Source organism: Nipponia nippon, unplaced genomic scaffold (assembly GCF_047370975.1).
Source record: "Nipponia nippon isolate SJK-2023a ecotype South Korea unplaced genomic scaffold, ASM4737097v1 scaffold_3, whole genome shotgun sequence".
Classification (NCBI taxonomy): Eukaryota; Metazoa; Chordata; class Aves; order Pelecaniformes; family Threskiornithidae; genus Nipponia; species Nipponia nippon.
In genome coordinates this window covers 48,612,893-48,757,071 of record NW_028262347.1, presented here as the reverse complement: position 1 = coordinate 48,757,071, position 144,179 = coordinate 48,612,893, and the positions used below count along the sequence as shown (strand labels likewise).

Genomic DNA, 144,179 nt, shown 5'->3' with positions numbered 1-144,179 from the left:
TTTGATAACATCCAAAGCTAAAGATGATGATTTCCGTAATACTGACCTTTTCAATGTGGTCTTAATGTTGACATGTTACAGCGACTTTAAATATTCACGCCAACGAGGATTCCTTTGCTTTCATGTCAGAATTCATGACTCGTTGCCATAAACAACCTCAGTAATATGCCTGTAGGCTTGTGACTCTTCCCATAAAACCAATCACACTAGTAATCTCATTTTGAAGTTGGCATTAAAAGTGGTATAGGCTAGTGTTCCCCTATAACATAATCCAGACAGAACTTGCTGCATACAATTGAAACATAAAACTTTTCCCTTTATGTGGTCTGCCAGTGGAAACGGAGACATTTCACAGAATCATAGAATCGTCAAGGTTGGAAAAGACCCTTAAGATCATCGAGTCCAACCATTAACCTAGCACTGCCAAGTCCATCTATACCATGTCCTTGAGCACCACATCTATCCGTTCTTTAATACCTCCAGGGATGGAGACTCAACCACTTCCCTGGGCAGCCTGTTCCAATGCTTGACCACCCTCTCGGTGAAGAAGTTTTTCCTAATGTCTAACCTAAACCTTCCCTGGCGCAGCTTGAGGCCGTTGCCTCTTGTCCTATCACTCGTTACTAGGGAGAAGAGGCCGACCCCCACCTCGCTACAACCTCCTTTCAGGTAGATGTAGAGAGCAATAAGGTCTCCCCTCAGCCTCCTCTTCTCCAGGCTAAACAGCCCCAGTTCCCTCAGCCGCTCCTCATAAGACTTGTGCTCTAGACCCTTCACCAACTTTGTTGCCCTCCTCTGGACGCGCTCCAGCACCTCGATGTCCTTCTTGTAGTGAGGGGCCCAAAACTGAACACAGTACTCGAGGTGCGGCCTCACCAGTGCCGAGTACAGGGGCACTATCACCTCCCTGGTCCTGCTGGCCACACTATTCCTGATACAAGCCAGGATGCCATTGGCCCTCTTGGCCACCTGAGCACACTGCTGGCTCATGTTCAGGCAGCTGTCAACCAGCACCGCCAGGTCCTTTTCTGCCAGGCAGCTCTCCAGCCACTCCTCCCCAGCCTGTAGTGTCGCGTGGGGTTGTTGTGACCCAAGTGCAGGACTCGGCACTTAGCCTTGTTGAACCGCATACAGTTGGCCCCTCCTACAGTTTGGCAGGACTTGGCCTGCGATTTTGCGGGATTTTGTCCACACTACATTACTATAGTGGTCATTTATTCCCCAGGCTTTGGCTTTGCTATTCAAAGTCTACACTCAGTATATATTTTCTGTGTGTACCCTGGGAGTAAACTGAAGGGGGACATTGGTATAACGTATAGCTGAAATCTTATGTTGCAACATAAGAAAGACACAAGAAGGTATGTCTTTGTCACAGCATGCACAAAAGCACACCCTCAGCACTTTCTAAATGCACATGAATATCTTGGTTAATGTTATCTCCCTCTGTTTCATGACATGGATCTACTTTTCAGACACCCTTTTATATCTTTGCCTCTACTTCATGGAAAAACATATAAACCACTGCTCTCACTTTTGGGAAACAGGGAGTGCATTGTCTTTACTATAGCGTAGATACAGATCTACGTATCTGCATTGTTCTCAAAGCATTCAAAACCAAGGAACTGGTTTCATTCTGAATCTCATCAAACAGTACTAGGTAACATGATTTGCTATGCAAGACAAAATAATTTTTACATCATCAGAACCCTCTGATTCAGCTAAATGGTAAATCCCTAATCTACTTACTGGTAGATGCCTTGGAGGGGGAGGAGGGGAGGAAGACAGGGAGAAAGAATTTGCATCCAACTACTCCCTATATAGCTTTTCTCTAAATACCTTCTGACCATTGTCAGAGGCAGAAAATTGTGAAAGTCTTACATTCTTATGGTGTCTTGGGGACTTAATAAGGGAATAATATCCGAGGTTTAAAGACTGCAAAATCAAAAAAAGTTAATTGGGAAAATGACTTCATGTATCAGATGAAATTTTATTATCTCTCTAATGAAGATACCATGCTAACACAGAAAAAGAAGGGTCTCTGTTAACCTGTAGCAGTTGCTAGCTGATCAAGTAATTGTTGTAGACAAGATGTACATTTTCCAATCATTAAAACAATGCCAGTCTTATGTAACTTCAGCCACCTAAAAGCTAGGCATCTAAACAATTTTTCTTACACCTAGTCCTTCTCTATAAAAAGTCAGGAGTGGTAAGGAGAAGCTGATGCATCTCACATCCCATGTTAGGTACCCACAGAGTGGATCTCTGCATGAGGTTACATTTAGAGACGAACTAGAAATAACATATAGAAAGACATATAGAATATGGTTATTAGAGGATCAAATGAGGTAAAGATGAAATATACACCTACTATTAGCTGAGGAATCAGAATTTCAGGCCCCAAAATTTTAGGCAAACAAATTTTGACTCTTAAAGTTCCTTTCTACTTAAATTCTATAATTCTTGTCTATCAGGCTTTTGTAGTAGTTAGCCATATGATGTTCTCTTCTGTATTTTTATTTGTGTTTTCAATTACAGTACACTTCTTAGTAGGCAGGCAACACCTTTTATACTAGAAAGCTGTTCAAAGTAGCAAGCCCACACTTAGAGATAAATTGTTAATTATTTTCATTTTTCTGATGTGGAATAAATGTACATGCTATTTTCATCACAAATTTTAATTAATCCAAATCAAATTTCATATATGAACTGTCAGAGGAAATGCCCAACTCATTTGTGAGAGTATAGCTACCTAATATAGTGTGAAGAAGCCTCTACTTGTTATTATTTTGTTTAGTCATCACAGGTGTTCAATTACAGTCTTTTGATGTCAGTAAAATCATTTAGCTTCCCCTGAAGACATTGAAAGGCATCTGCTATATTGAAAAAAGTATTTTCCCATGCCACAATTTGAGTTTTAACCATAACTACTTACCCAACACATAGCTGTATCTTTTAAGAGTTCAAAATAAGTTTTATGCTCAAATAGGAATTCAGCCATTACATTTTGCTTTTAAAGTATAGTCAGCAATACACATAACAAAATGTGTGTTTCCATAACAAAGAACCCTATAGATGGAGATATATTTGGAAGCTGTTCTAATGGTGTAATTCAAATAATTTTATTTCTTTCCATAAGAATTTTGTTATATAGCTAAACAGTAGAAACCAGAGCATAGCTGCATAATTTATAACCATATTTGAAATTTAGCAGCCGGGTCAGCATATTTGATGGTGTATAAAACTAAGAATTTAGTCTGGGTCGATGATGTTTCTAATGTCCAATTTGGAATAAAATTCTTTCTATGCCATAATTTTTTAAACAAGCCTACAAAAGAGAATGTTAAGTGGCAGATTCAGGAGCAGAACACACTGTCCTGTAGTTAATTACCATTAACCATTATTTGGACACTTCCTGTGCTCTGTCTGCTATAGCATTTCATACTTATATGTTTTGTATGCTAGTGAAGCATGTTATAGAAAGGTGTATTATTAACTGAAGGTAAGTATTCCATTTTTTATGTATATTTTCTTCAAAACTCTGATATCATGTAAAATGTTTTTGGATCATTATACCATGTTTCCATTACTGTTACAACAGAATGTGCACACACCATCATTTGGAGAGCAGCTGTCAGCTGTAAAAAATTAGTATAATATGATACCTCCAATATTCTGCTACCTTTTTCTTTGTTCAAACAACATGAGACACAGAAAATGACACATGCTTATTGCTCACTATCATAACTTCATTCTTCTGTTTTTAAAATATCTAAGCCTTAGAAAGTTTAATAACTCCAATGTGTTTGCAATATTTTCTTATGATCAGCCATCTGTAACTCCTAAAAAAATATTTGTGCCTTACCATTACTATGCATTTTTGATTACACCTGAGCTACAGCACTGAGATTGGTAGTTTTAAAGCATATCTAAATAAGAACTGGAACAAAATAATTTCAACACACTAAAGACAAACCATCATACCCAATTTTCCTATATAAATACATTTCCCTTGTGCTGTATCCAACTGCAGCTGAAACTATTATGATATTCCTTTCCACTATGATACTTTTAAAAAACATTTTACAGGCAAGTAGAAATTGTAGAATTGTTCATTTTTGTAATCTTTCCTATAAATTATGTAAACAAAAATAGTATCTTTCACTGGTCATTGTTTGTTAAAAAAAGAAAAAACAAAGAATAAATATGGGCTTTCGAATTGGCTTTTAATCCTTACCCTTCAAATGACATTGAGAACACTAGAGGAAATCTCATAAGGACATCGAAACAAACAAAATACAAAAACAAGACCTCACCAAAGGAATTCATATGTTTTTGACAGATTTTAATCCAACCCAAACGCAACTTAATCCAAACCTATTTCCTCAGTTAGGTAGCTGTATACTCATAAAACTGCTGACATGCTGCAACAGCAACATATATTAACACATGTAAAGGTCTTTATAGCCATAAATATCAATGCAGAAATATAAATTCATCCTACTTAATTTTAGGTGTTAAAGTATGTCTCGAGTGTGCTGAAATTCCTCATCTCTTTCCATTAACTGTAGAGGAAGCCTAGACGTCTTACTTAGAGTAGGTCACTAATTTTTAAGCACTAATGTTAGGTGAGATGTATTCCACTGTAAAATTTGCCATCTTTATTCTACAAAAACCTTGACATAGGAAATAAGTTAACTCGTAAGAAGCAACATTAACTTTTTGTATTTGTAATTTTCATTGCTCAGGTAATGTAATATTGTTATAAAATATAAAATTATAATATATACCATCAAACAACACTAAAAGAATGTTAATGTGTAGAAGAAATGAGAATAAAAATTCTGCCTAGTGTCATGGATCTCCTTTTGGATATATGTCTTATGTTGTAATTATCATAATAGCTTTCTGGTTTTTAAATATAATGTATTCTACTATTAAATATTTCCATGGTCTGTAAAAACATCTTCTGTTAAAGGAAAACAGTGAATGATTCTCATTGCATATGCCATTTGTTTCATATGCAATGATATCCACGTAGTTCTTGTGCCTAATAAATTCAACTAGGGAAATTAAAATACAAAATACTCTGTACTTTTTTTCCAGCAGTAGTACATGACTGGCAATTATAATTTAGTACAAGCTACGAAACTTGCGTTTAACATTATTTATTCTTCACCTATTAGAATTCATTCCACTGGGTCTAGAGCTCAAGGTAAATACTTAGGGATGAATGGCATTATACATTGCTATTTTAACTAAAATTTCAGATATGTTTACTTAATATAAATAATAATATGCATTTATCCAAAGCTCTAAGTAACCTAACTATTAATAACATAATACATAAAATAACATCAACATTAACTTAATTGGAAACTCAGCAAACAGGATATATACAGACACTCCTTTCCAACCTCTCATCTTTGTGGGATATAAAGTTTCCAACACCTTTTTTCTGCCCTCTCAGAATGGTGTCTTTTGCAACCTGAAATGAAGATTATTGTACTAAGGCAGTTTCAGACTCAGGTGGTGCTACAGGTAATGTTTACAGTCCTAGAGCATTTATAGAGAACACATCTGATTGCACATATGTGTACAGGGAGAAGGGAAAAGAGAAGGAGAAAGGGAGGGGAGAGTTCAAAGAAATCAATATTGAGTTCTCTGCTAGCAGCAGCAGTGGTAATACGACATTGGATAATACCATATTTTGTAGGCTTACAAGATTTATAACATCCTAAACAGCTTCTGGAAGCAATTAAGCAACCAGTGCATACCTTAGAAGATGGGATGCTGCCTGCCTCTCACAGTTTGATAGCTCACTAAATTGACTGCTGCATTTGTGATCAGTTTCAGTCCCTGACTGCCTATATCAGCTTGGCGCAATAGTCTAATTTCAAAGTAGTAAAAGAATAGAAAACAGTAGCAAAAAGAGCTGCTTTCAAAAGATGGCAGCTTACTAACCAAACACAGATCATAATAAGCTTTCTGGGTAACTCATATAATAAGATTATCAAACAGAAGTTAGGAAGCCTAAAATTGTCTTAAATTCCCATTTTCATGAATTTTAGCAAGCAATGGCAGACTTCTATTCTCAGTCATCTTCTGTTTCCTTTTTCTGCATCTGTTTCCTTAACTCATTATCACAATCTCAGTCTTGGTCTAAGTTTCAGACAAGTCACTCCCTTCCATGCCTCTGGCTCATGTAGGTAATGGCTGCAGTCTTTTGTTGCAATGTCCAAGCCCAAGGCACAGGACTGCTTACAAGCAGCTTACTGGTAATATATAATTTCCTTTGCCTCCTAACAACTCCCCTAACAATGGGGAATACACACTGAAGAGGAAAACTAGAATCTATGCTTGAGACCTCTCTTAGGAGAGATTATTAGCTGAAATTTCATGTAAGAACAAGAATGAAGAATTATTGTTTGCTTTTGTCAAGGTCTTCAGGTGCATCATAAAGTTCATGAACAGACCAGCAGATTTCATAAAACATCAGTGTGGGTATACGATCATTATCTGTTTCCCAGGGGAAAACCTCCATTGTCCCTGTATGTCTGTCTGACATAGATGTTTTATATGGAAAACAGTTTTATAATTTCTGAACAAGCAAACAACTCTTCTAAATACAAACCAAACCATAGCTCTGTCTGACTGATGTTGAGTCAATGCTAGCTCGAGAGCTATGGCCATACACTGAGCAGCCACAGTTTCTGTTTATAGTTGACAAGCTAATAATGGGGGCTAACACAGTCTTAAAGATCAAGGCTCTTTTTAAAATAATTTGTTATTTTACAATACTGCCACAGGTAAAATAATAGATTGTTTGTGAGTGAAGCTCTGATGAATGATTGCTCAGCAGTCTGGCTGGATAACAAAATGGATTTTTTACAGAGTATGAGCTGAATAAGAGGTGAAGTGCCAACACATTTAATTTCTGAAGTATCATGAAATAAATGTAAGACTATTAATACAACATGGCATCACTGGACTTGTTACTATTCTTGCCATACTCCTTGAGGACATGTAATAATTGCCTTTGGAGTTTCAATATTCATTTCTTCATTCATTTTCACAAGTGTATAACTATGCTTTTCTTGCCAGGCGCTGATGGTGGTAACAAAGTCTGGGTTTAAATATCTAGGATCGGACTAAAATTAACAGAACCAGTGGCTAAAGCCCTACCCAGAAATCTGGGAAAACACACACCTCTTCCTTGAATCACTAAGAAAGACATGAATCCTCTCTTAAAGGCATTGCATCTGCAGATAAATAAAACCAACTTTACTGAAACAGGAGAATACAAGAGCATTAATGTTGGAAGACAAAAGAACAGATCTGCTATGTGTCTCTTACAAACAAAATAATCACTCTGGTGATGTCTTGGGTTAAAATCCACTATATCTGGTATCCTGCCTTCCAGACCCCAAGTCCAGTAGACAGCTGTTTCCTTGAACATTCCTCACTTTGCTAACGTATCACATTCAGGGCACATTAATCATGCTTAATGTCCCAGAGATGCACTGTGTGACTGGCCATGTTCATTCTCTTGGGAAAATGCTGACTACCAGACATAGCATCCTAGCAGTGTCACCTTATGCAACTGCTGCATTTAGTCACGATGACAACTCTGTTCATTGACACCGGCACTAGAGCTTTGCACTAAATTGTTGCCTCTATTTGAGCAACCCAGAGGTATCCCACCCAATTGAGCCACAAGTGTTGGAAAAAAAGAGCCTGGTTCAGGAGCCATTCTGATTTAACATTGTGCTATGCAGGCTCACTTTCTTTTAAATAAAATACAAAGTTCAGAATTTTAACCATACTGCCATATTCTGGGCAGGGCTCATACCCATTACATAGGATACCCTTACATAGGATACATACCCTTACATAGGATACATACCAGCAGGGACCTCACTCCCTCATACAAGATAAACGTAGTGTAGTAGTAACCAAACACTCCAGCATCCACTATTCTAGGCTGTATATCTGAGTTTAAGTTTACGATGAGGTCAGCTCTGTTGCTCACTAATTGCACAAAATTGTCTTATTCCTACCTCCAAAGTATTAATGAATTAAACAAACCAAAAATAACCAAAAAATTTGAAGTAGCGTAGCAAGTATCACTCATGCAGATTAGGGTTTTTTCACTGTGAAATTCATTAAAAAGTAGAGAAATAGGCAGGAGAAGCTCCATTACATGTAATCCTGATACCATAATGATATGCTAATCTATTCTGAAATATGCCAGATTTGCTCAGCTAGAATTAATAACACTTATTTGCTTGGAACAAATGGCTCATCACAGTCAAAATGAGCCACCTATTAACACAAAGATTCATGTCTGATTCATTTTCTGAACTCATTCTAGTAGACTAATGCTTAATATTTGAAAAATCCTAAGATCCTATAAAAATATTAAGATAATGAAATACTAAAGGCAATGGATTAAAATTAACTAATTTCAAACAAATTATCATGATTGCTCAGTTAGATTACCTTCTTTTTTCACTAAAGGGTTTTCATATCCTTTTCTATTGACTTCCTCTACACCTAGAGTTTATTTACACTTAGAATATCACATTTAAAATTACACCATTAAATCATATATTACATGATAGAGAGTCACCTTTTGGAGACTCAGTAACAAGAGTATCCACTGTCTTGATAGCCTTCTCCCATAGCTTGCCACTCACTACTGTTGAAGTTTGATGCCTTTCAGCACTTTGTCCTCAGTTTCTTACATGTGTTGGCAAGAATTTGCCTAGACCAAGTGACTTTTTTCAGCCAGGGCCAACAATCTACTTTCCTAAATCCCTATATTTGAGGTGGAAAAATCCAGTTTTCCCAATTCTGTTCTTAACAAAACCACTGTGGGTCAATGAATATTAAAGATAGTTGAACTCCATTGTACTTCTCCACTTCTAGCTATACCCACTAATGGAAAAACAGCGACAAAGCTGTGAGGTTATGTGATAGAATGCTGTTCTCCACAGACACCAAGAAGCACAGAGGAAGAATGGCAGGTAGGGGAACCCAAATCCTACCCAGACCTGGCCACTCACAGGCCCATTGCAGGAGAGCTCAGCCCATCAAAGGCTCATGTACACAAGCACAGAGGAGCACAGAGATACGACGGCAGGAAGAGGATCCCAAATTACAGACTCAGGTGAATGGACACCCTGTCTGGACCCCTCCCAGGGCTGTTCCAGGAGACCGTCAGTCCCAGTGTCCAGGTATGAAACCCATCAAAATGAGTCAACAGAAGCAAATCTCTGGAACATCTTTCAGGAAGGTTACTGCTTAGGAGTATGGGGCACACTACGGGATGGAGGGAAAGAGCATTTTGAGATTGCACAAGACATATTATGGGGTGTTTAGGGGTGGAATCTAAGGTAGCAAAAGGGAGGGATCAACGTAGTTTGGGGAGGAACAAGCATGGGAAAATAAAAGGATAAAGTGGTAACTGGGCTGGCAGAGCATAAACAGTGGGTGGTCAGTGGTCTTGCCTGGCCACGCTCTGCACAAAGGGTTCATATGCCTGGGTGACAGCATCTGGAGAGACCTGAGTGAAAGCAAGTGCCAGCCTCTGGAGCTGGACCAGGGGTCAGAGGCCCATGTGCCCATCGTGCAGCACCTGCAGTGAGTGCGGCTGTGCAAGTGGGTGTGTGGGCGCTAGCAGGGATCAAGCTGGACTTGCTGGCAAGTAGGTGAAGTGGCCTGGGAGCAAGGCAGGTGTGTGTGTGTCTCCAAGGGTGAGACCACAGGAGGACCTGCTTACAGAAGGGACCAGGGGAGTATCTGCTGTCAGAGGGACCATAGGCTCTGATGGGCTCTGAGGGCAAGATCAGCTGGAGGGTGTGCATGCTTGTCTGTGTGTATCTGTAGCAGCAACTGGAGTGGGGTTGCAGAATTGGGGGTTAGTATGTCCAGGTGCCAGCAGCTGGGGGGACTGGGACCCAGGGGCCACTACTGGGCTGATTGAATGTCTGAATCCAGATGCTAGGCGGATTCGCCTTGTATGTATATTCCCACTGTCAGACCTCTATCCTGTTCTGCCAGAGAGGGGAGCTGGATAAGGCCATTGGTCCTGTTTGTGTGAGGGTTGAGCATGTCTTTCTGTGTTACGTGTGTGGCTGGCTGTGTGTACATGTGTATTTGTGGTTTTGTACATTTTTGTTTATGTGTGTGCCTACTGGGAATACATGCTCAACCTCGCTAACTGGTGGGACCTGGAGGCATGGAGCTGTGGCAGCCTTACCTCTGTTGGGCTACTGGGTTTGGCACTTTCCTAGTAGAAACTACAAATTTTGTAGTAACACCTGCTTAGTAATACTGCATCATAAGCCAAATTTCTGGATTAATTTATTTAAATTACATATATATTATTCCCCAAATAATTACAATGGATATTATGGAATAAATAAAAACCAATACCAGGTATGAGCTTTAAACTAGCATTTTGCTAAGTATTTAATAACTTTGGTTTTTTCAACGTTTCTGCCTTTATAGAAATAAAAAAAGGATAATGTCATCTTCTAAAGGTTCTTACTGTTACTTAACCTACACCAGAAGGACTCTGCCCACACTGCCTTGGTGAGGTGTGCCAACAGTTAAATGAAAGAGAGCTGTATTAAAGTGATTATTTTTTTTAATTTATTTCTCCAAATGGACCAGGGAGCCAGTGGAGGCTGGTGAAAGGTAAATAATGTCTAAGCTCTTAGTTGTCATTGGTGTTGGAAATAGAACAGCTAAATAGCTAATATAAGGACATTGGTATTGTATAAACCTGTGTTCAGAATCGGCATACAACATATAAAGAACATACTACAAACTGTAGAAAAACCTATTAGAATTATCTCTTTGGTAGTTTTTTTAAAAACATAAACCCCCTAAAAATATCACAATAGCAATGCTGACACTGTGACTTACCCTTCATTAAGAAGGTGACGATAGGAATCCTGTAATTGTAAAAGCTTTCAAGATCAAACAAAAATCATTAACATACATACTCTCATTTTTTATTTTCTTCTCCCACGGTCTCAGTGCCAGCTTATAGTAGTTTAATGTGGATCACAGAAAGTGTTGTATGAACATGACACAAATAGAAGGGTAATAAATTTCTTCTTTTTGATTTACAAAAAAACTTATTTTATCTACATGTTGCCTTTTCACAAAAAAAATGAAGGTATTACGGATTCAGGAACTTCCAGAAGATAAGCAAAAGGCTATGTTTAAGAAATTAAAATAACTGCTGACTGAAATTTGGTTAGCAGAAAGCAGAAGAGATTTTTATTCAGTTCAATGAAATTGTTTGTTTCAGAAAATCAGCTATGCCAAGTTTGTCCTTAGTTTAGCTAAAAAAATATAGAGAAAGGTCGGTTATCAAGACCACATTTCCGTTCCACTGAATCACTGCTGCCCAAAAGTACAACAGCTCAGTGCCTACAGTAAAGCAGCCTAGGAATTACATTTAATTGCATTACCTAATTCCATCCACATTGCTTTGACTATTGCAGACAGCTGATATAGCCAAAGTTCCAAGAATTTAATGCTAGCTTTTACACTGATCTTCACAAATGGAAGTGGTTTCTTCATCTTTTGACATGACTCTCATCAAACTAATTTCATCCTTTTAGGCATTTTTCTATCTGTTCTGTGAAGCTTCAGATGTTCAAAGCAGAGATGAGTCTATAAACCCAAGTCTTTCATTTTTGTTTTGCTTACAGCCTATTTAAACAAAACTCTCAGAAACTAAGGTATCTATGTAAAAGTTTTCTATGCTCCTGCTCCGTTAGTTAAAGCTTGCAAAACTCCCAGTTACCTTTTCTGAGACTGACAAATATCTAATAAAAACCAGGGAATTTGACTTGAAAATAGATAGACATAGAGGAAGAAAAAGAAGGACTTTGTTCAAATAGATTTTTTCCGACCTCTCTATATGACTAAACATAAAAATAATGTTAAAAATAACAACACCCCTTAATTAAAACATAATAAAGACCACAAAAATATTATACATCAAATTAATAATCATTTACACAACATTTGTTGACTCTGAAGTGGGCTTGATTCATCATTATTTCACTTCTTAAATACCCCTTTTTTTAAATCATGGGGGTTTTCCTGGTGTTTTGAAATCTGGAACCATTTCACACTAACAATATCACGTATATACCTATCTCTGAAATTTACAGTAAGAATAGGAAGGGCTCCTGAGAGGCCAAAGCCCATTTTCTGTCACCTCTAACTGATCTTTGTCTAACCTCTCTTTACATAGTTTTGAGAATGCAGATTTTATGCTCCTCCAACATTTCACTCTCCTTAGTGATAAAAATTTTTCCCTAAACGCAAACCAGACCTTTTCTTGCTTCTTACATCCATCATTTTTTCTTCTATTCACTGTGGATACAGAGAATGGATTGTTCTCTTTTTCTGCAGACATTTTGCATTTAAGTGATACTCAGCAAGTTGTGAAAGCCCTGCTCTTGGTAAAACTGTACATTGCACATGAGTTACTGCACATTTTCTTAAGCACAAAGGTTCAAGTTACTATTGCTATACTACTACTATAATACGGTAACTTCTAGGACCTATGGTGACATAGGAATACATTTCGGTTCACTAGGGGCTTCACAGACATACAATGGCCCCTGTTTCAAGGGAGTTTGTGATATAAACATAAAATACAACAAATGGATACAAGTGTAGGAGTAGAAGGTCATATAATATTAGTAAGTATAATAGTGTCTCCACTGCTGCCAAGTTTTGAAGCCATCATGGCAAATGAGAATTTGAAGAAAAAACATTAAAGAAAACAATTAAATGACTTGGGGGATTTTTCGGGGAACTACACATGGGAGAAACCAGAAGTATTCTTGTTTAAAACGTCATAAAAAACCTGTTCTCTTTAATGTTTTTATAAATGATCTGAATGCAGGATTTGAATGTACATTAAGTAAGTTTGCCAATGATTCTAAACTAGGAGGAGCTGTGGAATCCCTTGAGGGCAGAGAGGCCTTACAGAGAGATCTGGATAAACTAGAGAGCTGGGCAATCACCAACTGTATTAAATTTCACAAGAGCAAGTGCAGGATTCTGCACCTGGGACATGGCAACCCTGGATTTACATACAGACTGAGCAGCCCCGTGGAGAGGGATCCAGGGGTTTGATGGCAAATTGAATGACTCAACAGTGTCCTCTGGCAGCAAAAAGGGCCAACAGTGTCCCAGGGTGCATCAAGCACAGCATAGCTAGCCAGTGGAGGGAGGTGATTGTCCCACTTACATTGCACTGGTGCGGCCCCACCTAAAGTACTGTGTGCAATTTTGGGTGCCTCAATATAAGGACATCAAACTATTAGAGTGTGTCCAGAGGAGGGTGACCAAGATGGTGAAAGGTCTCAAGGGCAAGACTTACGAAGAGCGTCTGAGGTCACTTGGCTTGCTCAGCTTGGAGAAGAGAAGGCTGAGGGGTGACCTCATCACAATCTACAGCTTCCTCAAGGGGGGCAGTGGAGGAGGAGGTGCTGATCTCCTCTCTCTGGTGACCAGTGATAAGACAGGATGAAACAGAATGAAGCTGTTGTCAGGGGAAGTTCAGATTGGCCATTAGGAAAATCTCACCCACTGAGAGGGTGGTCAGTCACTGGAACAGGCTCCCCATGGAAGCGGTCACAGCACCAAGCCTGTCAGAGTTCAAGGAGCATCTGGATGATACTCAGTCCTATGGTTTAGTTTTAGGTAGTCCTGCAAGGAACAGGGAGCTGGACTTGGTGATCCTTAAGGGTCCCTTCCAACTTGAGATTCTATGGTTCTATGATTCTAAATGGGAGAAAAAGCTGCAGTATTGGCTGACTGAAAGTGGCAAATGATGTTTTCTATTAATAAAAGCTGAAGAATGGGACAAAATCAATGGCAGGTTTTTCAAAGTAAAAACAAATGTCTTGTTTTGGTGAAGGAGAGTAGAGCGGGTTTCAGGCTGCAAAGCAATGTGTGACATGGGCAGGGGTATAATCTTTACAGCAGCACCCAACAGATGCAAGCAATACTTATACAAACACACAGATTTCTATTAGTCAATGTCAGAAAAAAAGATGTTATAATAAATCTGATGTGAAATTATACCATTTTTGACTGTGTGGCTATGTAGGAAAGGTCTTACAGGAAAAAATTCAACCATTTGATAGTATCGGAGAATGAAATGTTCTTTTATTCATTTGAAGACTTATCAACAAAAAAAAAAAAACACAGAGACAACCTAAAAATAATATAGGACTCATCTTTCAACCTCTCGCAGTGGAATTCCTAAAGACTAGCTGCAAGATCCTGACCACATTTTTTTGATTTGGCAGAGTAACACAATTTCATTCAAATCACCAGCAAACATACCTAACAAAAGCAATTTTTTTCCTTTTTCTGTCGTTGTTTTTTTTTTCTTCCTATGCTTCAGCATCCAGCACCCCAGAAAATTTTTGTAGACAAATATGTGGAAAAAGAAGATGAAGAGTTAAAAGGTCATTCTGTCTCATCCATTTATTCTCCATTTCTTTGTGACTCACGCATGAGTAATAACTTTTGCTAAACAGAAGAATGAGTGGTAATATTTTCCCATGTAGCAGCTACCTGAGCATTAGCAGAATCCCTTCTTAACCCCACCAGATGCATATCTTCCAAACTGGAAGGATATGCTTGTCCGGCTCTTTGATTCAAAGTAATTAGCACAAGACTTCCTGAATGAGAACATGTCCTGTGGAAACAGAGGGTGGGTCCACAACATTACTTAAGATGTTTGGCCTTTTTGTGTTCTGAAAGTTCATCTTGCAGAAACTTTCTGAGAGGATTTCTATGCTTTTTCTTCTAAAATGCTTTAAAAGACACCTTTAGAGTGGCTCTTGAAATGAGAATCCAGTGTTCTCCAGCAAAAGCCGAGCATAACATGTTCCAGTAAAATGACAATATCTTACTTTCTATATTTTCCCTCAATCAACAAAAAGATTTTTTTTCTCTAGATACCGCTTTAGAATTTGGATTTCATGATGCATCTGACCAGTGTTTTTCACAAACACAATATGAAGGCATGATAGACTAAAATATTTGCATTAATTAAATGTGCAAAACATGTTAGACCTATTTTCATTGAAAATTATGCATTTCTTCTGCTGGGTCACAAAATATTATTGCATTTCTTTTACAGTACATGGATCAGTTTCAGAAAGATACTGGATAGAAATATCAGAAAAATATACACACTCTAAGAAATAGCTGGACAGACCAAAAAAGCATAGTTTATCTGTGTATTGTTAGAAGGGAGTTTTAGGAAATACATGTTTCTCTGCTAATTTCTACTTACTGTGTGTGATGCTTTACTTGCAGCTTCTGTGATGCAAGTAAATTTGTGTTCAGTATTCCCAAATTATGCACAGGCAAAATTAGGTGTTCTAGACTGTTGCCTATAAAAACAGTACACTCAGCAAGGAGTTTTCAGAAAACCTGAAGCTAAAGGGTGTATTCCAAATCTTTCCCTTTCTCCAGAATTAGTACGAATAGAAGTCAAAGGATCATAGGATAATTCATGACGGAAGGGATCACATCTGCATCTCCAATCAGGAGGGAGAAAAAGAGTTACATTTTCAAATCAGAAGGAACTGAGCACTTGGACACCAAACCAGGCTAATTAGAATTGCCAGACCCGCACAGCAGAGTCAGCTCTCAAAGTTTACATTTGCACAATATAGTGCTGGGATTCAAAAGCTATCTTGTTACTCAGCAAATGCAAACAGAACATGAACTGCCTTGAGCTATCCAAGAGCCATGTGACCTCTGAAACAAGCAGAGACCTTGGGTAACAAACTCTACCTTGCAGCAGGGCTGATTGGGTTTGGTGGTACAGTTAGTTATACAGTCTCCTGGCTTTGCTTCCTTTGGAACAGGAGCAAGGTGAGCTTGTGTCTCTTGAAGCAGCTGTAGTAAATATGCCCTACAGAATAAAAGCAAAAGATTACTTCCTTCAGGAGCCCTGAAAACCACTGTGCTCTGTAGAGAGTTCCCTGAGGTAGGTTTTTGGTGCTCCAGGATGTTTTTTAGCACCTGAGGGAGATTTCTAGGATGTCAGGCCTAGGTACATACATAAATCAAGTTTTAGGACCTTGAGATCTTTTCTCGAAGTGATCCTAGAAGTAGTCCTGTTTACTCTAATAAAGCATATACTGAATAAAATACTGGGTGGCTGCTTTTAGAACTATCAGCTATCCTACACACTGAAGGAAGATGGAATATGTGGAAAAAAGCTATTTAAACGTCTAAATAAAGACTATATCACCTAATATATACTCATAGAGGAGGAAGAGAGGATATATTAAATTTGGACTAGCTATCTTGATCTGATGTTTCCTGATTCCTTAGTATAATAAAGAACAAGTGGGATTTTAGAAGACTTTGTAAGAATAGGAGAACTTGTAGCTGAGAAGCTGCACTGTGCAAGGGAAGACACTTCAATAAAATACAAAAAAAGTACGACACAGAAGGAATAAGCAACAGACAAGTTTAAAGCAGAAAATGTTAAAAGAGAGGAAAGCGCCAACAACTGATTAAAGAAGAAAGGTATATCTTCTTACTGTTCTCCATTTCAGTTGATAGCTAATTAATGAAACCACATGTTATATATGTAAACTTATACTATATTTTGGGCTTACATGTTTTATTATTTCAATAGCTATCTGAATAAAATAATAATGGTGACAGCACTCTACAAATATGTTTTCACAGCAAGAGAATCACTATGATATCAAAGGGTAAGTCTATATTTTTAAACACATGTATATAATACAAACCTAACATTGTCATCTAAAACTAATAAAAATTAACATTAAAAAGATATTTAATGAACAGCTTTACATGTAATTTCTCAGCAATTTTTTGCTGACTCAAATTTAGGCATCCAAACAATTATGCAGGTTCCCTCTACTAACACATGATGTACTTCCAGAGATACCAAACTGAAAACTCAGTAATCAGCAGCGTTCCTCAGTATATTTTATGTTATCTGTAAAGGGAAGAGATATTAGCACAGTAATAATCTCTGTTTTGTAAAACATTAACGGCATCTCATTCTGGACAGCCACCCATTCACACATCACAAAGATTTTGCAAGAACAGCCTGTCAAATCAGACAAAGGATTTAATCATTAAAGAGTTGATTTCTACTGCTTACTCTTTTCGTAGAATGGGGTAAAGGTATTTAGGAAAGCCCAAATCTGCAGGGTGCTTCTGTATTAATACATTCTCCTGAATAAGGAGCAGTGATGGTGGTTAAACTTTTGGGTAATTTAGACAATCAATAATTCCAATATCATCCTGTTCAACAACCATTTGACTTACCTGCAATACATTAAGACTGTCAAATTCATGTATAAGTACACCCAGTAATACTTTAAATATGAGAATGATACACTTGCAGAGAACTTTTTACAAAATGCCATGAGAGATCTGAATCTATTGCTAGAAGATAAATACCTTAACAGAACTGAACTGTGGAAACCTCTGATCTTCTTTATTTCACTTCTGATCTTAGTCCAGAAGCTTGCTTTAAATGTGTGAAGCAGTTCCTTTCTCCTGGAATATCTTTGAAACATCATGCCATCATCTATTCAATATAATTTTGAAAAAGGATTTACTCAAAGCACTTAATATATTTAATGATGATAATTTAATAATTTGATAATCATAACAAACTCTTTCATATTGTTGTAGTTTAGCCCCAGCCAGCAACTAAGCACCACACAGCTGCTTGCTCACTCTTGCTCACCTGGTGGGATGGGGGAGAGAATCTGAAGAGCAAAAGTAAGAAAACTCATGGGCTGAGATAAGAACAGTTTAATAATAGAAATAAAATAATAATGAAGAAGAAGAAGAAGAAGAAGAAGAAGAAGAAGAAGAAGAAGAAGAAGAAGAAGAAGAAGAAGAAGAGTAAGAATAAATTGCAATGAAAAGGAAAAACAACAAGATAGAGAAAGAGAAACAAAATCCAGGAAAAATAAGTGATGCAACTGCTCACGACCTGCTGACTGATGCCCATCCAGTCCCTGAGCAGTAATCACTGCCCGCCAGCCAGCCCCCACAGTTTAGATACTGAGCATGACGTCATATGGTATGGAACATCCCTTTGGCCAGTCTGGGTCAGCTGTCCTAGCTATGCTCCCTCCCAGCTTCTTGTGCACCTGGAAGAGCATGGGAAGATGAAAAGTCCTTGACTAGTGTAAGCGCTACTTAGCAACAACTGAAACATCACTGTGTTATCAATATTATTCTCATACTAAATCGAAAACGCAGCACTATGCCAGCTACTAGGAAGAAAATTAACTCTATCCTAGTTGAAACCAGGATACTTATATGCTTCTAAATGTTTTTGCATTCTTTCAGACATGTAGCTGTAATTTTTGGATACTGGATATATTTCTGGCTGTAGTTAGAGAACTGTTTTGGAAAGAGTTCCAATATGGTTTCTTTTTTTAGTGTTGATACAATAAACATAAATATTAAGGATATGCATTTCTGTTGGTTTGGAATTTCTAATAAAGAGCCTTGCTCCACCCAGTTGCCGTGTAACATGGGATATAAAGAAACAGAAAGAAGTCATAACAGAAAGGTGTTATAATTGCTATTATAAATTTTCATATTATTACGAGCTCATAAATGAAACAAAAAAGAAGACAAAACTTTTATAAAAATGTGCAAGCTTATCTGCATGGTGACAAACTTAGAAGTTAACAAAACATTTTCAAAGCATCATGATGTGGCCTTCTTAAATATTTGAAGATTTTCCAACCTTTTCTAGGACATTACTAAAAGAGTTCTGTTAAAAGTGCAATGGTGTTATGTCACACCAAAATGAAATGCTGCAGAGTGTTAGTGGTTGCATATAAAATATTAAACTGTGACATTAATTAAGTTCTTTAATGTAATTGGACTGGTATAAGTGGATTATGTATGGGGTTTTTTTATTCAAATAAATACTTCTCAATGAAATCACTTACAAAAGGCTATCCAAATTATTAGTAGACAGAATACAGAATAATGCTGTTGGTTTTAGATAGGTTTTTTCCAAGGCAGAAATGTCTTGTCCATTAGATCAATAGTGAAGAAAATTAATCTCTTTCCCAGAAAGTCATGCTGCTATTTCAGTGAATAAAGGGGCTCATTTTTTTCTTGTTACATGTTCCAAAACTTACAAAATATTTGTGAAACATTTATTTAAGCTGGTCCTCCTAACTAACATGTACCATAAGGCACAGAGATTATATACATGCCCCTCTGCAGTTTCAGGATAGTTTGCAAACACACATTATCTGTGTCTCATAATATTCCAGTTGTATAGGACTTGATATCTGAAAACATACATAGAAATGGCTTAAAGAGGACTTAACGACAAGTCAGTTTTACAGACTAGGTAGAACTCAGGAGATCATGGCTGCTGGATAGGGGCTCAAAATATTACAAACTGTTAACCTTTCTCTAAATCACAGAGAGATTGCTATCAAGCAAAAGGTGATTCCACGGGTTAAAACAGATTTAGGGAATTTCATCCTCATGTCACCTGTTCTGACAAGTTTCTTACTCTTTCATATCTACCAGCTGCTAAAATGAGTGTTGAAATTCCTGGGGGTTAGTAAATCTCTCCTGCAAATAGAAAGAACGGTTACAAACTATATCTGATTACTTTTGTTTTTAAATATGTGTTTTCAAATAAGATGGAGGACATGCTGAATGAACAATATCTCATTCAATTCTGTTTGAAAAGAGGAAATTAAAGCATTGTATCACCCCTGGAGCTTTCTGGGATATTGTTTAAGATATGTGTCAGAAAAATTAAAGTTGTCCAGCAAAATGCCCAGGTTTGGTGGTTAGCGATTTTTTTATTTTTTATTTTTACCTCCCCAGAAAAAGTATAGCAATAACACTCAGGGTGGCAGCCATGTAGATTGGGACCCATGTGTAAAGGACTACCACAAACATACAGAGGCAAATGAGCTTTGACACTGCTTTCTCAAAAAGATATTCATTGGACTGCTCTGTTTAGGTCCTGCCACACTAAAGTTTAAAGTCCCTTCCACAGTGGTAGATCTGATGACTCCTTGTTTCCATCCACCACCATGGGATATTGTGAAATGCAGTCTTCATCATTACTCTTCACAGAGCAAAGATCACACAGTGTCACAGCACTGCAATCATTAGGCTAGGATTGACTACCCATAGAAAAAAAAGAAAGAAAAGAAAACCCAAGAGGGATAGTTCACTTCTTCAGGGCAAATGACAACTACAGCAAACAGCCTTACAGGCTCTGTAAGAATACGAAATCTCTACACCTTCTACATTAGGGTAAGTATACAAATCTAGATAAAACACCTACATGTTTTCCCTTGTCTCAGTTTCCTCAGCAGCTTGAAACACTTCTTTGATCTCAGATTAGAGTCCCTTAGGGTGTTTTTGATCTCTGCCCCTGTAGCTCATGATTCCTGATCTGATCCCGTCTCACTTGTGTATCCAGTTTTCTGCTTCTGGTACTTTCCCCTTCTTTCTCTTAAACATACCTTGGTCAGTGAAAGACTACTTCACGCTGTCTTAATCAACTTCCAAAACTGATAGCTGTTTCTTAGTTATCTTCCTCTGTAGCTTGATCTTAAAAACCGGCAACCATCTCCAAAAGTCAAGAGGGTTATGCAGGCAGGGGCCTTTTTCCGAAGACAGTTGCCCACTGCCCAACAGTGAAGAGGAAAAGAGAACACAAATAGACCCCAGTCAAAACAATTTCATTTTGCATCCAACTTGGGAGCCTTCTATATCTTATTCAATGTATAGAGTGATTACTTAGACAGTCATGGGCAGACATTCAAATTCTGAAATACTCATCTTAAATTTGGGTGATACGGAAGAGTTCAGTTTCTTGATGAAAAGCTGCAAATTTCTAGGAAAAGCAAAAGATGTTTTATGGGTTTTTTTTTAGAGAAAAGAAGATTTCTACCAATAACCGCTTTCAATGAAATGCCCTAATAATGGAAGGATTAGTTACATACACTTTGTCTGACTGAGTTGTAAACACATATTTTAAGATATAGGCAAGCATATAATATTAAGCAACTGGATAATCTTTGGTGTGAAGCAGGGCAATATAACTTTTTGAGAAAGCTTGTGGAGCAACTATAAGGAAACTGGGGAAAACTGAGTAACAAAGAATGAGAGTAATACCACTTGCAGAGTAGTGAAACCTGATAGGATGTAAGGTTTATTATCTAATAATTAGGATCAAAATTTTGAAGAGTATTCAAAATAAGAATGGTAAGCTTATTTCTGATGCTGTAAAATATGGTGAGTTGATAATGCCACTTATTGAAGAATTTAAAAGGTGAAAATAGTAAGTTTTGAAAATAACATTAATAGTATTTTGTATGGATTTATATAAGGCCAAGAGGCAACTGCAGTGATAACAGTGCATAAGGATCAGAATAAAAGTCAGGCAGTTAGACAGGTAAATTTAGATACTGGAAATAAATTGTTGAAAAAGTCATGAAGTTTTCTATAAAGTTTGTGCAACTAGTTCTATAGTAAAGAAAAAATACTTTAACTAAAGATATGTGTGAATTCAAGAACAGTAGTATTGCCAATGTCTACAGAGAAAAATAAGTGAAAAAGGGCTTAGAAAGAAACACAAACATCTAGCTTTGGCTATCTTACTTTAAAATTGAGCATGCAGACATTAAACAAGAGAAGAAATCAGCATTATCATGATAGAACAGAGATCACAGAACAATAAAGAGGAATTCAAGGGTGTGGTTGTAGTGAACTAGGAAGGAAAAATGAAGAGAGGAAATTTGGCAAATTAAAAATACTGAAACATTTCATTTCTGGTTGACTGGATTTTTTTTTAATCCAACATAAACTGCTTTGTTTTTAAAACATTTTTTCTTTCCCTCCAACCCTTAAAACACTTTAGTGATGTTTTTAGTGATTCTTCCTTAGATGAAGTCAGTTTTGAAATGAAAAACACTATTTAGTACAGATATATAAGTTCTCCACCTGTAGATTTCCTGTCACATTTCTGTTTTCTCTTGCTATGCATTAGACTTAGGTGCCATTAGACTTAGGTTTCCTTATCAGGTCAAAATGGGTACGATACACCCTTTCTTTGGTGAGCTAGAACTAGTTACATGTAAACTGGTATAACTGCCACGATAATCAAGAAAATGTTTGATGAAGTTCTTGATACTGGAGTAGAAAGAATTTCCTTCCAAGTTACCTTTGGCATGTTACACTATACTTATAAAATACCTTGTTTTTAAGGTTATGCAAGAATTTTATCCTTCCATTTGTCTACATAAATACATTTCAAAAAGCCAATTAAAGATATTGCCTAGATAGGTGCAATAACTTCTTTATTAAATTTTCAAAATGTATTCACTACCTCTTTAGGTTTTTGTTTATATTCACTTCACAGATGTGTAAACTCATATTTGTACCAGCTGATGGCTGCAGTTGTTAGCAGCAGGCATTCCCATACTAGGGCTGAGGATGGGTTACCGATTGGAGTAGATGGGATAAGAATTGTTACTGGCACAGCAGAAAATAATTTAAAGGCAGAAGTCTGAAAAATGCTTTCCAAAGCAATTTGCAAAATGCATTGGCAGACTTGGATCTAATGGTATCTAAGATAAATAACAAAATAGAAGAGGATGGGAATTGCTGGATGGGAATGTAATGATGGTGTTTCTAGTATGTGTGGGAATGCAGACAAAGGACTATTGCCTAAGAGAAATATTTTAATGTCCTTTAATCAAAATGAAAAAGAAAAACAGTTAAATAAATTTTGAATTTAAAATACTAATAAAGCCAAAGTGTAACGAAGATGTGGGGTGAGAATTCCCTGTGCTACAAAATGGATTACCTTGTTATCCATAATCATAGGCAACTGTTCATTACTTTGCCAGTCTGAACTCTTAATTTGGTTGAAACAGTCTGAGATTTTGCATTTATACCCTGGAGAGCTAATTTTCTCTCCAGGATACCCCAAAAGTTTTGGCAGTTGTTAGTGCTTTTCCTGCCCCTCCAGGAAATGAATGAGTTGATGAGGACTGATAAGAGGACCTATTTGCTGTTCCCTTGAAGACTGACTGGGCTGAAAGCTAGTTGTTTTCCTGGATGGGACAGGAAGATGAACCATGCTATGGTATCAGTGCCTTTCCCACAGCCATCTCATTAGATCTCAGCAGCTCAATCTTTTTGGAAAAGCTTTCAACTCCCTTTCTGACTTCACATCCAGGCCAGAACTACCATGCCTCCTTTAGAGTGGAGTGAATGTCCCCAAATGCAACAGTCATTTCTCAAGTCTTTCCTCAAGTCTCTCCAATCCAGCCATTTCTTCTCTACTGACAAGAAAATGAAATTGTATGGAAGTTGCTTTAGTGAGTCATCTTAATCATGGGAGACAGATTTGGCAGCTGAGATTCACAGGTGGGGCTCTTAAACAGGACACCTTATCTGTTCAGCCACTATAATTCCCTGTACAGTTATCTAAAGGTCAGTTGATTTCCCATTGCTATATTAGAAAAAATGCTGCTTACACAGCAGTGCCAACAGTAAGTGTTAGACTATTTGCATATGAACCACTTGAAAACTGACATCATAAAAGAAGCTTATATCCTTTTAGATATTTAAATAATTAACACTAAAAGGCTTACATTTGACAAGAGAATTGTTAACTAAATGCAAGAAGAAGTAAATTAAAAAATAAAGGAAAATTAGACAATATGCATTTTGGCAAGTAATGTTTTAGACTACATTACTAGAAATCATTTTCAACAACAATACTTCTAAAATAGTCCATAAGAACTTAAAAAAGACTTTCTTTTTCTTCTTAATGAGAGAAGCTAGGCTTGGATGGCCTTGACTAACCAGGTATTCTCTTTCAGATGACATGAATATATTCTCAGTGGCTTTTAACAAGCCCTCCTGCTGATTAGAAACGACTGCTAAAATCACAATTTACTTTCATTCCTTACCTATAAATAACAATTCAAACACCAACAAAGCACTTTATCAAACACCAAATTGTTAAAAAAGTAACAAATAGATATTTCTTACACAGTATACATTTACACAGGTTATTAAAGCAAAACATCATTATAAAATGCATTTCCAAATCTGTTCAGTGGAGCCTTGACAAAACCTGTGGCCTGTGAGAGATATTCCTTATAGTACTGCTTCCCTTGAACAACCAAACTAGTAAACTTTTTCCCCTACCTCTTTAAAACTAGGTCCATTAAACCAAAGAAACCCATGAGCTCTCAACTCTTGCAACATTTGTAAAATTTCCCCAGGAACTTTCTTATGTTTGAAAGGCCATTATTACACCAAAAAATAATCTGAAGCAAGGTCACAGAAATATGCTTTTCCAACTTAGACCTTTTCTGTACTTCTTAACACTATTGAGGTTCCAACAGTATTATTGTATTATGCTGAAAACTGTGCGATCAGTGTGGTATTCTAAAATCAGGTTTAGAAAATTATGTTTTCTAAATTATCTAATTAAATGCCTAAAACCCCTAAGCTATAAGTCTTCTGTGCAAGTGAATCTACATTAGAAGTCATAATTTTAGAGATAAAAATTCTACAGTAGACAAGACTGGAAAGAACATCTGCTGGACACTAGTAAATAAAAACATTGAAATGAACGACATAAGAAACTTCAGTGAAGACCTTAATGCTACCTAAAAGCACAATCGTGAGCAAATACCAACCACCCTTTAAAAATAAAGATTCATTTAACATCCTCAATCTGTAATACTTAAGTCCATTAAAAGGAAAAAAAGCCTGAAGGAAATTGCTTAGCAATAACAGAAGGATGTAAGACACTTTAGCTTGAAAAATCACAAATCAAAAGGAGTTCATTAGGCTGATAGATGAATTATATTAATTGAGTACTCCAGGTGCCCAAACAGGATGTATTTTTCAAAAACAAAACAAAAAAAAAATCAATGAAATTTACACAACTCTGATTTCAAGGTGAATAGCTGATTATTAGTTCCACCACAATGAAACACTGCAAGATAACAGCACATATTTTAAATTCATAAATAGGAATGAAGATGCTTCTGTTTACCAGAAGCACCGTAGAAGCAACAGGAGGTTGAAGAGCAAATCTTGCTCTCACACCTACTTTTGCATTGATTTTATGAGGTTTCATGGGAATAAGGAGAAAATTGCTTTCTTTTTCTTTTCTGTTTTACGAAAAAGTTGCGGTCTTAAGTTGGGTTAGTTGATACAAGATGCATGAAAACGTACCAATTGTTCTCTCATTTTATCAAAAATATTTTTGATACTATATATGCTCTTCAAATTCACATAAGTGTAGTAGCCATCATATTGCTTGTGAGCAAATGCATTTGAAAACATTCCTGAAATTAGAAAATTAAAGACATGAGCAGACAAACAAGTTATTCCAAGGTCCACCAATGTTTGAATCTTTGCCACATCCATTTCTCTTCAGGAACTACCCATATGCAATGTTCTTACCCCGAGGCACATGCTGATAAATGCTAGGGAGGTTATTCCTCTGTCTCCAAACGATATGCTCTCTCATGTTTCCACAGAGTGAGAATATGCAGACGGTTTCTGTGGAAAGGCCCTGTTGTGAATTAGTACATAGCTTCACTTGAAAAAAAAAAAAAAAAGCCCACCCATATTCTTAGAATTAAAGTATCAAATACACTTTTCACAGCAGAGAAGAAAGCTAATGTAGAAAAACAAAATTGCAGGTGAATTAATGTCTGTATTCTAAGAGAACGATACCTTGACCATTGTGTCATATGAAAATGATTGGGACACAAAGAAAACTGCAATGATCAGCAATAAATACTTGTGATCATGATACATTTCCTACAGAAATATTTACTTCAGTTACAAAAAATAACTAAAAGATACAATCAATGACTCCTACAGACTGCAGAACTAGTCACTCCATTACAGGTGTCATAACTGGCATTTTTCCAGAGTATAATTGATAAAGCATTCACTTTTGGCAATAAAAGCTCTAAAAGCTGGAATGATTTTAAGTAGTTCATTATACTATCTTTTAAAAACATGAGCCTTATTCTTACTTAGAAAATATATCACTTCAAGTTTCAGTCATAGGCATAGCATGAACTAGTCTCTTCCATGTGAGGGAAGTCTTGTCAAGTCATTGCTTGATCTCATTTCTAATAATGTGAACAGACTGACCTTCTCGGTATAGGGCAGTTTTCTGATATTGGAATAATTGTTGTGTTTTGCTGCTATACTTTTCTCTAATTTTTACAGTATTTTAAAATTATTTTTTAAATGTATAACAAGACCAAATATGGTACTCCATTATAGGGCACAACTATGCTGTAAACATAATTTCATCTTCAAGTCATTACTGCTTTATTTATGTAGTCTCTACATCTAGATATAGATTTTTTTCCACTAACATTCATGCTGGCAACCCATTCCAGAATGTCTGTCTAGCCTTTTTTGCATACAGCAGAAGAGAATTTGGAGGAGAATTAGTTGGATATTCAGAAAGTTTGGAGAAGCAATCCATGTGTGTGTGACTGGACAAGAAAAATAGAACTACTTAAAAAATTGAGCAACTGTGCAATGGAGGCTTGCAGCATAATGAAGAACCAGCTTTTCAGGACTAAATGAGACATGACTGACAAAGTGAGGGTAGCCCATGCAGAGCTTTGGCTAGCATTTAGGCTTTCTTCTACATCATATTGATAACCATCTATGAATACGATGTAGGAGAAGAAAGCTATAAAATGTACAGAGAGGAAATATAAATATGATCAAAGTGGCTAGGAAAATATTCTTTACATGTGCTTGGAGCAAAAAAAGGGATTCCACAAAGACTAAGCTGGGAGAAGATGGGAGGACAGAAAGACATTTGGGGGGGAATACAAAAGTAGCATCAATGGGCTGTGTGAAAGTGAGTTGTTGGCCTTTGTCCAGTTTCCCATTCCACAGCTGAAAAATGTCTGAACCTCAACCTTCCTTAGGCAACACTTTCACAGTTTCACAGGAAAAGGTCAGCTGTGCAGATGTGGAGAAGGCACTATGACTCTCTGATAAGGATGAAGGATTAGACAAAGTTGTGGAACATTAATAACAAGTTCAAGGTACTTGTATCATCATACCTGTTATCTTCTCTCCAAAGTTAAGCCTTTCATCTACGAGGTTATTAAGCTTTCTAACACACTTAATATCCAGTCAAAGATGAAAAAGAAGTTTTATCCTGAATAATAAAAATAAAATTACACATCCTGCAAAGTAGTTAACACCTTCCCATTTGGCCTCCCACCTCACAGAGAGCATGTTATTGCCCAGAAGGTGGATTCGTGTGTTGAACTCATTATTTTTACAAGGAAGACTGATGGCAGACCCTTTATTGCTTAGATTGTTATGTACTTAAGACTTACACTTTTGATTAAGTTGAAATAGGTAAGACAACTATGCAAATTATAGTCTTCAAATACCGAAGATATTTTCATTTTATTTTTCTGTGAAAATACTTTTGATCTGCTGCATTAAAATCACACTAAACATAGCAAGTTGAGACATACTGCAGACTTCATGTAGGTAAGTCTGCAGCAAAGCCTCTAGCTTTAATTTAACAGATATCCACCATAGTAGATTTGCCAGTATTATACTTGCTATAAAACAAATTAATTACCTTTTTATAATGTGTTAGTTAGTAGCACAGGTAGATTTTTTTAAAACATCATGTTGACAATCTTCTAAAAGTCATTGCTTAACACTGTTCTACATTTACTTGTGCAGTGATTTCTGTAACCTATTTACTTTTTAAGCTTACATTTAATTATGTTCTCTTCATGAATTCAGGCTAGTCTAGAGCCTCTGTAGGTATGAGATGATCTCAGATATATACTTGACAATGTACTTAGATTTCCATTATACCTATACAGAAATATCATTTTGTACAGGGATAAGAGTCTGGCAGTCACTAATATGTTTCAAAATTGACAAGGTCATTTGTTCTCTCTATCTAAAAGCATTGGAATACAGGCCTAAGCATTAGTAAGAGGAAACCATTAAAATGAATGGGAAATCTTATTTTATAAAAACAATAAGGAGATGCTTTCCAGATTCCTACTGCAATTCCTTTCATTTCATTCTAAGAAAAAAACTTTAATAAATTATTTAACTATTAATCTTAGCATTTTCTTTTTTTTTTTTTTTTTTTTTAAGTCTTTAAACTGTCCTAGTATAATAGGAGAGAAAAAAAAATCAATGAAACCATGCATCAAATATTTTTAGGTTTTTTTCTGTGGGGGAAGAGTTCTAACCTGTGGCATTTGAATAAAAAGATGGGGAGGGGGGCTGAACCAGAGTTTTTGTTTTAAAAAAGTATATTTCCTGTTTCCTTTTTAAAATCAAATTATCAATAGACAGAAAACGTAATTCACTGAACATCTGCTGTTCTTCTCTTAGATCAAATTGTTTAAATAAAGTGATTCCGTATGAGGCAAAGCAGGGGGAGCAGGTGCTGACCAGCAGGAATGGCTTTTCAGGAAAAATATATTTCAAGATGGGCAGCATTTCTTGCCTTATTCTCCTCTGTTTGTCACCTTCAGTGGGAGAGCAGATTATGTGCTGGGCTCAGCCTTGTACAAAATTTGGGTTGGATTTAGCTTTAAAGCATAGGCCAGGACTTTGCACTTCAGAAATTCCTTGCTTAAGGACAAGATACATACAAGAACTTTTTCACCTCTGACATTTCTTCTTTTAATATATTTCTCATCGTTATGAAGAAAATTAAATATGGCTTACCATATGCTAGCTCCTTGCTATAGACTGAGAAATGCCCTCATGTCCCACACAGACATATTTAAAAAAAATTATTTAAGGTAGAACCTTGCAGGCTGTAGACCTGAGGCTCACATTGTTCATGACTGAACTTCCCAGCTGAAAGCTAGCTCTGCCTTTACTCAGTACCATGAATGAGGCCCTGATCTTGCTTTACATCATCTTTGTCCAATTCACAAAACTATATTCCTGATTTTAATGATGGGCTTTTTCTCTTCAAATGAGCTAGAATTAGTTAAAAATGAAAGCAGTGTTGCTGTGGATCAGGATAGAGACTGTTGTATTAAACAATGGAGATGAAGCTTTAGCTGTGCCTATTCATATCATAGTTCCATGAAACTTATATTACAAGTTTTCTACTTCTTTAGTTATTAAGTAGGTATTATATACTTTAATGATTTTTCTCATTTAATAACCCTGAACATGGCAGCCAGCTTTGGTTATGCAAAAAAACCTCAGAGCTTTGTTTCATAATATTTTCCTTTGGTTATTATTGATAGCAAATAGTAACTGCTTCTCAAATAATTTTTCTACTCTTTATTTTGCTACGCATTTCGATACTAAATGATTCTGTTACTTTTTGCCTCTTTTCATGTTGCTGTCACACAAGGACTTGGTCTTTCTGGAAGGAATCAATGTTCTTAGCTGCTCCCTGCTAGTACATTTTGGTGCTGTGTAAATAAAATAATGTTAAAATAAAGACCAAAACTATGTTTTTTCTTGCATACATTGTATTTAGAATACGACAACAGATACCAAAGAAACAAGAGCAAGGAGCCCTGAAGTATCATCTAATTCAGTCCACTGTCCCAAGGCCAAACCAACCATGCTTAAAAACATTCTTGATGTATATTCTTCTAACCTATTTTGGGGAATTGTCAATGACATAAATTTTACCCTTGCTAGTAAACAATCCCATTGTTTAGGTATTTCTAACAATTAACAAATCTTCCTGCTTCCTGACTTGCTGCTTTTTAATTCTTGTGTACTACCAGCTGGTCTCTGGGATCGAGTAAGGACTATGACCTGTTTGTAGTGGAAGTACAGATGAAGTAGGGAACATCACTGCTTTTTTAGAAAACAAAAGATGTAAACCTCAAACAGCTGCATGTGCAACACCACTTGCACTGGGGCAGCCTACAACACCACACCTGCCCTCTTTACTGACAATTTTCTAAAATCCTAATTTGTCCTCTCTCCATTCACTCACAGTAAGACCAGTGGACATGACATGAGAAAGAACTGAGGACACCAGGATGGGCCTTCCTCACCACCTGCAGACTGGGATGACTGGAGGCTCAGTCGGGGCTCTTCCCTTACTCCGTTCTTCTCAAGAATATCTTCAGGTTAAGTAGGACGGTGCAGATACATGGGACTCTTGCAGAACGAGTTTTGGTGAGTGCATTGCAGTAACTACTCTTGTACTGGGGCAAAGAGATATTAGAAGATGAAAAAGCTGATGGCATGAAGGCTTTGCTTCAGGGACACCCACTAATGAGTCATTGAACAGGTCTGGCAGCCAGGGCATGAAAAAGCAGCAACATCCTTGCAGAGGCAGAAAGCTTCAGGTACACCTCACTCCCCTCCACCTCTCCCCATCACTCCCTTCTCACGGCTGTCTCCAAAGGGAAAATCAAGGCCTGGCCCGAGAGGGGCTGATGCACAGGGACCATCTGGCTCTTCCTCCTGGTAACTAAACATGCCACATCCCCAGCCACTGCCCGTCAATCACAGGCCACACTGCCCAGACATGAGGGCTGCTGTCAAAGTGTGCTTGGGCAGGTGTCGACGATTCATCCTGTCAGTGGCCACCCACACCCAGTGGCGGTTTCCGATGGCACTGGATGTAACCTTACTGTGTGTTCTCCAAAACAGCAGTCTTGACAGAATTGCTATTTACTATGATGATGCTACACCCTGATGATTGTAACCAAAGTTCTTCCTAGCATGGTCCTCATGCATGTCTGTCTCCCCCTCTTCTCACAAAAGCGAGTGGCTGACTGAAGCATGTGACCTCCTCCTTTACCTCCCTTCCCTCATGAGGACATATTTGCCCATAGTCCTGGCCACACTCTGGGGGTTTTCCAACTCCACGGCAGTCTGGTACAGGATTCAGGACAGGAGTGACTTGTGTCACCAAATGGCTGCCACTCCAATGGGTATCAAGAGCACTTCCAGCCATGCTCTGGACCAAAACCATGCCAAGGACCTTTCTAATTTCGCAGAGGAGGTGGCTGCGTCCCTGTGTCCCAGAGTGCTCCTGGGCCTGTTTAGTTTACTAACACTGGCATAGACTGATTTTCCAGGAAGTGCCCCTTCCACAGCAAACGTCTTCAAGTTATACATTAACACCAAGTGTTATGTTTGCTACGCACAGACATAAAAATAAAGACCTTCTTAATTTGGAGATGTGTAGTAGAAGTTCTGAGCATGAGTATGCTCATTTTTCTCTCCCTTTATCAATATCCAGAGATTTTCAATGATCTATTTCTCAGTATATACAAGCTAGAGAAGTGGGCCCATATGAACCTCATGAGGTTCAAAAAGGCCAAGTGCAAAGTCCTGTACCTGGGTTGGGGCAACCCCCAGTATCAACACAGGCTGGGGGATGAAGGGATTGAGAGCAGCCCTGCTGAGAAGGACTTAGGAATACTGGTGGATGAAAAGCTGGATGTGAGCAGCAATGTGTGCATGCAGCCCAGAAAGCCAACTGCATCCCAGGCTGCATCAAAAGAAGCGTGGCCAGCAGGTCGAGGGAGATGATTCTCCCCCTCTACTCTGCTCTGGTGAGACCTGACCTGGAATATTGCATCCAGCTCTGGAGTAGTCAGTACAGGAAAGACATGGACCTGTTGGAGCAGGTCCAGAGGAGGGCCACAAAGATGATCAGAGGGATGGAACACCTCTCCTATGAGGAAAGGCTGAGAGAGTTGGGGTTGTTCAGCCTGGAGAAGAGAAGGCTCCGGGGAGACATTACTGAGTCCTTTCAATACTTAAATGGGGCTTATAAGAAAGATGGGCACAGACTTTTTAGCAGGGCCAGTAGCGATAGGACAAGGGGTAATGGTTTTAAACTAAAAGAGGGTAGGTTCAGACTAGATATAAGGAAGAAATTTTTCATTATGAGGGTGGTGAAACACTGGAACAGGTTGCCCAGAGAGGTGGTAGATGCCCCATCCCTGGAAATATTCAAGGTCAGGTTGGACGAGGCTCTGAGCAACCTGATCTAGTTGAAGATGTCCCAGCTCATTGCAGCGGGGTTAGACAAGATGACCTTTACAGGTTCCTCCCAACCCAAACTATTCTATGATTCTATGATTCTGTGATTCTAGATTCTACACCTCAGAGAAAATGGTTCAGAAGCAACATATCTTTCCTTATAACAAGGATATAACAAGGTTTCCTTATAATCTTATCTTGTCCTTAAACAAGCTGTACTCATTTATGTTATTGTAGTCATGTGAGACATTCCAAGTGTCTTTTTTCTTGGTCAATTAAATAATAAAAAGACTAATGTATCAAGATCTCCAAATCCTCTTGTTTACTGCCTGTGCTGCTTGAACACTGAGGGTATTTCAGATTCTCATACTGTTTTCCAATTTGTGTCTTCTATGACCTTATTATGAGTATCCACAGCTCCCCTACTTCTTAGTCCTTTTTACACATTTGATGGTTAATATTGATGGATGTGGTGTTATTGGAAACCACTAATCTTAGTTTAAAGCCATCCTCACAAGTTTAGCTAATCTGTGTTCAAAGGTGTTCTTCCTCATGGCATGACCTCTGTCTCTGCTTTTTCCTAGAATTTCACTCTTGATTGAGGAAACCAAAACCTTTCCCAGTACCATAATTTAAGAAGTCATACATTCACACTTTTGGTTGTGCTTGTCTGCTCCTGGGCCTTTTTCATCTGTCACCAGGGACAGTGACTAGTAAATGGTGACTAGTAACCAGTCCCTCCCTGTCAAGAAGCTGGTTCACCTTCTGAGGTTGTGCAGCAATGGTCATTCTAGCCATTTATCCTCATTACTGCTTTGCCATCATTTACACTTTGTTGTTGCATTCAAGACTATGTCACATACTTTTGAATGCTTTCCAATCTAACTTATGCTATTGGTATTTTTACCCCTGCTTCCTGAAAGATTTGAGTAGGAGGCATGCTAGACAGTTTTCTATTCTCAGCTTTCATTGATAGAAACCTCTGGTTGTAGTGTCCAAAAACAGACAGAAGACCACGACTGGGAATGAGTAGGGAGAAAAGAGCAGGAAGCAATCAGGGTCTTTGTGCGGATGCAGTATTCATGCTAAGAAAATCCTTGTCATCATTGGCTGGGATGCTAAACATGTGGTTTGGCTGTTTTTCATCTCTGCAGGCTTTTCTTTACACTCTTTCCAAAGCTCCCTTGTTGCTTATAGTTTATCTCTCTCTGCTAATCTGTTAATTTTTAAACTCTTTTTTGCTTACATCAAGCCCTGTCCTTTTGTTAGGTATCACCAGTGATGACAGGACAGCCAGTTACACCTTTTCATTCTCAGTCTCCCTGTGACACCCACTCAAGCAGCAGGCCTGACACTGCCAATCACCCACACTCTTCAATATCATTTTGTCCTCAACTACTTTTGCAGCACAAATTACAATTTCTTACTCTATTCCAGGAAATTTTAGGAATGCTAATACTACTTTAGTTTTTCATTCCCTCAGTAAAGGATTGTTTTCTGCTTCGCCAAAATTCCAGAAATCCTTACCTCTAGCTGACAAGCAGCAGATGAAAAAAAAGGCATACTGTTCTATAAATGAATATTATGTCATACCGTGCAGTCATAAGGGGAGTGAAGGGTGAATTAAATTTCACAAAAATGCTTGCATCTATAATTTCAAAACTTTTGAGCACTGACTTTGTCACCTTAGCTATTCTTAAAACAAAATTTTTAAAATTTGTTAGTCCAGCTGAAACCACTGCTGTCTATTAAAGAAGTCTTGCTCTTTTACTGCACAGTGGCTTCAATTACCTTAGAGAAGACAGTTTTTATTTCTTCTTGAACGCAAAGAGATTTGTTCAAATATTCTCGTCTGAACTTGTTTACTCAAACTAGCATCCTTTCCTTTTGAATTTTCTGACAGCTACCTTGCTCAATCTCCTCTAAAAAGACACATATTTTGTCTACCATTCTGACCTTTCTATGCCTACTCTGAATTCTCCATTGAATAAAATTCAAGCTGCTGCTTCTTAGCATCAGACGTTTTACTCCTCTCCACTAATCTAGTGTCCTGAAAGTTATTCAGCGATACCTTAAGACACTTCCTGCTCTTCCAGAAATGCAACATTTGATTATAGATGTCTTTCTGTTTTCTACAGTTCCACTTAAAAAAATTTGAACTCTTTTAAATTAATTTAACTCATTACAACACCCAATATTCTTTAAAGAATCCATCAACATTTTCCTTAAGACTTCTTATGATATCTTTAAGAAAGCAGACAACTCAGAAGTGGTTAAAGGGCAGTCATATCATTATATTGTCATGTACATGTAATGACAACATATAAAAATATATAATCATACATTTATTAATTTATCTGTATTCTCTAGCTTTTGTGTATTACATCCTTCTCAGTCTTTTGAGCTTTCTGCAAATACCATTTACTGGAATATCATCAATATATAAAAGCTAAAATACAGAAGCCCATGTTATACTCACTTAGGAATTCCAACACATTTGAGAACAATAGATTACTATAAAGACCTGAGTAAGGGTAGAAACATGGACAGAGTATATCAAGAAACAGACTTTCTGACATTGAATATCTTATATTACTATCAAGCTTGCTGAAATAAAATGCCATTTGTTCCAGCTTTATTAGAACTATCAGAATCCAATCCAAATGAAAATAACTACAATAAAGTTTGGAGAAGAAAATACAGAGACAAGATACTTGTCGAGATGTGCTGTATGTCTGAAAGACACCATTTTCAACAAATTAAATGTGAGACATTTGGCAGCGAAAATGCTAGCACAGTTTAGGTTTCACACAGAGAAGAATCAAGTCACACTACAGGGAAGTAAAAGTTACTTTCTCCATTACTGTGGTGACACTACATGTGGAATAAAATGTATGTCAGAAAAATAGAAACATGGACAAACAGGAAAGCGTTCAGAGAACCACAATTTTTTAAAGTGTTTAAAGGAAGAGGACTTACAAGAAGAAATTAATGAAGCTTTTTTTTTTATTTATTTAATAAGGTATGGTTAGAGAAAATGACTATTATTCACAGCTATTACTTATGTCCAAATGCTTGGAAACAAAACCTCAGCTAGTATATATCTGTGCAGTTTATTTGAGAACAGAGTAGCTATGCTGATTTATATTAGTGGAAGACAAGGCACTAAGAACAGAAGCAAAATTTAAGTTGGTACGAGGATGTAGTAAGAGAATTTTAGTAGAGTATAATGAGAAAAAAACAAAACTGTAAAGAACCATTACATTTTAGAGCAGACTCCCAAAAGTACTGGAATAGAGACTACTATGACTAAGAAAGTGAAAAGTGTTATAAATTGTAATTCTTAATGGCACAGATGAAGACCATCATCAATGTGACTGTGGCTTTTTCTTTTCCTATTTCAAATTTGTGGGATCAAACAAAAAGACTGAATTAGAAGATTTTAATGCTGTGATGTGTTCTTACTTTTATACACATTTTTAGATGGCAATAAACACCACAGATTTGTAGTCTCTGGAATTATTATTCTGATATTTATACAAACAATAACAGATGATCATGCTTTAGAAAACCACAATGAAAATATTTTAAAACCTCACTAGACAGCATTGTCTGATAGCTGTAAGATGTGTTCTGCAGCAGCACTGTCATTTGCAACAATCTGAATTCTGGCACGTACTAAAAGGAGGGGACTCTCCCCTTGTGACAGTCATGTCATTTAGTCATTTATACTGTATTGCATATGTATTATGTTCTTTTTGATATGCTGCCATTCCAGCTGGCAGAGTCACAAGTTTGGAAGACATTCTCTCTTTCACTCACTCACTTTCTTCCCTCTCTGCCCTTGTAAAATATAACTGTTCCCTACAAAATGGAACAGACGCAACAGGAGAGACTGAGAGGGTACCTCTTATGCTGCCATGTTAGAACAGACTTCCAGCTCACATTTGAGTTCAAATTCTCCCATTGTGCACACTGTTTACGCAGTGAATCAGACCAGGGGCTCAAGGCTAGCATTAGCCAACTGGCTCAGCAGTAACGAGAACCTTACTCCAGGGTACTCTACAGAGACTGGGCCATAGGAAGAGGTGGGAATCGAATCTGGGTGTCCCACATCCTGAAAGAGAATTTGGACTACTCTGCGCTTGAGCAAGAAGATGGGGGAGGTGCCATTGTGTGCAGGGCTAAATTCAAGAAGTCCAGTATGGGAACCCACAATGGGCTTGACTCTGCAGGGAAGAAGTGCAGAGGGACACTTTGACAGATGATCTCAGTTGAGCACAGCAACCAGCTACTCAGTCCTGCCAAGACTGTGGCAGTTCTAAAGGACTGGTACCCAGGAACCTCATTCCAGAGACAAAGGGAAATGTAAGCACATATAGTTTATAAATATCCAAATTTTTAATCAGCAGGTCATGCTGGTTATGTGCCTACTGGGAGAGTACTTGGACAAGTACTCACATTTTTGTGAACCTCTAGGTGAGTAAAAAAAGGAAAACTGGAAGCAGGACCTATGGACTGTTGGAAGTCTGGCACTGGGACAGATTGAGATCTACAGCTGCAATTGGGGGAGTGTGGCACAGAGAGATGAGAATGTTTGCGAGCCTGGAAATAAGAGAGAGACGGCTCTCTCAAAGCAGTGGGGACAAGGCAAGATATGGTGGTGACTAGGAAGGTCATCGGAGGAATTGAAGAAGGGCTGATGAGGAGGAATGTAGAGTCCAGAGAGAAAGACTGTAAGTGGAAGGCAATTGTAAGGAAGAGATATGTAGATGAGAAGAAAGCCAGAAAGAAGGAAATAGAGTTGTCTGTGCCAGAAAAATGGGACTGGGAAGAGAAATCAAGGGTGGGAAAGTGACAGGAATGGTCCTGGCTTCAAGTTAGAGAACATACAAAAAAGAAAAGAGACCATGTAGTGAATGAATGGGCAGAAACACATGTATTCACAAGAGACATTTTTCTGAAAGCCTGCAGTGGAGCTGGCGCAGCCTGAGTCTTACTCAACTTAATCCTGGTAATGTTTAGAATTAGAATGTTTAGGTTTAATCTTACAAGTTTCCCATAATCAGAATTTCTAAAAGTTACTAACAAAACAGATGTATAAACTCTCTGTTTGTTATTAATAAATGACTGTATCGTGAAGTTCTTGTTAAAAATCTATTCAATATGTTTATACAGAAACCATAAAAACAGAATGTTGCACAATCTGCTTTGCTATACTCTTGGCCAGAATTAAATAAAATCCCATAATGAAGTGGTTCAGTTCTAGCAACATATCTCTGGTGGCTATACAATAAATGCTAGTATGCATCTTAAAGGTTTCCTTTAGTTTTGCTACAAAACGCATGGCTCTATGTGAGCAGCATGGTAACAGAGGTAGAACTAAACACTACTTTAATCTCCCTGATGGCCAAAGGAGAGATCCACAGAGTCATAAGTACTTTTACAGTTTTCTGTCCCTGAAGTCATTTCCAGGGAGGAAAGGATGATTATATTATTCTTCACACTACTAATAGGTGTAACTTCCTCCTTCTCCGATATCTGGAGGCTATATATAATATTTTTGTCATTCCTGTCTTAGGAGGAAGGAACTGAAGCAATTCCCTACACTGACAACATCAGGAATCTTAGTCTACTCTCCCCAAAAGAAAGTTAAGGACAGAAGCCTTTAAAATTCACCTCAGACATCTGCACATATCTGAAAGGAAAGACCTATTTTATTCCTATCAAAATCAATTTATAAAAGTGGATCTTTGGTCTTAAAAGCATGATTCTGTTCTTAAAAAATAAATTGTGGAACTGGCATTAGGCTTCTAATTTTTTGTGTTGTATCTGTTCAGTTTACAAATAATAAATGTTCTTGTAATTGTGCCAGCCTTGCATACTCATTCTGAAATGTCACACTGTGGGCTTTCTCATGTGTATGTCAAAGAACTGGCGCAAACACAACTTGAAGTTAGTAGAAATATATCCGCTGAAAAATATTGAACAGGCTTAAGACTAGACCTAGAGATTCCAATGATAAAATTTACATCTAAATCCCAGTGTTTTCAGTGGAGTAGATAGGTTTAAATAATCGCAGAATTTCACAGTGGAACATGATTTTCTTTTTTCTTTTTACATGATGCACAAGATAAATGTTAAATATGTGTGTGTGTGTGTGTGTGTGTGTGTGTGTGTGTATGTGTGTATCCCCTTAGGACCCAATTAGATCTCAACGAGCTGTCCAAGTGTCCGGAATAAACACAGAAATATAGTCTGACATACAACACAGATGGCAGTGTATTGATGTGATACATGAGCTAGCTGTAAACAAGAATCAGAACATACCTAGCCACAGTCACAAAATCCAGCGCAAACCACTGTACTTTGTATGTCAAGAGATGTAACCATGCTGAGTGCCATGCCAGATTGCTGCTGGTATACTTTGGAGCTGACTTGGCTGTCCTCACACACCACTGCAGCCTGGGGTGCAATCCAATCCATAGCCCCTGTGTAGAACTGCTTACAATCATAGGAAAACAACATATGAAGGGCAGAGGAAATGATAAAATATTAATCTATTATATAATTTTATCTTCAAATTTCCATCACTGAATTTACAAACCAGATACTTAATTTGCACAGCAACAGTTATAAAAATATGTAGAAAATTGGCATTGACATTAAAATAAACATTAGTTACCTAATATGTAGAGGTCAGATGCATGGAGTAAGTGTGCTGGTTTTAGTCTAATTTTAATTACAAATCTCTCCAACACCAGTCTCCAGAACTCTGTATTTCTGTGAGTTATACAAAATAATAAAATATATGATTACAAATATATTAAACATAGTTATGTAAAACAGCATAAGTAATGTCAGTGTAATTCCACAGTAACATTAGGAAATCCAGAAATGAAATTTAAGAACAAGCTTTTAAGCTTAACCAGAAAAAAACCCACAATGATCCGTTTATAATGCCACATCTCATTAGTTATGTTCACAGCACCATTCATTATTAATTAAATTTTCAGTGCTCTCTATTCCTCTCTGTCTATGATGATAGACATCACAGATAGACATGGATCTCTAGCTGTGACATCATCAAACTCAAAACCAAATCCATCTCACTAGCAAGATTGGTCATGCAATTAGCTGGCTATGAAATTTCTTCTCGCAAGAACCAAGCTCTCCTCTTTCACCCCTTTTTCACTCCCCACAATGTCAGGAGTCACAATTCTAAACTGCCAGGCTCCTACCCCTCAGGTCTGCCCCAAGCTCTATGCTCTATTAGCACTGCAGCTCCCTTTGAAGCTGTTTCCTCAAAATCACCATGCCGCTTCCCAGATTTCTCCTACCTGCCACATAAATCCCACTTACCATGCCCTTGCCTGGGAAGGTCTCTACTTGTCCTCACCTCCAGCAGAGATCTGTCCAATGAAACCTCTGAAACCAAGTGTGCAGCTCCCAGCAGCAGAAGACAAGGGCTTATTAGGAGACCACTGAGGACAACAGCCACCTCCACCATCTGCTGACAGGTGGGGTTGCTGTGGGACAGCCTGCTCCCTCCTGCAGGATGCCTGGCCAGGCCAGGGAATTGCAGGATGCTGAAACAATTCTTTCTTCTCAGAGCAATTAAACAAAGAAATTCATTGTGAGGTTACCGGTATTAACACAACAACATGAGAGAAATGTGATCACTACCTAGTACCTCATGTGAGAAAAAAAAAAATAGTCCTTTTTTAACTGATTGAAATGTAATAAAACTTAATGTTTGATAGAATTTAGAATTCCTTTGTGTGTTTTTTAAAATATTGTTCCTCTTTCTGTCAGTTTTGCTCCACTTCCAAAATGAAACTACATCTAATCATGTTAAGAGATGTGAAGTTTTTTAATGCACCTCCCCATTATCTTCCTTTATTTAACACCTTCAGACTCCTTCCATTGCAGTCATTAAAGAAGTATCAGGAAGGTAGCTTAGCTGAAAACTAAAAAGCTTTCATTTCTGGCACCACGCAGCAATCTAAAGTTATAGAACATTACAATATATTTGGGGTAAGCAATCAAGCTAATCAAACTAAAATGTTTCAAACATTTCTCATAGACATCTTGACAGCAAACTGGTCTCTTATGTGAACTTCAAATCCTAAAAACAAGAGGCTAAAGCAAGCTGTTTTATTATACAGAAAGAAAGAAGGAAGGAAGATAACCAGTGGAGTCAAAGATCTATATTCTCTTTTCACCACACACGAACATCCAACCCAAAATGTTTGGGAGTGGGAGCAGCCAAAATCAAGGACCAGTTATCCAGGTACACATGCTACAAACCAGCAGTTAATGAGCTTGTACATAGGCTTATTATTTAATGGCTCCATACTTCAACCAAGGACACTGTACAGCCAACAGTGTTTTGAACGCAACCAGGTTATGTCCTTTTCTTCAGTCACTAGAGTGTTCTTCAGCTGAAGCCCCATTCATCAAGAAAAACAAAGGAATCATCCACTAAGAGAAGGGGCAACATGCACTATTACTCCTTAAATGTTGACCCTCATGAGGGAACAGTGGGAAGAAGGAAGTTTTGGTAAACTCTTCTCTCAAACACTGTGCTGTTGTGGGTAAGTAGCGGCAGCTGCAGTAGTCTCTGATCCAATGTGGTCCAGCCACTGAAACTGGGAACGTAAAAAAATTAACCAGTTTGTTTTGTTTTTTTTCTAAAAAGAGAAGAGACAGATTCAATAGGCAATAAGTTGAAGGAAAACTTGGAGTACTGTCATACGCAATTACGAAGATAGTACATGACGGGAAATAAGAGAGATTTGATATTTACTCGCTGAGCTTCCCATCTTGGCTAACAGCATTTGTAGACCATACAGTCCTGCTTTGGCTCCATTTTCTGAAGTCGTGAGATATTCTTTGTGGTAAATAGGGAGTTAGCCTACTGTGACACAAAAAGACATGAGTTCCAGACTTGGCAGCTAGATACATCACATCCTGGGCAAAAAAGCGAAGATTTCATAATCATCTGAATTGCACAACTTCTAGTGGTTTTCTCATAGCTTGCCCTTTCATTGAAAGAAAATGTTTTTATTTTTTCTTTCCTAAAAATACAATATGCAGTGTAAACCACTGTAGTGCCAATCCCTTCACCCAGATTTATTTAAAAATGCCTTCTGCCAACTGCAGATACAGGGAAAATAACTGTGGTGTCTCAGTGAATATATTAGTCCTAGCAAGGTTGTGAGAGATTGTGGAAATTGTGGAAAATTCCAGTTTTATTAAGCAGGTAGGAAAAACTGTAACTGAAGGCAAGGTACTTTTGAAAACTCTTACTCCTCTCCTCTTTTTGCAAAAAAAGCTCTTTCTCCACCCTTCCAAACACAATTTTCTACCACAGTCCTACAACAAATATTTTTCATGTTCATCTCAGCTATATTTTGTTGTTTCAGGTTCTCTTCCTTTGTAGGGACTGCCATTAAGGATGCATAAATGGTGCCTTGGAAGATGGCAGTAAGTAATTTCAAAGGTTTTACTAATGTCCATTGTCGCAAAGATCTAGCTAACAGTGAAGTCAAAGTCTATATATGTCGGATATAGCTTCAGAAACTTCTGCTTTTGCTGTTTCCTCCTCTGACCTTACCACCAGTTCCCATTCTTTCCTAACTCCATGGTGATCTGAGAGCCAGCCCAGCAGAAAATTAATTTCTTTTAAAAAAAAAAAAAAGTTAAACGTCTGACTTTTTTTGCAGAGTCAGATGTCTGCAAGTGCTGACATGAGGGGTGTGGAGTATAGAGCTGGAGAGGACTAATAGTAGGATCCTGGCAATGCCAGTACAGATTAGCTTAAAAGTTATGTTGCAGCCTTATGCTCCTGTTTGAAGTCATCTGAATGAAATGTCTAAACCTGTTTAACTTAGACTAAACACTCTATCTTTTTGCCTTTCTGGCCCTATACAGTGTTATCTAAGCAAGGGCTCCAGCTGGGCTGAAGAAGACTTGTTAAAAATGTGTAGTCATATTTTGATTAGCTGAAGAAGACATTTTTTAGAGCAATAGGACTAGGAGAGCATTAACATACCTACATGGATTTATTTTGCTGTGTTATGCACTTGGAACGTATTTGGGAAAAAGATGAAGCTGTGCAGTTTACCTTTTAAAGAAAAATAACAGAGGTTATTAATTCTGTAAGAAACATTAAGCAAAGTAAGCTGATGTACTCTGTACCGTATGTTAAGTCACCAGTGAATCACATGCCATATTAATAAAAATAGTCAGAGGTGGCCAGCACTACTAACACACTGTTCTCTGGTTAATTAGAGACAACGGTGAAAATTGCTGTTTTGGTGGATATCACACTGCTTCCTAGAGTAAATTCAGCAGGTTATTTCACCAAGTCAATTATGGGAGATAAGAGAAGATTTATAAAGAGAGGCTAGAGGTAAGTATAATCAATCCATTTGAAAAATGTACAGTCTATTTTATGTATTTTGAACATATGTTACTAATTATATTAAAATAAAATTAGTCAGATTGAATGCAGTGAGACAAAAGGGCTATAATTGTGTTTTAAAGTCTCATGAAGATTCCTCCAGGTTAGGTGAATCCCTAGGGTCCAAGCAGCCTGTTTTATTCTGCTCTTCTGACATTTATTAGCATATGACTGTGCCAAGACATAGGCAGGATGCTTCTGCAACAGAGTCTAACCAGATATACTAAAGCATTTTTAAAATAATTGCCTGTATGCTTCACTCACACTCTTAAACAGATAGACATTGATGCAGTAGAGTGCACTACACAGAATAATTTAGCATATCTCCAGCCTGGAGCTTAGAGGGAAGCTCAATTACAAAACGAACAGTTCTAGGAAAGCTTTTAGGGGAAATAATGGTACTTAAGAAATTGGACAAAAGTTTCGTGCATTTTTACTGTTTGGAGATGTTTTATTTCAGTTCAACTCAGCTGTCTTCATTGTGACTTGCTGACAAAGAACAACTCTGTGAAAGTGACCACAATATGCTTTAAAACATTGGCAGCAGCAACAAAAAAAATGTGAAAAAGTAATTATGATTGTGGTCAACTCCAAAAAGAAGAATTACCTAAGAATAATGAAGCCTGTTAAAAATATGCTAATAAGGGTAGCTAAAAGATGATAAAAAGCTGACTAAACCAGTTAAATCTCTGCCAGCAGCATGAGCACAATTTAGAGACTATACTGAAGGTAAAAAGGATATGCATACTTCCTGTCATGAAAGATTTGAGAAAAGCAACAGGAAGACAGCATGGCTAAACAACAGTGCAAGAAAGATGAGTAAATGCAAGAAAACAAGTTTGAAAACATTGAAGTGGTATCCAAAGATGGAAACTAGAGAGGATGAAACTTTGGCAGGTTAAATATAAAAACACAGCAAGGTAAACCAGAAGACCACTTGAAGAAAGTTTGCAAAAAACAATAAATATTTTTTCAAAGATATCAGGAACAGGAAGTCTGTCAGGGAGTCCAAAGAGCCAGCAGATATTCAGAGGATAAAAGGAGCACTCAGGGAAGACAGGGCCATAAAAAAGAAACAAAATTAATCCTCTATTTTTGTGTTCACTGTGTGGATGCATATCAAAAGGCTCTCAGGCCAGAAACCTTCTTGACCTGGAACTCATTACAGGACCTGACTCAAATTTAAGTGTTGGTAGAAGCAGCTATGGAAGAAATAGGTAAAATGAATGATAACAGCCAGGACCAGATGTCTTTCACCAAGAAACTCAAGGATAAAATAGCTTAGCTAGTAAGTGTGATGTGCAACCTTTGAATTAGAAGTGCCTGCGTGCCTATGGACTGGAAGGGAGATGTGATGCCAGTTTTTAAAATGGGTTCCAGGACAGACCCAATGAGCTAGGGACTAGTAGACTTATCATCTGCACTGGACAGATTGGTGGTAATTACAGCCACGAACAGAATCAGCAGATACATGAACAAATACAATATACTACAGAAGAGCTCAAGGCATTATTGGGAAAGGAGGCTTTGCCTTACAAGCCTCCTGGCATTCTTTGAAGGAGGCAACAAGCTTGTTCATAGGGGACATACAGCTTGTGCTGGTTTTGTCTGGGGTAGAGTTAATTTTCTTCATAGTAGCTAGTATGGGGCTATGTTTCAGATTAGCGCTGGAAACCGTGTTGATAACACAGGGCTGTTTTAGTTACTGCTGAGCAGAGCTCACACAGCGTCAAGGCCTTTTCTGCTCCTCATACCGCCCTGCCAGTGAGTTGGCTGGGGTTGCACAAAAAGTTGGGAGGAGACATAGCTGGGACAGCTGACTCCAACTGACCAAAGAGATATTCCATACCGTATGGCATCATGCTCAGCAATAAAACTAGAGGGAAGGTTGGCTGGGAGGCCGCTACTCGGGGACTGGCTGGGCGTGGGTCGGTTGGTGGTGAGCAATTATTTTCATTTGCATCACTTGTATTTCTTGGGTTTTATTTCTCTCTCTTTGTTATTTTCTTTTTCAGTACAACTTATTATTTATTATTATTATTATGATCATATTTCAATCATTAAACTGTTCTTATCTCAACCCATGGTTTTTTTCACTTTTACTCTTCCAATTCTCTTCCCCCTCATCCTGCTGGGAGTGGGAGTGACCAAGTGGTTTTGTGGTGCTTAGTTGCTGGCTGGGGTTAAACCATGACAGAACTGCTGCAGTCTACCGAGATTTCCAAAAAGCATCCAACAAGATGCTCCATCAAAAGCTCTTGTGGGGACTTAGAGTAAGAGAGAACATTTACTCCTGGATTAAAGACAGGATAAAGATAGGATACACTGGGTAGGATTAATCTGATCCCTGGAAGAAGGTCTACATGTATGCATGCTGGGACTGTGCTGCCCAAAATTTTAGAAAATAGCAAGGTGACAGTGTTTCCTGGGACTATTACATTATTCAAGGATAGTAAATATAAGCATCAGCTATGAAGTGTAGAAGGAAAGCATGAGACATAGTGACTGGATTCAGTGAAGACAAATGTAAAGTGCTGCACAAGAGAAAACGAAAATGTTAATGGACCAGTACCCCACAGGAATGAGTTCAAGGATTATAGTAGATGTTTCTATGCTCAGTACTTAGTAACTATCAGAAAAACAAACAATGTTTAGACGTATTAAGAAGAAAACAGAGCATCATTATGCCACTGGATAGACTGTACCCTTTCTTCCAATGGAAGAAGTAGGAGTCATCAAATAAAACTAGTGATTGGCTGGGTCAAAACAAACAAGGTAATACAGCTGAACTATGAAGTTTTTTGCCACAAAATTTTCAAAGAGTTAATGAAAGACAAAATTATAAAGGGCTATTAAAAAAATTATTATCCCTGACACAGAAACTTAGGCACTGAGCCACAAATTCTTGCAAGTCAGGAGAGTATTCTGGGGAAGTAATACTGCAGGGTCTCTCTACTTCTGTATTTGTTGTCCTGAGAAGAGAAAACTTAGCACAGACATAATAGCAGTCTTCCAACACCTAAGAAGAGGCTACTGAGAAGATGGAGGTTGGACTAGAGACCTTCTGATGTCTCTTCGAACCTGAATTATTTTGTAATTCTATGATTCATTATTTTTCAGCACTGCTGGAGACAGGCTACTAGGCTAGCTGGGCTTTGGTCCAATCCAGTATACCAGCTCTCATCTTACACACACATATGCATTAGAACACACTGTTAGAAACGCAAGGTCAATCTCAAGTTCAGTAGCAACTCATCATCTCTGCAAGCTGAATGACGCCAAGTGTCACTTATATTTGCAGCTTCAAAAAATAAAACTGGCTTTCTGGGTTTTACCTTCATGCTTTCCAAAAGAAAAAATATTGAAGTCCTCACAAATAATATAGATTCAAATATCATATTTGAGTCCTTTAAGAGAAAATCAGGATCAGAGAGAAACTCATTCATAAACTGAATGTTTATCTTTTTTTGGCAAATATGAAGACAGCAGTTTAATTGACAACTTGAGCCAGTCACAGGACTGACATATTGCTGCCAAAAATGTGACATGTTCAAGAAGAACAAGCAAGGAAAAATGGGAGAAGGCACTATACTGTAAATTAAGACTGCTATATGTTATATACATATACAAAATGTTAGGTGTGTAAAATATATTATCTGATATACAGGAAGACCTGAGATGCTGAATGGAAGAATGTCCACAAATGAAAGTAAAACAGAAAAAAGAATATGTGTATTGCCAGGACATGAGACTACTGTAGCTACTTTCATCTGAAATAAGTTTTTTTTCTCCAGATTCTCCAATAAGATATTGCAATGCACTCAGGCTCACTTTTTTGTCTTGGAGGTAGAGGGAATTATTAGGGGGCTACTGCTTTAGAGGAGCCTAACAGATAGACAAAGTGGTTGAGAATATGAAAACAGACAATCATTTTTATGCAACCGATCAGAAAATACTGCAGTACCACTCTAAAAAAACAAAGGAAGGGAAGGAGTGAAAGCAACAAAATAATGAGGATAAAACAGATGTTATAAAATCTAACTCAGGAATGTGTGGTTTTGATCTCCTGGGAAGGTACAGGAAGGGGAAAGTAAAGTAGGAAAGCAAGTACTTACTGAAAGAAACCTTATCAAATACGCAATCAGACTGAGACACAAAAAAGAGAGGAGGAATGGCTTTTGCTTCATTAGGCACAACTGAAGCAGAAACGAATCATACAAGAGGTGGAACACGACAAAAGGCACATCAGAAAGAATCGGTATAAAGGAACAGCAGAAGTGCACAGGGTAAATCAAATGCTATTGTTAAGACATTGAGAAGCAGCAGGTGAAGAGAGCTGGATGAGAGCAGAAAGGAGTTAGCAGGACTGCTAAAAGACACAGCAGCGTGGCGTTAAAGGAAGGCCAAAAGAGGACCGCCCAAGTTTGAATCCCATAACTCCCAATCCTACATAAAATTGGCTGTGCAGAATAAGAGCTGGGATGGGCAAACAGTCAGGAGCTGTGTAGAAACTGCAGACTTGGGCCATATTAAGGATATGTCATTTTCTGCCATTTCAGGATTTCTGCCATTTTGTGCAGAAAGAGAATCCAGTCAGACTTGACACCTGTAAGGCACAGTAAATTAAATAATCTGGCTCGGGTTCTCTTGAATAGTTGCCTGCTCAAAGTAGCCTGGGCTGGTGAGTGCCTAGAAGGCTATGTTTGTCACAGAAATTATTGCACTGAATGATGAGCCTTTTGGGCCTTTCCTGGCTGAAGGCTGGAGCCCCTAGGAATGACAGCAGCATAGCCTGGGTACTCTGTGGTAGGGGCGATGATGTGATTTGCACTCACACCTTGAAGAACATATGCACTGTCACATCACAGCAGAAAGTAAACATTTCTGTACACACATATGGCATCTACAGGAAGGCCACACAACAGAGTTACACAGCAGTATTGCATTCAGAGCTACTCCAGCCCAATACAGGAATGACTCAATCAAAATCTAACAGTCTTTATTCTGTTTGTACATGCAGTACTATTAATTATGGGACTTTTTTTGTAGACTGATAGTCATAGTCATTAATATGATTCACTGATATGTGGCTTACTTCATGGGCACATACAAGTCTTTCGTTCAGACTTGTTTTATGGAAGTTGAGTATTTTCTGAAATCTTTAATACCTCCTTGATATGTATGAAACTAGCAATTAAAATGTTTCAAAGTGCAAAATCTTAACATATTCTGCCAAGTCATTATTCTGCCTTACAGGTCTCACTTAAATATAAAATATGCAGTACTGTAAACAGCAGCACTGAATACACTTGTTTAGGAAAAGAAAGGCTTCTGGTCTTGTCAGCATCAGGTACTGATGCTGCAGCACTCTTACTCCTTGCCCTTTCTAAGCTCTCTAATGACATTTAAAAATGCAGGAATCATTGCCTTGTCAAAAACTTACATCAACATTTATGTCCGAACTTTGTAGCTATTTCTCCGTTTTCTCTATGCTAATTATGAGCACTTATCTTCCTTAAATGCTTTTTTAAAAACATGAAGCCTTTAAAAAATCTATCAAATCTGCGTTTGTGTAAAAACCAATTCTATATAAAAGAGCATGAAAATATTAAGGTATTCTATTTAGAATTTAGATGTAAATCTGTGTAGTTCTTTTTCTATAATGTAATTTCTCTGCAGTCTTTCTATTAGTCTAGTGATAATTTAAAAATTTAAAGAGTTGTCTTAGCTAGAACTCTGTTGAGAATGAAAATATGCAACAAGAGGACTCCAGCAGTTTCATCTGCCTTCTTAATGTGGCCCTCATGACTGTGTATCCAGTTCTGGGAGATACTGGTACCACTCTTACTAATGTATGCATGTCACCAACATCAAAGAGTGCTTCCCTTCAAAAGGAAGGGAAAGTATTCACCATGACCTAAAAACAAAGCCTTATCCATAAGGAGTTTATATTGAGCTTCATACTTGCACTGAGTGGTCAAGTGATGAAGAATGTTACCAGGAAATTCATCAGCTTCTTCATGAACAAAAAAATTACATTACTTCAGATAAATCCTCACAGTTAAGTTTCAAAGAGACAGAGCAATAATGCATTGCAATACATCTCTCTTACTTCCAGTGAGTTAGGTGTTCATAGATAGCATTCATATTCTCTTGTTCATTTAAAAAAAAAATGCAGGATGCTAAGTCAAACACTATGAAGAACATACAAGAGCAATATCTCTTCTCCCCAGATGATTGACTGTTCTAGGGACATGGTGTGATTTTTCAATTGAAATAGATTACAGAAGGCTTGTGATTCTCTGATTTTCAAATCACGATGAAGTTGTTATCGAAAAGATCCATTTGGAGGAAACACAATTTGGTGGCCTATACTCATGTCACCGGTTGAAATTTTATGCCATATGTGACTTTACATATCACATGACTTTACAGTATGTGATTCTCTTCTCATCTGTGTGTAGACAGTAATGATGAAAATTATATAAAACATTATATATATAAAACACATACAAAATATATAATGTATAATGTATAACATATACAACCAATAACATACAATATGTAATATTTAATATGTAATGTGATGTGTATTTATATAGTCATATGAAGTATATAAAAGAGATCCAACAGGAGAAAAACTTCCAAACACAGCAAGCATTGCCTAATTAAATACATAGCATAGTATGAGAAATAAGTGGGAAGACGTGAAAACATCTGGAATTCATTCACTGGATACAACAGAAAATCAAAACAAACAAGAAAAAAAAAGAAAGTTAAAAAGTTAAGAATAAGTTTATTCTTTCTCCATCTGGGTTTCCTCTTTTTTTTTTTTTTTGGTCTTATATGGGCTATGCAATCAGAATTTTATAAAATGTTATGTAATAACATTTATTTAAATAATGTAAGTGAAAATTCCATTTGTTTGTTCTGCATATGGTTAATACATTTGTATAACATTAAATATCATTACTTTCTAGATAAGAATAGAAAAATGGCATTATTCATATAACTTCAGGAGTGAAGCAACAGAGCTATTCCGGAACCAAGCAGCAGAGCTTAATTATCCAGTCAATAAAAATGCTGTTTTAGAACTTACTGTCTTTTATACTCTGTGACATGGATTTCTTCACTTTCATCACTTTGAGCTCAACCAATAAACAAGATTCAAAACGTACATAAAGTCTATCCCTCTGTGCTTTTTATGCCCACTGGCAAGTTCAAGAACTGATCAAAGTTAGAGCTCCAATTGAGCAATGAAGGAAGAGTGTCTAAAAATGCATGTTTTGTGGAGTGCTTTTTGCTTCCCAGGAACTGATAGCATGAAGCTTACATTCCTACCAAACAACTCTGTAAAATATAAGCCTCTAGGTGTTCCCTTAGACATCATCTACCACAGACTATTTAGCCTTTCCTCCTTCTAGCTCTGGGCTAGTTCCATGAAAAGTCTTAAGAGCCCATAAATCTCTTTTCAGGCAGCTAAGGCTACATCTGCATTAACACGTAATTCAGCAAACAAGAGCAGATTGGCAGACTGAAGCCATAATGTATGTTTCAGGGCTTGTCCTTGAGACTAGATCTAGTCTGATGCCTTGAACTGAACATCCCCATCATCCACGTGATTCATAGCTGCTCCAAGGACTGGTCAGTGGTTTGGACCCCCGCTAAGGGTTAGAGTACATCTGTAAGTTCCTGGAGAAAAGCTTCTAGTTTAATTTCACACAGTTGGAAACTAGTACACATGCACAAAAGCTGCTCTAGAAACCAAGTCAATGTGCATTAAGTGGGGATGACTGAGAGTTACTTTCAAAACTACACTACTGCACTGAATCAACTCATTCAGGCACATGAAGCCTACATCCGATACAGGAGTGTCAATGGTCTTTTCATATGACTGTACATAAAGCAAAATTTCTGTTGGTAAAAAAACAACTCAAAACTTTAGCTGTGCAAGCGAAACCAAATTCTACCTTCATCTCCAGAGCAGCAAAATTTACCTTCATATGAGAAATGGACATACTCCATTGACACTGCCCTTCTGGAGGGTGGAAGCAAAACCCTGCTGAAAAGGCTGGTGTGGCTGCAATGCAGTCATCTGCAGCGGAGAAGGGGAGAGGGCTTATGGCCAGGAATCACCTGGCCTTCCATGCCTCATGTTCCTCCTCCCACTGCTGGAGCTCCCCACTATTTGCACGGCCTCCCCTCCGGCACAGAGGGGACAGGGTAGAAGTGAGTGATCAGACAAGTGCAGGATCACCCCTGCAAGCAGCAGGGCTATGGCTGCCTGTTACTGGAACAAGAAAAGTCACTTGGTCCTGTCTAAGGAGGACAATGTCTGAAGAATCACTCCACTGTAGCAAGCCATGATACTTTGACTCCTGTTAGCTGCAGGCCCCTAGCTCTAAAACAACTGGAAGGGTGTTGCCTGTTCCCCTTAACTTACTGTGTGATATAATTCTGTGCTTCTTGAACTGCAGAAGTCACCCTGCAGAGAGCTGCCTGTGCTGTGGAAACAAGGCACAGGCAGAATTAATCTGGGGTACAACTGATCCTGGCCAAGCTGAGTTGACTTGGAAATCAGGAGGACAATTTAAATGTTGTACAAGGTAATGAAGTGAAAACCCTAAATCTCCAAGTCAGGCAACTCAATTTGTGTTAACGGGCAATAAAAATTCTTGGACACATATCACTGCTGCTGTCAAGGAAGACAGGCAGGTGCTAAAGGCCAGCTCTGTGATAAAATGATTGTAACTGGAAGACTTGATGGAATGAATGCTAGGGGAGGGAAAGACAGCATGGCTGTAGAGCAGTTTTGTTTCTCAGGTTGAGTAAAATGATTAGATAAACTTACAATTTATCTGTGAATCTTTTTCCAGGCCAACTGCCCTACTGTTTTTTTCCACTCACAGACTTATTTAGACAGTGATAAGACAAACACCAAAATGTCTTTCTCAGTATATGTCTTCCTCTATTCCCCAGTGCAGAGTTAGCTTAGCACTTACAGGTCTCACCTGGGCTAAAATGAAATTGGAGAAGGTCTCAGAAAAAAAGAAAAAAAGTGAGAATGTTGTTAGTCCCATCAAAGTGCTTAATATTGGCTTAAACTATTTTTAAAGCACTTGTTTAAATTTTAAAGCGGTAAGGGACTAAGAACAAACACAGGCATTTCTCGTCTCCCTTGTGTGTAAGTAATTTTAAAGGTCAAGCAAGGCTTTTTTGGTCCCTGAAAAAGCCCTCTGCATTTTTGAAAGTTAAAAAACATAGGCCAGATAATCAGCAGATGTAAATTAGCAGAGCTCTATCATAATCAGTACAGGAGGCCAATTTACACTGGCTGAGGTTCTGGCTGCTGTTTTGTAAAATTCCAGGAGAAAAAGATTACAGTGTTTTTAAAGAAATATATCCTGAATGAGGAGATGCAGATTTCCCTGTTTGAGTCTCTGCCAGAGGGAATGAACTCATAAGTACCATAAATCAAGACAATGAAAACAGGCAATTAAAGTCCAGTTCTTGTGATGACAGGTATGCTGTTTCTTTAGGTTTGCAATATGAAGCCAGGCTGTGCATGCAGGAGCCTTCTACTGAGGCACAAAGAGCACCATAGTTTGAGGATTCCATTCCATTAATTCCAATAAGCGTCCTAACTTAACAGTCATTAGAAAAGAATCACACATGGTTCTGACACAACAGTTTTCTCAAAAGATTTTAGAAGCCCTGTTGGTGTCCCTTGGACAGAAGCAACAAAGTCAGTAGCATGGAGTTCCCAAGAACTAAATCAGGAATTTCCTAAAGCTGACTTCAGAATATGACACTAATTACACTGTTTTCATCATAACGTGTACAAAGTGTTTCTTCTGGGATATCAGAGAGGAGGTTTGTCAGTTTTTAAAAAAAATTATAATTTACCTCTGAAGTGTCTTTTTGCTGATTCTTGACATGACGATGAAAAAGAGCAGAGTGGTATTCCAGAGCTTTCCTTTCAGAGCTAGTGCAGATCTGAAAGGTGCTTAAGACCTGAACCAAAGGCCAATCAAATCAATGATATATCTGATCACCAGAGCAAACAAAATCAATATTATTACCCTAATCCTGCTTCCATGGAAGTCAAGGAAGTACATTTTCAATGGGAACAGCATCAAATACTTAGGCTTCTTTTTAGTCCTTGACTGAGTATCTTTTAAAGTCATTTCAGTAGGTACTATTTAGTTTAAAATTCCTCATGAATAAAGCATCTTGGAAGACAGTATGAACAAAATTAGTAGCTCCTTGTTATAAAATTTTGCTATTAAAATCAGGGTTTTAATAATTTTCCCAGTGCTTCACAAGAAGACATTTGCAGATCTGGGAGAAGGATTTCTGAATCTGCCTTTTCTTTTCCGTTCCTGTGCTGTAATCACTGCAGAGTTTAAAGAGCACATTCATGTGAGAACACTTTATATTCTAAATATGGACACCTGGTATGTTTGGGTGATTATTTTTCTGAGTGAATTTCTGAAAAGACATGATCCTTCTCAGAAGGTCTGGTATTACAAGCTTAAGTGAAAAGAAACATGTTTTCTTTCCTGTTTCAGTGCATGTACATAACAGCCAGGTTGTAGTAAGTTTTTAACTTACTTCTATACTAGAACTGACTTGTAATCACAATTCAAGGATCTAACACAATAAACACTTATGTGATTACTCTTAACAGAAGCTGAATAGTAACAGAATAGTTAGTTACATAAGGATTACTCCCAATGAATAAAAGTTGAAAAGTATAGGGACAAATACCCATACTCCATTCCTGGCTGTCTGAGAGGTTTCTAATTTCAAATTTCAGAGCAAGCAGGGCCAAACATTAAGCTGGTCTATACTCCACATATAATGAGTCTTTCCTAGTAGATAAGCACTCTGAGATACGCATGAGGCTGAGTACTGAAATTTGAGCCACCTCAATATAAGCCCTCAATAGAATTCTTTAAAATGTCAGTTTTTATTATTTTGCATTTAAAAAATTCAAATAATTTCTATACCAGGATCAAAGGATAGGATTCAAAAACAAAGACAGACACGAATATCAACATACAAGCAAGACTTAATATGCATTGGCTTAATAATCTTTTGCAAAAGAGCACTCTTTTTGTGCTCAGGAGGCATTTCAAACTGTTTGACACACGAGGCAATTCATTCCTTTTGGTACATTTATGTTATCATATTCTGCTCTTTGACACCCAATGTGGTAAAAACGCTGCTGGTTTCAAAACTTATAAAATGATGGGGTTAACTTTGCTTCCTGGGGATTCCTATTCTAAGGTGACTATTTTCCTCTTCTCTTCTGTTTTTACTCTGTTCAAAAACACTAATAAATCTGTGTCATAATTAACATACTTTAACTTTTTTGTTTGTAGTGAGTGATACATACTTAGAGACTGGATTAAATATTATAAATACCCACACAGGGAGGGAAACTATGTTGTGGGTGAAGCATCTTTATTATCTCTGCTCCCTCAAAAAACACTAATACAAAGTGTCACTATATAAGGAACCTCCAGAATTACAAAGCTTGAGTTATCTTTTTAAACCATATGCAGACATTACAGCTGTTCTGGCATGCATTTTCCAGCCTATGAAATACTAAAACCAATGCTATCCTGCTTTTATTAAAATATTTTTAGGACGCAAAAGCAAGGACTAAGAATCTGAAGAAATGCCAAATTAATGTTCAGTTGTGCATTGGTTAGTCGGGACATTTTGTCTCTTTATACATCTGTCCCACATGTTGAATGAAAGGACAAACAGTAGATGGACATACAATTAGACGTTCAATACAATTAATTCATCAAAGACATGTAAGTGTGGTTTCAACACACACAGTATATGTACCACTTATTAAATTCTGGAACATCCATACAATATGGTCTAATGGTCACACTTTCTGTAGAGAATTTCCTATCTTTTTTTAAAAAGAGGTAGGGGGTGGGGAATTTTCTGATTTGTAAATTAAGTGACATGTCCAGGGAAAACCCCTAAACTCAATTCTTCAGCATACAAGCAGACCTGAGCTTAAGCTGCCAGTCTCATTTGAATAGCTAGCAGCTAAGGCTGGCTCCTATTCCACAACAGAAAATGAGCCGCCACTGCCACCACCATTCCAGAAAGCCAAGTCTATCCTGTTTCTTTTTCTTTCCCATCATTAGAAGCTTGTGCTTTGCTGAGTCTGGAGAGCAGAGACAACATACCCATCTTTCCCCTTCACCTTCCACTTCCACTATCATGGCTCCAAAAGCTTTAGGGCATTTGCAGTTCTGCATGTACCCCTACAGAGCAGAACAGATTAACTCTCAGGTTGTTCATGTTCAGCTAGTATTTTAGCAGATTGCTAAAGTTTTCCTGGGGAATACAAGTCCCAGAAAAGAAACTGCATTTTTGCAGTTTCTAATTTAGACAAATTGAAAGACAGTTTCATGAGACAAAGGCAAGCACTTTTTTCTAGGCTAAATTGTTGATTTGTAGCAGTCTTAGAGGAGGTATCAGAACATTTAACACAGCTACAAGAAAAACGTAAAATAAAAATGGAACATATTAGGCAACCAGGCTCTTTCCAACTCCCTGTATAATTATTATAAACCTGTTTCCACTCATCCTGTAGATGGTCTGTATGTCTGGAGACAGAGCGGAGCCTCCTTCCAGTACGCAAGTTCCCCTTGTATATAATTCCTTTTCTGCCAAGTAAGAAACCTAAAGACCTAAAGTGGTTACTGGACGCTTATGTGGGCCCAGAATTCCAGAAGTGAATGCTGTCATTTGTCTCTTCCTAATTACCATGAATTCTTCCTTTGTGCATTCAATGGAGATTGGATTAACACAGCTATTCTGTTTAAAAATCAAACCTCAGCATCGTCACTTGCAGTGCTAGTAGCTAAATTTATAGTATCTTATCTTGCTGAGGAATCTTAGCTGTGTTCCAGGATCATTTGTTAATGTCAGCACAGCCATTGAAATGGCACAAGTTCATTATATTGTTATTGTACATACAGCATAACAAAAAACTAAACAGAAGGTCAAATTCTGATCATGTGACTATGTATATAAATCAAGAATATTTCCACTGAGTAAAATGTAATTGTTGGAATAGCTGGCCAAAGACCTAATTTATTATTGTGGCACCCACAGAAATAGCAATTAGAAATAAATACATAGACACACATACAGTGAATAGAATATATAATATTATATCTCTGTACATTTAGATTTCTCTTAAAAAGCAAATGGGAAAAGATCAAGAATGCAAAGGGATTTTCCATTAGTTTACCATACAAGAAAATCCTTATTTCAGGATTGAAATAAGAACTTCAGTTAGCTAAAGGAATTTTTCAATAGGATAAATATATTTTGCTTTAAGCCACTGAGTTTTGCAGCCTTTTTTCACTACTTCACTTACCCCAGGAAAGCTGGCAATTGTGAAAACAGGTTTCTTAAAATTGAGTGCAGTCCTTTTTAATCCCATGCTTTGGCCAACAGTTAGTTCAGGTTTTGTAAAATGAACAGAGGTGGGACCCGTCACTACATCTGTCCCATAATATTGCCCCTCTGGATCAGAGATAGGATTAGTTTCCAAGACCATTCTTAGTTCTTCTGTTTCTAGTATCCTTCCACCTTTTCAGGGCATTGAAATAGGCAGGCCTGCTTGAGGATAGCTGAACATGTCTGAAACATCCAAAGCCTGACACATGTCATATCTCCCCTAGACAAAAAGAAAGCACAGAAAGAAGGGGTTTAGACTGCTGAAGATCTAGCTTACATCACAGCACCAGCATAGGATCAGTCTCTCTTATTATGAATGCATGGACACATTCATACATGTTTTGAAAGATCACTTCTTGTTGGCATTATTGGCTTGTAAAAAGACAAGTTTAAGATATTCCCAACTGCTTCCAACATAATATATTCCATTTGTAGCTTACCTTTACTATGTACTGAGGACTTTTTCCTGATTCACAGCATGGTAACATATGACATAGGAAGAACTTACAACACCTACTGGTCCTTACAGTAATGAAGAGATGTGCTACTACCTTGTGCAGGCTAGGGAAAACTCTCCTTGTCCTTATCTCCTTTGTATCACCCACTACATCCCACATAAAAATCATGTCAGGGGGTTCTATTGCTGAAAGAACAAACAGGAGATTATAAAGGACATCGGTGACAATGCTTGAGAGGGAAATGTTTCTCATCATAGCAGAGAGGCACCACATACCTCTCTATAGGGGCATAGTTGGATATTCATTTGTTGGGAAAACCAGAGATTAAAGAATTTCATGCACTAACATTCACCAGACAGTTAGGATTACTATCCCACCTCTGACAGGACAGCAGGAGACGGCCTTGGTCTGCAGCTCTTGTCACCTGCTATTCTCTCCTACAAGCACAACATATCCCCTTCATACACTGACTGAACTCCATGTGGGTATGATTTCTTCCCCCTGTTCCTTTCAGAAGGCCAATCAAGAATATCAGTCCTGTGTGGTTTGCTGGTTTCCAGGTTAAGCTGGCTATTGGCCAGTTTATATCTACACATTCTTGTGTGAATATTACTACCTTATTGTTCCTGCTTTACCTCTTTATTTCCTTGACCTCCACAGAAAAGCATGTCTTAGCTTTTGGCCTACCAGACCAAGCAAACCAAGATCTTATCCTTTTCCACAAAACAGACTCTCCATTCTCCAAAATAAGGCTTCTTTAGTGGTGTTCAAAATTAATAACCTTTTCTTAATCCAGGGTTAACAGAACTCTTCATCCATTATTAAAGCTGAGAACTTAGGAGGGCCTCATGCCTTGACACTTCTCTGTTGCTGCAGAGTGTATGGTGGACCAGCTATCATATCTACCTTTTCCACAGCTACAAGTGTCTCTGAAATATTAAAAAGCACAGCTGATCTTGCTTTATTTCATTTACAAAGCCTCTTTTCACTGAAAAAGTGTTATTTCAATCACTAAAGAAAACCACTGTTTTCCACATTTGTGATTTCTGCCTTTTAGAACTGGATTTAATATTTCATCTAACAAAGAAAATGAATGTGTTGAGAAAGTAAATGTGTTAGAGAAGATGAAGCAGGCAGCTCGAAGCTGTCTATTTGTCACTAGCTGCAGTGTACAGATGTAGAGCTCCAGGATCATGCGCTGCCAGGGTACAGCAACCAATTTCAGGGCCAGGGCCAGGAGGCAAGAAGTTGGCAAGGATACACTCCTCCTTCTCCTATACAGACAAATGGACGTACAGGGAAGGGGGGATGGCTAGGGCTCAGTTTAAGAGAGGAGGAGGAAGGGCCATTCGAGCACAGAGAGCCGGAGCTCCTGGGAAAGGCTGCCATTAGGGGCAGCAAAATTTGTTGATGGCAATTTTTAGCAGCTGGCTCCTGTCAGATTTAACCATATCATTTCCAGTACTAGCCTGAAGTGTGCTGTCTGCATCACTACATAAGCTTGGCTCCTGTCTGTTGGAACAAACATGCCTTCTTTCAGCATCTTTTTAACAGGGTAAGCTATGATAAAAGATAGAGAATGGAATTTATCTAAGTCATGGTATGATTTTCCTATAAAAAAGGCACTAGTAAGGTTTAATTATTAGTCTAGAGAAAAGATAAGCAGATATGTGTTAGATATGTAACAAATAACGAAGCACCAAATATATATTAAGTGCTCCTTTGTAAATTCTACAACAGTTAAAGAACACAAGGTAACTAAATGATATTGAAAGGCAGTTTGTTTAAAATAAAGAAGTACTTATATTTTACAAGATGCTTAGTTAGCTTGCGAAATTGATAGCAATACAATAACTGAGGAATAACTTCAGAAAAATTTAAAAAGACTAAAATTAAACAAAAATATCTGCGTTTCTCTCTCTTTCTCTCTCTCACTCGCTCTCCTAATGCTTTCTGAAATAACCATTCACTAAACCTAGGACTAAGGGAGAAAATATGGCAAATCATCCTTCTGAAACAGCTGAGGATGATGACTGTTACACAGTATTGCATGATGCAGAGAAAAAGAAAGAAAATGAAAGTCATTAAGCACAGTCCTCCAGAGCTGGAAACTCTGGGGAAAGAGCTGTCACATGAATCTGTCCTTCTAAAAACAATACTTTGAATTCATATTACTTCATAAATGAAAGCAGACTGAACTACATTTTCTTTTTATAACCACTCTTTAAAATTAGTGAATGACTTAATAGATTGTATATATTAAATGAAAATTGCTACTGTTTACAAAATCTTAAGAAAAAAGAACAGAAAAATACATCATCCTTTCACCATACAGGTGGCACTTTTTTCACGTCCAATAGAAGAGCAATGTAGTGGTTAATTCCACATGAAACCGGTCTGAGGAATGACTCAGGCTTATGTATGTGTCACAGCTCTCAATTTTGGATTATTTCCAAAACTGGGAGGCAGGGGAAAATCTCATCTTCACATTTCTTGATTGTCTGTCCTATCAGAGCTCAGGACTTGTGTGAGGATTAGTACTGCCATCTTAATGAAACTTAAAATCAAAGCAAAATAGTTTAATTCTCTATTTTCTTATGCAAGTAAACACATAGTAAAGTAAACTGAACTTTCAGTTTGGGGGTTCTAAACTATTGCACAAAACTAATTTCAAACATTTCTCAGCATTCTAACGGGGACTCCAGTTCTGAACAGGGCCTCTCTCTACAGCTGGACCAAAACCACCCTAGTTACACCGAGTCCTTTTAGATGGGGAAAAATCATTAACTTTCTACCTTTCCTCTCTGTTTATCTTTAAAGGGATATCTATAGCAAATTCATGGTCTCCTGCAAAAGGTCTGGACTCACTGCCTGATCTTCCCATCCTCCGTTCTTCATCAGTTTAAAAGCTTTAGCTGAGTGTTTCCCTGCACTAATACATAGGGACAACAAGAACAGACAGTTTCTCAGTGCACCATAACCTCTTGTTGGCACAGTGAGATCTCACTCCCTCGATGAGCTCCAACAGCAGATGACCTTCTAGTCAAGGGGAGAATACTTTTGCATAAGGTCATTTCTGCATTCTCACTTTTTTTCATGTTAATAGAATGCTTTGATTGCATTTCCAAATGTCAAAAGGGAGGATATTCCAGAATTAAGGTTGACTTTTACTGCACAGGTGCTGTGGTTGGGCATTTCCTGAACACCTGTTTTAACAAACTTTTTTTTTTCCCCAATATAACTTGCAAATACTATTTTTAGTGCGTGCATTAAAAGAGGCAACCCAAACCACAGCTTTAGGCCTGGACCCATTCTCTGGCTCCAAGGTAAGTGGCAGAGGATGGCTTGCATCCAAGCAGCTCAACTCTCTTCCTTCCCCAGAACAGGGGGTAACTGCCTACTGGAAACGGATCCTGGCTTGTACGCTTCCTCTGGCTGAGCTCAGATCTGGAGAACACCAGCTGGCTGGACCAAAACTGTGCCAAAGCGAGTGCTAAAAATTAAACTCCAAAGACCATTGCATGCCAGTACTTGAGCCCATGCTTTGTCTCTGTTTTGTTTATTAGTGTACATATTGCCAGTAGGTTGGGCAGGAGGATCAAAAAGCAGTCAGGAAAGGAAAGAGCTATTTATGGTAAAGGATAACTTTGGCCCAAGAACAAACATGTATAAATTAACAATTAATATATTAGGCTTCAAATTAAAAGAAGGTTTCCAACCATGAGGTGAGTCAAATTCTAAAACAACATTCCCATAGAAGAGCAGGGGCAAGAAACTTAACTCATTTTATCCTAGAAATGGACAAACCTTCAAAAGGACTGAATGATACAATTTCTCTTGATGGCAGGGGGCTCAGCCTGGGAAGTCCTTTCACTCCTACCTACGTTTTAGTCCTTCCTAGACTCCTAATGCAATCAGATGTCATCAAACAAAGAGAAAAGTGATGACATAATATGGCTCTGAAGTCACTGCACCTGATAGTGTATCTCTCCCTTTCTTCAAATTAAATGCACTATACAAAAAAAAAAAAAATCACAATTTTTCATTGAACAGGAATAGTCTCAGTTTTCCCTGTAAATAGTGAATATTTATATCCAATCCCATTTACACAGTGTTTTGTTTTCAGATGAACCCGTTTTATCATGAAATTCCCTAGGGTTGTAATTACTGTGAATAGGATGACATAGACTAATGCAAATCAAGAGATGTAGGAAACAAATCTGGGAACAGAGATATTTATTTCTCATATGTTTATCACCTCTAAATTACTGGAATCAAAATATGAATATAATGAGGAGCTACTTAAGTATGGTAAAAATGATAAACTATGTTATTTTCTTTGTAAATAGAATTGTAGAAGCAAAATAACATGGAGTTTTTTTGAGCTTGTATAACTGTAATTACTGCATTAGGCTACACAAACTGATCTCATGACAGGCAAACAACTGAATTTTAGACATAATAAGCAGTGGTTGTCTTGTCCTGTAATAAACATCTAGTTGCACTATAGATGTCCAAGATGATGTATCAGCTTGAGTTTGCCTACTCCCAACACTGCCTGGCTTGGTGACTGTAGTGTGTAATTGTCGTCTTTTTCTCCCAAAGTGGAAAACAGGGCAAAATGTGAGGAAAGTTAAAAATCATATGAACATCAGGGAAATAATGATTATTTAATACAGTAACTATAATTCCTTGTAATGCTGTAGGCAGTGTGTTTTACACTGTCTGTGAACATGCTTCTTGGAAGCATGAGCTCCAGTACTTTTGAATAGTCATGCCAGTGCCTCTGGTATTCCTGTTTAAGAAGCAATGACGAATCTCCCTGTTCCTTCATGACTGGAAGCCTGTGGATACTGAAATATCCCCTAGTATGAATGTGGGGATAGATATCAACTATAGCATCTTGAAGAAATCAGTATCTGTAGGATAAGCAAGTGCTCTTTTTTCATCCAGCATGTCAGGAGGCACTCCACAGTAGATGGCTGGTGGACTTCAGGAAGTGAGTATTCTTCAGTGAGGACTACTAACTGCATCTGCTGAACAGAGAGTTGAGCACTGCTCTCCAACCCTCCGACCAAAGCCAGTACAGAAACCTCTGCAAATAAGAATAAATTGTCCTCGTGGGCTGGGTATTCCATCATTTCAAAAACAGGACAAAGGTGTTGTTTGGACTCTGGTAAATTGAGCCATGCTGAACACTGCTGAACATAATCACTAGCAACTACCACAACACAGTATACTCTGGTTACATGCAAACTCAAGGGTTGGAAAACAGCCGATTTGTCTGTCCCAATATATACTCTGGTCTCTTTCTGACTGAATGCCAAGACCAGAGTTGGATAGGCACCATTCATCCCTGCAACCTCCCTCACCATAGAAGGAAACAAATTACTCCATCAAAGTAATCACAGTGCACTCCAGCAGGTCTCCCTGATCTGGACAACTGAATAACTTTCAAGATCACACATGTAAGTAATTCCTCAAAAGCAGATGTAGTGTTTTTGAGTGCAATCCCAGATGAATCAGACCCCTCTTAGCACGTATGTGAAAAAACCCCGTGAGTTAAGACCAAAGAAAACCTTTGAACTGCTGCTGTCCTCTGATCTTCTTGGAACCTTAGTGGCTGTAAAACTTTTAGAGTTTCAAGGAGCCCCACATTTCTAGTAATGTCTTTTAACATCCAGAGGGTCATCAGAAGCCAAAGGGGGATTGCCAAGGATCACAGAACTCCAGCAGCATCAGTTTTTCCCAAGTTATGCTCTCCATGTACCAGTTTTTTTCTAGCTGAGAATTCCCTCATGACAGCGAGATCTTCAGATGCTCATTTTAGACTGCTTTAAAACTGTAGTATATTGAAAGAATAGTAGAAAGAAGCTTTCATGTAAGTCAAGAAATGGACATTTACTTTTTAGCAGCTACAACTATATTTTTACAGGCTCTGATCGAGTTTTAACAGCATCAGTGCAACTTCCTATTTTGGGCTTGTCTTCCTTGCCAAAAACTTTTCTTAGTTTTTTTTAATATTAATATTATCAGAGTATCTTTTGCATGCTAATTATCCTTCTGTAAAATCCTACTGGAAACAAACCTGTCATTTTACTGCAAAGTAAAGCAGCGAAGACACTAGCAGACAGAAGCAGTTTTAGACTTTCAGTAAAAATTCATCATTCCTTACCTCCATCAGTAGTTCAGACGAGGATGGTAGTCAGATGAACAAAGCCCACTTTCCTTCCAGTGAAAACAAAGACTACACTCTAGCTTTGTCTACCGCTTGTCTCCATAGCTCCTTCTGGGCAAACAAATCTCACACACAACCATATAACTCCATCCTCCTTCACTTGCACTTCTTGAACAGATTTCCAATAGTCTGAAGCACCTATGCTCCACTCCTATGCTGCACTGCTTGCTGCTTCTTTTTCCTCTATCTAGATGGCTTTCAGAGTGCACTTTTTTTTAAAGAATCATCATAATGAGGTACTGAGCTACTCATAATGTAATTTCAAGAAATAATTGAATTTCAATTCATAAATATTTTTCTTTCTAATTTGGAGACATCTCTATTCATCCAGAATATTACATTTACCCTCAGCTGGTCTGCCAATCAGTCTGCCAAATGAACCGGCCAGTTAGTGATTTTACCATATAACAACATCATTATCCCTAAAATCCCAGTCTGTATTAATGTATTATGGAGAATCAAACAGTTACACGGAAACTACTTTTTGCAAATTAATCTTTAGAGCCAGATCATGTGAATGAAAAAAATGCACCTGAATCCTGTGCTCTCATGGTGCTCAATGAAATAAAAGTGGCTCCATAGTGGTGTAGGTGTCCCCTTGGACCTAAGTCTTCATTGAGTTGTTCACTTACTTGCTGATTAGTAATATTGAATAACCACAAAAGTTCTCCCTATCATTTGTATAAAGCACAAAGGATCTATGGTGCTTAAAAGAAACCAACAGTCACTTTGGTAACTGTTAAGCATAAGGTGGCTCAATTAGAAATTCAAAATATGTACTTTGATCCAATATCAAAGTACTAATACTCAGTTGTGGTTGTGCTCTGAGATTAGAATATATGAGTTCTCAATCACAGAATAACACCTAGTACATTTTGTGGTATCCAAGATAGGGAAGGTCTCTTACGGAGACAGTTATCTCAATGTACTTCCTCAATATCAAAGTAATTCATATAATTTTCTGTAGATCTTGCACGTTTGCAAGGTTTTTCTTTTCTGTAGAGAAGTGATTCCCCTACAATTAAGTACTTCTGTAAATAAAACCTGAAGAAGCTTGAGGGCACCTTTTGAGTTTCTTGGCTCTATATACCTCAATTTTAACTCTTATTTTTTATTTCTATGTGCCTGAAGTAGGTTAAGAAAGCTTGTACCTATTACTGTATGTCCTTAAAAAAGAACAGGGGGAGAGGAGTTAACTGAGCTAACACTACAGACTGGGCCTCTGGTGCCAGCAAACGCCTCCACACGCTCAGAGTCTGTAACAGATTAGATGGGATTAGTGTGTTTTGTTTCTAATACATACACACTGGTGTTTACCTTCACAGTTTAGGTGGTTTCATAGGAGAAATTTTTCTATTTTCCAAGCTTGTGCAGAGCACTTTTTAACCCAGCAACCTCAATGGCTGAGGCTGAATCTGATTCTGCATATTCCTGAATTCTGGCTGTTCCAGCTGGCAGCCAAGCTATTGACATGCGGAGTAGGGTCATCCTTCTCATGGCTGGAGCCATAGAAAGTACAGCAGATATTCCATAGAATTCCAAAATAAACAGCACTTAACAGCCATTTCTCACCTGCAGAAGATGGTGAGACTCTTCCATTCACACTAGACTGGAAAGGCATGATTTCTGCTTCAATTGTTGCTATTTCTATATATGCAGAACAGTATTCCTGGTGAAGGTCAATCCTGCTGAGTGGGTGGAACCAAATCCTGCGAAGAGCTGGGATGACCAACACTATTTTCCACAGCTTCCCTGTGAAGAAACAGGTTTTCACAGAACTATGACTGGTGCCTGTGTTCACCCTCAAGCATTTAGAAATGCAGATGAGGTATGCCATAAAAGACTGCGGTTTGCAGTTGTGCTTTGGAAACCTACCACTCAATGCACTAACGGTCCATGGCTAACCAGTTCTCACTTGGTAAATCAAAAGTTGGTACTATGTTGGAAATGGGCAAGACTAATAAAAACATGCTTTTTTATGAGTTATGGACATAACTTATCAAAGATTTTAAACTATTAAACTCTGAACTTCATAGAAAAGAATTCCCAAACCGTACTGAGGTCAATGTCAGCAACAATACACTTGCAAATTGCCAGTGTAAAGGAAGAGATGAAAAGGGCATTATTCCACTATAGCTGGGCTTGGTTAAACACAGGGGCAGGTTCAAGAACTCAGATCAGGGATGGAGAGAAAAGGTGCGCAATGCTAGGGTGGTAAAGAAACTTAATCAGGCCCAAGAGTCTTATCGTCTCTACATGACTATCAGTAAGGTAACTGGACGCAGGGCATCCACTAAAGCTTTCCTGTCATGACTAACGGTGGACTGTGACAGAGCTCAAGGCAGAGAAAGGACAGAAGTGTTTTCCATAAGGTAGGTAACTGCTATGACAGACTGCTCTTTCACACTTTCCAGGGCTTCTCCCCAGGAGACTAAACTTGTCATCTGTTCTAAGGAGGAAATATGCCATAACATTTTAATTTCCTGGCCCTATTTGCTAAATGTGTAGACTGTGGAAGCAGTATTGGTTGATCACCGCTAGGTGATATACAAAATATCCTTTCAGTGAGTGTGGTCCTTGATTTTTTTGTTGTTACAGGCTTCCTCCCTTTCACTGCTTGTCTATTGCTTGAATCATAACCTTTTAGAGGAAGAGACTATTACAATATGCATATAAAACAGTCTGACAAAGCTCAGAGGGTAACACAAGAACGCCAAGGTAATTCAGCATGGTAATAATCAAGAATTGAAAAAAAAAACTGTAATGAATTTGTCAGCAGTGTCATGCTGTAAAAGAAAATTATCAGCCAATTTTTCTGGATTGGATGCAGAGGCACAAAGAGATTAGATGTTTAACTGCCCTATACTGAAACTCAAATATATAGTGGAGTTGGGGATGGGTTCAAAATCTTTCTGTACCTGAACAGCTCATCTTTACTTTGGCAGAAACCCAGTCTTTTGAAAACTTATCATTAATTCTACGTTAAAACTAGACAAACTTTTCTAATGAAATATCTTACTGTGTACTCTGAGCATACCTAATCTTGCTTAGGAAATGACCACTGACTTGGGCTGACTATCCTTTATTCACTCCATGTTAACATGCTTTTTAATCATCACCAAAGACTGCTGTCTCAGGAAATGCTAGTTCCGTAAACCATTTCTTCTTTCCATTCAATGCATGATCAAGATTTAGTCTGTGCTAACCTGACAGCTGTCTTCTCTGAAGAGGACTCAAATTCTGTCGCTACTGCTGGGATGGATTTGCCAGCAGGACTCCACGCAGTAAAAATCAAGTGTCGTTTTTCCACACCCAACCCTAATACACTATTTACATGGTATGCAAATTGAATAGTATGTTAAAAGACCTGCAGGATCACCTTTACACAAGCATTAGGAGGCACTGCTCAACAACTTTTCTGTGGCTGGAGCAGGTAAAAGGAGTTTTCAAGCTCTAGTTGAAATGCTTGTTCCAGTGCCTAACTTGTATTCGCCGATTATGGAAAGGCAACACTGAAATGGAAATCGCAAATCCGGAGCTGCCTCCCGGGCGTGCACGCCGCTGCCGCAGCTAGGTGCTGCTCTGAAAATACCGGACACTTGCTGGGAGCTCTGCCAGCCCTCCCAGCCCGCTGCCTTCCCCGCCGCAGGCCGAGGCGGCGCCCCGGCGGCGGGCCCCGGGCCGGAGGGACCCCCTCCCGGTTCTCACCGGCGTGGCTGGGGGGACCCAACCCAAGGGCTTGGCTCGACGCCGGCAGCCTAATTGACCTCAAGTGCCGCGGCGGCCGGAGGCTTCCCCGCAAGTTGCCAGAGACCCCGGCCCCGCTCCGCCCCGCCCCGCCCCGGGCGGCTGGGGTCGCCTCGCTCGGTCACCGCCGAGTCCGCAGGCATCGGGCGGGAGAAGCCCTCTGCCAGCCTCCCCACCCCGGGGGCCGGTACCGAGCGCCCCCTGACCCGCATCCCTCGCATCATCCCCCCCGCATCATCCCCCCCGCATCCCGTCCCATCCCCGCCCGCCGCTCTCCCGCGGGGGCCAGCCCACGGCCCTGCCGGCCCCGCGGCGGGCGCGCTTCCCTCCTGCGCTGCGAAAGGGCAGGCTCGGCTTGTTCCTGCCTCCAACTTCCCCTAAGTTTACTCGGGTTTCCCCCTCCCCGCGGGGTCTGCCAGGGCTCCCGGTCCTCCAGGAGGGAGGGAGGGAAGGAGGGCGGGAGGGAGGGGAAAGGCGTGTCTTGCCTGGGCTGCCGCTGCCGCCGCTGCCGCCGCTGCTGCCGGAGGCAGATTGGAGATATAAAAGACCTGGCCGGGCGCCGGCTGTGGCTCCAGTCGGTGCGGGCGCTCACGCCGCGGGAGAGGGGCGCAGCGGGGCGCGCAGAGCGGCGGCGGGGGAAGCGGGGCAGGCAGAGGCAGCGCGGGGCTCGCCGTGGGCAACCCCAATGCGTGGACTATCCGCTGCTGCATTATGCTGGAGCTACAGTTCCGCTGAAGGGAGTTTGCACACGGCCGGCTGGGCTGGACTGCAGCGCTGCCGTTCCTTATGAAGAAGGCACAAGTGAGTGAGGCCGGGCGGCGGGGGCGAGGGGCGGCCGGGGGCGGCCGGACCTACCTGCCGGGCACGGGCTGGACCGCGGCTCCCCGGCGGAGAAGGTCCGCTGCGGCCCGGGGGCGCTGCTGGAGCGGAGAGGGGTGCGCGGGTCACGGCAGCCGCCGTGCGGGGAGCGCGCACCCGCGTCCGGGGCGGGGGGGGGGGGGAGGGGCGGCGGCTCCCCGGCGACCCGAGAGGTGAGGGGCGCCGGGGATGGGAACTGCTGCCGTTGACGAGCGATTTGGGGGAGCGGGGTCGGGAGAGAAAAAAATTACCGCCCGGTCTTGCCCTCGACGCCCGCAGCCCGTGGAAAAGTTGGAGCAAGTGGCCGGATCGGCAGCTGAGCCGTGGGAGATCTCAGAATGCACTCGGAAAAATTGCCGTAATAAATCAGTTGCCTGTGTTACACTGACGAGCTGAGTGCGAAAACACGAAGTAATCGGAGGCAGCAGTGCCGTGGCTGCTGTGCTCAGTAGCCCCATTCAAGCCGCTCCAGCGTGCTGCGCCGGGTCGGGGTTGCGGGGAGCCCCCGGCATTCCGCCCCTCGCCCTCCCTCGCCCCGCCGTGAAGAGCCGCTCCGTACCGTTGTGGGGGTCCCTGCCTTTATTTCTCCGAGTTTGGTAGCGATTGCCATCGCTGTGCTGTGCGTTTTTTAAAAGGAAGGATGGGAACAGACACGAGTGGAAAAATCGTCTCGTAACAAGAAGCAGCTCAGGGAAACTCTGAAGAGTAAAAGTTTAAGGCTTGATTTTGCAAGGTGCCTGTACCCTCCATCCTGGGTGACCTCAGTGAGAGCCAGGGCTACTCAGTACCGAGACTGAGCTCTGAGGGAGAACAATGCATAGACACGCACACCGCTGCTCCTGCGCTGGGGGTTTTGCTTTCCCCTCCACTTCTTGCGTAGAAGCAAGATACTTTTTTGCCTTCCCCTATTTCTTGGTGATTGCTGGGTCGCCCATGCACCAGTAGCCTGAAGACACTTCAGCATACAGTCATTGGAAAAGACATAAAATATATTTTTTAAAAAAAGGAAGGACCTTACTGAAGTCTTTTGGGCATAGTTTTTTAAGAGACGACGGGAATTAGAAGTACTCGCTTTCTGAAATATTTAAATCTCATCTGGCCCAAGCACTGGAGAATGTACCCATGCTTAACGAGTTATAACTTAGAGACTTAATTTTTGTGATGCTGAAGTACAGTGAGGTATTATCTTAAATTATCAGTTCTGATTTCTAACAGCATATATCCATTGCTGTTACTCCCTTTGGATGACTAAAGATGCCTTGCACCTCAAAGCTGTTGTTTCAGACCTTATACACTTACTTGGTCAAATACGCTGAATAGATTATTAGTTGGGAAGGGTCTCTTAAAGTGCAAGAGCCATATTTATGTGTGCTTCATTATATGCATTCATTTAATATTGGAGTGAATAGCAGTGAAGTCACAAGATATTATCCTAGCCCACAGAAACATACATCTAGGGCTATTTCTTCAGAGAAGAAAAAAATGTTGAGCAAACAAATGAGGATTTATGAGTGCAAGCGGTCAAGCATTTTATTTCATATGAACTGTAAACTTCTAAAACCAACACAGTACTTTTGCAAATTCAGAGCAAAGCAGGAATAATCCTTCTCTCCCAATAAACTGGGAAAGACAGGCAGTCTTGGCATTCAGGACCATATGGCTTGACTCAGGGGCTCATGAGCTGTAGCCTGTGGAACAGCTTCTTGTTGTGGTGGTGAAGCATCTGTCAGCCTTCAAGCAGTTATGCTTCCTGCTTTTTGGAGACAGTGACAGGCTCCTAGCTCTCCAAAGGATTGTTTTCTTCATTTTAAGGATTAGCGAACAAATGTGATACCAAACCATTTATTAATCTGAGGGGATCAGAGCAGGAGATACTTTGAGAAAGACTTTCCACTAAAACTGTGAAGACCCTTGTGTAAAGAGAGAGCAAGTGAAGTGGATACGAGGAGGACTTAAGCGCATTGGGGCAGCTGGCACATTAAAGTAAATTTTAGTCTTTATGCTCTCCTGTGGCTACTTTTGCCATTGTCTAGACTGGTAACTGGTGTAGTGAAAAAACAGGATTGGGAAGCCAGGACCAGGAAAGAAGTTAACATTTCTTATGATAAAATATTCTGCAATAGACATAGTACAGAAAGTGAGAACCACTACATCACTGAGCCTTGAAAACACTTAGTAATACCTGGATAGTGGTTAAAATAAATCAGGGATTTTGATGTTTGAGGTAATGTTACACAGGGATAATATATAACTAGTGTAGCTGAAGGAGTAGCTGAGTCATACATCAGTGCAACAAAAAGTGCTGAAAGAGAAGAGTCGTGCTGAATGCTAGACTAGAAGTGAGGAGGTTGGTCAGTTTATTTAAATCAGTCTTAACCTGAGAAACCACAGGAACTGCAGAAGCATGTTCCCCAAACATGTAAGTCCTAGAAGGATTGTTTCTGAAACTATACAGTATGATAAATGTATAATGTACCCACACCTCCTGGATATTTATTTTTTTTTTAAAGTAATAATGCCTTTAGAAATGTGATTAAACATTTAGAATCCAGTTATACAAATCCTTTTTTAATGGGACTATTTCCATGGATTGATCTTACTGAAGGACTACTTGTATGAGAGGATTTATATACTTAGTAATTAAAACCATTATCAGAAGTGTGTTTATGTCATTCTGCGTGTTAATATTACAACAAATAAAATATCACTGATGTCTGGACAGCCTTTTACATTTTGAACAAAACAGGATGAGTGATGCTAATGTGATACAATCTTGCAAAAACATGTAGCAGATTTTTGATTTGCTTGTTCTTTGTTTGGTTTGAAGACAGTCTAAATAGGATTAAGTTACTAAGAAATATGCTGCAAGGAGGGGTCACCCATGGGGCTAGCTCAGAAGGCTGCTGATGTTAAGGTACCACAGATACTTGGTTCAAGCACTTGATCTTCAGCAGTGGGTTAAATGCACAACCACTTAGAAACCTCAGTATTAGAAAGGTCTTGGATCCGAGCTTGGCTTTTTACCTCTGAATGTGTGCATTACTGCTGGTAGTTAAATGACCTTCTTCAGTTGTCCTATCTGTAGTACATTTGTGTCACTCAAGTGGGAGCCTCTGTAGAAATTATTATGGAACAGTACCTGGAAAAAAATTAGTACACAAATTGCCTGCTCCGGTCTCATATCGGCAGGCTAAATCAGAAACGCGAAGGAGGTATCTGATACCTTGGTGTGAGCTTTCAGAGTCATTATTTTAGGGGAAACAGTGAGCTCTGATCTCCAATCTTTCTTGCTCATTCTGCAAAAAAGTGAACACTAGGCACTTGAAGACGTTTGGAGCTCACGGTAGGTATAGATCTGCTGCTCATCAGGTAGAAAAAGAGAACTTGCTGGAGCCAGAAAGTTGTTGTGCTATTCACAGCGAGTAATGGACTAAGGTCTCTTTCTCTTTTACCCTGGTTTTGACTCTGCTTAGGGGTGGCCAGTTTGCAAGTACTGCAGCTGGAAAGCACATCCTGGAATAAAGTGTCGTATGGAGAATAAACAGCAGATGACCTGGAAGACTCTAGGGTGGGGTAGCATTTTGTAAGTCGTGTTTAGTGATCTTTTTATTATTTTTCTTTCCTTCGCCTGCTTGTATCATGTGCCTGTAAGTTTTTATCTCCATGAACTATGTGGCACTTGGCTTTATAGTTTAAACTGAGGCCGCTAACGCTGTCTGCTTCTGACCCAGTTCTGCTGTCGCACTGAAATCTAGTTTCTCCTTTTGTGCACTGCATGTCAGTTGTTCAGGTACAGTTCTGCAAGCTGACAGTGCCATTCTCCAAGTTTTGTTATGTGACTTAATGGTATGCTGGCTCATGTAATTGCCATATTGTACGAAAGTTAAGAGTTGGCAAGATGCAGCCCTTGGCTTCGGGTGGGCAATGCTCAGTATGCAGTATGTAAACACAACACCCATTTGTTTGAAGCAAGGCAGGAAAAATCTCCCTACGCAATTCCATTTGAGTGGTGTGGGAGCTGACAGATGAAAACGAAAGCGTTTGTTCTCACCCTGGTCTTTGGTATGCCAAACCTGAGGTTAGTCAGCCTTTTAAACATACTGCAAATCTGCTTGTTTTTTGGTTTTGGTTTTTTTTCCCTGTGCACTTGTGGAAAAAGGAGATGGACGAATGTAAGGTGAGTGAAGAGGGGTAGGGCTCCTCTTTATTTTTATCGATTGGCCCATGTTTGCATTGCGTACTGAGTCATATGTAAACCTGCAAAACTGATGTTCGTAAATATTACTGATGCTGAAATAACTGACTGCGGGGAGCACATAAAATATAGATTTCTTTGCTGGATGGTTTTAGTTATTGACAAATGTAAATAGTATCAGACATATATTAGTATGAGAATGAAAACTGGAAATACGTTACAGTTACAAACAGAGAAAATAGAAATAGTGTTAAGTATTTTATTTGATTAAAGCTGGTAGCATGCATAATATCTGAAGTCAATGAAAGTAGATACACTAATGAAGACGTTATTTCTACTGTATATCTAAATAAAAGCCAGTTTAGGAGTTCAATTAATGAACACTTTGGATCACAGTAACGTAGCAAATAAATCATCCTCTAATTTCCCATTATTATCTAATAACCACTGGGTGAATGATTGGTTGTTGTTTCTGTTTAAACAATGTTTAAATTATACGAGGTAGATGGATGTGATAACCATTTTAAACCTGATTAGGAATTTTCTGCTTTATACATATTATTGCGTTATTGTTGCTGCGTGGAGCAGACTTAAGTTTAGGTGCAAGGTGAAAATAGCATCAGGTCTAAGATGTCGCTGCAGGTATTGCCTGAAGGAGGCCCTTGTGCTACTCACTGCTTTGGAGCCATGCTTTGGAGCACACTGTTTTGCAAAGTGGGTAAGTCCTGAGCCTCCAGCTATTCCATTACCACTTGAACCAATGCTAGAAGTGAGACCAGGTGGTGCAGGCTGCAGGAGGTGAGTGCAGGCTTCCACCTGAAGGATTAACAGTGTTCATTGGCAGTGGTCAGGGCTCCTGGAAGGCTCTCTCAAGCAGGTCTGCTGTAGACCCACCTTTCAGATACCTCCTAGCCCCAAACCTTCACTGCTGTTAAAGAGCACTTGTAAGTATGAAGGGACTGCAGCATTTGGTTATTTTTCTTTTTCTTCATTTTTGCTGCAAAACCTACTGGATGGAGAAGATCAGATTCAGGAATGACCCTCGAGGTCGTATTTAGCCCAAGCCTCAAGAGCTACCTCTTCTCCCATCTGTGATTTGGTGCCTGTTTATAACAGCCATTTGCATGGTATTTCTTAATGTTCCAGTGAAGAGTTTCTAGGAGTCAGGCTGGGTATCTTGGTACTTCTCCACCTTCACTGGCTTCTCTCTGATTTTGGGCAGCGGAGCTGGGAAATCAGAGAGGGGTGTGTGCTGGCAGCCTTTGGGCTGGGGCAGAGGTGGGTTCAGCTCAGACTGATGTTCTGCAAAACCTGCAGGTTTAGACTGGTCTGTCACAAGAGGATGAGTGTATGGTCTACAGAGATTACCTCTGGGTTTGCAAACAACCTTGATTCAATCCAGACAGAGAAAGGCTGATCTAAAAGAATTTACTTGAGCATACTCATTGGAGTGAGAGAGACACAGGTTCACATCTTGGGTCGGAACTTAGGTCTCCAAGAAGGCTCTAACCATCCAGCCTGTCTTGTTGAAACTGTTCTACTTTGTATAAGTAATTATGCATTGTGCCAGAGGGAAGAAAATAAAAAATCAAGTCCAGACTCTGAATCTGAAGTGTAACTTCAGTGTTGCTCCAAATGTGAATTGGTCCTACGCAGATTAAGATTTTAACGCCCCTGACTTAAGTCATACTTTAAGACCAAATTAACTGACCTGCTAGGCTTATTTGTTCAATCTTGAGGGTGGCTGACATATGAACTAGGAATGTAGGGGGGACTGTGTTTCAGGCCACAAGTCCAGATTCACAGATTGCGAATTATGCCAGCCTCTGAACCTTCATTCAGAAAGATTTAGGCGTCTGCAAATGAGAGTCTGAAAACATCAGTCTGCCAGTCTTATCTGTTTGTGTAGCTTGGTATTTCCAAGCATGGCCATCCTACATGACTGCACCTGGCTTCAACACAATCACATTAACTGTCTCACTGACAATAAACTCTTCATCCAGTGTCTTATTCAGCTGGTCTTCTGCTTTTCGTTTGTTCTGCTGCCATCAGCTCCAGGACATCAGTTCACTGACAGTTAAGGCCAAGGATAAGTGTAGTCCAGTTTGCTCTACCATCTCTTCTTTAGAAGTACCTTAAGAAGTTTTTAGAAACACCCTAAATATAGCTTTAGGAATACATTAAGTATATGCAGTCTATGCAGTATGATAGCACCTACATTCTGCATTTGCTTTGGCTGGAATCTCTCAACTTGATGTAGGCAGGATCACTTGTACTGATAGCCTTCCAGTGTCTTTCCTCCTCAATGAACAACACTTTTTTTTTTCCTTGCAAGTAATGAAAGTTGGAAAGAAATCCAAATACCTCACCCCACTGAACCAGTGTCCACATAGATACAGAGGAACACACACCATGCAAAACCAGCTGTTCATATCCAGTATTCTTTATTTGGATGCCAGCCTCTGTTTGTGCAGAAACTTGCATACAGTGAAGTCCTAAGCATGGCGTGCAAGCCTTCTGCCTGAGAGATTTGAAAATCTGTATGTCATGTGGGCACAGCTGAGCCCTTGGAATGTCAACTCTCAACCTAGAATAACACGTGTGCAGAAGTACCTGCCAACGGTGTGTATTTCCTTTACAGTAGAGACATAATCTGTCTGTCAATTCACACCATGCTTCATCATGAAAGAAGTAAGGCAGAGGATAGTACAAGAGAACCTCCTTGGAATAAAGGTTTATCTGAGTCCTGTACAGGATAATCTTAAATCCTTCTTGTCATCTGGATCTATAGCTTTTTCTTTGTGTGTTTTTGTTCTTTATTGTGAAACTCAGAATTCCATGACAGGTAAAGTTAATTCCTCATTTTTTGAGGAAGAACTTAATAATGCTCAATTATTTTTTTTTTAAAGGAGTTTTATGATGACAGGTGATAGGTATATATATATTTATTTTAATTTGTAAGTATCAGGAAAAAATAAAATTTTCGTTGCTACCTTGTGCTTGCTTGGTAGCAGCAGACCAATATATGTCTTCCAGTTGTGTTTGCAGTATGATACATCACTGGATGGATTCTTCGATCTGTTTAGTAACACATGACCTCTAATTACCTTTTGAAAAAAGTTATTCTGGCAATATAAGTCAGACTGTAAAACTTAAGTTGTGCATGTCCTGACAATTTGTCTCCATTTAGAACAGAAAATGAACTCTGCAAATCATACAGCAACTGTTTTTGTAAGAGCTGCTCCTGGACAAAAGAATGAACTTAACAATGTCTACAACGCATACTGAAAACTCGGACTAATACACTGATGTGCAAGGTTCATTATTTTTTGAACAGTGCCTGTAAACGTGGAGATTTTAATGTGTGTAGGGAAGTTTGTTCCTCCATTTCATGTTGATCCAAAAATTTCCTCTCTGTTTATGGAGATTTCATAATTGTATAAAATGGGAGTAGGATATCAAGGTACTGACTTGTGGTCTAACTGAAGTAATGGCCTGAAGCAAGGCAGTAAGGAGTCAGGCACGACACATTTAAACTTGTAATATGCTGCATATATGCCGAATAATTCACTAAATGAAAAGAAGTGCTTAGAAATTTAGGGAGGTTGAAATTTAAACATGCTAATGCTTTATTGTAAAGAAGTCCTAAGTTCCCTCTAATTTCCAGCCTCCGTTTGCTCGTTATTAAGTGAACTCAGCAAAATTTGTCTTTTGCACTAAATGGCAAGCAGACAATATTATGCATTATGTCTTTAAACTGATACAGATCTGAATGCCAGTTCTTCTTGAGATTTGTTTCTCTTTTACTACTTTGAAGCATGCAGGAATAGGAACATTAGTCAGCCAAATGAATTTAGGAAGCTTGTATAACACTGCTTGGCATCCTCTTTCGTTTGGATTAAAAAATATGTTCCCGAATAAACAGAGCTTTTTGGTGGTTATTTTAAAAAGAAGAAAAAAAAGTCTCTAATATTTGTAATTGCTGTCTTTTTCATATTACTGTGGTTCTGCAACATGTGGATTGCGTTTCTGTTCTAATAGCAAAAACTATCAACGCTGTATTTGACGCCAGTTTAAATGGTTCTGATGGGTATTGCTTTTTTTATTTTCAAGGAAATACAAATCTTATTTATAAACCATAAGTTTAAATACTGTCATTGAAGCTGCTTTGATCTTCTGTATTATAATTCCTGGCAAAGAATGTGCCCTAGATTTACCATGCATTCTCTAAATCCATGTCCTTCTGGCCATAATCATAGTCTGTTCCAAACTGTTTTGATAAATTTCTTCAGTATTTATTCCTTTAATAGTGTAAAGCTGGGCAGTGAAAGCCCTCTTTTCAGGCTACTAAATCCAGTGAAAATCTTGCTATTTTTTAAAATTAGACTCCATTCCCAAGCAGGGTGGTGTTCATAATCCTCCATCAATTTTCTTCTGCCACAGATGCAAGAAGATTTTGTTCCTCCCCCCATGTCTGTGAACAAAATTTCTGGATTTTTTTTTCTATCACCACATCTCAAGCCCACATGTAAAAATGATTTTTTTCGTCCTTCAAGTTTCTCTCTCTCCCTATTCAGACAGAAAACTAACAGTGCTACCCTAATTTTTTTGTGCACCTTTCCTGGCCTCTGCTGTGTTTAAGTCTGCATCCTCACCTCTGACAAGAAAACTTCAGCATTTCTGGCATCCAAAATACTGAAGGTGTCTCTGTCACGATCCTGTTTCCTTCCATGTGATCTAAGCTTCATCTCTGTTGAATGTTTTCTACAATTTTTGTAGTAGTCTGTCCAGTGGCCATTTTTATTTCCCACAATCTTTTTGAGGCTCACTTCAAATATTAATTTTCTGAATAACCTTGTTTTACTGTATTTCATTTTGTCTGCAGAAAGTAAGCATCTCAGGATTAGAGTGAATCTACTGTTCTGTGGAATATGTGGTTTATTTATATGATGACGTTCATAAGCTATTAATACCGTTATGAAGAGCCCTCTGAAATATTGGTCTGCCATTTCTAGAAGTGACAATACCTCTTCCTCCATAACTTCAGTAATTTTCTTAATATATTAAGAAAATCCTTGCTTTTTTTTGAAGAGTCAGATACTTATTGAGACAAAAGGAAATCCTTTTACAAGTCATTGTTATTGCTTTCTCCTTTATCTCTCAACTTTGTTACCTAACCATGTTAGAAATATTTAATTTGGTGTTTTCATTTGGCCTTTAAAGAATTCTGGCCTGTAATGTTCTTTAAATCAACTGGAGTGAATTTCCTGTCTTTCTTCTCTTTCTCCTCAGCACATTTTAAAAAAATCTCTTCTCACACACAGGTTTTAGGAATCAACTAGACATTTGCCAGTAATAGATAGTCTACAGTGTCGTTGGTCATTCCCCATTGTAACAGAATGTTGCTGACATTTAAAAATGTGATTTTTAGCCCACTGGTTTATTTCTATTGGAACAAGTCCCTCTTGCTTTGCGTCCAAGAACATTATTTCAGTTACTGTTGAATTTGTACCTGTTTAAAGTGCTAATTGTCAAATTATGATGTGCTTTTTGGCTTTATTCACTATGATAGATTCCTCTTAGCGTACACACTCCATTACTTATTTTAGAGCAAATGGCATAATTCCTACAAAACTGGGAAGAATTTTTTCCTGTACAAGATGACAAGTATCACTTAAGTAAACTTGCTAAGAAACTGCATCACTAACAACAATACCTAACGTCTTACTGGAATTTTAGAGTGTAGACATTGAAAAGTATATACTCTGAGGAGATTTGCACTAATCTTCTCAATGATGGGATATATTTTCTGTGAGATTAATTATGGAAGCCAAAGAAATTTCATGATAGGCCAGGCAGCTTAATGTGGCCTCTTTAGGAGGAGCAATCCTAGGAAACGTGTGAGAACTAGGTGTATAAATCATCTAAGAAATCACATTATATTGTGTCAATATTTGCATTAGTTTCTCTATCAGCACATCTGTAACAAGGATGCTGTTGAACATATATCAGAATAGTTTCACTACTGACAACTGTGGTTCTTTCTAATTCACATGAATACTTTTGACCAGATTTAAAGCTCTATAGGAAGTAAATGCACTGCACACAATTTATAACTGCATTTTTTATAAGTAACCCCTGTGAAAATCATCAGTAAAATTAAGGTAAAATAGTTGTTTTTCCAAAGGGTTGCATTCTGTTGCATCATTGCAAATGTTGTGAGGATACCTAACATTTCTTATCAGTTATTTACTGAATTCAGAGTACTGTATTACTGGCGTCTTTAGAATTATATTTTATAAGCATTTGTATTTAATAGGCATTTATATTTCTCCAAAATTGTACGGACTTGGGGAGCTTTTTTTCTCAGATTATTTTCCTTCCAGTTGTGTCTGCATCTCCATAGTTATACCAAGCTGCAAACTGACTGACTCAACTTCTTCTTTCAGTGTGTTTACCACACACTTTCTGCAATTTTTAAGGAAAGCCGCAAGTGGAGCTTCAGGTTTAAGTTTAGATATTTACAGTTCTCTCTAGTTAGCATAACTCAAGCAAAAACATTGAGGCAGCATTTGAATGACATTCGTATTAATTCTGCGGTCACAATTCTGTGACAATGAAGTTAGCTGTGTTTCTTTGCCCTAAGCTGAGAGCACTTGCACATTGATATGTATCATCGGAATGTGCCTTTTCTTCCTGGAAATGTAGGGGAATTGTGGGGAAACACTGAAGTAGTAGAAACACTTTGATGGGGTTTGTAGTCGTTAGCCTATACAAATCCCAATCAAAACCAAAACAAAAAAAAAATCAAACCAAAAAAACTAAACTCACCCACAAACCACCAGGATATTAGAATTACAGTTTGTGTGGACATGTCTAAAGTTCAGGGCAGGATATAAATTATAACTCGTGTTTAATTTACAGTAAAGTCAAGGTGTTGATAACTTGGTAAAAATAGGTGATCATGGTGTTCCCTTCATTTTCTTAAATACAGAGTAACTCTTAGCACATTAACTCTTAATTCTTGTCTTTAGAGTTAATGAATATGTCCAGAGTTTAAAAAAGAATTTTTCTTAACAGCTTGCCTCTATTGTTTTGTTGTCAGCAGATCTTACTGTATTTAAATCAGTCAGTAGAAGGAAGGTGGGAACTCTATATTAATAGAGTTCAATGAAAGGAATAGAAAAGCCCAGCTCCTGTAAAAGAAATGCTTTCAATGTACTAAAATTCTTTGTGTCTCAAAATGGGTGAATAAAGAGAAAACATTGAAATGACTTATTTAGATTAAAAAAAAAAGTCTAAGAAGAAAACTAAGTAGCTTCATATTTTATCTCCCTTATTGTAACAGTTTGAGGAAAAAACGATTTAGGTACAGAAAGCAAAGTGTAGAAATAAGTCATTAATTTGTAACATGACAAAAACTTAAGAGGTAATGTTCTCTAATTGTCAGCAACCTCATATAGTTCAATCTGGTAAGAGGGTTCACAGATTGATGACAACATGTGCAAGCTACATAAATTACTCAGGTTAATTGAAATTAAAAGAGATTCTGAGGAACTTTATAAAGGTTTAGAGAAGATAGGAGAACAGATGGCATGATGGCAAGTGGAGTTCATGGTGTCGAAGAGCAAGGGGGATGCATTTTGGAAGGAATATTTTGAACTAATTGTAGCTATGTTAATAATAGCAGGTTTCATTAGTTATAAAAACTACTTACAAGCTCTTTTTTAATATTCTTGTAGCAATACTTGGTCAGGAAAAATGGATCAAAAATCCCTGTATTGTACCTGTGGTAGAACAAATCAACTAACATATTGGGATGCAGCAGAAGCAGAAAGAGAAACATAAAAGCTGTAATGCTTTTATGATGGTGATAGTCAGCCATCTTGAAAAAAGTTCTGTGTGCCCCATTAGAAAAAAGAATATTACAGAAATAGTGGTCCTAAAATAGGCAAAAGCATTATATGGAAACAGTGTGCATATGAAGGGGGACTGAAACCTGAGGGCAAGAAACTACTGACATTACTGATCTCTTCTTGGTACAAGAGCAAAGAAATATTTAACACAACTGAAAGTCAGAAGATGCTAAAACAAGCAATGCTACCTTCACACACAATTACCAGTCTGGAAAGCTTCTTGACACTAGATATAATATGGCTTGAAATGCAGCTTGATAAATGTCAGAGTGAGCCCAAGAGGTCATTTCTCACTGAAAGGGGTAGTTCTAGTCTCCTCATCCTTGCCTGTCTCTTCTCCTCCTCCACTCATTCCTCAGGGATTTGTTTTCTGTCTATAAGTTAAATTGGCTAGTCACTGTCTGTGAATTTACTGACTTTCAGAGGGGTCGGGTGAATGTCAGAGGGAGGGAAGCCACAGAGAAGGGGACTGTGAGAGTCCTCTCTCAGCAGTGGCAAGTTGTTAGATTGCTTCAGACCATCTCATTAACCTCGACTGATTCAAAAAGGATTATACACTTAAGTAAGTAAAAAGCCATGGTTACTTTAGTTTACACTGATCATGAAAGGTTGCTTATCTTCCAATTCATGCAATTAAGAAGAAATTTTCAAATAGGCTGTATATTCTGTAAATGTGAATGATCAGATTTCTTCAGTTTTCTGTGGCTACCAGACTGATCATATATCGATCTGACACTTCTTATTTTCCAAATCTTCACTGCCTTAATTGCACAAGTCAGATTTGGCCTAATTATAAACTCAGTTTCATATACAACCATCTGCCAAAATTACCATCTGTAACAATTCAGCCTTTAGTTTTGAGAAAAGGAAAACCCTTTGAAATATATTGTAGCTGAACTCCAATTACATGTGAAAGTAATGACAGCTGAGACATTTATACTGAAAGATCTTTCTTTTAGCATGCGAGTATGAATGCTTAGAACTCAAAATTGTATGCAGTGCTGACATGTTGTATAGCTCTAGCCATTGAAAGACATTGGAGTTTCCATGGACCACCCCTGAAAGATACCCTTGTCCAGTACTTCAGTATCAACAGGAAAATGCACTTAAAAGTATGTCCTCTCTTTTAGGGGTGCATAGGAATTCAAATTATACTCGAGTTTCTGATGCAGTAATGCAGTCACTGGCTTTTTATGTTATAGGAAGCAATTTGATCATTCCCATGCCATCCCATTTTTGCCATCTTCAACTTACATTGTCCTAGAACAACCTTATACATTGCTTCGAATTCCTAAAATGGCCGTTTTGGCAATTTGCTGTCTTTAAAAAAAGTAAATGCATAAGTCTCTTGAAAATAATTTCAGAAAGAACTTTTAAAATTAACAATGGCACGATGCATTTTAGTAAATTGTGAAAAAGCAATTGATGTTAATTTTCTGTGGTGGAGAGATGTGCAGTTGGAATAATAATCACTTAGGTATTTTTGACATACGGAAATGTTTTTAATGTAGATCAAAAACTTAAAAGACATAGTTGATTTGTTCTTACTAATATACCAACTTAATTGCTTTAAGACAAGGCATAATGTATTTGTAATTCCAGCTTGCTGAGGTAAATGGCTTATTGCCTGCCCAGTGCTTACGTTGTCTTGCAAGCATACTTAAATGTTTTGAAGATTAGTTTCTAATTTGATGTGTCAGTTACCTGATTTGTCTACAGTCCCACAAGCTGTAACTTCAAGGCATTTGAGATTAATCTCATCCATCAGTCTATTGCTTTGGATAAATATTCTTTTCACAAAATAATATAGATTCTTTCTTAATGTCCTTATATTCTAATAGCAGTGTCAATGTAAGATTGTGTTATTCTTTCACAGGTCATTACCTTAAAGCTAAATTGTTCATTTGGGTTTTGAGTATGTATAGGAAAGAATCCGATTCAAATTACATAGGAAATAAAATGCCATCTAAGAGCTTAGAGCATTTTTTGGAAGTCAGATTATTTACTGGGTAGCTTTCGTAAATAAATATGAGAGAATTGAGTTGAAATCAGGATCTTGAAAAAGTTGAGGTTTTTTTCCAGTAAGAAAACAATTTAAATCTGGCTTTGTTTTACTCTGTGTTATTTGGAAACAGCTGAGATAAATTTGCATGATTCTCACAAACATTTCTTGGTGCACTACTAATACATACAGCTCAGCTTGTCAGGTACAGTGATAAGAAGTACAAAATCAAGATCTACTGAAATCTTGAAAGTGAATAGTTTTAAATAGGTCTAGGAAGAGTGTAAGCCTAACAATGTTGCTTCTGAGGGGCTCATTGAAACTTCATTTGATTATTGACAAATGTGTAGTCATATGCTCCAAGTTTTTGAATGGTAGGGTTTAAATTTATGCATTTCCCAGGGTAATATCTTGACAGACCTTCTAGTTAGCTAACTACTGTATCAAGAAACACTACGTAAATGAGCAAAGAGCAATAGGATTTTTATTGTGACAAATAAGTTCAACAATGAGTTGTGTAATGGCACTCTTTCATCCTACATTAGAGCAGTGTGTGAAGAATAATTTTCATCCCTGTTACATGCTCCAAGGTAATCATGTAGGTTTACAATAGTGCATATAAAAGTATCTTTTGAATTCTGAAAGAATGAGTAACAGCTTTTATTACTTATGCTCAAAATTTTAGGTGTCACTGTTGATGATGGAAGGAAACCTCAAATATCCATTAAGAATTTCTCAAAAGATCCAAGATTTAAAGTAGCTGAAAAGCAGAATGACCTTCTTTCGTCAATGTTATAGTTGGTGTTGAAAACTTTGGCAAGAGGTTTGGCTAAATACCTGGTTGTTTTTAATCTCTTCAAAATACAAAATAATTTTCCTCACCAACAGTTTACAAGAGAAAAATACATGTTACATAATAACTAGAAAAGTTATCAACTGAGGTTTTGGGGGATCAAAGTGAAAACTTCTCCGTTTTGGGGCATTGAGATTTCCTGTTCCAAGCCTTTTTCAGTTGATGCAGGTGCTGCTGTCTGGAATATATCCAGAGAAGTCAGCTTTTGTGTGCATAAATTGGGAATGCCTTTTATTTCAGCTGTTATTTATAAATGGGAAAAACTGCTCTGACTAATGAGGAGCTATCCCTTTCAAAAGCTGCATGACTTAAAGTGTTGACTTTAAGTTGTTCGCTCCTCTTCACTTCAGAAGCAACCACCTGGCTGGATACTGCATCCATTGTATCGGCTGCAACAATGTTCAGTAAGAGGTAGGGTAATCCTCTATTTACATTTACTGGAGAGGAGAGCCTGTGAACCTAAGGTATTATAGAGAGTAAATAAATACAATTTGTAATCTGAGAGGAGGTAAGAGAGAGGGAATGCTTTGTTTATTTTCCATGAGGTTTTGGGGTTTTTATGTTGCTTCTGTGTCACGGACCACTGGAAGTCAGATGGGCTTTTTAATTAGACATAACAAAGACTTGGATAGTAGGGTTGATCTCCATAAATATATCAAGAGAACAAACTGGAAAGATGGGAGTATAACTACACAAGCAAAGGAGCAGTGTTATCATGAGAAAAAATTAAAAAACACTGAGAAAAGGAGGCTGAGGGGAGACCTTATTGCGCTCTAGAACTACCTGAAAGGAGGCTGTAGCCGGGTGGGGATCGGTCTGTTCTCCCAAGTAACAAGCGATGGGACAAGACGAAATAGCCTCAAGTTGTGCCAGAGGAGATTTAGATTGGATATTAGGAAAAATGTCTTCACCGAAAGGGTTGTCAAGCACTGGAACAGGCTGCCCAGGAAAGTGGTTGAGTCCCCATCCCTGGAGGTATTTAAAAGATAGATGTGGTGCTTAGGGACATGGTTTAGTGGTGGACTTGGCAGTGCTAGGTTTACAGTTGGACTCGATGATCTTAAGGGTCTTTTCCAACCTAAGTAATTCTATGATTCTATGATTATTGCCTCCACTCCCACTTTCCTCCTCACTCTTTCTATTTGGTTTTATCCAGTCCTATTACAAATGTAAGCTGTCGCTGGCATCAAAGGAGTGGGATATAACAGAACTGTTATCTGGAGCCTACCTATCCCAGGAGTTACCTGAAGGCCACAGTGACTTTGAAAACTGATACCTGCTGTTGAATGGGGCAAATAAAGTCAGTCAAGAGATTTATGCTCCAGGAATACCAGTTTTTTGATTGCCTGTTGAGAAGGACTGCCTAGACCTATCCCTGTATGTTGGAATTCAGGTTACTAATGTCATTTGCCTTAGTAGCAGATGATGCCAGAGCTTTTCTGGATGGACTGCAGAGTACCACATTTGCCTGATGTTGGTCATGAGATTTTCACAATGGCAGAGGGACTGAGGAAAGCTTCTGGAGTTCAACCCCATGATCTTTATCATGATGCAAACCGTGTCATTTATGTAACCTCTGTTTCTCACCTTACCCTGAGTGCTCTTGTAAACCACCCATGTAGACAGCAGCTTTAAAAAGTCAGAAGATGAATAGTCTCATGATATATAGTACAATACTGATGTGAAAAAATGTCATCCTTCACTGCCAAAGCTTATACTGGTGTTGGCGTATCAGAGAGATCCAGTGTTCTTTAATCACGTCTAAGCTTGCAATTGTAAGGATGTAATACAATTAAGGTAGGTGGATGAAACACACTTAACTGTACTGGCATCTAGTTTTAGTCTGTGTTCAGCAATTATCTTTTTGTAATGAGGTCTCTCATATCAAGCAGGTCAGAGAAATCAGTTCTGAATTTATATCCTTATAAAGATACAGGGCATATCAGGGATGTTATCAAAGAAATTCAGAGTTGAGAAACAGAACAATGTCTTTCTGAGGACATGTCTTTGGTTTAAGACCACGTTGACCAGTCTGTGATTTACATTTCAAAAATCATCCTCTGCTTATACAAGGAAGTATAAAAGGATTGAAAAGAAAACACGAAAAAAAGAAAAAGAAAAAATGCCTAAAAACCTTTTAATTTTGTGTAAGAATATTTTTTTCCTGATGTTCTCTTTCCACTGGCTCAAGCATGAACTGAAAACTCTTCAGATTTATAATACAGTTTCGTTTCTAGCAAAGTTTATGTACATGAAAGAGTAATACACTTAACCTGTTTTACTTCATACTACAAATGAAATACTAGGAAGAACAGAGATATTTTCATCATGTACGTGAGTTTCATCGTATGCCAAGTATCAAAATAGCTGATGTTTTCACTGTTCTTGATTTTTTTTTTTTTAATTTTGTAGTGTAATAGTTCTCCCAACCCAAATTCCATGTACTTTATAGCAGATGGTAAGAATTAAAGATCCAGTACAGAATTTTCTATAACAACTCTTATCCCATTTCATTTACTGATACTCGAAGGTCTAAGATTAAAAAGGGTGGCTCTGTATACATTTTCATTATAATTCAAAAGAATATTCAAGATAGTGGATTTTTTCACACAAACTTGGCAAACAAGCAGGACATCTGAAATAGATCTTTAAAAGAATCTTTAGTTAAGTATTTTACTTAAGAGAATGTCTTTTCATTCCCTGAGGAAGTCAGATCATCCACCTCCATATATATTGTGAGAACCTTGTCCTTGCTGCCAAGATAATCTTGTATCTTACTTTGCCTTCCCCTTAAAATTACTTAAAAATGCCTTTGGATTTATGCTAGAAAACTCTTTTGTAAGTTCCCAGGAGGGAAAAAAAAAGACAACTTCCTCTTTGGAGTTTGTGGGAGGTTTTGTTGAGTCAATGTGTAGGTATTTTGAATCTCAGTGTCTCCATTAACAGAACAAGTAAATATTGGTCTCTATCAGTCTAAAGTGGGATAGAAAAGTGTAAAATTTCAGTACCAGTCCTGGATGATTGTAATGGAACTTTACAAGGAAGGGGAAAAAAATATCTTTTGCCAGTACATATGTGCTAAAAAGACTGTACTAAGTGAAGGACCTCTGAAGGTCCTCATAATCTCTGATTATGACTTAACAGGAAGACTTCTTTCAAAATATGTGGGTTTTTTTTATTTTTAACCTTTCTTCCAATTGCAATGTTTTTATCCATAAAACTCCTGGTTCTTTGCAGAACTAGAATGCCACCTGATGGATGATTATCAGTAAATATTTATTTGGACACCATTAACATAAGCTCCAGAGGGAGCATCCATATATAATTACCTGTCTCTTGGTAACTTCACTTCCCGGTGTTTGGGAACTAAATAAACTGTCTGTCATCCAGGAGAGATTTAGGATGCATGAAAGCCGCCTGAATCCCTGATTGTCAAGTGAGATCAAAAAGTGGACAAAATTTATTATGGACCAAATAATATTTTTAAAGACCAAAGCCAACATTTTTAGGACAGCCAAATATTTTACATGGGTATCCTTATGGGGTGGAAAATAAATACATTAATTTACACATTAAAAACACTGTTTTGTAGTTGTAATTACAAAATACCTGGATTACACAGATTTGCAAGGCAAACTCTATATCAATTTACACTTCCTCTTGCTTATCATGTTCATGTTGGTTCCAGGTGAAACACACAAACCAAACACAGCAGGAGTTTGGTTGCACCTTACTAAGTGCAACAGTAGCACATTGGCTGGACCAGCCTGCTGCTTCTGCATCTGTCAGGGAGAGCTGGAAAGGGTAGAGGATGATAGCAATTGGCCTGAGGCTGCATGAAATTAAGTTGGCATATAGTCTAAGCAGCTTCCTAGTTTTCCCAAGATCTGGATAGTGGGAAAGAATAGTGTGATTCATCGTTGTCTCAGCACAGTAAGACCATGTATCTTAAATGTGTCTGTCTTAGGAAAAAGATGTGCATAACTTGGCAGAACTAGAGAATGGTTTCTCCTTCCAGCTGAAGAAAAAGTAGTGAAGAAAAAGTAGTTCTGCATTAGCATTTAACAGGTTTGGAACTATTTTTATTCATTGACCTGAATAGAGCTATTTTTGATTCATTAACAGTATACCTTAGAAGTGAACAAGGTCTGTAAGCATCTGGATACAGCAGTTGCCTTTTCCTTTGCACGTGTGGCTGGTGGAGTCCAGCAAGTGCCACTTTAGCATTCTGCCACCAAATGGACATTTAGCTGAAAAATCCTGCTCTTGTCAGTTGTTATTAGGCATTCCAGAAGTCCCTCATAGGATGAGTGTGCAAAGGTTAGGGGGAATAAGTTTTATGGTTGGGAACATCATGGAAAGGCAAATACAGAATGTCACAAAAAGATTAAACAGCTGTGAAAGCAGGTTGCCCACTTAACTCATTTGAATGTAGGGGGCAGTGGCACCTTTCCCTGCTTATGTTTTTAACAGTAACTCATTAATTTCCTTTCCCTTTACCCCATGAAGTACCCTTGTATTACATATTTTAGATATTATATGCAGAACTGGGTAGAAGAGTAGTCTGCATTCTGTAAATAACTGAATACGTGTTCAAATATTTCATGTCTAAAGCACTCCAAAACTTACTTTGAAAAAGAGTGACCAGCATTTCTGTAATCCGTGTTTAAATCAGAATCCAAATAAATCACTCTGATACTCCCTGGTGAATTTTGTTTACTTTTATCATCATTCTCCCTACTACACATCATTGTTAAAAAAATGAAGAATAGTATCGGTCACTAGAAAAGTATGCATCTGCTTTTTGTATTCATAACAAAGTATGTAGGGTGTGATCCAGAGAGTTTTAGGTGTCTCACCCCAGCAGGGTGACTCACTGAGCTGGAGTTAGCCTCCATTTTGTTCAATGGACTGCCAAAAGGTTGTTCAAGAAAACTTGCATGTTGACTGGGGAGCTTCCCAGAAGTTAGGGTGCCCAGATGGAGGAGCATGTGCGAGACGAGGATACACATAAACGTTCTGATGCCTGTGCAGCGAACATGTCTTTTTTTTTCTACATAATGGCTTGCCAGTGTAAAATGCATAAATGTTCTGAAAAATAAGGGTCAGGAATACCAATGTACCCCCATTTTGCCCCTTCTGGCTAGGAAGCCGTCATAGGTAGGAAAGTGTCTCCAGTGGTAATTGCGAGGTAGATATCAGAGGAATATAGATATCTGTGAGTTGGAATTACCTTGGTTAAAGGAAGTTTAACCCAGGTCCATCACTCGTTAGTGAGCACCCTAGTTGATAGGCTATGATATTCGGTTAGACTAGTGCCAGTCTTTTGAAGGACAATGATGGGTGTATGCTGGACTTAATGCTTCAACTATGTGTTATTCAGGGATCATGCAGTGTTTTCTCCAGCTACACTGAACTAATCTCCAGGGTACCTGAGAGCATGTAGAGACCTTTCCAGTTCCAAATGTGCTTGCCAAAATACTTCACTGCTTCCAGAACGAGGTGGTCATGGGTGGGTGACTTTTTTTTCCACACCTAACTCGCTTGTCTGGGGCTTGAGCAATATTTAACATTTAAGCAGTACTTAGGCACAGCTATTTAGAGTACTAAAGTTAGCGCTGTCATTTGCATGGGTGAAGGTATTGCTGAATAACATGAAAATGGATTACATTCCATATAAATGCTCTTCTTTCACTTTAAGATTTTTCTACGCTAACAGTAAATTTCTTAATTGGTTAAAGACAATTATTCCATGACTTTAATTATCTCTGTCACAGCTAAATAACTAAATAGATTAGTAGACATATGAAATAATTATTGTGCTCCTGGATGCTTTGTGGTTAAAAAAAAATAAAGGCAAGAAAGATCTTTTCTTGCTATTTTCATTTTCTCTGAATCTTCTTACAAAAGGCTTTTTAAGGCATAAGTATGAACATTAAGTTAGCTATCTGTGACTGACCAACCAATGTTGTCTATGGCAACAAGTTCACAAGCTGTGCCCCTGCGAAGCAGCATGCAAACACTGCCTGAGGAGCCGGTATGGAGAGGTGTTCCTACCCCAGCATTAGCAGAAGTGAAAAATAAATTTGAGAAGCCTGGCCCAGGGTGAATATTGTTCCACATTGCCAGCTAACCCTACTGCAGCCATGGCTTAGTTGTGGTTAATTGGATGATTTGCTCAAGAAACTGGGCTGAAAAATTCCATGGCTAACATGATTTGAATGCAAGAAATTTTATAATGAAGAACCCATTCATCTGTGTAGTTACTGTCTCTCCCTGTGCTTAATGGTTTTTTGCATTTTATTATTTGCCTTTTTTTTTTTTTTATGATTTCTCCCTGCTTATGATTAGAATTGTTGTCAGTCCAAACTAGATATTTGGAAATGTCCAGACTTTCCAATGTTTGGCTTATTTAGCAATGTGGTATTCCCCTTGCTGCTTTCCACTTAAGGTATTAGCTGAATGTTAACCAGTGTGGATTGAGTATCTTTGATGGCATACTGTGAAAAAGATGCTAAAGCACTCATTCAGCAGCCTTTGTCAACACTCCAGATCATAAATGAAGAACATCATAAATGAAAAAGTTGTTGATTTACAACTGAAAGGATAGCCTTCAACACATATGGATCACTAGCTAAGCCTCTAAAATGCTGTTAACTGAAATTATAGATTGTGGTTTATAAGCAATAATGAAAATCATTTGCAGAATGATCAAAACTGTATACTTGAAATCTTTAATTTGAAGTATCCTCTCCAGTCTAATCAGCATTTTTCCCTTTCACAAAAGCAACTTAAATATTCAGTATTTAAGAGATTTCAGAATATAAAAACAATTGAATAATTTTTGAGCCAAAAATAGGAAGAGGCCCTTTGGTATACAGGTCTGCCTCCTGTCTGCCATATATCTTCAATTTAATGCTGGTAGATGATGTGTGATTAAATCCTGTGGCCAGCTTTGAAAATCCCATTTTAGCTTAGAAGTAATTATATATGGAAATCTGTTATGAGTACTGTGTGGGTAACTTTCATTTGTGCTTAGTAAAGTGTAAAACTGGAATCTCTATTTGTAAAGCTGTTGTTTAAGCTTCTCTTTTGTTCTGTCCTTGATTTAATTCAGTCTATTCAAGTTTTGCTCAAACAGCAGGTTTGGTCATTAGTAAGTAACACAAAAATAGCTTAGCTCTTTGATCTATACAGTCCTTACATACAATGTGCCTGTAGGCATGTGTAATATAAATATTTTGTAAGTGCAAATAATTAAAAGATTTTGGATAATAGGCATGTTGAAACTAGCAGTATTTTGCAGATTTTCATTTCCTGTTGGATGACACAGGGAACAAATAAGCAAGAAAAACCTCAAATCATCTCAAAATTTACAAAGCATTTGTTTCTAATAGCAGTTATAAAAATTACTATGCTTTTAAATCCCATTATTTACATAGGGAAAAAAAAGTGTGTTCTTATTGATTTGCATAATTATAAAATGTGTAGTGATTTTAAGGTTCATGTATGGGTTGTCGTTAGATCCAGAAGTATGAAAATTGACAAGATGCATCAGAGTTCTGCTTTTATTTGGAGTGTGCTGCTGCTTTTATTAACATTACTCAGCTGATCTGGCAAAAAAGTATTTCCAGTTAAAGAGTTTTGTTACTTTTTTGATTATCAGACTGTTAGGTTAAACATTGCCCTATGACGGTGAGACAAGTCAGTGAACAGATCTCATCTTCCTTTACATACTACTCAATATTGAGGAACCCAGTAAAGAAATAGGTGATTTCTGGCGTGTACTCCATCTCCAAAGAAAACATCAGGGAAACATCCCTGAACCCCAGTGAGTGTAACTGCTAGTGTACTGTTTAACTCTGAAGGTAGAACTACTTTTTTTTTAATTCTTGAAAGCAGTATAGTTAGTCTACTTTGGAGCTGGCTGTCATTAATTTCTTGCCTTTTTTATAACAATTTTGTTTCAAAAATCATAGTGGGGAAGTAGTCTGTTAAATTGAGGTCCCCTTTGGTTTCCTCTGTGATTCTGGAGCTTATGTGAGGAGAGGTCGATGTTTCTCCGACCATCTAAAGCTAGCTCTTAAACAACTTTGAGCTCTTATAGACTGCAAGGAGCTCTCAATGGTCCTTTCAGAGACTAGCAGCATCGCTGTCACTGCAATATGCAAACAGAAGCAGAGGTACAAACACACCGAGGTTGGCCAAATTAGTCAAGAGGAGGAATGTCAGAAGAACCAGGTTCCCGCGTTCCAGGTCTCACTACCCTTTCACTGGAAAGTAGAGAATAGAAACAGGGTTGTTGTCTCTTGTGTCTCAAGTGTGGCTCTGACACAATGACAGCTTCATTGCATCTCTGGAGAGCTTGGCTGGTTCATAAATGTGTAACTGCAAGGCTTTGTATAGCATAAGATACAGAGGTTTTGTAAGACTGTTAAGACTTATTCTCAATTCTTCACATAGGTAATTATTCTCAATAAATATTTGTACAAATATTAAATTAAAACTATTTCTAAATGCTAGTTACATTGAAGCAAGAGGCATTCTCAAAAGACATGCTGCATATTGAATGTGTGCTTTGCTTAGAATATTTTCGATTTCTTTTTCTGTAAGTCTACCCACCGTCATGGTCCTGTAGTGTCTGAAGGTATAGTTTAGGGAAAGCCAAGGGCAGGCTCCAGCAAAACGGGCAGTCCTGGCTTGTCCCATCTGTAACGGAGCATTTCTGCTGTCTCAGTTACCTGGATCAGAAAGCTGGCCTGCCTGTAAAGTAGCACAGGAAAACAAACATGGAAGTTATCTGCCTGGTACAGCTGGCTAATCCATCTCATCGGTACCAGTGCAAGAGGCAGGGGGAGGAGGCTAGATTGTCTTTTCCAGCAGCAGCCCACACTGGTTTTGCCTAAATGAGTCAGGAAGCTGTATTCTAAGCAAGCAAATGACCAGTTTTCCTTGAGATGTAAGATACATAGAAGATTTAAGAGATATAAGATACAAGAGAGAGTTTTACTTGTCATTTAACAGCTCTAGGGAAAGTGCTTAGCACTGTTCTGTCATGTTTATGTAACTCCCAAGCAATCTTTATCATCATGCTTTCTTAGCCCCTCTGGGTTTACTGTAATGACACTTAATCTTTTAAATCTGTTATTTTCTCACTCTGCTTTCCTGGAGAGCTTCATCTATGTTGTTTGATTTGTTTTGGTCTTAAATTGAAAGGTTGGATAGCATTTGAAGGCAAGGCTGGACATGGGAGCTGTCTACCTGTCACAGGGAACAGACAGGCCTGAGATGCATCTTAGTTCGTGCAAAAGCAAATTTTTTTCTCAGTCCTGCTCTCGTGGAGGCTCAGGAGCCTGGACAGGCAAATTCCATACTTGCAGTAAATGTACATCATCATGGGCTCTTGCTGACAGCTTCGGTCAGCTGGCACAAGAAGCTTCATAACCCAAGGCAACTTTTGATTATCCATAACTTAAATGCTTTAACATTTTGGAAATAAAGATCTGCAGCTTAAACTTGGCACGGGGCTCTGTGAGAAACCAGCAAAGCACAAGGAACACCAAAAGGTGAGGAAGTTCAGGCAGTGTAGCGAAGGAGACACCCAGGTGCATCGCTGCTAGTTATCTGGTGCTTTTCTGGCCGAGTCACACAAGCCTGTGTGAGTACATTGCATTGCTGTTCCTAATAGGATTTAGGAAGGGAATCTAGTGCCAAAGCCAGGCTGCCACTCCTGAGAGGCCAGAGCATGTCACTTAGAGAAAATGTATTGTATTGCTGCTTGAAATCTCAGTATTCAGGCAGAGTCCAGTTGTGGTTTTGCTTGCAGTTTAACTACCCAAATGTAATGGCTGTGATGATGAACTTTCTCCATTTATCTTGCTGTGGTCTGGTATCGTTTTGTTCCTTGTCAACCATTATCACTTTAGAGGCACGGGTTTATCAAATACCTTATCGGGTGAATGACAAGTATTTAGTTAGCTTTATGTTGATGATGAAGAATATCGTAAAGTTTGTCTCTTTCTCTTCTTTGGTATCTGTAAACTTTGCAGAAACTCACCTAAGCAGGGTCCTGTGCAAGTAACCTGATGGCTCAATACCAGGTTTTCCATTATTACTCTAAAGGTACTTCCTTCCAGAAAAGATCAATTAAGTGCATTTCTGTGTATCCCTGCCATGAAGATTGGCACAAGTATTGGTATGAGTATGTCCTCATGAAAGTTGAAGAGTATTGTTGCATCTAGACTTTGTGCATGAAAAATATTAGTACAATCTCTTGTTACTTCATGTTTGGAGATTGCTTATTTAGGGTTTCTTGTTTCTTTTTTTTTTACTAAATAGACTTGGATTATCACTTGCTTTTGTCTTCAACTACTCCTACTTAATCCTCTTGTCAAAGCCCAGAGTTCCTGCGGGAATCCAGTGACAGATGATGTGAATGACATTGCAAAATTGGTAAGTAGCTTTCATTTTAAATTATTCTTTATGTTAAACAATAATCAGTGGCTAATGAAAGATTATTGTCTTTGTGTTACTGATTTGTGTGGAGCAGACTGGCAGCAAACACAACTGAAATGAACCAGAAGTCTTTACCTAGGTGTATAGGAAACTTGTGCCATATATAAAAATAGTATGGTATTAGGCATCGTTGTAGCAATCAAGGCAATAATGATCAAACAGCTCTTACAGTCATTAGGTGTGAGTGGGCTACACTCATTATATGTTTCTCTCTCTCCTTGCTGTACCTAGAAGTTTAAGTCTGAAGGACTCATGGCTTTGTGTAAGACCTGAATTCATTTAAGTACATTTTAACTGTTACTTAATTGAACACTGCATTAACCTGAAAAACTGCATCTGCTTGTGTGAAGTCAGTTGGTATTTAACTCCACTGAAGTCAGTGATTATGCTAACTTGCAGTAGTGCAGGATCTAACACCACAATTTTTAAGAAATAATATATAATGAACACTTAACAAGCATACCTTCATCTACATATTAATTGAATTATGGCTTCATTATGGAAAAATGGCTGCAATACCAGCATTAATATTATCAAATACTTAATTTGAAATCCCTTGCATTTGCTGCCAGTGCAGTGTTCTTAACTTGTTTTCTTTGGGCATTGTTATATATATTGGCACATAGTGTAGATCTCTGGGGGTGCTCTATAGTCCTACTCAAATGCTTAGTTCTTCACATTACGCCCTTCAGGCAGAATTCTGATAATATTTAATCTCTTGAAAGAATATTAAGCTTTGATTTAAATCTGTTGAAAGCACCACAGAATAACAGAACTCCTGTGAGGGCTGGTGAAATTGTTTAGTACAGGTTTAGCAATAACTTTTTGTCAATTATGTATCCTCAGAATAAATGCTTTAACTTTCCCTTTAGTACAATTTAAACTTCAAGAATGTATAAATACAGGTTACAAAAATTTGCATGCAGCTTGAGTAATCACACTTTGCTTTTGAGATAAAGAAACCTAATTTCATAAAAGTTAGGTTAGTCTTTAATTTGACTGTGACTTTCTGTGTCATGTTCCTACATCTTGCTCCAGACTTGTCCAGCAACTGCCGTTCTTGCAGATATCCCTGCAGCACTATGTTTCCATACCCCCACCCTCCTCCACATCCCCTCTTAGTTCTCCACATGCAGCGTGGTTGCTTGGTCCCTCCCATGCCCCATAGGCATGATGCCTACCTGAGCAATGTTTTGAGCGCTTGCCCGATTTATATCCCCTTTTGCTTGGGCTGCTGCCTGGGCAGGAAGGACTTTGTGTTGTTCTGGTGTATGTTCTGCTTGTCATGGAAGAAAACCTCTGCCAACTGTCCAGGGTGCACTGTGCTTCTGCTGCTGCCAAGCCGGAGCAGAGTGGGGTAGGGCTGAGCTCCTCCAGCCACTCCTCGGTGAGAATGCTGTATGGTCCTTCTCCTGACTTACACCCATACCTTTCAGATCTCTCTATAAAATGCAAAATTTGGGTGAAGTTAACTAACAAGTTCAAAAGTATTTTGGGTTGGAGAAATAACAGAGAGATGCAGAAAATACAAAGCCCAGGCACCGGGATTCTCTCTGTTTTGAGTTGTGCATCTGAGAATGTTTTGAGGAAAGTCTGTATCCCCGTTTTGTCTGTCTGCGTTATTATTTGCATAGATTTTTCTTGCAGAAATTTCTATAAAGCCACTTGGAATTGAAAGGATAACATGGAAATAAGCTTAGTATCTTAAATTTAGTATAAGAACTCTTGGTTTCAATTAAACTGACTATATTGCAAGTTGGTCATTCTCTTTTGAAATGCTACACCATGACAACTTGACATTGAGGAAAATATAAAAAAATATATGTATAATAAGGTTTAAAGTATTTTTAAAACAAAGTATCATTAGCTGAGAGTGTGAATACAAGAGGGGAGAAATTCACAGCGAATACTGACTGATTACATTACTTTGCTAAAAAGTACTATTTTTTATGCTATATGGAATATATCCTTAGTCCATATAATATGGACTCCAACATGATATTGCTTATAAATATAGTTCAGAAGACCCTACAACTCTTGTAAATTACTATAGGTGTTTTTGTACCACTTCTGCTGTTGTGTTTTTTTGAAATAAAATATACTCATTGAATTAAGGAATGATATTCTGATGACTTACATCTTCAAAATTAGCCATAGCACCCATAGGTGATTGGGTTCTTTATTGATCCTATTGGCCTTCAAAAGTCTTATTTCTCCGCTGATCCAAAGAGTTTGTGCCAGTAGGACATAATGTCTTTAATAAATGTCCTCCCCTTTCAGACTGAGAGCAAATTGTAGTGCTGAGGATTTCACAGGAGCCAATATTATATGTACAGTTATTGCCTATAGTTATTGTTATGTTATCCACAAGCTCTATCACACTTGCTGAGAGTGGTATGACAGTTGTTTCTAAAGGCCTTATTCTCGGCCACACTGTCATGTTCTTTAAACTCTCCACAATCATTAGTATAGTCCCATATCTGTGTGCAATAAACTAGCCATTCAGCAGTAGTACACAAGTCCCATCATTTAGCTTAGGATATTAACCTCTCTTCCTCCTGTCTCATCACAAATGCTCAGACATCAGCTTAGATTCAGTATGGCCTGAATCCTCCACTGATGCAGATTATGGTCTCTTCCTCTCCCCAAAATGTTAATCTTCCCTGGGCCTTTTCTCCTCACTGTAAAGGTGCATCACCATCTCTCTCCAGCCATTCAGGTCTATAACAAAGGTGTCCATTTTGGCTCTTGACACTTCACAGACCCTTGTAAGTTCACTTTTAAAACCTCCGTTGTTTTTCCTGTCATAACAGGAAAAAATGTTTTGTAGCTCTCTGTCCATACAAAGTCACTTTTCTTCCAAATTCTTGGTGGATAAAAATCCAGTCTACTGAAAAGTCTTTTTCTTGTTTCAACTTCTATAATTTTGCCCTTCTGTGTATTAATTTGCTGCTCTGACCCTGTATCTTCTACTTATTTCCTTCAAGCTGTTCCTCCTTTTTTTTGTTATCAACAGCAAGCGTCTTGGTTTTGTCTTCAAAGGCACTAACTATTAACACTGCCTGTGATGTCTTAACACATGCTGAGTTTGCCCCCTTGTCCTAGCTTCTCCTCATTATTTCCATGGTATCTGTTATGCTGTTCATGGCCGCAGGAAGGACTCTGTGCCACAATTCCCTACCAAACTCTTTTGCCTGTAGCTTGATACAACCTAGTCTTCATTTATTTGGTTCTGGGCTTCTTGTTCCAAGTACTGTAAGCCCCCTATATCACTAATAGAAAACCCCTGGGCATGGCTGCGGATGTGTTCTGCTCGACTGTATTGTATTCCAGGAGTATGAGAAGAACATGCCTCAGTCAACACTTTCTGTGACTATAGACCATGAATGTCTACTAAGCCTAAGCTACTGGAGAATAAATAAGGCACACTGTGCAGTGCCTGAAAATGTGGGTCATTTGCCTAATCAAATTTGTGTTGAGTGATAAATTGAGGACAGATGTATGGTGTAACTCATTTTCAGTGGTGTTAATCTGGATTTTCACTAGCTTCATACTAGACTCATACCAGGAGCTAGAATCGGAATGAAAGAGCAGATTCAATAACAATAAGGTTTCTGAGCATTAATCAACCTAAGACCAAACCGGACTGGTACCTATTCATACAAAAATTACTTGTATTTTCTGTAAAGACTAAATTTATTCAAATCTTTACAATATAATTTTGTCCTGTGAAGAATGTGTCCTAAGTAAAATGATTTTAAGAAGCAAAGAACAATTGAACAATCATTTTTGTTTATTTTTTAATAGTGAGAACTTTAAAAGAGCATAATTTCATACATATAGAGAACGAAAGTATTTAGAGAGTATTCATTCTGCATTACTAATCACTTGAACTCCTGCTTCTTTTTTAATGAAGATGTCTGGAGGGAAACACAGTACTTGATGAACAAATGTTCCGTATTATGAAACTGTAATTGCAGCACCTGTCAATAAAGCCTGTCCCCATTGTTCTTTTCAGCACAGTAAGTCAGCAGGAAGCTGCATTGCTGTAATTGTGGCACTGATTTTGCATAAGAATTAGGAATCTGTTGTATATATGTTTGTTAAATATGAACATCAAACCTACATATAAGTAGAATTTTCACTGAGCTGTGCAGTATGTATAGAATGTACCTACATATTTTGGTTTCATCCATTAACAAAATCTATGATATTCAGCTCTTCTTCCATGATCTACTTCTCTAAAGCAATTTTTTTTCTTTTGAACATTGGAAGCCCAAACAGTAGTCAGCATTTACTGACCAGGTTGCTTGTTCGAGACATGCTGTTTCAAACACTTTGCCTTCACATTGCATCTTTGCTGTAAATGTGTACTTTACACTCTCTGCAACATTTGATATTTATTTTTAAATGGATCTAACTCTCCTGAGTGAAGGGGTTATAAAAAATGATCCAGTCTTGTTATTCTGCAAATAATCTGCCACTATGGCTGTAAGAAGTGTGAATGGAAATCGTTAGCATGTTGTCTTATGCCAAATGATGAGGATTTTATTAACTGCTTCATTAGCAGATGACATAGAGTAGATTATAGATATGATGGACAGAAAATGGAAGCTCCTGCAGGAAAAGAAAAGCCAAGGATGCAAAGAAGGGAGATGCAGAGTTATTAAAGAGTAGGAAAAGGGGAATGATGAAGAGAGAAATGGGAGGTGGAAATGGTAGCCAAAAGGAGAGTATGATTTTCCCATCATATGCCTCAGAGTAAAAAAGAAATCCATGCTTGTCTCCTTAAAATTTTCAGAACAGTCACAATAAAGAGAATTTCCAAGAGCAGTAGACCTCATTTCAAATCACTTGACTGCAGAGATAGGTAATGTCTCTTATGTTCTGCTGTTGCGATGAAAGAGTAGTTTATGGAACCCAAATCGCTTTTACAACATCCCTTTTTCATCTCCCCGTCTATGTGACCATGAGCATATTTTAAAAGTGTATTTGGGTTATGCAACGTTAAAAATGCTGTATTAAATATTCAGGCCTCTGTATGTCAAAAGCAATCTTACATTCCCCAGTTTGAGATTTTGTTACAACTGGGAATATAGCACTTAATGTTGGGTTTATATGGATTTAAAGGCATAAGTCTAAGCTCCCTGTTCTTCACCTCTCCTCAGAGCCTGACAGGATTTCTACAACCACACACACCCACTAAATCAGACAAACTTTTTGTGGCATTTTAATTGCAATGCAGGGTTCTTTTAGTTCTATGCATTACTTTCCAAGATTGTCAGTTGATGTTCTCTATAATCATCAAAACTGTTACTTTTGTCTAAACCGAGGTAAGTCATGCAGGCAGGTGTTTTGTTGCCTCCAAGTTTGTCATGGTACTTAAGGACTTGAGTACAGGAACCAAAAAAGCCATTCCAGAACTCAGGGAGGTTCAAGGGACAGTCCCTTTCCATCCCTCTTTGCTCAGGCAGCTCTGAGCCCTCGTCCTCTGCTCCCTATTGGGAGCCGCAGCAGTCAGGCACCCCACACAGAGTAGGTATGCAGAGTCCTTTCATTCCTTTCAGGATCGTTTCAGCAGTTGAAAATCAAGTGTTGGTTTTGGATCATAGTCTTGGTGGTTAGTCTTCAACAAAATTTCAAAATTCATTTCAGGAAAGCAAGAGAGTACAAAATGCACAGGTTTAGTACAAACATATCCTTCACTCTTACATCAGGGGCTCTACCCTATTTTCTGTGCATGAGCTGGGAAGTCCAACTGGGACACAAATATAACTCCTTCGCTTTGACTGAGCTCCATCATTTACCATCAGCAGAGCATCTGGCATGTGGAGTTTAATCAATAAAACTTTAACAAGTTGTTTCGTCTCGAGGCAGGGCATATATTTTGTGTTTGACACCCTCCCCCCCAATGATCTTCATTTTTAGTAGTAAATTCAAAAATATCTTTTCTGATTCACAGTATGTCAAGGAGACAAATATCTGAGGCTGAGCTGTATTCTCCGGCTTTGTTTGAGAAGCTGTAAGAGCTCTCGGGCAGTTACATTTTTTTAACTGTGCATGAAAAGTGCTTGACAGGCTCTGATGCCAGTAAAGTAGATTGTATACATAATGCATATCAATTCTTGTAGTGTTCATTGATTTGGAACAAATGTAATCTTCCAGTGACCTTTCTTAAAGAACGGTCCTTTTGCTGACATTGCTAAGTGTTGAATCCCTCTAGAGTGAGTATGGCAAACTCTGCACATACAGTAGCATCTTCACTATCTTTGCTGCTTGAAGTGCTGCTAATCCTACCTCTCTAGGCACACAAAGAAGCTGGAAAAGAAACTGGATTACCTATTAATGTGTCATGATGTCAGAATGGTTTTAAAGGAAGGAAAATATACAAAAAATTGTGGATGAGGATTTAGAATAAATCAGATGCTCTAAAGAAAGAACAAATGTATTGCAATATTTTTCAGTATTTATAGTGTCTTGAATCAACTCTCCAAAGTGCCAAGTAAATAGAAATTGATATAGAGAATTTTAGTGGCACTTCTGCAACTGCTGTTTTGGGAATGTGTAGGTATAAAAATAAAAAAATAAAAAATAACATTGATCTACGGAAAGGAATTTACCAGGATCATTTGTATAAAACTTGTTTTTTAAAACTATAGGAGTAAGCTAGATGTCATTAAACTGAGAGATTGTGGCTCAGCCCATGTTGTAAATAAAAAAATGTTTGGAATTCACTAGTGACCGACTGTGCATAAGTATTGTCCATGATCATTTTGAGAACCATAACATTTTGAAATTGCTGTTTCAATTTTTAATTAAAACTAAATTTTAATTAACAAATAAAACATTCTGTTGTGTCAAACAAAATAGTACCTAAAAACTCCACAGGAAAAAAAATAATCCCTGTGCTGGTTGCTATAGAAGCAGAATCAAAAGCAGCCATAACAGAATGATCTTTAACCTGAAGAAGTAGAAATGGTTTGCTGAACAAAGTATAGATTCTGGTTCACCAAAGGAATAATGTATGTGCTTATTGTCTTTTGACTAAATGGATTTCAAACAAGGATGAGAAATATCAATTGAATCTTTCACTGATACAAAAGAAAATAGATTTGCTGTATCACTAAGCATCATAGTATTGGTAAACCTTTTGAAAACAGTAATTCAAGAGATTGTGGATCATGGCAGTGTCTCCCTCATCATCTCCCCACTCAGCACATTGCCCAGATGATTAATCACATCTCACAGTAGTGCTGGATCCCAGCTGTGGCAGATTGCATTGTATAATTCAGTGAGAACCCTTCTTCCACTCCTTGACCTTGTTTCAACACACCCTGTACTCACCCACATCTGCAAAGCGGTGCTCAGCTTACATGTGCGGAAGCTCTCCTTTGCCCCAGGATATTGCTATGATATAATTATATTGCTCATTGTTAGTAAGAGGCACAGCTTCAAAGTTAAAGTTGTGCTCAAGCATTTTTCTGACCTGGTACATAACTAAGCACAAGGCAGGCGAGAATTTCTTTAGGTTCGGATGCTTGCTGAAGTTGGAAATTATTTGAAAGAAAAAGGCTTAGAGACTACTGAGTCCTCTACTGGTTGGAGTGGTTGGGTTTACACAGAAATTGTCACATAAACACTTCAAGACATGCCATTAAAAGATGAAAATGCGGTGGAGTTTTTAAAGTAATGAATAACCTCAGATCACTTCTCCTCACCACATTACAGAGGTGTGAAAGGAGGCTTCACTTGTAAGCAAATAAGTCAGTAGCAGTTCCACAGGAAACTAAGTATGTAAGCTTTTGCACCTGGTAGGTTACTGAAAATTTGTGTTGAATATTTGACAGATTTTGTAGAATACAGTGATGGAAATTAAGTCTTACTTTGTGTAGTCAGTAATAACATTTTTATTATCTGTTTATTGTAGGTTGGAAATCTCCCAAATGATTATATGATAACCCTTAAATATGTCCCGAAGATGGATAGTCTGGTATGTACAACCACTTCAAGTTAATCCCAATAAAATAGCCCACTGGAACCAGTGAAGGCCTAACATTTTGTACCTAGTCCTATGGCTTAGAAAGTTACAGTTAAATAATAGTTATTTCACTTCCATATGCTTCACAAGTATTCATTTAAAAGAAATGTGGAGAGATTCCTGCAGTCACTTATAACCTTTTTAAATACAGGAATCTTAGAAAAATATTTCTTCGTATTAAATTTTTTAACATTTACTCTGGAAAAAGTCAAACTGCGTTATTATTTCATCATGTCAATTGAAAATTGTTGCTTTCTCAAAGAAGTAGTTTCTTTCTAATTGTACTTTGGAATATACTGGAGAATGTCCTTCTCATTTCAGCCAGTGGAAATGCCATTAAAGCACAACAAATACTGAGTAGCCAATAAAGAGAACCCTAAGTTCAGCAAATGGTAGTGTCAGTAACTAAACAAACTGGTAGAAAGTGAGGACATTATTTCATTCAAACAGGCTTTGGGTTATTCTTTCTATATAATCCCATAGTTAATACATAGTGATATTTTCAAATAAGCATTATCTACCTTCTTTAAAATTTTATAACATTATGTGTTAAAAACTTCTTCATATTATCTTATTTCCTATTTTACTAAATATTTTTGATGTTTTTCCTTAAATTTAAAAAAAATTTTTAGAAGGATGCATTGAAAATGGTCTTTTGGTTGTGGCATCCACTGCAAGAAAAAGGAGAGAAGGAAACAAGGTGAAGGTAGAAATTATGCTGAATGCTATACTGTACTATATTGTTTTAAGGAAAGAAAAAAAGTAAGAAAAAGACTAGTTTGTCAGTTAAACTGAACAACATTGTACTTGTCTTCAGAATGAATCATTGTACACATACATCAGTAGTTGGAAATCATCTGGTAGATATAAGAAGCTGTTTTTGTGTCTGTACAAAGTTTTCATTATGAAAAAACAGTTTATGTGTGATACACATAAAAAAGCATCCTATTCTACAGCATTGTAGCAAATCTAGCAATATTCTCTGTTGATATCGGAGAACAATGCCAGAAGCCACATTCTCTCAGTCCTGAATAACAAGAAGATGGCTGGAGGAAATGGAGGCTATGGGATAGTGAAGGGCCCTGAGCTGTGAGGTTATGAGGTATTGTGGCAGATCTATCAGTGTGCTTATGGGTTTTGTTGGAAGCTTGAGGCTTTTGCTAAAACTTAGAGTACTTTAGAAAACCCAGTTTAAACTTGATTCCTTAGACAGAAAAACTCTGCAGAACAAATACTATGGAAGTCGGATACTAGATCCTATATAATATAATTAAAACTAATGGAAAAATTTCCATTTCTGAAAATAGCTAATATCCAGAGAAAAAGGAAGTAAGACTGGCTGCCACCATCCCCTGGCTGTGGTGCTTTTTGAAATTCAGCGATTTTGGTGCCCGATGTGATGAGATTCACGTCTGTGGAGGACAGCTGTAGCCTGAGCGCTGCTCCCTAGCCTCCAGGATGAGCATGGCAGTTGATGAGCCAGGCTGGATCGGGGCTGCTCCCTCTGCTGCGCTCCTGGGGGGGCTGGCACTGCGGATGAAGAAGGCCAGGGAGCCTGCTTGAGCAATGAGTCCTGGTCGTTCTCACTGCTTAACTCTTACCTCACTCCATGGTTCAGTTTTGGCTGCCAGTAAGCAGTTTCTTTTCTATAGTTTAAATGCCATGTCATCTTGCTGCATCATATCCAGAAATGTAGATCCAGTTTACATTTACAATGAGTGGCCAAGAAATAAATAGGAAGAAGAGAAGTTCAGAGATGGGATTTCCATATTCCCTTTGCTCGTACGCCACTTTCAGTCACGGTGATGGAAGGTGCAGCTCTTGGCCACGTGCCTTCACAGGAGGAAGTATTCAGCGGTATTCACATCTCACTTTGCCAGATTCCTCTCTGGGGATTTCCAGTTGTGTTACACATACCATAGCAAAGGCTGGCTGAATAAGTAGGTTTTACTCCGGGTTCTGCAAGGTCCCTGCAAGCTGGGAAACACACAGCTTTGCTTAAGGTGAATGCCCTTTGTTCATCTCAGAAAGGACTGAAATGGCGCTCTGCCATTTTTTTAATAGATTTCAGTGTGTGCATGAAGTGGGAAATGTACCCAAGGTAGCAAGTCTCAAATGTAGATGACTAAAGGTAGGAAGGCAGGGTGAATGCAAAGCAGATGGGAAGCCAGTGTAGTGCATGTAACAGGAACAGACTGACCTGATCCATTAAACAGAAGGGTTGTTGCATTATGCACTAGCTCAAAGCATCTGAGTGGCTTTAAAAGTAGTCTCGCATAGAGTGAACTGTGTAGTCTAACCTGAAGGTTAAAAGGCAAAGATGACAGCAGCAGGGACTGAACTCAGAAGAAGAGATAAACTTCAAACTTTTAGATAGGTGTAGAAAGAAAAAGCTAAATGAGGACTACCTGGAAGTACAAGGGAAGTCATATTTGCAGTTGCCCTAAAATGTAAATCTTGGTCAAAGTTTACACAAAAAAAGCAGAGTTAAACCTCTATTTCTCCCTGCAAACAATGTCACATTTCTCAATTTCAGCAGTTTCATCCCTGTGTTTGGTAGGTATTGAGATAGCAAGTGATTGCACAGCTTGATATTACTGAAAAGAAAGCTTAAAGCTCTCGTGAAATACAGCTTTGTAGGTCAGAACGGTTCAGTCAGAGGAGACTCCCACGCACATGCTAAACCATGGGAGCAACAAAATAGATTCCCTGCTGGAATCACCAAATGCTCACTAGGAGAAGCGGCAAGCTTTTGCTAGTCCCTGCCAGAGGAGAATGCACACCCACAAAACCTCAGAGGAAAAGAGTTTCCAGGTTTGCAGTTCAGGGAAGCACAGTTGTTCTATGTCCGTGTTCCTACACCAAAGCAGAGGCAAATGCATTGTCTGTCTTGTGAGAGCAATGGGACATGGCACAATGCGTGCTGCTTGAACGGAGTACATTTCAACAAGCTTTCTCTGATTTATTTGCTTTTGTCTCTCCCCTCCTGTTGTTGTGCTTGAAGGAAAAAAGGGAAGCAGAATCAAGCCAAACGCCATGCATTTCACATTTTGTTTCATTCTTTTTTAAGTCATTGTTGAGATAATTCCAGGTCATAATACTGACTTGCCACTTATTATCTGTGTAGGAGAGAGTTGCACAGAAAAGTGAAAAGTCAGGTGGAGCTGAACAATGTGTTTACATTTCATTCTCTAAGCCTGGAAGCCCAATAGTCGGGTTAGTCTTCGAAAGTGTGAAATGTGTTTTTCCTCACCAAAAACATTTATGCATCAAGGCAGAACAACACTTGTGTCACTGAGAAAGTAATTTGTCGCCGGGTGATGATACTGCTAGTAGTGGATACATTTTTTTGCATAAAGAATCTGTATGCAGGTTTATTGAAGAAATTGAGTAAAATGAGATTAAGTCTAGAAGTGGATACATCGCCAAACACTTACTGTGTGTTGCAGAAGGTGGAATGGATGGATTCAGTGAATGCTGCCCAGGAAACTGGTTTAGTGACACTGAGAATACTTAGGGGTTGCTTCGCTAAGATCTTCATACCTGGCAGGCTTTAATGATCCTGAGACATTTTCAACCATTGAAAAAATAGCTTCACATATGGAATAAATTCCCATAACATTTACGATTAAAAATTCAGCATTTATTGGGAAAGGATTTCCAGGTACATGTTGCAGTGTGGCTAATGCATTACCTGTATTTTTGCTGACCATATTGAGTTAGGGTTTTTCCTAGGCTGGGTGGCTTTTTTATTTACTTGACTACTGTTATGTAAATCTAAGCAAAAGAAGTTAATGACTCCCTCTAAGGCAGCAAGATGAATGACCAGGTTTCAATCAAATGAACAGCTGTACAAACTTTATCTGCAAACTAATTGCATAGGTTTCAGTGAAAGGATTTGAGCTCTATTCCAGTGGCACAGATGTGGCAAATACAACGACAGGCTGTGCAGAACCCTCTTGTTGGCAAAAACTCAGGAAAAGAAAGACACTTAGATCTAGAAACTGTTCTCAGTAATGGCATTTAGTGAAAAAGCTGAAGAGAAGGAGTTAACTAAGCTAACTTGTTCAAAGGTGGATAAAAGCATACATGGATTTCACGCAAAACATTTATGGAAACCTTCCTCAGAAGACATTTAAATCAAGAATCTTTGGGGTTAACTAAGTCATGTAGGGTAACAATAATAAAATGAAAACTGAGATTGGTTTAAAGAAAGTCTGGAGAAAATTGTTAAAGCAGTAGTTATTTAAAAAAAGTAAATAGGTTAATGAAAGCATGGAAGAGGGTTCATAGTAGGATGTCCCAAGGCTCAAATTCTCAACAGACTGATGCTTAGCATTCATTAAGAATTTAGTGAAGGGATGACATTTAACAGACAACCATAAATACATCAGTATCAGTGAGAACAGAAATTTTACCAAAAGGACTGGAGAGAAAGTTGGCCACGCTAAAGAAGACAAATTTTAATTTAGACTTTCAAGATAATTTAAATTGGGAAGAACAGTCTAATCTACTTTTGCACACTGAGCTACTTAGCCAGTTTTTGCAAAACTCTGATATTTAATCTACCTCTCTGTTTCTCTTTTTATCCCCTGACAGCCTAATCACTGTTGGTTGCATTTGATGGTGCCTGAATTTTCAAGGAGTCTGCATAATCTTCTCCAGAAATTTTCAGATATTTCAGATATGTCTGATGTTTTAAGCAACTATTCAATCATCAATAATCTCACAAGGATAATTAATGATCTTATGGCATGCCTAGCTTTTGATAAAAATAAGGTAATCTTATACAGAGTTTCTACTTTTATGCTGGATATTTTTATTTGAACTTTCTGTTGCACAGTACTCAGTAATAGTTTAAAAATGTCCAAAGCTTCATTAGATTTGTTCTCATTTCTATTCCTGTACATCTGAAATCCTACTTTGTTTAGAAATGCACTGAGTACACTGTGCTAACGTTGGCTAGTCGTTATCTCCTGTTTCAAAGTAAAATGGCTTACAAGGAATTACAGTATATACAATGACCTGTGTACAGTTACTTAAGTAGTCAAAAATGTAACCATCATCTTTAAGATAGTTAATTCATTCTGGTCTGTTTGAAGCTGGCAGAAATCTTCCTTGTGCATCCAGTTTAAATTATTCATTTTGTTAGTGATCCTAATGTAAATTTAAAGATGACGTGGTTGAAGCTATTAATATACTCTTAATATGTATCACAGTGTGTGAAGTTCTGAAAGCTTCACCATGGTTTAATGAACTTTTTTATACAAAGACACAGCAGACTAGAGGATATCGGCCCATTTCCATGTGTTTCTGGATTCCCACAGCAGCTGGAAGGATTCCAGGAGTCCCACTCAAGAAACGTCTGATTCTCTTGTGTGAAAATGATGGAGAAAAACACCCCTAACTTTCTAATCCCTTACCCAGCTCTAACCAGTCTATCCATAATTAAAAATAAGTTCTGTAGTCGAAGGTTGTGTCCCACTGAACAGAATGGGCAAAATCTGTCATGTTCTGTAGGGCAAGGATTTCATCTTCCATATACATTTATTTTTGTCAAGTAAGTCCTTAGCTGTTCTAATTGCACCTTTTTAACATCCAGAATGAATCAAGCGGACTAAAACACTCAATCTTATTTAGAGTGGCATAACTTTGTAACCTTGTCATATATTGGCATTATATTGCTGAAAGTGTTTAGACATTCCCTACCTTTCCATTTCAAACTGAATTCTGTCCAATCATCTTCAATGTATCTCTTTTTTCTTTTTTTTTTCTCCTATTCTTGTCCTGATGATTCAAAGCACTCAGATGGGATGTGGTTGGGGAAGAGGAATTTTATTTTCTAGAATGAAGAAGTAAATATCCTGTAATTCAGAGAAACTACTAGCTATTGATTTCCTCAGAGAAGAATGATCTTAGGTCTAGTACTTTCAGCATTAAACATAAAATAATTTTGGAGCCAAAACTAGGAAGTTTTCCCTAGTACATACTTAACCCATGTTCTTACCACTGTCCTCCTTCTTGGGAGTACAGTGTAACCCCAGGACAAATTCGCCTTGCTGGCATAAGAAACAGTTGTTACGAAAGCCAGAGTCAGGTAAAAAGGCAAAAAGAAGATAACCATCAATGATCTTAACAAGACCTCAATCTTGTTGTTTAGTCTGGCATAACATACTTGTCTGTTAGAACTCAAAGTAATTGGGCTTCCTTGTTTATAGTCCTGCTCTTATTTTTAGGTACACTATCAGGGATCTCAGCCTGCTTCTGTGCAGTAGTGTATCCCAGCTATTGTACTCTGTTCCCTGTACTCTTATGACAATAGCTATGATTGTGTTGTGTTCCTGTGTTCAGATTAAAAGGATCATGTGGAACATGGCAAAGTAATGTGAAGTCAAGGTAATTTTTTTAATGAGGGAAATAAAAAAAAAAGTCTCTTAATTTTCAGCATAGGATGGGAGACTGCCTTTCATTCCTTGGCAATTTTACAACACTGGATTAATAATTTATTTCTATTTGCAAAGCTAATTTGAAATCCTCAGATTAGAGGGCTTGTATGTTTTATGAAGATTGTATACAGCAAATTTGGTCTTCTGCAGGTTAAAAATTTAAACTATTTTGTGTCATCTTTGGATACGTTTATCATCTGTTGAGGTGCTGAAATGAGCATCTCTCTTGACCTACTTTCAAGCTGAATTCTATATTCTACCCTAGGATTTTGTAAAAGAAAATGGTCACCTTTATGAAGAAGGTCGCTTCATTCCTGAGGTTTTTTTTAGGCACTTTAATAGTACCATTGAGGTCTACAAGGAGTTTGCAGACACATTGGATAAGAATGACTGCATTCTGCCTTCAACAGTAGAAACACCAGAGAATGGTAAGATGGCTCTCATTTTGGGGAACAGATTCTAGGTAGATATAACTGGGTGATTTTCCTTTGATTTCAGAGATGCTAAGGATCTGATGCTATACCTCCATGTCTCCTTTTTACTGACAGTTAAAATTACTACCAACACCAAAGCTTGTATTTCTGTTCTAGGTCGAGTTCTATCTGGCAGTAAAACTAGTGCCATCGTTCCTACTACATCATTCCTTAATATAATCCAAATAACCTTGCAATACTCTGCTCTGTTTCTTTTCACCCCAAATATACCCTGGATCATCTTTTTACATTGTTCTTCTTATCTTCTATTAATGCTCTATTTAATTTTTATAAGGCAGTAAAGGAGCCTAAGATTACACTACTGAAAGGATAGGAAGCTAGGACAAGTTGTAAATTGCAGCAGCCTCAAGTCACCATATTGATCCCACCCCTCCTGAAAAGGGCCATGTTTACTTAATTTAAAAATTTTAACAAGCTCAAGTCAGGCTCCTGCAGTTCATTCTCATCCTTCCAGTAAATGGAGGTTTTGTATTCTCTTTTGTTTTACTCTCTCTAGTGACAGCTATTAGCTTTTTAATTAGGGCAACATATCCAGTTGCACAGTTACACCAGTAGTAACTAGAAGCAGATCAGTGCCATAACCTAAGAACTTGTTTAAAGCAATTGCTTTTCCAGAATAGCTATTCAGCAGCAGCTCAGTGTGTAGACACATCTGCCTCTTAATAAGACTGCCTTTTTTGGCTTAAGCCACTTTATAAACAGCCCTGTAGCCAGATTTTTAAAACAGCCCTATAGCCACATCAGAGTAGCCCTATAGCCCATCATCTTACATAGAGGGAACTGTATTTTAAGTTACATAATGCTGACACACTCATTTTCTATTTAGATTCCAGAGTCGCTGTCACAAAAACATTTTTGTTTCCTCCTGTTGCTGCCAGCTCCCTTAGGAATGACAGCATTGGCAGTAACACTAGCAGTAACAGTAAGTACAAGTGATTGAATTAATATATGTGTCTCCATTTTGTTCTGGTAGCTGGTTGTTACGAGAGCTCAGAGGAAAAGAATGTCATTAATTGTGCAAATTAATGGGAAGTTACTTGTGCCTGATGGTGTACCATGTGTTTCTCAGCTGTCATACCGAAATGCAATGAACTTAGCATCTCTAAATTTTGATTAGATATCAAGTTACAATGATGTGACAGCTCTCTACAACTTGGAGAGGGCAGGTCTCTTCGTTTTGGCTGTCGTGAGGTCTCACTAGTCATATGGCCTCAGCAAACTTGGCTGTCCCAGACACCTCATTTTTAACTCTCAGAAAAAGGAGTTGCTCCAAACAAACAGAATAGTTGTCCTAAATTGGGCCCAGTGTACCCATGTGGACAAAGAGGTTGCCTGTACATTGCATTTGGAGAGTACTGTCAATTCCAAGCTTGACACCAAACCTGAAGACAGTCCCCATGTTTGCTTGCTGTAGTTGCAGTAGGACCAGCTCCACTGTCAGCATGCATTTGGTTGAGGTCAAGGACAAAGTCACCTCACTTTTGGCAGGCTGTAATCTTCTCTCTGGCATGGCCATCTCAGTGTTTGTCATCTGTCTTGGCCAGTGGATTACATGACTGGTCACTGATAGATAAGACATCCCGGAATTGTTGCTGTAAGAGCCTCAACATTACCCATCGTGAGGTCAGAAGGGGTATAGGAATCTGAGGTGAAGAGAAACAGCGAAGTTTCAGGGGCTTTTAGTTACATCATGTACAACAAGGTGAATACTCTCTGGAGCTTTCCATGTGAACAAAAGAAGCAAATTTTCCTTAGAGGTTCCTGAAATGGTGACTAAAGCTTAACCATGTTGTTGTTTCCCTTGTTCCTCTTTCCCGGACACATCAGGATAACAATGTGAATCTTTTACAATTTCCCCCTTTTACTTCACAAGCATCTATGTTATCTAAATGTATGATGATGAAGTGTGTGGCTGGTACTCCTTGTGCTTAAGGAAACATGGGCAAGGAAGCAGCCTGATGTAGCCTGGTGGGCACAATGGTAGCTCCTGATGGTGGGAAAGATGCTACTAAGATCGAGTTCTTCTCATGCTCCTTCTCTTGGGAATGTGTAATCTAGTTATTCTCTGGGGTTTTATCACCATGCATGCTACCTCTTCATTGGCTCACAGCTGCTGTCAGATTTGAAACCCTTCCTGATTGCTTTCTAATGAAGAGAAGGTCTTAAGTTGTCGTTCCCCAGAACCCTCTGAGTAGAAGGTTTGAACAAAACCCACCTTCGACTCCTGGTGCCAGCCTGCCTCTCTGGAAAACAGAAGTCTCACTGCCATAAATTCCTTGCCAAGAGGTCACAGAGCTGGCTGCAAATAACCTGATGAGCCCAGGGCCAATTATGAGGCACCAGGACAGGGCTAAAGAGCGCATACCTGTCTCTCTCAGGTCTGAACATGTGATAATTTTTGCTGTCGCTGTTAGAGGAAGAATATTCAGCTGCAGCCTGAAGCAATGGGAATGGATCAAGGAGCCAAAATAAAGACAGATAGATTACAGGAGCAGTTCAAATGAAAGGAGTTTGCCCCAGTACAGTAACAGGAGGGAAGCCTGGCAGCGCAGCAATTGTGTCTGTACTGTGGAGGGGAGTACAGAAGCAGGTTTATTAATCTTGTTTTATAACTGGAACTGATAATCAAGTAGGAAAAAAGTCTAATTAAAATAATGCAGTAAGTCGAAGAAATTGCTTGGCTGGCCATATGCTGTACAGGTGTGTTTTAACTGATTATCATTCTCTTAAGCAATTTATTGGAAAATTGGATATCAGTTAACAGCCTTATGTAGAAATGACATGAGGACTGCATGTCTGGGGCTGGGGACAGTTTGAATTTATAATCAGATTAAATTACATTAACTGGGACACTGGATGCTGACTGGTTACACTTTAGTTATTTGTTTGGAGTTTTTTGCAGGGAGGGACCTGTGGCATCTTTATTGACATCTCTGTCTTACTCCCTGAAAATGGTCTTCAGTACTGATTTTAGTTTTGTCTTGGCTTTATTGCTGAGTAAGTTTTCTTTTTTACTTAATCCCTACCTTCTTGGAAGGAACAACAATGAATAAACCTTATTACTTCCCATGTGAAGGCTCCCCAGCACAGGGGACCCTGTCTGCTGCAGTACTGTTCTCAGAACAGCACCACTAGATTCACATTTCAAAAAGGAAAATATCTGGAGAAGAGGGGAAACCTGAAAAAAGCATCTCGACACAAACTACTGCAATATTTTTCTTTTAAATTACCTTCTTTAATTTTAAACGGTTTTAAATTGAGCAATTTAAAATTAGTGGTTTCTACACCATTTAGAAGCATTCACTGTTTGCAAAAGAACCCCTCCAGATTAATAATAAATTTTGAATCTATTAATAAAGCCTGTGTAGTCAGATGACTTGAACTGCTCTTAATTCTAAATTCAACTTAGAAAAACCTGAAGTGCATCATCTAATAAAATCATTAGTGAAATAATTATCAAAGAAATTGTATATAATATAAATTAGCTAAATTATGTTTTTTTAATGTTGTTGCTACATTTGTTGAGTCATATTTCATGACTTCATTGTTATTACACAACAATAAAATTAAACTACTATAATAGAGTAGAATCTTGACTAAATCTAAACCAAAAGCCTTAACCCAACTAAGTGTAAAATGGAACAATTATCCCATTCTAATTTTTTTTTGAATGGCAATAGTGCTATTTTCATCCTTGTAATATTGACTGTAGGTCTGTGGCATATTCCCACTCCATCTTTTCCTCCATAAAATTCTCAAAACACCACCACCCACAATTTATGTAGGCTGGTTTGTTTTCTTCTGTTTGTGTTACATGACTGTAGTCCAATTTAAATTCCAATTAACTGTTTAAATCCAAGTCTAATTGGTATTTCTCTGGATCATTATACCATGCATAGTCTAGAGAATTCAGATGAGGTGGTTCCTTTGTAAAGAGCAAGTGTCAGGATAAGAAGTCTTGAGTCCTGGTCTCTTCTTTCAGTGGTTGAACCAAACAATAAATAGTAGTCTTTTTGTTTCCCATCAGATTAATCTCATGTTGCTCTGATTAAAGCTTGAATTTACTAGCTGTTACTAATACTTCTCACTCAATTTAGTGCCATGGTATTATTTATATTTTCATGGAAAGTTCTGTGTTGCTTTCTTCCATTTTTGCCTATAATTTCCCCACAATAATTTAGCTTTATTATTCAGTACTGAACAGCTCAAAGAATGTGTAAACACAGAGATCTCTATAACTGTTTTTAGGAAGAAGGTCTACTTTTATAATTAAGCAAAGAATACCATAGTTTAATTCAGTAATTGCCCAACAGTTTGAAAATGTTCACCCATGTTTTAGTGCAGTTGGTGTTGCCTTCTGTGCCTTTGTTCCTTTGTTCCAACTTTGTAGTTCATGGAAAACCCTAATGAACAGGTGAGAGCTGCTCTGCATTTTTATAGATAAGATCTTGTGGTAATTGTGTTGGAGCTGAGCAGAGATAAACTGAAAATTCCTTTGAGATATATATGGCAAAAAAATCGAGCCAGTGCTTTGAATCGTAATCAGTTGCTAAACCTACACACATGGCTCAAGGTGGGAGAGCAGCTCAATAGCTTCATTGTGCAGCTGAGTGGCTTTTAATATAAATATATTTTGTTCACATTTTAATATCCCAATGCACATGAAAACTATACATAAATCTACATCAGATGAGCTCACTTCCTAAGGGTTTCTTCCATAAGGTGCAGAGTGAGAGCTCTGAGAGGTGCTGGCCTGCTTCCACTCCGCTTTTGCACCTTGCTGGATACAGTCTATTTTAAGTGAATAATATACTAACTGCAAAGCCAGTAGTTCCTCTGGCGTTGCCCAAGGAGTTCACAAAGTTACTGATACACCTGGTTCCTCCTATTCCTTCTCCTACTCTGCCTTTACAACTGCTGGGAGTGGGAATCTTTCGGTATAGAGCTCTAAAGTTTCTAATAGAGGAAAAGGTCCCTATGGCAGGAATAAAAACCTATTGGCAGCCAGCTTGCTTTCCTTATCTCCCATTTCTTCATTAGGACACAGGTCCCCAGGAGGTTCTCCAGACTGAAAATTCTCCAACCTGTTGTGTTTTAGATGTTAGTATAAATAAAAGGCACATGAAGAAACGTGCCATAACTCATTTCATTCTCTTCAGACCTTTCAAGAGACTTTCTTCTGTACTTGAAAGTGAAATTAAATAATCTGTTGTTGTTTGCTTTTTAAGGTAGTTATGGGTTACTTAACTTTCGAATTAATTCATATACTATCAAGCTATGAAAAAAACCCTGTTGTCGTTTTTAAAAGGTAGGCTGTCACAATTTTACTGTATTTAGGCTCTGTCCTTGGGTTGCAGGTCCCCCCATGGACAGCTAATTATTAATTCAGTTTTCCATAGATGCTGAAGACAGAATTTGCACTGGAGGTATCTTCACAGAAACCAGATTTTTCCACTTCTAGATACCTTATTGTCAAGGGACCTCTTCTGTTGTCTAAGGCTCTAAAGTTTGTGAAAAATAGTGGTAGCAATGAGGGTGCTAGGCTATCACTGATCACCCTGCATACAGAACATTTCTCCAGAGGTTCATGTAAAAATCAGCATGCTTGCCATGACGTGCTGCCCAGCATTGCAGAGTAGGCAGAGGATTTCTGAGGTTATACACTCTACCATAACATGTTATCAAATAAATTATGCTCTATATGACCTGATTTCCTTTGATTTTTATTTCACTTTTCCATTTTTTCTGAAGTTTGCAGGGCAGAATCCAGAAAACATGACCAGCCCCATAGGATTTACATAATTCAGTTGTATAACTCAGCAGTCTCTCACTGGGAAGAATGGCTAATGGCATTAGGCAAATCTGTTGCATTTTTCTTGACTAGAGCACAAGAGCAATATAGGAATTTTCTTCTGAGAATATGCTGAGAATACAATTCAGATAAGTAATGACAGGAATTTTTTTTATGAGATGTTCAGGCTCTTGAAGGTCAGTTCTGCAAGCAGACCTCCTCTACGCCTAATCTGGGATGGACAGTTTGGGAAAAGATGTGCCCCTCCATTTAATTTCTGCTCTTGGTTTTAATGTCTGAGCAGACAGAGGCAGACTAATCGATAGCCTCTCTTTTTCAGCTGATGTTCAGCTCTGTAGAACTTTGTCTGCTATCTTTCCCTTCTCCTCTGTAGACAGATTTCTTTCACAGTAAGCTATCATCAGTTCTGCTTGACCAATGTTTCCTTTTAGTGTGCCAAGTCTACCAGAAGTAAAATTCAAGCCTCTGTAGTCAGAACCTAGAATTTGTAAACAGTGTATGAGATACAGAGATATATGTAGTATATGACCATATAAGATACAGACTTTTTGTTTTCTTACTTTTTAGTTCTGTCTACCATGACTCTAGAAAACACAGCTGAATTTCAGAGATAAAAAGAACATTTGTGTAAAAACTTGCAAAATGTCAACCAGAAAATCTCAGAGATTTGAAAATGAGTTGCTAGTTGATTATGAGAATGCTCCTTTCTAAGCTAAAGTGTTTTTTTAGGGGCTGTTTAATAATGTACTAAATGCACATTGCTTGATCCAGCATATCATACCATACGTGCTTAGACATTTGCCGTTTGCATGAGTCACACAAATTTCTGGTGCTATCAGTCCATTTTCTGTATCTAATCACCTACACTTTCCAAGTGCTTACCGTTTGGTTCTTTTCCTGTAATCTGACAAGATACTCACCATTTGAGCTGCAGACACCAAATCTGGAAATGAACCAAAACTGGGTGGATGGTGTCTAAACTAGCAGTCTCCTGTGGCTCGCTTTGCATTTCAGAAGGTGGATCCTAGGGTGACTCTGTAGGACTTTTCACATCCTGCTCTTGATTAAATAACTGGAGGGCCACATTTTAGTCTCAGCATGCGTACAGCTCCCTGTGAGGGGAATGGAATTGCTTGTGTACATAAAAGACTAGGATTGGGGCTCTTCTGTATAAAATGTAAAGAGCTGTCAAGAAATGGTAGCAACAAAATAACACACAGCTAGACTTCAGGGTGCAAGGGTTTGATCTTACTGAAGTCAGCGGGACCTTTCCAGACAGACATTAGAAATGAAGTCAGGCTTATTTTGTTAAATTAACCTCCCTCGAGAGGCCTCATGTTGGTCATTCATTAGTGGCAAGGCAAAGTGTCTGTCTGCAGGCAATGGGATATGTCTTATGGAACTTAAGCAAATGCACAAAGTGACAGATATATTCACTTTGTGTTACAAAATAAGACCTTTAAAAATTGATAAACCCAGAACTATGAAGTGCAGGAAAGAGAAAATTCTCTACAAATGACAAAAAGAGAACTAGTGTCGGAAGCATTCAATAAAGCTGTTTCAGAAATGGGAGGAGCATCCTTGTGGTCAAAAATTTCCTGTGAGATTTTGTGTGAAGTGCACCTCATGTACACAGCACTTCGAAGTATCTGTTCTACTATTTAAGATGCTATGTAGGTTGTGCCTAAAAGTGCTCTTGATAATAGTGTTGCCTGGAAGATAGTTTTCTGCTTTAAATCTGTCTTCACTAACAAGAACATCTGTAATTACAGAAGAGGTACTTGGCTTCATTAGCAGCTCCAGCCTGCAAGGGATCAGCATAGCACTGACATCATTGCTGTCTCTTCTTATTGGCTTTATTTTGGGAGCTATATACTGGAAGGTAAGAAATATTATGTTTAGTTTTTTACATAGTAATACTACATTTCTTAGCTAAGGGGAGGCAGGAAGAACAGAACCATTCTGCGTTTGAAAGCAAGAGACATCTCTTTTGATCTTCACTGAACTGTGTGACATGCAAATGTAAATCTGTGTTGTCAAATTCTTGAATTCCACCACCAAAGTGCAAATCCTGTCTTATCAGCATGATAGCAGTCTAATTGGAAATTAAAAACATGGGATTCTCTCAAATTCCCAGTTCTATTATATCTTGAGAAGAGGATTCTTTTGCTTTTGCTCCTTGTGCCCCTACCTACAATACAAAGGCTTTGACAGTAAAATTCTACCACTAGTAGATGTATGTTAGAGGAAAAGATTAGGCCTACATTTTACAAGATGACTTTGATATTGAAAATCTGAAGCAAACTGAAGCATACAGCAATTGTTTAGGGAGTTGTTAAAGAAAGCTGTAAAATATTTATATTTAATGCATTTTCTTCCTAGAAAACACATCCCAAATCCAGACCAGAAAGTGGTGAAACTACACAGTGTCATGACTGTCAAGAGGAAAATGAGATAAGGTATATTGTTTTACTTTATATACATATATACAAATGTAAGTTTGTCTTTGAGAGCTACTTCCTGAAGGTTTCTCTCTAGCTCTAAGACAAACACAAAAAACCCCAAACACAGGGTCTTTCTGTAGAGGCAAAATGTGTGCTTAGGGTGTGTCCTTTAATTTAAGTATAAAAATTGATATGGAGGAGGTTTCTGTATATAAAATTTTATTAACAGGACATTACCTTGACTTTATCTGTCCTTACTCCCACCGTGAGAAACGATTGCTGAGACCTATAGGGCAAGCAACAAAAAAAAGTGAATTTTGTCATTTGCTGTGTGGTGTAAAGCTAGCTTGATATTATGTAAATAAATAGAAAACAGTGCCTTCCTGGCTGTGCTTCTAAATCCTTTTAAATATTTTTTACATTAACATTTTTTATGAGCTGTCACTTTTTTACATTCTCCAGGGTATGTGTATATAAGCATCTATGTTTTCTGTGTTTTTTTTTAATTTTCATAGAAAGCTAATGAGAACTCATTCAAATCATAATAACTTCATAAGGTCATCCAGAAATTATTCATGGCCCTATTCATACTTAAAAACTGCCTTATCTAATTTTTAAAAATAAAAAATTCTGTGTAACTCAGTTAATCAAATATACCTTGGAAATAACAGTTGAAGACATTCAAAGTTGCTTGCACATGACTTGGGCAAAGAAATCTGTGAAATTCAGAAAAGGACTTAGGTATATTTTAAGTTAGAATAGTTCATGCTAAAGCATTTAGCATGGTTCAGTGGTGGACTTGGCAGTGATGGGTTAACAGTTGGACTTGATGACCTTAAAGGTCTTTTCCAACCTAAACAATTCTATGATTCTATGATTCTATTTTGAGAGTATTATTTAACCTTGTATTTCAGGGTGTTTGGTCAAATTTTAACTATGAGGGATTAAGGGAAAGATCTAACACAGATGGCAGCAGGACACATCTTCTCCTGTAGGCTTCTCACACTGTGTGAAATGCCTGGTGCTGCCTGCTGTTGAAGGCAGAAATAAGCGAGGTTCTGACCTCGCAATTTTGGTCACAGGAGTTGAAATTTTCAGTGTTTAAACTTTCTAGAATAATACATTCTTATAACAAATTTTCTTCATGTACAGTACATAGAATGGAAGACTGTATTCACCAAGTATCTTAACTGCTACATATAACTCATCCTGCACCTCATCCTCACACATATTAAAACTTGTGAAATGAAACGTGCATCTTCCTTTTAACTTCACAGGAAATATAAAACATTGTTTTATAGGAGGAAAAGAGGAAAGGGGAAACAGAACAATTAAATGCAAGAGATGGCCTTAGGAAATTTAAACAGGTTACATTCTCCATCAGACGTCTTCTTAAATACATGGCACATGTTTTTTTTCTCCCTCTTTCCTGAGAAATTTGTAATATTCCTCTACAACTAGGAAGACCTATTAGCAAACATGAATTCTAATACTTTGTGTTCTCTTTTTATTACATGTAAATGTTTTTATTGTAACTAACTGATAAAACCTTCCATTCTATTCCCTTGAAACACTAGCACTGTAGTAATAAATTACCTTATTTTTTCAGTATGTTGCAGCAAAAAGAAAAAGAACATCTACAAGTGTAGCTGTTGCTTTTTCTCCCTCAACACTGTTACTGTTTCGTGTATTGGTAAGTTGCTACAGTTGAGAGTCTTACCATAGGCTTAATAACTTTTGGCTGCTGAAATATAAAGTGATTCAGAGTCCATTTTAGGAAAAAAATAAAATAAAATAAAACTTGTTATCAGTAGGCTTCATTTGTACCTAAGATATTTAGCTGCTAATGTAATTAATCCTGTATCATTAGTTTAGGCATTTGACTTTTAACCTGAATGTTACAAAATGAAATATGCCGGAATTCCAAAATGAAGGACAGCTACTGCTTCTCCTTTTTGGCATGAGACCCGATATGGAGAAGTCTTCAGCTGTTGTCCTACATCTGTTTCAAAGCAGCGTGACCCAAAAAACACAATTCTTAAACTAGCAGGTTAGTGTAGGAGAACAGGCCAAGTAGAGCTGAGCTTCTATTAATTGTTTACTCAGCACAGTTTGCAGTCTCTGTAGCCTTATCAGCATCATTCTTGGTTTAGTATGTAAGAGTGAGCAGCAAAGGCAAGTAAGCTTCCTCAGTCCCAGCTGTCCTATGCAGAACAGTGCATGTTTCTGGCAAGGGGCTTCTTACCACAGGACTTGTGGTGTACTTAACCCACAGCGTCTCTGGCAAGGGTCTGGAAGACTCAGGCAGCGCTAAGTGCTTCATTTTATCGTGTGGGTGGAAAAAGCAGTGTAAGAGTATAACAGGGAATCCAGGTTTTACAGTTTATCCTGTAGCAGTCACTTTCAAGTGCATTCCAGAGTGTTCGTTGTGATCTAGTTAGCTACAACTTGAGAGATTTTCAGTCTCCTTAACTGCTTTGTTTTAACATCTGCTCACTGAAAAGGGAAATCATCACTGCATTGGACAAGTCATTTGATTTTTCAAAAGATGTAAACTCAGTTTGATATTGGCTTGTCCAGATGACTTCAAAGGGAAGTTTGCTGCCAGAGATTACCAGATACCAAAATGCACAAACATAACAGTTCTGTAAAACCATGAGAGTTGTTTCATCACTATTGAGGACATCAATGAGCTTTTGCAGGCAAGTGTGTTCTTGGACCAGGAAAGTACATCTTATAACAGTAATTGTTTCAGAATAAAGGAATGTCTATGCAAGTGTCATTGAATTTACCTATTTCCAAAATTATAAGAAAAAATGTCTATGTTATATGTCTGTGAAAAGCTCTACTGTTTAGTAATACAGAGAGGAAAACTAAACAGCAAAATTATAATTTCTGTTTTTCTCTTCAGGCAGGTAACAGTTCCATGTTCGCTTCATAAATGAAGCAGCTTTAAGCACATTCGTATTCCTTCTGGAGTGACAGACTGAGTCTGCATCTGTTGTTGCTGCCCATGACTCCATAGACATGATATAGAAATGAGGACAATTTGTGTTTGTTACTGTGAAACCAACACTGAATTGAACAACGACAAGAAGAGTGTGCACTTAGCAGGACTGTATCTCATGTGAATATCTACCTTGTTTGGCATTTGGGGATTTTTAATTGCATTAATACTTGCAGCTGACTTTGGCAAACAAAATACATGTCCTGAACAAAAAGCATCTTTCAAATGCCTCCAACTATGTGTAATCATTCAAAGTCATAAATACCTTTGCATCCTTAATTTAAGTTCTGTGTCCTCTACCTTACCTTCAGATGGAGTTCTCTGAACTGACAGAAAATGCAGAAATGGATACAGATAACATACTCTTCAATATTGTATATAAAGCTTGAAAGCAAAGTCATGCTACAGATCCTTATTCTCGCCTTTTACTTATAAGGAGCTGTGTTTATGCCTGGGAAAGGTTGTGTGTACAGCAACATGTGGTCTCAGTCGGGTGCCAGGTGGCTGGTTGCCCATCCCAGAAAGCCTCAAGAATTCATCAGCATTGGTGGTCTCTGTTCAGGAGAAGCAAATACTGGATGAAGACAAAGTAAACAGGAGGTGAATGTACCTCATGGAGTTTCGAAGCATTAAGAGTATGCTGGGTATGTGAACACTGGTGAAATTTCCAGACATGCCAAGGGAAGGAAAAGTAAAGAGTCTGAATTGCGTTCAAACATCAGAATAAAGACAAACCCATGAAATGCATTTTAAATGCTGAAGATGCATGCCGTTGATACCTTGTCTTTAAATGTATAGCATAGAAAATATGAAAGATCCTGAGAGTGTATTTAGCTTTTACTTACATCAGCTGTAATTAATGTTTGTGTTGTGTTTTAAATGATTAATAAGCTTTAATATCCTGTCATTCTCCACCCTTAAAGTTAATTCTCTCAAAACAAAAGAGAAAGGCTTTATTTCCCACTTGTCTTCTGCATCTATTGCTGTTATAGCATCTGTGGAATCTGTACAGGACTGATGTACAGACATGCATTTTCAAGTAAATCCTAAAAATACCGTGGTAAAAGTTACAAGTGTAGTTGTGCATCTTTTCATCCTGGCTCTTTCCAGATAATGGGTATGAATTATTTATCTGTATTAGGGGTTTGTACTTCAAGAAGGTAAAGGTGGCTCACTTCAGATGACAAACTGTCATCTGTCATCAAACTGACCAGGTCAGCAAGAGTTTTAGTTCAAGTAACTTGAAAACTTAAAAAAACAAAAAACCAGCACCCTTTTTATGTTTCACATAAAGTTGGAGTTCTCTTTAAAGTATATCGTTACTTAATTTTTTAAGAATTCTTATGGAAATTTTAATCATCTGCTGAATTCTCTGAGAACCATGCATAAAAAGATTATGACATACATATAAGATATACGTGCACGCGTGTGTGTGTTTATTATTGGTAAAACTGATTCATCTTTCATACTTCCCAAAAGAAAAAAACCTCAAAACCTTACTATGTTTGATGACAGAGTTTATGTGTGCATGTAGCTACATTGCATGGAATTTTGACCCTACTGAAATCAATGTAAAAGCTTCTTGTGAATTTACTGATACAAGGATTTGATCATGGGGAACTATTTTTTATTTGTACTGAGGCCTTTTTGCACTTCCTGGGGGTCAGAAAAGGGTCCTCAGGTGCTTCTCAGCTGGTATAAATTAGCATAGGTCCATTAACATTAACAGAGCTTTGGAGTTTGCATCATCTGAGGAACTTCTCTTCGACTAGATCAAAAGAAGCTTAATGTGAGAATTAGGCTTCGTTTTTATTCAGAAGATGCTGGAGTACTCACCACTACTTATAAGTAATCAAGGTTGCTCATCACTTCTAAAAAGCAAGTGCATTGCAAATTTTAGCTCTAGAAAAATCAAACAGAATTCCCCATCCACAGCTCAGTCTCATTTGACATCATTGTGTAGCTCTTTACTCACAAGGCCCTCACACTTTGTGTTTCAAACTTATTTAAGAGTTATCCTGAAAGAAATGTCAGCATGACCTAATTGATGGGAAATTTGCACCTTATTGGTAATGCGGAGAATAACTGCATATTGATTTTGACAGAGTGGAAAAGTATCCACAGTAAATGGAAGCAATTATCCTTACACATTTTACAAAAACCTTAAATACTTCATGTTGCTATACAATACATTCTCAAAGCAAGCTTGTGCATTTGAAGTTTTACAGTATTTTTCTTAGATTCAGTTAAACAAAAATCTTGTATTTATTAATGTTCTTTGTTCATAAGAATGTTAGTTTTCCTAAATGAGTTTTTTCCAGAAAATCAATAATGTTGCACATTGGTGTGCCCCAAATTATACTTTGATATTCAAAATGCACAATGTTTTAGGGTCCTTAGTCTACTGTTCAATACTAAAGAAAATATCAGTTGTAAATTGAAACATACATTAAACCCAGATAGACTGCTGCAAAATGTTCACCTTCCAAGAGTAACATCTTAAAATAGTAGCTAAGTCACTTTCAAGTAATGTCAGATACTTTAGTCTCTTCTGGGGAGCAAGGCAAATTTAAGGCTACATGAGAACAGAAAGAAAATACATGTATAAACCTTCCAAGTTCACATCACGCACAGTGTTCTTTGAATATGCATCGAAGTAGTATGACGCATGGAGTACCAGAACTGTTGTTGGAGCTCATGGCTTTCCTGTTCTTCCTGCCCCCTTTTGAGAAATCTGAACAAAACATTGGGTGTTCTCAATCAGTTTTCAAAGCAGAAGGACACTTTTAGACATTCATGGATACAGTGGATGGCATGACACTTGGAAATGTGATCGTGAAATTATTTGAAAATTTCTGTGCCCAGTTTGTCTACCCATTGAGGAGGCCCTTACTTCAGATGTAGTGAAATTTTGAAAGCCTATTGGCTTGTGAGACATCTTTGAAATCTATGGAAACAGAATAACTTACTGTTCAGTGGGAGCAGTGATGGCAGAACTAGTCCTTTAATTGCTTCTTTATCCAGTTGTAAGCTATTTAACTTCTGAGGAGTGATCAGTTTTCCAGTCTTCTTTTGGGGTAGACACAGCCCATGCATTAACGCAGTTAGAAGATGAACGCCCTTTCTCTTAAAACGAAATTGGGGAAAAGCAAGTGGTGTATTTTTTTATACAAAAGTCAACCAAATTTGGTTTTCAGATATCTGTGGCTTTGTGAGAAAGTAACATTTTTAGGTTTCCTTTGGACTAGTAGAATTTTGCATGCAATTAATAGTGGCCTTGTGAGAATAAAAAGCAGATAGTGATATACTGAGTAACTCAATGTATTACTTTAGATGTGTGTTTACTTGAATAAATTAATGGTACGTATTTCATCAGAGGGTCATTTTATAAGTAAGCTTATAAAATGTGCTATACTATGGAGTATGTGTACAACCTGCACATTTTTTAGATTCTGATCTTCACCAGCTGCTTTCTCTGTTGCTCTCTCGTTGTAATACACTGAAACTGTTCAGTACCCACAATACAACTATTAAATTGAAAAGCTAACTGTATATATAAAACACAGATATTTTGAGTTAGATTTACATTTAAGAGTTATCCAACATTCTTCAATTCAGGAATTTGATTCAACTGTCTGTTAAATGCAGATCTACAGTAATGGTGGCATGTTGCTATTATGTTATCAAAATGATGGAACGCGGAAACTTCAGACTCTTTAGTGATAGAGACACAGATGTTTGCTGGTTGTATCATGGGCAAATTCATTTATTTCAATGTAAATGTCAGCACAGTCTTGCATAGTTACATTCTGACTGAAGGTAATCAACAAAGTTTATAAAATGTGATGTGTATGTATATATGTGTCCTCTTAAAGATAGTTTTTTCCCTGATCCTTTTTTATACCAGTTAAAATTTGGAATTTACATTATATACATATACTTTATTGTTCTAAATAAAGATATTATGCACTGCCAAATAATTAATATATTGCTTTGTGTCAGTCCCATTTAAGACCTTTTTTTAAGTCCTGTCAAATCCTGGAAGAATTTTCTGCCAGAATGCATGCTACTAGATGCAGACTCCTTCATAATATATTTCATTTCTTAATCATGCATTTTGATATGTCCTTGTTATCAGCCTCTGGTGCTGATCCATAGTGTATCTGTGATTATGAAAATCATTCCAACTTCAGAATTAAAAATTCCTTGTAGCTCCTTAATGAGCTTGAATTTTTTTTGTGCCCTGCTTTAGGCAGTTTTTCACATCCCATTCTTGCTATTAGCCACATATTGTGATTTTAATTTAATTTACCACTAAAAAGTCTGAATGTTGTTGACGCACTTCTTTTGCACTAAGTGGCATTTACCAATTCAAAAATTTATTACAAATAACAGTTTTCCAGCTGAGACCAGAGCTTATCCTGTAAGGATGGCATCCTGCCTTTCAGATTTCAGCAGTTTATTGTGGCTTTTCAGTAAGAAGCCCAGGATTGGGGATGAGATCGGGAGGAAAAACTGATCTGCTCAGGGAGCTCTGGCACCTCTCCCCTCCTGAGAGCCAGTGAAAGGACTCCAGCATAAGAGGAAGAGATAAATGTGCTGAGGCTGTCAACCTACCTCAGAGACATGTAAGGAGCCTTGGACAAGAAGTGAAGCTGCAGTAGGCAGATATAGGGGGTTTACAAATGGGAGTGAGGTACAGACAGAACTGATGAGAAGGAGCAGAGAGCAGGGTTAATGGGCTGGGAGACAGGGGAACAGGATTTGGGGATGGCAGAATTTAGGACATGGACAAGAATGAGAGCTGTGGCTATTGGTCTGGATACAGCAAGAAGTGCAGAGCTGATGGGCTTGAAGAAGGCCATGGAGCAGCAGGGCTCTGCACTGATGGTGTAGCAGAAGTCATGGCCTGAGGAGCAACACTGGTGGCTCAGGTGGGTCTGAGGTACGATGGCCACTCAGTCCTGCTAGGGCTAGGTGAGCACCACATAGCTGCAGCGGCTGGAGATCAACATATTTCATGTGGAAACCAGCATTAATGTAACAAAAAGGAGGCAGACTTGACCTGGAAGTTCAGAAAGGCAGAATTAACAGCAGAGTACCTCAGAATGAGATGTGAGAGCTCTCGGCTAACAAAACGGCTCTCGCTGAAGTCAGGAGCTGGTAATTGTAACATACACAGATAGAGTAAAGTGTAAGTAAGAGTGAAAGTGTGGGAAAACAGATGTAACTCTGCACCCAAAGAGACACCAACATAATGTTTTTGGTAGTCTGACTTACAATTTTTGGTGCCTTACACAATGCTGACTAACTACTCCCCCACCACCACCAGCACTTAATCTGAACCTTGGAGATTTAAATGTGCTAAAGGATCAAGAGTAATATTTACCTTCAGTTTTCCAGTATCAGCGTCTCCAAAATAATTAATATAAACATCTTGTTCAGTGGACAAAACCAAAAGCAGTCTTTGTCCAAGGCATGTTATAACTTACTTTTTCTTGATAGCAATACATTTGAACAGCCTAACACTTCCGTGAAATGACAGTATTTTAGATCAGCTGGATATGTGCCCACTCCACATACACACCACATTACACTCTAGTGTAATTTTTATTCCATGTTAACAAATATGTGTTACTAACCGTATTTTTGCCCAAAGTTTCTAAATGGTAATATGTAAAGTTTTTTGTTGTTGTAGTTTTAATGAGATGGGTTGTTTCAGGATTTCACACTACATTAACAACTTATAGAACCATTTCCTTACTACTCTTCATGTAGCCGTTGATGATAAATTTTCCTCCAAAGTTCAAACTTCTCTAAAAGGGATTAAGAATAACTACACTGAAGCATGTGCTAATGCAATCAAGTTTCGTGTTGTTATGTGCTTAAAGGGAATTATTATGTGCTGGTGCGTAGTAGAAAATAAGGCTAAATTAAAGCAGACTGCCAAAAATGTGAAGAGTGAGGGAATGGAAGTTTAGCCCTCTTTTTCCTCCACCATATCCTGAGGAAAGTTATTTCAACATGTAACAGGAAAAATCCCAAGCGCGATTACAGTTCCCCTGAATTGTGGCCCTTTCTGCAAGATCCCATGATAAGCAAGCAGGAACTAAAAATACAGATTAGACTTTTTCCCGACATGAGCCTTGGGCTTCTGGCCCGTCACAATATACAGGGACAATTTTCATTCTTTTTTGGCAAAGAAGATATTTTCTTGAGCTCATGGAAAAATATTCGACTGAGATCACAAAAGGCTCTTTGTTTGTCACCAGTTCTGCTGTGCAGAATAATAGCATGATAGTAAAATTGGTCCAATTAGAGTAAAGAAGCTGCAGAGCAGAATATATAGCTTTTGTCAGTTTAAGTGACTACCCCAAGTGACAAAATGTCATCTTAGAAATTTCACCTTGTCATCTCCTACATTGTGATTGATGATTATTAGGACCCCACAGGTTATTTAATCTGTCATGTTCTTAAAGTTAAATATTTTAGACCTTCCTTTTTCTCGGCAATGCTGTCATCATTAACAAAACATAGAACAGGCTTCACCTTTAGAAATGACAAAATGGGGATGTGTCTCAAAACCAATTAATAGCATCAGTGAAGGCAGAGACATAGCATCTAAATCTTTTGAATCGCATCCCCAAGAATAATGCAATGAGTTCTTTGAGGCAGTTACTCCTTTGCCAGAAGTTGAGAAGAAAGTATCCCATCAACATGGTGGTACCACTTGGCAGTTTGTTGTTAAGTCTTGTTTCATACTGTTCCAGAGGAATCCAATTGCCTCAGTCAGTAAGCACTCTGTTCTCTTGATTTTGTTTTAAATGCTTTAACCTTTGTATCAAACAAAGAGTTGTGCAAATGAACGATGCTGTTACATGCTATGATTGAGTACTCACTATGTTTCAAATAGAATCACTGATATACAGCAAAGTTTTAAGCAGGCATACTAATGTACCTGTAATGTAGTGTGTGCATGTGTGGGGGATGGAGGGTGCTGGGAGGGAAGGAGGGGGTGTGGAGGAGGATGTCGTGTCTGAATTTAGCAAACTTTACAGGTAACTACAGTGAACTTCAATCATACACCCTGAAGGAATGGTTGCATGTTACAGAATCTCTTCACACATCCAACCCTTGGCAAGAGTGAGCCTCAGGATTACCAAGTCCCACACGCTGATCAAAAGGCTCGCTGGGAGCTCTACCCTATGCTGCACTCCCCAGCCATTGGCAGCTCAGCACCGTCACCCTTCCTGCTCTGTGGCTGCACGTGCCAGAACCACACACACCTACCACGTCCCTGGGGGCACCTCTAACAAGTCCATCTATATTTCCATATAGGCCACCAAGGTTATTTTACTGAGTCAAAATCTGGCTCCGGGTTGCATGACTCAAACAGGTCTTCTGCATTTTAACCTGGACCATAAATGGAATCTCCCCAAAGCCCCAGGTTTTCTCTCTTGCACACATAAACCTTTGTGTCCTATCACTATCCAGTCCCTCCTTCAACCCCCACCCTGACTCCCCATGCTCTCCTGTTGCGTCATACTCTGCAATTAAAGCCTCATGTATCCCAGTTGTGATTAGTAGCCCTACCGTTAGCAGTTTTTGTACAGACAGTAAACATTTGAATTAGTATTTAGGAAGAAAACACTTCAAATTGTTTAGCAAAAAGTTGGACTTCTGAAGTTGTCCCAGATGGCTTAATCTCAAAAGTTGCTATATTTGTAACTTGGATGAAACGTGAGGTCACCATTACCACCAGATGTGGACATGATACAGCTATAACTGGGGTACTGCTAGTCTGACTGCAAAGTGTACTGCACAGCTGTACACATGCAGGCTGCAAGCAGTGAAACTGCTTGCAAGAATTTCCTCAGAGAAAAAAAGAAAAGGTTATGCTGCATAGCTGTGTTAACGCTGTTTTCCCCTAAAAATATCTGCCCATCAGATTTAAGATAGAAATAGCTGGTGAAGTTAATCAGCTGCTTGTTTGTGTGATCAGTTCTCATAGGGTTCCTGTTGATAAAGCTGCCTGAACAGACTGACTGAAGTCCAACCTTTTCTTCTTGGTCTTGCTCAGACCGCTTATAGCCTGAACTCATTTTGCTGGTTTTCTTTTTGCTGCATCCCCGCCACTTCCTGCAACCCTCGCCTCTCCAACCGTGAGTAGACTCAACCCCCGCGCTCTTCCCACCCCTTACTCCGTGTCCATTACCAAACCTTGCTGTGTTGACCAAGGCTGAGGAGTTGTGTGTCTTTCCTGACCTGAGACATGCAGCGCACCTGGCCCACCACCACCTGCACCTTCTTGTGGCCGTCCAGTAGCCAGGCTTGCATGTTCTGACCAGTCAGACAACAAGAGGGAAGCATATGGCCTCGGAGGGCAAACAGCGTCCGCTGCCTCTTTACCCTGCACCAGCAGTGCAGGTCCACAGGCTGTGGAAAGCCATGCTGTGCCTGTCTTTTGCTTCCCTCTGCCCTGGTCTCAGAAGGCTTGCACTATATTTTGCACAGCAACCCTGATTTAGAGGGAGAGAGGAGCACAGCCTTGCTCCCAGCCTGGTAAGCAGGAGGTTAAGAAGCCCTTTAATTTTTCCTCCTTCCTGGGAAAGCACTTTAACTATTAAGCTATTGAGTAACAGGACATCAGTCTCCTTGTGTCCAGTGATGGGGAGCTGGGTGCCTGATATTAAAAAAAAAGAAGCAAAAAAACCCTCAACATTTCTAAAGAAAATGTAAGGATAAGTAACAATGCAGGAAGTCAGCCCAACTGAATGCAGCCAAAGATTGTTGTCAAATTTCCTGGTGGTTTTGTAAATACCATGTCTAAATATCATGACAGTGACTTAAAAATAAACGGCAAAATTTTACTTTTCTACATTTTTAAGATTAGAAAAATGTAATAACTCTGAGAAACTGTACAGTAGCAAAAAAAGTTATAGCCTTCACAAAAATGGTAATGTTTTAAATTCTACTAAATCTGCCTAGCTGTGTATATAGTGACAGCGAACAACCCAAAAAATTAAGAAAGGAACATCAAAGAAACAAATCATGTTGTACAGCAGCTCTACACTCAAGAGATCAGGTTTTGGAGGTTTGCAGGTCATTTATTTTTCAGATGCATGCAGTCTTGTGAATGATGTAATTAATACTTACTTACAGGTTCTGGAATTCTGTAACTTCTTTGGAAGGACAGAATAAGCATAAAAGAAGAGGAGACAGTAGAAAATCATTAATTCATATTAACTGGTTAATTATATGAAACTCTTGCATATAAACCACAGAATTTCACACAGGGTTCCTGAATTTAATCTGCCAATTTATAATGGACCTTGTACATTGCAAATATCCATTTAATCTGAACTGAAAGAGATATGAAAGCAAATTTACAATGCAGAAAATTATTAACTGTCATTATGTAAAAAATTAATTTCATTTCCACTTCCAACTTTTCTGTGTGGTTCTATAAAGTGATAACAGTGCTCTAATAAGGGAAGAGTTCAACTGCAGGAGACAGAGGCAGCCATAAATAAAGCATCTGAAATATCAAAACATGTCAGCTACTTGGTAAGATGTTATTCTTCTTGGAAATGTAAAAATCTGTTCAAGGAGGAAGCAGCAAAACAAGAAAACACAAGTTTTTTTCTTTGAAGAGTGTAAGATATCCTTTCTGTTCACAACCATTTTTCTGTCCTTAAATACTTCTCTGCTGTCTCAGTAAGGTAGTTAACTTACCTTCAAAGCCACCAAATAAATTTCTGAACTGAGCTTAATTCGTGACTGATTCTTCATGAATTGTTTCCAGTCTCATCACAAATTTCTTTCTGTTTCAACACATGTATTAAAGCTTAGGACTTCTGGAAATCAACCAAAGCTACAGCTCTGGTAAAAACTTCTATAGACTTTTGCAGAGAAGTCTACAGAGGCTGTGTGTGTTACAGTTTTTCACTATTTATCACAGCTCCTCTGCCTGAGATTACTGCTTTCAGAGCAAAGCTGGCAGAACAGCTCAGGTTAGCATTTCTTGCCCGTTTTGATACAAAGTCAACCAGGCCAACTTGAAACGCTTTAAAAATAACTGATATTTAATAAATGAAGCTGAGGTAGGTGATAGAGCACTGCAAGGATTGAGGACCCCTCTCATCATACATTCTGCCAGCTCTGGAGGGAGAGACAATGTCCAGCAAAGGACTGCTAATGGACACCTGAATACGTGAAAAATCACATCATAGCCTGTGGCAATCATCTGATTGCAGTCTGCTACTAAGAATAAACAAAAAAAAAACCATGTCAACAGAGCGAGCTGGCAAATCACCCATCCAAAGAACAAGCATGTTGACTAGGCATAACAACATGAAAACTTGTACTTGGTCGTACCATATGATCTTCAGAAATATCAAAGCGCAAGCTCCAGTTTTGAAGTTATTTCCTAGAAACTAGATTTACAATAATCAGGAAGATGAAACACTCCCTTCTTGCTTAATTTCCAGTAATATGAGGCACACTTCTTTCTTTCCAGGCAATGTTTCTCGATGACAGCAAGGACCTCAGAACACCAGTAGGGCAAAAATAACCAAATCCACCAGCTGTTACAGCTGGAAACAGATACGGAAGAGAAAAAATCTTTAAAGTGCTTTTTCTGAAACATTACCTCTCTGGGTTCAAAAATCTTTTGAGTTAGCCGGTTTGTGTGCTGCAAATACTGATGTGCAGAATTTACTTCCCGGTGGAAGCTTGAAAACAAAGATTCAAGTTTTTGCCATAGAAAAATAACACCAGTTACATTTTATCCATCTATTGGGAATATTTACTTTATTGTGTACAAAATTGATTAGTGTCTACAAAAATTTTCCATTTAGAGTTCAGCCAAGCATAGTATCTGCATTTTTTTTCCGAGAACTACTGTACTTTTCCTTTTTCTTTTTTCTTCACAATCTTTTGCAATCTTTTTCTCTTAAACTTAAGCCACTTCTGGTTGTTTCTCTCTTCAACCCTTGTTTGACCTTTTCTGCCTACCTCTAGGAATAGCAAACTAGAACATTTTGTCAAGTGGAAACTTTACAAAAATACTAAAGCATTTTCAGCAAAACGGCTGTTTTTGAAAGACCTCATATTTAATCTCATGTGGATGTAACTCAGGTTTAGCATGTTAAGGTGGGTCTAGATAAACCTCATTATATTAAGTAGATAGCATAACAAAGATACAAAAGATGAATAAGCCTCATAGTAATAAAAGACAGGTGTTTCAGCTTGTGAGAGATCACTTGTTTTCTTCCCCCTACTTACAACTATCTGTAAGTTCTCCTCTCCCACGTTTCTAGAAATATGATCTGAAATGTTTTATCAGAAGTTCCCACTAGGCTGTAAAGCTTTAAAATTGATCAGTTTCTTACTTTGCTATTTTAGGAAAATAGGCTAGAATAATAGCCCATCCTCCTATCCAGTACAGAGTCAGTGGTATCTTTGTCAGTCCTGAAACGAGTCATTTTTACCCACCAGTAATAAAGAGCCCATGGTCTCCCTCTGTCTACTCAACTGAACATCAATCTTCACTCTTAAAATAATGTCCTTTAGTGTCTCACTTATAGCTCCCTTGCTGTACTGTGTTACCTACTTTCCTACAGAATGGAGAACAGACTATTCCCTTTCTCTCTTCAGAAGCCTTCTATACCTTTGAAGTCTATAAACTTGGGTCTTTTCGGCCTTTTCCAGATTAAACAACCTCGCTTACTTCAGTCCTTCTTCACAGGGCATGTTTCCAGCAAGCTCCACTTGCTCCTGTCTTCTGGACTCTGCAACTTATTAAAATATATCCAGAAGGTGATTAGCAGTACATTCTTGAAGTGGCTGCTGTTTGAAATAGGATGAAACTATTTACTTACTTCTCTGGACTTGATCAGTAAATGCTGAAACACTAGAACAGAATCCCTCAAAGACCTTACTGTTCTCTGATACAACATAGATATGAGTTAGCTCCTGTTCTTATATATTTTCTGGGTCAGAGTACTTTCTGTGAACTCTATCACATTTTGAAGAACACAGCAGTAGGTGTGCCTGTTTATTTTTATTATTTAAAGTACTGTTATCCAAAATATTGAAACATTTTTGTCTTACAACTAGCAGTGGTCCAGAACAAAACAAGTTGGGATCTTTGCAAATGAGAAAATACTAAAATTAAATCAACAGTCAACAAGTGAGTTTAACCATATAGTGGCTTCGATCAACAAAATTATGTTGTATATTGAGAGGCTCTCTTTTTCAAGTGTGTTATGATGAAATTAGACATAGCCATTTCAGATTTGTTTTTTAGCTAGGAAGTCACTGTGAGCCTCAGCAGCCATACTGCAGCTTCTCCAAACATTGAATAGTTGATGTGCTACTGAAGTTTTCTGTTAAGAACCCATCATACATATTGAATAGAAATGTTCACGAGATGTTTTCCTTAGACTTTCTGAAAAATGGTAATTGTATGTGACTTTAAAACACAAGCATTTTTCAGATAGTACAGCATTTCCCTAAAGAAAGAAATTCCAGCTCCATCGCTGAAGGAAGATAAAAGTTTGCCTACATGGGAGTTGTTCCAGAATAGCTACTTCTGATTAAATACAGGAATGAGCCTTCTAAATCTGAGCTAATACCGTCTGCTTCCAAATAAGTTAACCCATTTTGAAAAAGGATTAAGTTCATTTGGTACAGTCTCATTTTCAGTCAGGATGTCCAATACCATGTACAAATTAACTGCATAATGTAGATAAAGAGGAAAAGGGGTTTTTGCTTTAATTTAAAAGTTGCTTTAATAGAAATTAATTTTGCTGATAAACAAGTCACCAGCCCAACCATATTTCTGGTACAGTATAAATTTCAGCAGTGGAAGAGTGTCAAAATCTGTTAGAAAAATGGGTTGTAAAAATCTTGAAAATGTACATTATCTGAGAACTAATTATTCATCCAGCTTTTGACTATATATGATTATTACAGGACTTTCTCAAAATATTAGTATATATTACTCCACTACCTTCAATAAATGCACATTATATAAGTTATATAGCTATTATGTCTCTAAATATATGTTCATTTAAGTAAAAATGCTATTAACTTTTGGGCTCCAGTCATTACAACCGTTCTAAGTCATCAGGTTTTATATTTTAGGGAAAAAAATCAAAACAATAAAAAGCTCTCTGAGTCATAGTGGGATGAGATCAGTAAGTGCTGGCATTTCAGCAGCAGATAACTGCAGTGAAACCTATGGTTTTAGACATAGGCTTTACACTAGGTTTCTCTCTTTCTTAGATGAAGAGTCACTTGCTATCAAATGCTAGCATCAGAGTCTAGCACCCTTTGGAGCACTAGCCTATTCAAAGTATACCAGAACTGTCTGTAAAAGCATGGCTTGTATTACCAATGGACCTGCATACAATGAGGTTTGCTTTTCAGATAAAATCTCTCTAGCCAATTCTGTGTCACAGGCCAAAAGCACAAAAGAAGCGCCTTTTGAGCAGAAATTAAATCACACCTAAGTATCATTACATATTTGAATGGTCTACTTTTCTCTGGGAAGCCACTGAAGTTCAAAGGGGGCATGCAATGTTCCAGACTGACTATTTTTTATTTGCTTATCTGCCACCAGGCACCTGAAGCTGATTCAAGACAGGGGTGGGAGTGGTGAGGCAACAGCAGACTTGGCAAACAGGCAGGTGACCTCTTTAGATGTATGAAGTTCTTCACTGCCCGTCGCAAGGGCTAGACACCACACTTTTCCCTCAGAGGGTATGGAAAAGTGCTGTGCAGCCCAGACACTGAGCAGGTCTGCAATTTCCTCTTTCTTATGACTTCTCCTCAAGAATCCGGATCTCCTCTTTTTTTTCTCCATAGACCCATGTTTGTCAGGAAAGGTTGGGAAACAAGTAAACACATCAAATGATGGGAACTAGTGAAGCACAGACTACCTTAGCACAGATCAGCACCTTCACTGTGAAGACCTACCTGTGAGGGTCTCCTGTAAGGGCATCCCCAGTGGTAGGATATGTCATGTATTTGCCCTTGTGCATAGTGGGGACATTACGGGAGGAATACTTCATCCTCCACCACCGCGTTAAACACAGTTTTTTCTGAATTCATTTGCAACCTACTCTATCTGTTTCTTTTTCATCTCACCTAGCGAGGAGCTGCTATCTGTAGCAGTGACATGAGAACAATACTTTATGTAAATAACTTCCAAGTGGAGGTAGTCATTAATGCAGACAGTTCTGAAGGCAAGTGAAACAGCATTTGGCAGCAAGCACCATTAATGAGACTGTCTCTTAGGTCTGTAGTCTGATTCAGAACACACCTTTCTGACTTCCTTATTTTTCGCTTTTTTTCCAGCAATATAATCCCCCAAACCATAGCACTTTCTCGTATTGCAGCAGAGATTATTTGGGAAGCTGTTGTTAGCTCCAGGAGATATGGAGCAAGCAAGTGCAGGACTGAATGACAACACAGGAAGGAGGGAGGTGTTCAGTATCCATTATTAATCTTTAGTCTGTAGGTTGCCAGTCTATGCAAAGTCAAACTCAAGCTTAAGGCTGTATCCACAGCCACATGTGCATACCTCCCAGCGTTCAAAATTCAGATAGCGTTAGGTAAGTGCCAGCTTTCCCTTTGTGTGTGGCCTGCTCCTTTCCTTCTGCCCCAGCACCCACTCACCCAGACACACAAGCACAGCAGAGCACACTGGAGCATATTTCATCTGAACATGCACAGCCCCATAACACATTCTTGTGCAGATGCCAGTTTGCAATGGCTGGGCACAACGAACTGGTCTCAACTGAAGGCAAGAAAAAGCAGAGCTAAGTGTCTCGTGTAAAGGGTTTTAGGGAAGGATGACAGAACAAGCTCTCCATTGTTGGAAGAGACACTGTAGAATGCTTGGGGGATGTGGATTATTTTGCTTTTGATTTTTTTCCTATAGCATATTAGGAAAGCTGAAAGCTTATCAGGGAAGCAAGTGAACATCTATTTTCTCAGCCATGTGTTACCAGAAATAAACCCAGAGCCAGTAGCTGACCCATAAAAGGTGCAGTTCAGTCCCCAGAGTGGGAGAATTGGCAGGTACATGCTCCCTTGTCCATGATTAAAACACAGAACAAAATCAAAACCATAGGATAAGAATGTAGGTTGGAAGGGATACCTGGAGATTGCCCGGTCCAACCCCCACCAACATTTAGCAGCTCTGTCACCAAAGTGGTAGAAGGTATTCCAGCCTTTCAGAGGAGGTAAGAGCACTTTTTGGTGTGGGAAGCGGGAGTTTTAAGTAGCATCTGAGTCATATAGACAGGATAACTACCAGGAGAAGGCACACCTAAATGATGTGAAGAAGAACAAATGAAAAACACAGTGGAAAAAGGAAGTTGGAAATAGAATGAGATGTAGGAAAAAATACAGAACAATAGTCACACTTTCTGAAGGGTACCATACCCACACTATATCTTTTCTTTAGGACCTGTTGCTCTCTGCCTCATACCGTGTGACCCTGTGCCCTTCATTAAATGTGGGGTAACTCAGTAATTACATTCCTCCAGTTTAATAGGAAATTTGTTGGAATATGATGCACTAAATAAATACTTTTGCTTCACCCTTCAGAAGAATGGCTGGGAGGCTCAGAGCCAATGCACAATCTGGTTTACCGTGAAGTCAGTTTTCTGTTGGGTTTGGGTTTTTGCTTTTGCATAGGCACCGAGACATAAAATAATTTTCTGTAATTTACTAAAGAGACTGAGAAAAGGAATGGCTCTCAGTCTTTTAAGAGAGTGAGTTAATGTGGCATTGTGGCAAAGCGTTATGCTGTGTGTATGACCAGTGAGTGGACATGCAATGAATCAGAAACCGGAGCCTGCAGAGCCTGCTTTTTTTTCCAGATGTTGTCTTAAATGTCTCAAGGAACAAACATTCCTTTCTGACCCATCATAGTGTAGAAAGAATAGAAAAGTTTAACTCTGTATCCTTAAAACAAAAATATATGTTCTGCCTTACTCCAAAACTACTCATATACTATGCTTTCAATGTTTCAGTTTGATCTCTGTAGAACTTGTTTTCCATTCTTTATTAGTTACTGGACAATGAAAAAAACCTAACACAAAACCACATGAAAATTGAAAACAAATACTATGATAGGTGATGTGGAAGGAAAAGGAGGAGCTAAGTGAAATCATTTACTGGTTTCCAAGTAGCAAGAAAGACTAAAATTGCCTGGGCTGAGTGATCCCTAATGAAGAAAAAAATGAGAAAATGTATAGCTTATGTGATGTGGAATTTTCCTAGAATAATCACTGAAAACTTTTATCTTTTCTCTACCAGCAATTCTATATATTCTACATAAAAGTGAATATCCTGCCTCCTCAGTGGAAACTATCAGAGTTTCCAATATTTGAAGAGAGTATCTATCTCTATAGAAAGCCACTTTAGGACAGCTACCATGGAAGAGCTCATACCAAAGTTTATATTCTGATCAATTTTCCTATGTTACACAAGATTCAGAGTAGTATTTCTAAGTTTGTGTTTACTTACAACATCTTGTTCTGCAGAAGGGAGCAAACGGCTGCAGTATGATACGAGTCTTGAACTAAAAGGAAGACCTCATACAGACCGTGAGCTTCCCAGCCACACATCATCAGGCTCGAACAAAAGACCAACTAAGCTCTTTTGGATATTAAAACAACAACTAATTTAGAAGGAAATGCCAGAGTGCTGAGATGTTAGACACTAACATTCAGATAAGGTTTTTCGTAAGTCTCCATTTAGTTTGGTGTTCCATCATGACTGCACAACAAGCCCAGAATAAAATAAGCCACAGATAAAAAGGGCTACTGTTCAAGCAACTAATCATGAGCTTTCTCCAAATCTAATCTAGAAGCCAGTGTAGGGGTGATGATATCAGCACCAGCTGTGGGTTTCTGAGAAGGCAAAGTGGCAGATGGAGTTAAAGCATGACTCTAGGAAGAACGAAAGAAGCCAAAGATTTTTCAGCAAGAAGCTTACTCAGGTGGCATACCTGAGTATTTCTGAGCAAGAAAAATACTTGCTTGCTTTTTCATTTCTCTGATTAGGCTTTCTGTAATCCTGGCCTATCTCCTGCCTTTACTAAGCTTACAGGATCAAAAGTACATTTCAGGGCAGCTAACAGCAGACTTCAAACAGAAAGAGAGAAACATCCCCTCAGTTGATGCTCAGGCTCTCATGGATCTCAGTGAAAGCTGGGAGAAAATGAAACCTTTCAATAGCAACAAGGTCATAGGAGTGGATAGAAGAGAGCTGGGACAGCTCTCAGCTGGTGGGGACACCTGGCAACATCACTGTGTGACCCAGGCTCCCATCATTGCTCCTTCCACAAGTGATACTGAAAGAGTCTCAGAAAGATTCTGGCAGGCTTTCAGTGACTATCCTCTGCCCCATCCTCGATGATGGTATGCCCAGCCCTCAACCCTATCTCCTACTGCCCCTAACCACATGGTCCTGCATGTCGCCACTCATTCCCTTGCCCTCCTCTGCTTTGCTTATCCACACCAAGCTGTTCAACATTCAATACCTCCATTATGTCCTTCCACTTACCTCTTTCTAGCCCCCAGAAAGCTTCTCCTCTCCACAGTGGAGGAGCACCCAGGTCAGTAAGCAGAAGAGTACCAGGAGGACCCAGCAAGCCCCAGAGGCACCAGCACAAGGGCCCTTCCCAGTCAGGACTGGGTGTGAGGAGCTGGGAAGGAGGAGGGCTGGGTGAGGTAGGAGCCAACCTCCATCTGCCCTGGGAGGCTGCTAGGTCCACTCAGCTGCTTGCAGACATACAGCTTCAGCCTAGGGGGATGCAGGTATAAGGTCTGAGTGTAGGCTTTTACAAGACTTCCTATAGACTGCAAGAGGTGTGTGACATCAACAGATCAGCAGGGAAAAAAATAGAGAAAAAGAGTCATGATAGGCTAGGTGGAAGAGGAATACCCAGGTCCATTAACTGAGACCATGACACACAACCTTCTGTTCAAAATCTAAACCAAAATTTTTTGCAATGGAATTGAAATTGGATTAAGATATGGTATTAATGCAAATGATGACAATTATTTGTAGGAGACTATTCATGTATGGAATTACTCAGTTATTTATAATCTCTGTATATAAATGCTAAATCTCTGTGCTCCCAGTGGAGAAATACTACAAAATAAATTAAAAAAAAACCATGATGAAGGCAAATAAAAAAAAATCCTATTTATTCTTCACAAAACTTAGTGTCAAAGACTGATTTCACATTTTTTATTATTCTGACTGACAACCTTTTCTCATATCTGAGACTGATAGTATTACTGTCATCTGTATTTCCTCCCTACTGTCCCTCTGTAGGAAACACTCTTTTTCTCTTGGCAAAACTTAGTTCCCAGACCTGAGGGACCAAATGCTTCTAATTATGACAGAAGATTCTCTGTCTATTTTCATCCTCTTATTTTTTGGTTCCCTCTTGAAAAAACATATCAGATCTGCTTCCTTCCATATGGAACATTTCTGTAATACTGTGAGGAACAGCCAACAGTAGCCACTTCAGATATATTTAGCTTGTTAACTCTTTTTTCCCTTGCTCAAGTCAAGGATTAGGTATGTCAACACAATAAAAGTATTTTTATTTATAAAACTGCATTTTTGCCAGTTTTCATAATCAGATCCTTTTTTAAAGGAACAAAATTGTTCTATGAATCCATAATGTGTTAAACTGACAACTACAGATAGAGTGTATAAATATCTTACTCTGTAGGAAAGGAAGCCCACAAATGACTAAGGAATTACTACTACACTGTTCCCACCCTCCCATTCCCATCGCCCTCAGAAAAAACTTTAAGAATTTTTCTTGAGTGAATGAAGCTGTATAAACTTAGACTAGAGTGCAGGCAGACTAAAAATAACTAGATAGTTCTCAAATAGAGTAACTTTTTTTATTCAAGCATTACTTGCTAACAAGCTAGATCAGATCATTTTTATCAGAAGGATTACAAGAGTTGTGTTGAAGCTCTTAATTTTCAAAGTGTCTTATCTGATTAAAAAAAATTCTCCACATCATACTAATCAAAGATGACACCGTCTTTCACTAAATGAAACTTAGCATTGAAACATACACAAGTACCATTTGATATCAACTCAGCATATGAAGTTAGCAGCATTTCACTCATTGCTTGAGTAATTCTGCATTTGAAATGTGAAATGTGCTTCCTGTTAACGTATGCTGGCTATTATTTTGAGGATGCCAGATGGAAATAATTTCCTCATAATCTTAGGAAAACTCAGAACTCCCATCAGGTATTCACATGCACATTGAGTTAAATCTAAGAAACAGACATCCTTAGAAGTTTTATAAGATTAAATTTCACATCAGTGGTACAAAAAATGAGAGCGAAAGAGAGAAAGAATAGGCTGGCCCAAATTAATTTCATAAATGCCTGGGGAAAGGAGTATTAAAAAAAATTTTTCACCTTAGCCTATGGGATGTGTTTCACAGAACAAAATTGTCTCTCTGATGCCTTTATTTAGTTCAATCAGCTTTAACATTTCCTCTGTCTGTCTGTCTCTCTCTTCTTTGTGTGGGAGCAAGAGATTAATCAAATTTGTAGAAAAGCATGGGCTTTTTTGGAGAATTTTCTGGTTCGCCTCAATTGATCCAGCCACACTTAATACAGGGTTAGGTGATCATAAAAATTAGCTATCCTAGACTCAGTCTTCAAAGATCTATGTTTGTGTTTGAGGCATAGGGGTTGTTCTCCATTGCAGCAACTGGCTTCTGTAACCTGTGACTTTGACATTTTGAGCTGTGCTATAGTGTGCATGTAGCCCCAACCCATATCAACACAAACTCTGAAACTGCACATGAAACAGCATCCAACTTTTTAAGGAATAGTGTTCACTGAGAGCATGTATTACTCTACTAGATTGTAACTACATCTGCACAGCCAGTGACATTGTCCCCTGGGAGCATTCCCTGAAGTCCAGGCCAAGTTGCGCAGCATGGGTCACGTTCTCACTGCAGATGGTGATGCTCTTTGAAGCACACAAGCTGTGTGCACATTGAATAACACTTGGCCCAAAGCCCTTCTCTGAATGCCCTCTGAATCTCATGTGGTACCTGTTTGAACCATGAAAGATTTATCATTTTGTATGATCTTTCTATTGAAAGTACCTAAAATAACTCAGAGAATGCTGCAGACCCAGCAGGGTGGTGTTTCTACAGTAGGATGTTGATGGTAGACATTGCATACATTAAGGTGTGGAGTAAAGGGAAGGATACTTAGCTGAGGACTCCAAACATGCTGCGGCAGTGTTGAAGGCAGTGCAGAGCAGGGAGAATCAGATCTTGTCCAGAGTGACTTTAAGAAATCATTACTGAAGCAAAACACTTCCCGAGCTACATCACAGAGGGAGAACTGATGTGTTTGTTCCAAACAAGAGCTTAGGAGAGAACAAACATATTTATTATGTGCTAAAGAAGAAGGGACCTGAGAAGAAACCAGAGAGTGAAATTACTGTGAGCTTGTCTTCCCTGATGTCTGTCTGCTTGTTCTGAGCTGGAGGCAACATGTCTAAATTCCAAAGAGGATTTGTGAACCTGTCTCTCACCTTGCCAAAAACTGTCATTGTGTAAGCCAGTCTGCATCATCTGTCACAATTCCTGTTTATGTTTCCACTTTCAACATTATATTAATATATAAAAAGCAAATTTTGCAGTAAGGCTTCTGTTGTCTACTGTTTTGCTTTGCTTGAGTAGTCTTCTGAGATTGCCCAAAAACAATGCAAAAAACATTTTTCCTTTTAAATAGGAAAACTGTTTTTAATTAATATTTATTGGGCAGGCTTGGATAATGAAAAAGGTGTTTTTTTCAACTCAGTTTAGTCTTATTTAGCTATGGTTTTTACTCCCTAGCAAGGGAGTAAAAACTATCCAAGAGCATCTGGGCAAAAAGGGGATGAAAAAAGCCACCATCATCCACACCACAGCCTGGCTCCATACCTTCAGAAGGCTTCTGTGGGTGATCCAAGGGCTCCCAAGCCAACTGGCTTTCAGGAGAGCACTGGTGGTGTTTATAGCTTGTGTCCCTAACTCATATTCCTGGACCTAGACTTCTTATCTCAATTCTTGCATAAAGCAGGGGTGGTGCTGCACCCAGGCCCTTGAAATCCTCTAAATTTCCTTTGATCTCATCTTAGTTCTTCTTGTAAATGCTTAGATTGTCAGCATTTGAGGCCAGGCAGAATCTTTCCTATTTGCACAAGGCCTTAGACTATGCAGTAAAAGGCATACAACACCAGCTCCTGCTCAGTCTCCAGAGCTCTTGGCTGGGTAAATCATGTCCCTCTGACTCACACCCCACCTCTGCCGAGGTCTGTGCCTGCTCCACAAGAATGATCTGGCATTTGTGCTTAGAGGATCAGCCTTGCCTCTCTTTGAGCCATGTTTTCTGTCATTGTTTTCCCCAGCATAGACGGTGGGTTTGATGCCTTTTTAATAAGTGGGCATTTCTCCTAGTGCAGGAAATCCTTCTCAAGAAGCAGCTTTAAGGCTTTCTTGGTCTGACAGCTGTATGGGCTCTGGTACTGATAGTTTTATGCATTTATTTTAAAGGGTGAATACAGAAAAAGATATAAAGAATGTGATCTGTGAAGAAAATGCAATATTTTTTTCTTTGTCTTTCTTCTTCTGCATGATTTTCTAGTAAATGAGACAATTTGCATTTTGAAAGACCTTGTGTATGTATCCTAAAATAATCTAAAACCTTTAGAAAAAAAATTTCTTCTCACCAGCCCTGAAAATCACAACCAGAAGTTAGGGAAAGACATGAGGTGGAGGATCTCTTTCAATGTTCCTTTTTCTTCCATCCACACCTATTTAATACACAATCTCTCAGTCTGCTTTAGCAAGTAGTTGTAAGCTTATTCAAAATCCTGACATGAAAAATTCTACTGCAATACAAAATGTCATTAGCTTTGAACAATGTGTTATTAAGTGGGCATCTTGAGATAGAACTGCTTTATTAAATAAGACTGATACTAAAAGAAATACTAGAATGCCACTCAGAAAGATTTTTTAAAGGTTGTTGGTCTCTTCACAATGAATTGGGACAGTGTTGTATCATTTCTCTTTGGAGAAAGCAATCTCATTTTTGGCCATGCTGCAACAGCCTGCGATAAGATTTGGATTTTTTTTATTCATGTACATTACTAGTAATACATAGAGATTAAACAACAGAACTACAATGATACATGTTTCTTTAAAAAGAAAGGAAGGGACTTATTTGTTTGCTTTTTTTGGTCTGCTGGACAATACAATGGTGGGAGCCAGTTTATTACAACTTTTCCCACAGGCCTGCCCTTGGGAATAGCTCTCTATAAAATCCCGTTCTTGTGGCCCTACAGAAATAGAACATAGTGCCTTTTTTAACTTGAAAATTATTACACCAGGAACCCTACTGCAAATGAGCTAGAACAAAGCTATGTCCTGTGGTGTGATACTAATTTCTCTGAATACATCCATACTCTTTCATAATGGAATATTTAGGGAAAGTGGCACAGCCTCGAAGTGTATAAACAAAGAATAAGTAGATGTGGCATTCTCAGCATTTTTTTAGTCTCCCAAATGGAAGTGAATTTTAAAATGTAAGCAGTCATTTTGACTTGGCCTTTCTGATATGGTCTGTCACAATCACCCTAGCTGAGACATGGAATACCTATTCCCCACCTGTAATGTTTAATATAATGCAAAAAGCAAGAAAATATTTATATAGCGTCACAAAACATCCATCAACACACTGGCACAAAGTGTATACAATCCTCAGAGCAGTCTGCAAGGAACACAAAACCTAGCCATGCCCTAGAGATACTAATGTAGATTCCTTGGGATTCTGTAGATCGTCTTCTGAAGCTGCAGAAATGCTAGTGGCTTTAGATAATATAAAGAGCTTGCCAGAATTTAGCAGGGGGATGGGAGAGAAAAACATCTTTTCACACAGGAAGGTTAGATGAAATTTTCAAAGTGACTTTTATCAGGGTAAGGTTTTTACAGCCTCCTAAGACATTCTGAGTAATCCCCACAGATCACAGATTTTCTCAGCATTTAACTAAGAGAGATAATCGAATTGCAGCTCTCTCTCTCCAATGTCATTCTGTTTGCATTTGCGTATGCAAATTACTTTCTGCCTGAAGTTCTTTAGAATCTGCTAGGACCTTGTAAGGAAGGAAAAAGACACAAAATAGAAGAAAAGCAGATGGAAAAGTAGATGCAAGTTTTGCATAGGTTGCCACTTCTCATTTCTATGCAACATATTTATGCATAAGCTGCTAAGCCCAGGGTTGTAGCCAAGTATTCAGGCACACTGTGATGGATGTGGAGATCAAGTGTTTGTGAAGGCAGAAAGGGTTCTAACCCAAACTGATACTTTTAAGTTAAATAAACTGTGTCACCTCTTTTTGCATAACCAAAATGTTTACAAATATTACCTGCTCATATGTTATGGTCCTTTCTTTTTCACAGAGGCATAGTCTAAATTAGGCTAATGTTGTTTGCTACAGAAATCCAGGGCTGTAATCCTCATACTTTATTGGCACCTCTTTCAAAAATTCACTGACAATGTTACAGAAAGTGTCTCCCATAGGCTGCAAGGACAATTGAGCCATAACTTTAAAAAGTTCCGTACAGATAACCAGAAACGAAGAATGAGGCACAAATTATTTCTCAGCAGAAACTCACTTTATTAACATAACTTGTCACCGTGTGTAGTTTATTCTGGTGTTACACTATTGCTCAAAGAAACACATTTGAAATCCATAAAAATTCAAAGTGATCCATTAATGATCATGTCCATTGAAACTGCCTTTCAATCAAAAGTCAGAAAAAAGCTGTAGTATTAATACAATGTATTTGTCAGTATAATGTGTGGTTGTCCAGTTACATGCTTCTAGAAAATGTCAGGGTCAATGTGAAAAAATACCATTCATTGACTTAGGAAGTAGGAAATGATTTTGCCCTACAGTGAATGACTTAGCTACTCACTCAGCTCACCTTGAAAATAATCCTTCATTCACTGTATGGAAAAATAAGGTTAACCCTGGATCATACCCGAGAGACATTAACTTTTCCAGGTTAGATAAAGCAGACACTTTTCTGGTGGCAGGAAAGTTGAAACTTTGCCCAAAATCCTGAGTCTTGCAGAGGGAACTTTATTCTGTTAAACCTCAGCAGGAGAATTATGATATTTGTTAAGTAGGAACTGCAAATCCAGGATCTACTTCCATGAATGCAGTTGGACAAAGTTGGGTTGCTTACAAGACAGGCTTCAGACAGGAAGGCTGTGAAGCATCTATCAGCTTCCTAGCTGACCTCTGCAGGGTGGAATGGACCTTGAATGCTAAAATGCTAGGTAGATATATGTTACTTCTTTTTATTTCTGAACGTTTGCAAACAGTGTCATATATTTATATTTGGTAAATAAATACTTCTTTTGTTTGTTCTTATGTAGCCTGGTTTGAGATAAAAGCTGATTTAAGTGTGTGCTGACAATGTTCAGTTCCTCAGTGCATCTCATTAAAAGATCCAAGAGTAGTAAGACCATGCTTCCTTTTAAGCTGAACAAGCTGATTTTAAAGACATTAATGCAGATGTCTGAGAAAAAAAGAAACTCTTCTGGTGAGGTGCTAATATAATTTGATTTCTACCGAAAGATAATATCTTTCATGAATTACACCTCAGCTTTATTGTAATGAAGGCAAATATTATTGAGTGCAGTGTTAATCTATCAATGCAAGCTAGTCCATCAATGCAATATAATAAAAGTGTCATCGATGGTACTTGCATTATATTTAATTTCAATTTCCTTTTACCACTTGCATACTTTACTATGCCATATTTTTATTACTATAAATAGAATTAATAAAAAAAACCATACATTTTACTTCCATTATACATGGCTGAAGAAAGCCCCAGCTGGTATTACTGGCACTGTCATAATCAGAAACAACCTATTACTTCTCATTTTGTAGCTATATGGTCAAGACAATATAGTAAGTTTAGGAAGTTG

At 38.4% G+C, this 144,179-nt stretch overlaps 1 protein-coding gene across 2 annotated transcripts; it reads left to right on the top strand.

Annotated features, from left to right (window-relative positions):
• The first annotated feature begins 67,015 nt into the window (after window positions 1–67,015).
• Window positions 67,016–123,093, top strand: KITLG (KIT ligand). 2 transcript variants are annotated; one of them, XM_087767205.1, is made up of 10 exons: window positions 67,016–67,330; window positions 92,692–92,805; window positions 100,796–100,858; window positions 105,506–105,685; window positions 107,618–107,780; window positions 108,673–108,768; window positions 115,431–115,540; window positions 116,041–116,117; window positions 117,712–117,795; window positions 119,014–123,093. In XM_087767205.1, the coding sequence occupies exons 1-9, from the start codon at window positions 67,316–67,318 to the stop codon at window positions 117,749–117,751; spliced, it is 858 nt and encodes a 285-aa protein (XP_087623331.1). In that variant the 5' UTR covers window positions 67,016–67,315; the 3' UTR covers window positions 117,752–117,795; window positions 119,014–123,093. The 2 variants fall into 2 exon arrangements, with proteins under 2 accessions (XP_087623331.1, XP_087623332.1); XM_087767206.1 differs by lacking the exon at window positions 108,673–108,768.
• Window positions 123,094–144,179: the final 21,086 nt, after the last annotated feature.

Bases quoted from the DNA above. Each gene is read 5' to 3' on its own strand.
- KITLG (XM_087767205.1), top strand. The intron at 105,686-107,617 runs GTAATCTTATAC...ATTCTACCCTAG, and splicing joins TAGCTTTTGATAAAAATAAG to GATTTTGTAAAAGAAAATGG. The intron at 108,769-115,430 runs GTAAGTACAAGT...CTGTAATTACAG, and splicing joins CAGTAACACTAGCAGTAACA to AAGAGGTACTTGGCTTCATT.